Source organism: Somniosus microcephalus, unplaced genomic scaffold (assembly GCF_052327205.1).
Source record: "Somniosus microcephalus isolate GS21.2 unplaced genomic scaffold, FLI_Smic_1.0 unresolved_chr1, whole genome shotgun sequence".
Taxonomy (NCBI): Eukaryota; Metazoa; Chordata; class Chondrichthyes; order Squaliformes; family Somniosidae; genus Somniosus; species Somniosus microcephalus.
This window is the reverse complement of record NW_028225179.1, coordinates 38762353-38906531: the sequence shown is the minus strand read 5'-3', so window position 1 is coordinate 38906531 and position 144179 is coordinate 38762353. Positions and strand designations below refer to the sequence as shown.

At 47.8% G+C, this 144179-nt stretch overlaps 1 long non-coding RNA gene across 1 annotated transcript; it reads right to left on the bottom strand.

Annotated features, from left to right (window-relative positions):
* Positions 1-43774: 43774 nt before the first annotated feature.
* On the bottom strand, positions 43775-127519 carry LOC147094647 (uncharacterized). Its single transcript, XR_015074753.1, has 4 exons — positions 127375-127519; positions 110589-110721; positions 45490-46882; positions 43775-44070 (listed from the first exon to the last, which is right to left on the bottom strand). It is a non-coding gene; the product is annotated as an uncharacterized LOC147094647 (long non-coding RNA).
* Between the last annotated feature and the right edge of the window lie 16660 nt (positions 127520-144179).

Here is a 144179-nt window from a genome sequence, read left to right as displayed (position 1 = left end):
TCTACACTTCACGATTTCATCGCACACCTAGCTGGCCTCCCACATTCCACACTACGTAAACTTGAGGTTATCCAAAACTCGGCTGCCTGTGTCCTTACTCGCACCAAGTCCCATTCACCAATCACCCCTGTGCTCGTTGACCTACATTAGCTCCCGGTTAAAGCCTCGATTTCAAAATTCCCAACATTGTTTTCAAATCCCACCATGGCATCGCCTCTTCCTATCTCTGTAAACTGCTCCAGCCCCACAACCCCCCGAGTTATCTGCGCTCCTCTAATTCTGCCCTCTTCACCATCCCTGATTATAATTGCTTAACCATTGGTGGCCATGCCTTCAGTTGCCTAGGCCTGAAGCTCTGGAATTCCCTGCCTAAACCTCTCCACATCTCTACCTCTCTTTATTCCATTAAGACGCTCCTTAAAACCTAACTCTATGACTAAGCGTTTGTTCACCTGCCCTAATTTCTCCTTATGCATCTTTGTGTCGTATTGTGTCTTGTTATGCACCTGTGCAGTGCCTTGTGACGTTTTACTACTTTAAAAGCGCTATATAAATAAAAGGTGTTGTTAATGTTGTTGCTCCAGCTCGAGTCCCCTGCACTTGTGCCTATGAACAAAGAAACTTCCAATAGTGAGACCCATGTCTATGAACAGCGATGTTTCCAGTAGTGAGTCCCTGTCCCAGTGTCTCTGAACAGTGGTGTTTCCTGTAATGAGTCCCCTGTCCTGGTGCCTAGGAACAGTGGTGTTTCCAGTAGTGAGTCCCCTGTCCCGGTGTCTATGAACAGTGGTGTTTCCAATAGTGAGTCCCCTGTCCTGGTGTCTATGAACAGTGGTGCTTCCAGTAGTGAGTCCCCTGTCCCGGTGTCTATGAACAGTGGTGTTTCCAGCAGTGAGTCCCCTGTCCCAGAGTCTATGAACAGCGATGTTTCCAGTAGTGAGTCCTCTGTCCCGGTGTCTATGAACAGTGATGTTTCCAGTGGTAAGTCCCTGTCCCGGTGTCTATGAACAGTGGTGTTTCAAGTGGTGAGTCCCCTGTCCCGGTGTCTATGAACAGTGGTGTTTCCACTTATGAGTCCCCTCCCCGGTGTCTATGAACAGTGGTGTTTCCAGTAGCGAGTCCCCTGTCACAGCGTCTAGGAAAAGTGGTGTATCCAGTAGTGAGCCCCCTGTCCCGGTGTCTATGAAGAGCGGTGTTTCCAGTAGTGAGTCCCCTGTCCCTGTGCCTATGAACAGTGGAGTATCCAGTAGTGAGTCCCCTGTCCCGGTGTCTGTGAATAGTGGTGTTTCCAGTAGTGAGTCTCCTGCCCAGTGTCTAGGAACAGTGGTGTTTCCAGTAGTGAGTCTCCTCTCCCGGTGTCTATGAACAGTGGTGTTTCCAGTAGTGAGTCCCCCTGTCCCGGTGTCTATGAACAGTGGTGTTTCCAGTAGTGAGTCCCCTGTCCCGGTGTCTATGAACAGTGGTGTTTCCAGTAGTGAGTCCCCTGTCCCGGTGTCTATGATCAGTGGTGTTTCCAGTAGCGAGACCACTGTCCCAGTGTCTAGGAACAGAGATGTTTCCAGCAGTGAGTACCCTGTCCCGGTGTCTAGGAACAGTGATGTTTCCAGTAGTGAGTCCCCTGTCCCGGTGTCTATGAACAGTGGTGTTTCCAGTAGTGAGTTCCCCTGTCCCGGTGTCTAGGAACAGTGGTGTTTCCAGTAGCGAGTCCCCTGTCCCAGTGTCTAGGAACAGTGGTGTTTCCAGTAGTGAGTCTCCTCTCCCGATGTCTCTATACAGTGGTGATTCCAGTAGTGAGTCAGCTGCCCCGTCATCTATGAACAGTGGTATTTTCAGTCGTGAGTCCCCTGTCCCAGTGTCTATGAACGATGGTGTTTCTAGGAGTGAGCCCCCTCTCCCGGTGTCTAGGAACAGTGGTGTTTCCTGTAGTGAGTCCCCTGTCCTGGTGTCTATGAACAGTGGTGTTTCCAGTAGTGAGTCTCCTGTCCCGGTGTCTATGAACAGTGGTGTTTCCAGTAGTGAGTCCCCTGCCCTGGTGTATATGAACAGTGGTGTTTCCAGTGGTGAGTTCCCCTGTCCCGGTGTCTAGGAACAGTGGTGTTTCCAGTGGTGAGTTCCCCTGTCCCGTTGTCTATGAACAGAGGTGTTTCCAGTAGGGAGCCCCCTGTCCCGGTGTCTATGAACAGTGGTGATTCCAGTAGTGAATCCCCTGTCCCAGTGTCTTTGAACAGTGGAGTTTTCAGTACTGAGTCCCCTGTCCCGGTGTGTATGAACAGTGGTGTTTCCAGTAGTGAGTCCCCTGTCCTGGTGTGTATGAACAGTGGTGTATCCAGTAGTGAGTCCCCTGCCCCGGTGTCTATGAACAGTGGTGTTTCCAGTAGTGAGTCCCCTGTCCCACTGTCTAGGAACAGTGGTGCTTCCAGTAGTGAGACTCCTCTCCCGCTGTCTATGTACATGTGGTGATTCCAGTAATGAGTCCGCTGCCCCGTCATCTATGGACAGTGGTGTTTCCAGTAGCGAGTCCCCTGTCACAGTGTCTAGGGAAAGTGGTGTATCCAGTAGTGAGTCCCTGTCCCGGTGTCTATGAACAGCGGTGTTTCCAGTAGTGAGTCTCCTGTCCCTGTGCGTATGAACAGTGGTGTTTCCAGCAGTGAGACCCCTGTCCCGGTTTCTGTGAACAGAGGTGTTTCCAGTAGTGAGTCCCTTGTCCCAGTGTCTAGGAACAGTGGTTTTTCCAGTAGTGAGTCTTCTGCCCCGGTGTCTATGAACAGTGGTGTTTCCAGTAGTGAGTCCCCCTGTCCCGGTGTCTATGAACAGTGATGTTTCCAGTAGTGAGTCCCCTGTCCCGGTGTCTATGAACAGTGGTGTTTCCAATAGTGAGTCCCCTGTCCCGGTGTCTATGAACAGTGGTATTTGCAGCAGTGAGTCGCGCGTCCCGGTGTCTATGAACAGTGGTGATTCCAGTAGTGAGTCCCCTGTCCCAGAGTCTAGGAACAGTGCTGTTTCCAATAGTGTGTCCACTGTCCCGGTGTCTATGAACAGCGATGTTTCCAGTAGTGAGTCCCTGTCCCAGAGTCTAGGAACAGTGCTGTTTCCAGTAGTGAGTCCACTGTCCCGGGGTCTATGAACAGCAATGTTTCCAGTAGTGAGTCCCTGTCCCGGTGTCTATGAGCAGTGGTGTTTCCAGTCATGAGTCCCCTGTCACTGTATCTATGAGCAGTGGTGTTTCCAGTAGTGAGTCCCCTGTCCCGGTATCTATGAACAGTGGGGTATCCATTAGTGAGTCCCCTGTCCCGGTGTCTATGAACAGTGGTGTTTCCAGTAGTGAGTCCCCTGTCCCGGTGTCTATGAACAGTGGTGTTTCCAGTAGTGAGTCCCCTGTCCCGGTGTCTATGAACAGTGGTGTTTCCAGTAGCGAGTCCCCTGTCCCGGTGTCTATGAACAGTGGTGTTTGCTGTGGTAAGTCCCCTGTCCCTGTGTGTATGAACAGTGGTGTTTCCATTTATGAGTCCCCTCTGCCGGTGTCTATGAACAGTGGTGTTTGCAATAGTGAGTTCCCCTGTCCCGCTGTCTAGGAACAGTGGTGTTTCCAGTAGTGAGTCCCCTGCCCCAGTGTCTATGAACAGTGGTGTTTCCAGTAGTGAGTCCCTGTCCCACTGTCTAGGAACAGTGGTGTTTCCAGTAGTGAGTCTCCTCTCCCGCTGTCTATGTACATGTGATGATTCCAGTAATGAGTCCGCTGCCCCATCATCTATGAACAGTGGTGTTTCCAGTAGTGAGTCCCCTGTCCCGGTGTCTATGAACAGTGGGGTTTCCTGTAGTGAGTCCCCTGTCCCAGTGTCTGTGAGCAGTGGTGTTTCCAGGAGTGAGTCCCCTGTCCCGGTATCTATGAAAAGTGGTGTTTCCAGTAGTGAGTCTCCTGTCCCGGTGTCTATAAAGAGTGATGTTTCCAGCAGAGAGTCCCCTGTCCCGGTGTCTATGAACAGTGGTGTTTCCAGTAGTGAGTCCCCTGTCCCGGTGTCTATGAACAGTGGTGTTTCCAGTGGTGAGTTCCCTGCCCCGGTGTCTATGAACAGTGGTGTTTCCAGTAGTGAGTCCCCTGTCCCGGTGTCTATGAACAGTGGTATTTCCAGCAGTGAGTCCCCTGCCCCGGTGTCTATGAACAGTGGTGATTCCAGTAGTGAGTCCCCTGTCCCAGTGTCTATGAACAGTGGTGTTTTCAGTAGTGAGTCCCCTGTCCCGGTGTCTACGAACACTGGTGTTTCCAGTAGTGAGTCCCCTGTCCCGGTGTCTATGAACAGTGCTGTTTCCAGCAGTGAGTCCCCTGTCCTGGTGTGTATGAACAGTGGTGTATCCAGTCGTGAGTCCCCTGTCCCGGTGTCTGTGAACAGTGGCGTTTCCATAAGAACATAAGAACATAAGAAATAGGAGCAGGAGTAGGCCAATTGGCCCCTCGAGCCTGCTCCGCCATTCAATAAGATCATGGCTGATCTGATCCTAACCGCCAATCCACTATGACAGGACTATCTCCTGAATCTAACAGAATTAGACACACAAAACAGGAGCAGGATCAGGCTACACGGCCCCTGGGCCCGCTCCGCTATCCATAGGGCCATGACCTATCCGAACCTAGACTCCTGTCCAAATTCCTGCCCGCTCCCCGTAACCCTTAATTCCCTTTTCTTCTAGGAAACTGTCTATTTCTGTTTTAAATTTATGTAATGACGTAGCTTCGACAGCTTTTTGGGGCAGCATATTCCATGGACCTACCACCCTCTGAGTGAAGTAGTTCCTCCTCATCTCAGTTTTGAAAGAGCAGCCCCTTATTCTAAGACTATGCACCCTAGTTCTAGTTTCACCCATCATCTGGAACATCCTCCCTGCATCCACCCGATCCAACCCCTTCATAATCTTATATGTTTCAATAAGATCGCCTCTCATTCTTCTGAACTCCAATGAGTAGAGTCCCAATCTACTCAACCTCTCCTCATATGTCCATCCCCTCATCCCCGGGATTAATCGAGTGAACCTTCTTTGTACTGACTCGAGAGCAAGTATGTCCTTTCTTAAGTATGGACACCAAAACTGTATGCAGTATTCCAGGTGCGGTCTCACCAATACCTTGTACAACTGAAGCAATACCTCCCTATTTTTATATTCTATCCCCCTAGCAATGAAAGCCAATATTCCATTGGCCTTCTTAATCACTTGCTGCACCTGCATACTAACCTTTTGAGTTTCGTGCACCAGGACCCCCAGATCCCTTTGTACTTCAGTACTTTCAAGTTTCTTGCCATTAAGATAATAACTTGCTCTACGATTTTTCCTGCCAAAGTGCATAACCTCACACTTTCCAGTATTGTATTCCATCTGCCAAATCTCTGCCCACTTACTTAGCCTGTCGATGTCCCCTTGCAGGTTTTTTATGTCCTCCTCACTCACTACTTTCCCTCCCATCTTAGTATCATCTGCAAACTTTGATGTGTTACACTCGGTCCCCTCCTCCAAATCGTTAATATAGATTGTAAAGAGTTGGGGACCCAGCACTGACCCTTGCGGAACACCACTGGTTACTGATTGCCAGTCTGAGAATGAACCATTTATCCCAACTCTCTGCCTTCTGTTAGATAGTCAATCCTCTATCCATGCCAGAATATTACCCCCAATCCCGTGATTTTTTTATCTTAAGCAATAATCTTATGTGTGGCACTTTGTCAAATGCCTTTTGGAAGTCTAAATACACTACGTCCACTGGTTCACCTTTATCCACCCTATATGTTACTTCCTCAAAGAACTCCAGCAAATTTGTCAAACATGACTTCCCCTTCATAAAACCATGCTGACTTTGTCTTATTAAATTATGATTATCCAAATGTCCTGTTACTGTCTCCTTAGTAATGGACTCCAAAATTATACCTACCACAGATGTTAGGCTAACCGGTCTATAGTTTCCAGCCTTCTGTCTACTGCCCTTTTTAAATAAGTGTGTTACATTAGCAGTTTTCGAGTCTGCCGGGACCTTTGCTGAGTCCAGGGAGTTTTGGAAGATTATTACCAATGCATCCACAATCCCTACCGCCACTTCCCTCAAGACCCTAGGATGTAAGCCATCAGGTCCAGGTGATTTATCCGCCTTGAGTCACATTATTTTACCGAGTACCACTTCCTTAGTGATTTTGATCGTGTTTATCTCCTCCCCCCCTATAGCCCCCTGCTTGTCAAGTGTTGGGATATTCTTGGTGTCCTCTACTGTAAAGACTGATACAAAAGCCGAGGCATTGAATATAAGAGCAAGGAGGTTATGATGGAGCTGTATAAAACACTGGTTAGGCCACAGCTGGAATATTGTGTGCAGTTCTGGTCGCCACACTACAGGAAGGATGTGATCGCGTTAGAGAGGGTGCAGAAGAGGTTCACCAGGATGTTACCAGGGCTGGAGCGCTTCAGCTATGAAGAGAGACTGGGCAGGTTGGGTTTGTTTTCCTTGGAGCTGAGGAGGCTGAGGGGGGACATGATTGAGGTGTACAAAATTATGAGGGGCATGGATAGGATGGATGCTGAGGAGCTTTTTCCCTTAGTAGAGGGGTCGATAACTAGGGGGCATAGATTCAAGGTAAAGGGCGGGAGGTTTAGAGGGGATTTGAGAAAGAACTTTTTCACCCAGAGGGTGGTTGGAGTCTGGAACTCACTGCCTGAAAGGGTTGTGGAGGCAGAAACCCTCACAACATTTAAGAAGCATTTGGATGTGCACTTGAAATGCCATAGCATACAAGGCTACGGGCCAAATGCTGGAATATGGGATTAGATTAGACAGGGCTTGATGGCCGGCGCGGACACGATGGGCCGAAGGGCCTCTATCCATGCTGTATTACTCTATGACTCTATGACTCTATGACTCTAAAATATTCATTCAGTGTTTTTGCCATCTCCATATTTCCCACCATTAATTTCCCGGTCTCATCCTCTAAGGGACCAACATTTACTTTAGCCACCCTTTTTCTTTTTATATAACTATAAAAACTCTTGCTATCTGTCTTTATATTTTTTGCTAATTTACTTTCATAATCTATCTTCCCTTTCTTAATCAATCTTTTTGTTATTTTTTGCTCTCTTTTAAAGTTTTCCCAATCCTCTATCCTCCCACTAGTTTTGGCTACCTTATATGCCCTTGTTTTTAGTCGAATACTATCCTTAATTTCTTTACTTAGCCACGGATGGCTGTCTTTTCTTTTACACCCTTTTTTTCTCAGTGGAATATACTTTTTTTGGAAGTTGTAAAATAACTCCTTAAATGTACACCACTGATCATGTATCGTCTTATCCTTTAACCTATTTTCCCAATCCACTTTACTCAATTCTGCTCTCATACCTTCATAGTCTCCTTTATTCAAGCTTAGCACGCTTGTTTGATATACAACCTCCTCACCCTCTAAGTGAATATGGAATTCAACCATGTTATCGTCACTCATTCCAAGGGGATCCTTTACTAGGACATTTTTAATTAATCCTGTCTCGTTACACAGGACCAGATCTAAGATTGCTTGCCCCCTGGTTGGTTCAGTTACATACTGCTGAAGAAACCCATCCCCAATACACTCAATGAACTCATCCTCAAGGCAGCCCTGCCCAATTTGATTCGTCCAATTTATATGATAGTTAAAATCCCCCATAATTATAGATGTTCCCTTATTACAAGCCTCAACTATTTCCTGATTGATACTCCGTCCAACCGAGTTGCGACTGTTCGGAGGCCCATATACTACACCCACTAGTGTTTTTTTCCCTTATTATTCCTTATCTCCACCCAAACTGTTTCATTATCCTGATCTTTTGACCCAATATCATTTCTCTGTATTACAGTGATTCCTTCCTTTATTAACATAGCCACCCCACCTCCCCTCCCTTCCTGCCTGTCCTTCCTGATCGTTAAATAACCTGGTATGTTTAATTCCCAGGCATTGTCATCCTGTAGCCATGTTTCTGTAATGGCCACAAGATCATACCCATATGTAGCTATTTGTGCCTTTAACTCGTCTATTTTGTTATGAATGCTACGTGCATTCAGATAGAGAACTTTCAAATATGTTTTGTGACACTTAGTTCCTGCTTTTGCCCTTTTTATTACTTTACCTTTTACTCCATACCTTCTGCCCCTTCCTGACACGCTCTGGTTTTTCATTTCCCCACTGCTACCTAAGTCTTTGACCTTCTCTGTTGTCATTTTTATTATTTGCTCTCTAGGAACCTCCCCCCCACTAGTTAGTTTAAAGCCCTCTCTACAGCCCTAGTTATATGATCCGCCAGGACTCTAGTCCCAGCACTGGCCAAGTGAAGCCCGTCCCAATGGAACAGCTCCCTCCTGTCCCAGTACTGGTGCCAGTGTCCCAGGAAGCAAAACCCATTTCTCCGACACCAGTCTTTGAGCCACACATTTAACTCTCTTATTTTATTTGTCCTAGCCAAATTCGCTCGTGGCTCAGGTAATAATCCAGAGATTATTACCCTTGTGGTTCTACTTTTTAATTTGGCCCCTAGCTGCTCAAACTCCCTCAGCAGAACCTCCTTCCTTGTCCTATCTATGTCGTTGGTACCAACATGGACCACGACAACTGGATCCTCCCCCTCCCACTCCAAGTTTCTTTCCAGCCCAGAGGAGATGTCCTTAACCCTGGCACCGGGTAGGCAACACAGCCTACGGGACTCTCGCTCTTGGCTGCAGAGAACTCTATCTATCCCCCTAATAATACTATCCCCTACCACTACAACATTTCTATTTACTACCCCCTCTTGAATGGCCCCCCTCACCACGGTGCTGTGGCCAGGTTGCTCATCCTCCCTGCAGCCCCTGCTCCCGTCCCCACAGGGAGTAAGAACCTCAAACCTGTTGGACAATAGCAACGGCTGCGGCTCCTCCAACACTACCTTCTGGATCCCCGTACCTGCCTCACTCGTAGTCACACCGTCCTGTCCCTGACCATGGGCTACATTGAATTCATTAACTTAATAGGTGTGACCGCCTCCTGATACACAGAGTCCAGGTATTTCTCCCCCTCCCTGATGTGTCGCAGTATCTGAAGCTCAGACTCCAGCTCATCAACACGGAGCTGGAGATCCTGTAGCAGCAGACACTTGTCACAGATGTAATCACCGTTAGCCTCAATGGGGTCTACCGGCTCCCACATCTCGCAACAGTAACACATCATCTGCTCCATTCTATGTAATTAATTATAAAAAAATTTATTTAATTATTTGGATTTAAATTAAATCAATCCCTCTAAATTACACCAGTTTAATGGTTAACCAACTGTCTCCCTTACAGCACCGACCCTCGAAAAAAAAAAACGCAGAATTTAAGCTTGTAATAAAAAGAAGAAATACTCACCAACCAATCCAACCAATCACTTACCTGCTTCCTGGTGACGTCACTCTTGGATTATTTTTAACCTCTCTCCTCTGCTGTTGATTTGGTCACTGCCGGGTTATAGCTCCACCTCCTGACCTCGCTGCTCGCTCCTAGGTCCGATGCTGTACTCGGGCCTCTGGTCGCTGCCGGGTTATAGCTCCTCCTCCTGACCTCGCTGCTCGCTCCTAGGTCCGATGCTGTACTCGGGCCTCTGGTCGCTGCCGGGTTATAGCTCCAATAGTGAGTCCCCTGTCCCGGTGTCTATAACAGTGGTGTGTCCAGTAGTGAGTCCCCTGTCCCGGTGTCGATGAACTGTGCTGTTTCCAGTAGTGAGTCCCCTGTCCCGGTGTCTATGAACAGTGGTGTTTCCAGTAGTGAGTCCCCTGTCCCGGTGTCTATGAACAGTGGGGTTTCCAGTAGTGAGTCCCCGATCCCGGTGACTATGAACAGTGGAGTTTCCAGTAGTGAGTCCCCTGTCCCGGTGTCTATGAACAGTCATGTTTCCAGTAGTGAGTCCCCTGTCCCAGTGTCCATGAACAGTGGTGTTTCCAGTAGTGAGTCCCCTGTCCCGGTGTCTATGAACAGTGGTGTCTCCAGTAGTGAGTCCCCTGTCCGGATGAACAGTGGTGTTTCCAGTAGTGCACCCACTGTCTCGGTGTCTATGAACAGTGGTGTTTCCAGTAGTGAGTCCCTTGTCCCGGTATCTATGAACAGTGGTGTTTCCAGTAGCGAGTCCCCTGTCCCGGTGTCTATGAACAGTGCTGTTTGCTGTGGTGAGTCCCCTGTCCCGGTGTGTATGAACAGTGGTGTTTCCATTTATGAGTCCCCTCTGCCGGTGTCTATGAACGGTGGTGTTTGCAATAGTGAGTTCCCCTGTCCCGCTGTCTAGGAACAGTGGTGTTTCCAGTAGTGAGTCCCCTGCACCGGTGTCTATGAACAGTGGTGTTTCCAGTAGTGAGTCCCCTCTCCCACTGTCTAGGAACAGTGGTGTTTCCAGTAGTGAGTCTCCTCTCCCGCTGTCTATGTACATGTGATGATTCCAGTAATGAGTCCGCTGCCCCGTCATCTATGAACAGTGGTGTTTCCAGTAGTGAGTCCCCTGTCCCGGTGTCTGTGAACAGTGGTGTTTCCTGTAGTGAGTCCCCTGTCCCAGTGTCTATGAGCAGTGGTGTTTCCAGGAGTGAGTCCCCTGTCCCGGTATCTATGAAAAGTGGTGATTCCAGCAGAGAGTCCCCTGTCCCGGTGTCTATGAACAGTGGTGTTTCCAGTGGTGAGTCCCCTGCCCCGGTGTCTATGAACAGTGGTGTTTCCAGTAGTGAGTCCCCTGCCCCGGTGTCTATGAACAGTGGTGTTTCCAGTAGTGAGTCCCCTGTCCCGGTGTCTATGAACAGTGGTGTCTCCAGTAGTGAGTCCCCTGTCCCGATGAACAGTGGTGTTTCCAGTAGTGCACCCACTGTCTCGGTGTGTATGAACAGTGGTGTTTCCAGTAGTGAGTCCCTTGTCCCGGTGTCTATTAACAGTGGTGTTTCCAGTAGCGAGTCCCCTGTCCCGGTGTCTATGAACAGTGGTGTTTGCTGTGGTGAGTCCCCTGTCCCGGTGTGTATGAACAGTGGTGTTTCCATTTATGAGTCCCCTCTGCCGGTGTCTATGAACAGTGGTGTTTGCAATAGTGAGTTCCCCTGTCCCGCTGTCTAGGAACAGTGGAGTTTCCAGTGGTGAGTCCCCTGCCCCGGTGTCTATGAACAGTGGTGTTTCCAGTCGTGAGTCCCCTCTCCCACTGTCTAGGAACAGTGGTGTTTCCAGTAGTGAGTCCCCTCTCCCGCTGTCTATGTACATGTGGTGTTTCCAGCAGTGAGTCCCCTGTCCCGGTATCTATGAAAAGTGGTGTTTCCAGTAGTGAGTCTCCTGTCCCGGTGTCTATAAAGAGTGGTGTTTCCAGCAGAGAGTCCCCTGTCCCGGTGTCTACGAACACTGGTGTTTCCAGTAGTGTGTCCCCTGTCCGGTGTCTATGAACAGTGGTGTTTCCAGTGGTGAGTCCTCTGCCCCGGTGTCTACGAACACTGGTGTTTCCAGTAGTGAGTACCCTGTCCCGGTGTCTATGAACAGTGGTGTTTCCAGTAGTGAGTCCCCTGTCCCGGTGTCTATGAACAGTGGGGTTTCCAGTAGTGAGTCCCCGATCCCGGTGTCTATGAACAGTGGAGTTTCCAGTAGTGAGTCCCCTGTCCCGCTGTCTATGAACAGTCATGTTTCCAGTAGTGAGTCCCCTGTCCCAGTGTCCATGAACAGTGGTGTTTCCAGCAGTGATTCCCCTGTCCCGCTGTCTATGAACAGTGGTGTCTCCAGTAGTGAGTCCCCTGTCCCGATGAACAGTGGTGTTTCCAGTAGTGCACCCACTGTCTCGTTGTCTATGAACAGTGGTGTTTCCAGTAGTGAGTACCCTGTCCCGGTGTCTATGAACAGTGGTGTTTCCAGTGGTGAGTCCTCTGCCCTGGTGTCTATGAACAGTGGTGTTTCCTGTAGTGAGTCCCCTGTCCCAGTGTCTATGAGCAGTGGTGTTTCCAGGAGTGAGTCCACTGTCCCGGTATCTATGAAAAGTGGTGATTCCAGCAGAGAGTCCCCTGTCCCGGTGTCTATGAACAGTGGTGTTTCCAGTGGTGAGTCCCCTGCCCCGGTGTCTATGAACAGTGGTGTTTCCAGTAGTGAGTCCCCTGCCCCGGTGTCTATGAACAGTGGTGTTTCCAGTAGTGAGTCCCCTGTCCCGGTGTCTATGAACAGTGGTGTCTCCAGTAGTGAGTCCCCTGTCCCGATGAACAGTGGTGTTTCCAGTAGTGCACCCACTGTCTCGGTGTGTATGAACAGTGGTGTTTCCAGTAGTGAGTCCCTTGTCCCGGTGTCTATTAACAGTGGTGTTTCCAGTAGCGAGTCCCCTGTCCCGGTGTCTATGAACAGTGGTGTTTGCTGTGGTGAGTCCCCTGTCCCGGTGTGTATGAACAGTGGTGTTTCCATTTATGAGTCCCCTCTGCCGGTGTCTATGAACAGTGGTGTTTGCAATAGTGAGTTCCCCTGTCCCGCTGTCTAGGAACAGTGGAGTTTCCAGTGGTGAGTCCCCTGCCCCGGTGTCTATGAACAGTGGTGTTTCCAGTCGTGAGTCCCCTCTCCCACTGTCTAGGAACAGTGGTGTTTCCAGTAGTGAGTCCCCTCTCCCGCTGTCTATGTACATGTGGTGTTTCCAGCAGTGAGTCCCCTGTCCCGGTATCTATGAAAAGTGGTGTTTCCAGTAGTGAGTCTCCTGTCCCGGTGTCTATAAAGAGTGGTGTTTCCAGCAGAGAGTCCCCTGTCCCGCTGTCTACGAACACTGGTGTTTCCAGTAGTGTGTCCCCTGTCCGGTGTCTATGAACAGTGGTGTTTCCAGTGGTGAGTCCTCTGCCCCGGTGTCTACGAACACTGGTGTTTCCAGTAGTGAGTACCCTGTCCCGGTGTCTATGAACAGTGGTGTTTCCAGTAGTGAGTCCCCTGTCCCGGTGTCTATGAACAGTGGGGTTTCCAGTAGTGAGTCCCCGATCCCGGTGTCTATGAACAGTGGAGTTTCCAGTAGTGAGTCCCCTGTCCCGCTGTCTATGAACAGTCATGTTTCCAGTAGTGAGTCCCCTGTCCCAGTGTCCATGAACAGTGGTGTTTCCAGCAGTGATTCCCCTGTCCCGCTGTCTATGAACAGTGGTGTCTCCAGTAGTGAGTCCCCTGTCCCGATGAACAGTGGTGTTTCCAGTAGTGCACCCACTGTCTCGTTGTCTATGAACAGTGGTGTTTCCAGTAGTGAGTACCCTGTCCCGGTGTCTATGAACAGTGGTGTTTCCAGTGGTGAGTCCTCTGCCCTGGTGTCTATGAACAGTGGTGTTTCCAGTAGTGAGTCCCCTGTCCCGATGCCTATGAACAGTGGTGTTTTCAGTAGTGAGTCCCCTGTCCCGGTGTCTACGAACATTGGTGTTTCCAGTCGTGTGTCCCCTGTCCCGGTGTCGATGAACTGTGCTGTTTCCAGTTGTGAGTCCCCTGTCCCGGTGTCTATGAACAGTGGTGTTTCCAGTAGTGAGTCCCCTGTGCCGCTGTCTATGAACACTGGTGTTTCCAGTAGTGAGTCCCCTGTCCCGGTGTCTATGAACTGTCATGTTTCCAGTAGTGAGTCCCCTGTCCCAGTGTCCATGAACAGTGGTGTTTCCAGTAGTGAGTCCCCTGTCCCGATGAACAGTGGTGTTTCCAGTAGTGCACCCCCTGTCTCGGGGTCTATGAACAGTGATGTTTCCAGTAGTGAGTCCGTTGTCCCGGTGTCTATGAAACATAGAAACATAGAAGATAGGAGCAGGACTGGCCATTCGGCCCTTCGAGCTGGCTCCGCCATTCAACGAGATCATGGCTGATCATCCAAACCCTAGCACTCGGTCCCTACACCGACAGCCATCCCACCCAAGCCCTATCCCCGTAACCCCGCGTATTTAATCCCCCCTAACACTAAGGGCCAATTTTTTTTTTTTATCATGGCCAATCAACCTAACCCGCACATCTTTGCACTGTGGGAGGAAACCGGAGCACGCGGAGAAAACCCACGCTAACATGGGGAGAATGTGCAAACTCCACACAGACAGTCACTCGAGGCCGGATTTGAACCCGGGTCCCTGGCGCTGTGAGGCAACAGTGCTAACCACTATGCCACCGTGCTGCCCTGTGGTGTTTCAAGAAATGAGTCCCCTATCCCGGTAGCTATGAACAGTGGAGCTTCCAGTAGTGAGTCCCCTGTCCCGCTGTCTATGAACAGTGGTGTTTCCAGTAGTGAGTCCCCTGTCCCGGTGTCTGGGAAAAGTGGGGTCTCCAGTAGTGAATCCCCTGTCCCCGTGTTTATGAACAGTGGGGTCTCCAGTAGTGAGTCCCGTCCCTGTGTCTACGAGCAGTGGGGTTTCCAGCAGTGAGTCCCATGTACGGTGTCTATGAACAGTGGTGTTTCCAGTAGAGAGTCCCTTGTCCCGGTGTCGATGAACAGTGGTGTTTCCAGTAGTGAGTCCCCTGTCCCGGTATCTATGAAAAGTGGTGCTTCCAGTAGTGAGTCTCCTGTCCCAGTGTCTATAAACAGTGGTGTTTCCAGCAGAGAGTCCCCTGTCCCGGTGTCTATGAACAGTGGTGTTTCCAGCAGTGAGTCCCCTGCCCGGTCTCTATGAACAGTGGTGTTTCCAGTGGTGAGTCCCCTGCCCCGGTGTCTATGAACAATGGTGTTTCCAGCAGTGAGTCCCCTGCCCCGTTGTCTATGAACAGTGGTGTTTCCAGTAGTGAGTCCCCTGTCCCGGTGTCTCTGAACAGTGGTGTTTCCAGCAGTGGGTCCCCTGTCCCGGTGTCTATGATCAGTGGTGTTTGCAGTAATGAGGCCATGTCCCGGTGTCTATGCACAGTGGTGTTTCCAGTAGTGAGTCCCCTGTCCCGGTGTCTATGAACAGTGGTGTTTCCAGCAGTGAGTCCCCTGTCCCGGTGTCTATGAACAGTGGTGTTTCCAGTAGTGAGTGCATTGTCCTGGTGTCTATGAACAGTGGTGTTTCCAGCAGTGAGTCCCCTGTCCTGGTGTCTATGAACAGTGGTGCTTCCAGTAGTGTGTCCCCTGTCCCGGTGTCTATGAACAGTGGTGTTTCCAGTAGTGAGTCCCCTGTCACGGTGTCTAGGAACAGTGGTGTTTCCAGTAGTGAGTCCCCTGTCCCGGTGTCAAATAACAGTGATGTTCCCAGTAGTGAGTTCCCTGTCCTGGTGTCTATGAACATTGGTGTTTCCAGTGGTGAGTCCCCTGTCCCGGTGTCTATGAACAGTGGTGTTTCCATTTGTGAGTCCCCTGTGCCGGTGTGTACGAACAGTGGTGTGTCCAGTCGTGTGTCCCCTGTCCTGGTGTCTATGAACATTGGTGCTTCCAGTAGTGAGTTCACTGTCCCGGTGTGTATGCACTGTGGTGTTTCCAGTTGTGAGTACCTAGTTGCAGTTTCTATGAAAAGTAGGGAGCGGGAAATGAGGAGCAGCAGCAGGGTGAGAGGGCATGTGGAGACTGCCTTCTGGAATAGCTGACCCAGGAGATTCCTGGGAAAATTCTGTGGGACAGGATAAATCTTCATTTAGAAAGATACGGATTAATTAGGGACAGTCAGCATGGACATGTTATGGGAATGTCGTGTCTGGCTAACTTGATTGAACTATTAAGGACGTAACAAGGAGGGTGGATGAGGGTAGTGTGCTTAAGGTTGTCTATATGGATCTTAGCAAAACTTTTTTATAAGGTCTCGCAAGGCAGACTGGCACGAAAGTAAAAGCTCCTGGGATCCAGGGCAAAGTGGCAAGTTGGATGCAAAACTGGCTCAGAGGCAGGTGATAACAGGTAAAGGTCGAATGGTGTTTTTGTGACTAGAAGGCTGTTTCCAGTGGGGTTCCCGGGGCTCAGTACTGGGTCCTTTGCTTTTTGTGGTATATATCAATGATTTGGACTTTAATGTAGGAAGTTTGATGAAGTAGTTTGCAGATGATACAAAAATTGTCCGTGTGATTAAAAATGAAGAAGAAAGCTGCAGACTGCAGGAAGATACCAATAGACTGGTCAGGTGGGCAGACAGTGGCAAATGGAAGTCAATCTGGAGAATTATGAGGCAATGCATTTGTGGAGGGCTAACAAGGCAAAGGAATACACTATAAATGGTAGGACACTGAGAAGTGCAGAAGATCAGAGGGACCTTGGAGTGCATATCCACACATCCCTGAAGGTAGCAAGGATAGGCAGGTGAGGTGGTTAAGAAGACATACGGGATACTTGCCTTTATTAGCCGAGGCATAGAATATAAGAGCAGAGAGGTTATGTTTGAACTGTATAAAACACGAGTTAGGCCGCAGCTAGAGTACTGCATGCAGATCTGATCACCACATTACAGGAAGGATGTGATTGCCCTAGAGGGGTGCAGAGGATGTTGCCTGGGCGGGAGATTAGGGTGGACAGCTCCTTGTCGGCTAGCATGGACATGGTGGGCTGGATGTTCTCCTTCTGTGCTCTAAATCTCTATGATTCTTTGATTCTATGATTGCCTGCTGTGAGATGTTTGTGATCGCAGGTCAGAGAGAGCAGTGTGACATCAATAACATCCGAGACACCTGAACAATAAAACAGCACCACTATCACAGAGCTCTCCTTCACAGCTATCGAGGCTCCCCTGAGAACAAATACTGAATCTCACTTTCACTGGGAACCCCCACATTGTCCAAACTCATTCCCTCCATATCCCTTATCAGGGTCCAGTGATTCAGACCCAGCTTAAGTGTGAGTGAATGTGACGGCTCAGTCTGTGAGGAACCAGCAGTCTCAGGGTCCAGTGATCCAGACCCAGCTGAAGAGTGAGTGAATGTGTGGGCTCAGTGTGTGAGGAACCAGCATCCTCAGGGTCCAGTGATCCAGGTCCAGCTGAAGTGTGAGTGAATGTGAGGGCTCAATGTGTGAGGAACCAGCAGTCTCAGGACTCAGTGTTCTAGACCCAGCTGAAGAGTGAGTGAGTGTGAGGGCTCAGTGTGTGAGGAACCAGCAGTCTCAGGGTCCAGTGATCCAGACCCAGCTGAAGAGTGAGTGAATGTGTGGGCTCAGTGTGTGAGGAACCAGCATCCTCAGGGTCCAGTGATCCAGGTCCAGCTGAAGTGTGAGTGAATGTGAGGGCTCAATGTGTGAGGAACCAGCAGTCTCAGGACTCAGTGTTCTAGACCCAGCTGAAGAGTGAGTGAGTGTGAGGGCTCAGTGTGTGAGGAACCAGCATCCTCAGGGTCCAGTGATCCAGGCCCAGCTGAAGAGTGAGTGAGTGTGAGGGCTCAGTGTGTGAGGAACCAGCATCCTCAGGGTCCAGTGATCCAGATCCAGCTGAAGAGTGAGTGAATGTGAGGGCTCAGTGTGTGAGGAACCAGCATCCTCAGGGTCCAGTGATCCAGGCCCAGCGGAAGAGTGAGTGAGTGTGAGGGCTCAGTGTGTGAGCAACCAGCATCCTCAGGGTCCAGTGATCCAGACCCAGCTGAAGAGTGAGTGAATGTGAGGGCTCAGTGTGTGAGGAACCAGCATCCTCAGGGTCCAGTGATCCAGACCCAGCTGAAGTGTGAGTGAGTGTGAGGGCTCAGTGTGTGAGGAACCAGCATCCTCAGGGCCCAGTGATCCAGACCCAGCTGAAGAGTGAGTGAATGCGAGGGCTCAGTGTGTGAGGAACCAGCAGACTCAGGGTCCAGTGATCCAGGCCCAGCTGAAGTGTGAGTGAATGTGAGGGCTCAGTGTGTGAGGAACCAGCAGCCTCAGGGTCCAGTGATCCAGACCCAGCTGAAGAGTGAGTGAGTGTGAGGGCTCAATGTGTGATGAACCAGCAGCCTCAGGGTCCAGTGGTCCAGACCCAGCTTAACTGTGAGTGAATGTGAAGGCTCAATGTGTGAGGAACCAGCAGTCTCAGGACTCAGTGTTCTAGACCCAGCTGAAGAGTGAGTGAGTGTGAGGGCTCAGTGTGTGAGGAACCAGCATCCTCAGGGTCCAGTGATCCAGACCCAGCTGAAGAGTGAGTGAGTGTGAGGGCTCAGTGTTTGAGGAACCAGCAGTCTCAGGGTCCAGTGATCCAGACCCAGCTGAAGTGTGAGTCAATCTGAGTGCTCAGTGTGTGAGGAACCAGCAGCCTCAGGGTCCAGTGATCCAGACCCAGCTGAAGTGTGAGTGAATGTGAGGGCTCAGTGTGTGAGGAACCAGCAGTCTCAGGGTCCAGTGATCCAGACCCAGCTGAAGTGTGAGTGAATGTGAGGGCTCAGTGTGTGAGGAACCAGCAGTCTCAGGGTCCAGTGATCCAGACCCAGATGAAGTGCGAGTCAATGTGAGTGCTCCGTGTGTGAGGAACCAGCAGCCTCAGGGTCCAGTGATCCAGGCCCAGCTGAAGAGTGAGTGAATGTGAGGGCTCAGTGTGTGAGGAACAAGCAGTCTCAGGGTCCAGTGATCCAGACCCAGCTGAAGAGTGAGTGAGTGTGAGGGCTTGGTGTGGGAGGAACCAGCATCCTCAGGGTCCAGTGATCCAGACCCAGCTGCAGAGTGAGTGAATGTGAGGGCTAAGTTTGTGAGGAACCAGCATCCTCAGGGTCCAGTGATCCAGACGCAGCTGAAGAGTGAGTGAGAGTGATGGCTCAGTGTGAGAGGAACCAGCATCCTCATGGTCCAGTGATCCAGACCCAGCTGGAGAGTGAGTGAATGTGAAGGCTCAGTGTGTGAGGAACCAGCAGCCTCAGAGTCCAGTGACCCAGACCCAGCTGAAGAGTGAGTGAATGTGTGGGCTCAGTGTGTGAGGAACCAGCAGCCTCAGAGTCCAGTGGTCCAGACCCAGCTGAAGAGTGAATCAATGTGAGGGCTCAGTGTGTGAGGAACCAGCAGCCTCAGGGTCCAGTGATCCAGACCCAGCTGAAGAGTGAGTCAATGTGAGGGCTCAGTGTGTGAGGAACCAGCAGCGTCAGGGTCCAGTGATCCAGGCCCAGCTGAAGAGTGAGTGAGTGTGAGTGCTCAGTGTGTGAGGAACCAGCAGCCTCAGCGTCCAGTGATCCAGCCCCAGCTGAAGGGTGAGTGAATGTGAGGGCTCAGTGTGTGAGGAACCAGCAGTCTCAGGGTCCAGTGATCCAGACCCAGCTGAAGAGTGAGTGAGTGTGAGGGCTCAGTGTGTGAGGAACCAGCAGTCTCAGGATCCAGACCCAGCTGAAGTGTGAGTCAATGTGAGTGCTCAGTGTGTGAGGAACCAGCAGCCTCAGGGTCCAGTGATCCAGGCCCAGATGAAGAGTGAGTGAATGTGAGGGATCAGTGTGTGAGGAACAAGCAGTCTCAGGGTCCAGTGATCCAGACCCAGCTGAAGAGTGAGTGAGTTTGAGGGCTCAGTGTGTGAGGAACCAGCATCCTCAGGGTCCAGTGATCCAGACCCAGCTGAAGAGTGAGTGAATGTGAGGGCTCAGTGTGTGAGGAACCAGCATCCTCAGGGTCCAGTGATCCAGACCCAGCTGAAGTGTGAGTGAGTGTGAGGGCTCTGTGTGTGAGGAACCAGCATCCTCAGGGTCCAGTGATCCAGGCCCAGCTGAAGAGTGAGTGAATGTGAGGGCTCAGTGTGTGAGGAACAAGCAGTCTCAGGGTCCAGTGATCCAGACCCAGCTGAAGAGTGAGTGAGTGTGAGGGCTTGGTGTGGGAGGAACCAGCATCCTCAGGGTCCAGTGATCCAGACCCAGCTGCAGAGTGAGTGAGAGTGATGGCTCAGTGTGTGAGGAACCAGCATCCTCATGGTCCAGTGATCCAGACCCAGCTGGAGAGTGAGTGAATGTGAGGGCTCAGTGTGTGAGGAACCAGCAGCCTCAGAGTCCAGTGACCCAGGCCCAGCTGAAGAGTGAGTGAATGTGTGGGCTCAGTGTGTGAGGAACCAGCAGCCTCAGAGTCCAGTGGTCCAGACCCAGCTGAAGAGTGAATCAATGTGAGGGCTCAGTGTGTGAGGAACCAGCAGCCTCAGGGTCCAGTGATCCAGACCCAGCTGAAGAGTGAGTCAATGTGAGGGCTCAGTGTGTGAGGAACCAGCAGCGTCAGGGTCCAGTGATCCAGGCCCAGCTGAAGAGTGAGTGAGTGTGAGTGCTCAGTGTGTGAGGAACCAGCAGCCTCAGCGTCCAGTGATCCAGCCCCAGCTGAAGAGTGAGTGAATGTGAGGGCTCAGTGTGTGAGGAACCAGCAGTCTCAGGGTCCAGTGATCCAGACCCAGCTGAAGAGTGAGTGAGTGTGAGGGCTCAGTGTGTGAGGAACCAGCAGTCTCAGGATCCAGTGATCCAGACCCAGCTGAAGTGTGAGTCAATGTGAGTGCTCAGTGTGTGAGGAACCAGCAGCCTCAGGGTCCAGTGATCCAGGCCCAGCTGAAGAGTGAGTGAATGTGAGGGATCAGTGTGTGAGGAACAAGCAGTCTCAGGGTCCAGTGATCCGGACCCAGCTGAAGAGTGAGTGAGTTTGAGGGCTCAGTGTGTGAGGAACCAGTATCCTCAGGGTCCAGTGATCCAGACCCAGCTGTAGAGTGAGTGAATGTGAGGGCTAAGTTTGTGAGGAACCAGCATCCTCAGGCTCCAGTGATCCAGACGCAGCTGAAGAGTGAGTGAGTGTGATGGCTCAGTGTGTGAGGAACCAGCATCCTCATGGTCCAGTGATCCAGACCCAGCTGAAGAGTGAGTGAATGTGAGGGCTCAGTGTGTGAGGAACCAGCAGCCTCGGAGTCCAGTGACCCAGACCCAGCTGAAGAGTGAGTGAATGTGTGGGCTCAGTGTGTGAGGAACCAGTAGCCTCAGAGTCCAGTGATCAAGACCCAGCTGAAGAGTGAATCAATGTGAGGGCTCAGTGTGTGAGGAACCAGCAGCCTCAGGGTCCAGTGATCCGGACCCAGCTGAAGAGTGAGTCAATGTGAGGGCTCAGTGTGTAAGGAACCAGCAGCCTCAGGGTCCAGTGATCCAGGCCCAGCTGAAGAGTGAGTGAGTGTGAGTGCTCAGTGTGTGAGGAACCAGCAGCCTCAGGATCCAGTGATCCGGCCCCAGCTGAAGATTGAGTGAATGTGAGGGCTCAGTGTGTGAGGAACAAGCAGTCTCAGGGTCCAGTGATCCAGACCCAGCTGAAGAGTGAGTGAGTGTGAGGGCTCAGAGTGTGCGGAACCAGCATCCTCAGGGTCCAGTGATCCAGACCCAGCTGAAGAGTGAGTGAATGTGAGGGCTCAGTGTGTGAGGAACCAGCATCCTCAGGGTCCAGTGATCCAGACCCAGCTGAAGTGTGAGTGAGTGTGAGGGCTCAGTGTGTGAGGAACCAGCATCCTTAGGGTCCAGTGATCCAGGCCCAGCTGAAGAGTGAGTGAATGTGAGGGCTCAGTGTGTGAGGAACAAGCAGTCTCGGGGTCCAGTGATCCAGACCCAGCTGAAGAGTGAGTGAGTGTGAGGGCTTGGTGTGGGAGGAACCAGCATCCTCAGGGTCCAGTGATCCAGACCCAGCTGCAGAGTGAGTGAATGTGAGGGCTAAGTTTGTGAGGAACCAGCATCCTCAGGGTCCAGTGATCCAGACGCAGCTGAAGAGTGAGTGAGAGTGATGGCTCAGTGTGTGAGGAACAAGCATCCTCATGGTCCAGTGATCCAGACCCAGCTGGAGAGTGAGTGAATGTGAGGGCTCAGTGTGTGAGGAACCAGCAGCCTCAGAGTCCAGTGACCCAGACCCAGCTGAAGAGTGAGTGAATGTGTGGGCTCAGTGTGTGAGGAACCAGCAGCCTCAGAGTCCAGTGGTCCAGACCCAGCTGAAGAGTGAATCAATGTGAGGGCTCAGTGTGTGAGGAACCAGCAGCCTCAGGGTCCAGTGATCCAGACCCAGCTGAAGAGTGAGTCAATGTGAGGGCTCAGTGTGTGAGGAACCAGCAGCGTCAGGGTCCAGTGATCCAGGCCCAGCTGAAGAGTGAGTGAGTGTGAGTGCTCAGTGTGTGAGGAACCAGCAGCCTCAGCGTCCAGTGATCCAGCCCCAGCTGAAGAGTGAGTGAATGTGAGGGCTCAGTGTGTGAGGAACCAGCAGTCTCAGGGTCCAGTGATCCAGACCCAGCTGAAGAGTGAGTGAGTGTGAGGGCTCAGTGTGTGAGGAACCAGCAGTCTCAGGATCCAGTGATCCAGACCCAGCTGAAGTGTGAGTCAATGTGAGTGCTCAGTGTGTGAGGAACCAGCAGCCTCAGGGTCCAGTGATCCAGGCCCAGCTGAAGAGTGAGTGAATGTGAGGGATCAGTGTGTGAGGAACAAGCAGTCTCAGGGTCCAGTGATCCAGACCCAGCTGAAGAGTGATCGAGTTTGAGGGCTCAGTGTGTGAGGAACCAGTATCCTCAGGGTCCAGTGATCCAGACCCAGCTGTAGAGTGAGTGAATGTGAGGGCTAAGTTTGTGAGGAACCAGCATCCTCAGGCTCCAGTGATCCAGACGCAGCTGAAGAGTGAGTGAGTGTGATGGCTCAGTGTGTGAGGAACCAGCATCCTCATGGTCCAGTGATCCAGACCCAGCTGAAGAGTGAGTGAATGTGAGGGCTCAGTGTGTGAGGAACCAGCAGCCTCAGAGTCCAGTGACCCAGACCCAGCTGAAGAGTGAGTGAATGTGTGGGCTCAGTGTGTGAGGAACCAGTAGCCTCAGAGTCCAGTGATCAAGACCCAGCTGAAGAGTGAATCAATGTGAGGGCTCAGTGTGTGAGGAACCAGCAGCCTCAGGGTCCAGTGATCCGGACCCAGCTGAAGAGTGAGTCAATGTGAGGGCTCAGTGTGTAAGGAACCAGCAGCCTCAGGGTCCAGTGATCCAGGCCCAGCTGAAGAGTGAGTGAGTGTGAGTGCTCAGTGTGTGAGGAACCAGCAGCCTCAGGGTCCAGTGATCCGGCCCCAGCTGAAGATTGAGTGAATGTGAGGGCTCAGTGTGTGAGGAACCAGCAGTCTCAGGGTCCAGTGATCCAGACCCAGCTGAAGAGTGAGTGAGTGTGAGGGCTCAGTGTGTGAGGAACCAGCAGTCTCAGGATCCAGTGATCCAGACCCAGCTGAAGTGTGAGTCAATGTGAGTGCTCAGTGTGTGAGGAACCAGCAGCCTCGGGGTCCAGTGATCCAGGCCCAGCTGAAGAGTGAGTGAATGTGAGGGATCAGTGTGTGAGGAACAAGCAGTCTCAGGGTCCAGTGATCCAGACCCAGCTGAAGAGTGAGTGAGTTTGAGGGCTCAGTGTGTGAGGAACCAGTATCCTCAGGGTCCAGTGATCCAGACCCAGCTGTAGAGTGAGTGAATGTGAGGGCTAAGTTTGTGAGGAACCAGCATCCTCAGGCTCCAGTGATCCAGACGCAGCTGAAGAGTGAGTGAGTGTGATGGCTCAGTGTGTGAGGAACCAGCATCCTCATGGTCCAGTGATCCAGACCCAGCTGAAGAGTGAGTGAATGTGAGGGCTCAGTGTGTGAGGAACCAGCAGCCTCAGAGTCCAGTGACCCAGACCCAGCTGAAGAGTGAGTGAATGTGTGGGCTCAGTGTGTGAGGAACCAGTAGCCTCAGAGTCCAGTGATCAAGACCCAGCTGAAGAGTGAATCAATGTGAGGGCTCAGTGTGTGAGGAACCAGCAGCCTCAGGGTCCTGTGATCCGGACCCAGCTGAAGAGTGAGTCAATGTGAGGGCTCAGTGTGTAAGGAACCAGCAGCCTCAGGGTCCAGTGATCCAGGCCCAGCTGAAGAGTGAGTGAGTGTGAGTGTTCAGTGTGTGAGGAACCAGCAGCCTCAGGATCCAGTGATCCGGCCCCAGCTGAAGATTGAGTGAATGTGAGGGCTCAGTGTGTGAGGAACCAGCAGTCTCAGGGTCCAGTGATCCAGACCAAGCTGAAGAGTGAGTGAGTGTGAGGGCTCAGTGTGTGAGGAACCAGCAGTCTCAGGATCCGGTGATCCACACCCAGCTGAAGTGTGAGTCAATGTGAGTGCTCAGTGTGTGAGGAACCAGCAGCCTCAGGGTCCAGTGATCCAAACCCAGCTGAAGAGTGAGTGAATGTGAGGGCTCAGTGTGTGAGGAACAAGCAGTCTCAGGGTCCAGTAATCCAGAACCAGCTGAAGAGTGAGTGAGTGTGAGGGCTTGGTGTGTGAGGAACCAGCATCCTCTGGGTCCAGTGATCCAGACCCAGCTGTAGAGTGAGTGAATGTGAGGGCTAAGTTTGTGAGGAACCAGCATCCTCAGGCTCCAGTGATCCAGACGCAGCTGAAGAGTGAGTGAGTGTGATGGCTCAGTGTGTGAGGAACCAGCATCCTCATGGTCCAGTGATCCAGACCCAGCTGAAGAGTGAGTGAATGTGAGGGCTCAGTGTGTGAGGAACCAGCAGCCTCAGAGTCCAGTGGCCCAGACCCAGCTGAAGAGTGAATGTGTGGGCTCAGTGTGTGAGGAACCAGCTGCCTCAGAGTCCAGTGATGCAGACCCAGCTGAAGAGTGAGTGAATGTGAGGGCTCAGTGTGTGAGGAATCAGCAGTCTCAGGGTCCAATGATCCAGACCCAGCTGTGGAGTGAGTGAGTGTGTGAGGAACCAGCAGTCTCAGGGTCGAGTGATCCAGACCCAGCTGAAGAGTGAGTGAATGTGAGGGCTCAGTGTGTGAGGAACCAGCAGTCTCAGGGTCCAGTGATCCAGACCCAGCTGAAGAGTGAGTGAATGTGAGGGCTCAGTGTGTGAGGAACCAGCATTCTCAGGGTCCAGGGAGCCAGACCCAGCTGAACAGTGATTGAATGTGAGGGCTCAGTGTCTGAGGAACCAGCAGCCTCAGAGTCCAGTGATCCAGACCCAGCTGAAGAGTGAGTGAGTGTGAGGGCTCAGTGTGTGAGGAACCAGCATCCTCAGTGTCCAGTGATCGAGACCCAGCTGAAGAGTGAGTCAATGTGAGTGGTCAGTGTGTGAGGAACCAGCAGCCTCAGGGTCCAGTGATCCAGACCCAGCTGAAGAGTGAGTCAATGTGAGTGCTCAGTGTGTGAGGAACCAGCAGCCTCAGGGTCCAGTGATCCAGGCCCAGCTGAAGAGTGAGTGAGTGTGAGTGCTCAGTGTGTGAGGAACCAGCAGCCTCAGGGTCCAGTGATCCAGCCCCAGCTGAAGAGTGAGTGAGTGTGAGGGCTCAGTGTGTGAGGAACCAGCAGCCTCAGTGTCCAGTGATCCAGACCCAGTGAAGAGTGTGTGAATGTGAGGGCTCAGTATGTGATGAACCAGCAGCCGCAGGGTCCAGTGATCCAGACCCAGCTGAAGTGTGAGTGAATGTGAGGGCTCAGTGTGTGAGGAACCAGCAGCCTCAGGGTCCAGTGATCTAGATTGTTTCGCACACTATTACCTGCCTTGTCTATCGCTTAATCAGCCTCTGGTTCTTTCGACCACAGTGAAAATGTCAATTGACCCCCAGCTTCCACAGCCATTTTATGAAGTGTTCCAGTGCTGTGCTACTCATTATGTCAAAAAAAAACTTCCTGATTTCATCCATGGGTGATCAGTCTCTAATTGTAAGTTTAGGTCATCTTGTACTGTGTCGCTCACCAGTGGAATCTTTCTCTTCATCTACCATTTCAAATATTTTAACTTTTCAAACACTGTGATCAGTTGAACCCTCAATTTTCTATAAAAGGGAATACAAGCCATGTTTCTGTTACCTGGCCTCCTAATTTAACCTCTTAAACCCCGGCTGGCAGCTGCTGATCCCAATACTGTTGGTTCATGGGTCTTGGAGATTGGTCTCTGACAGCTCGATACTTCTCATTGTATCTCTCTCTGTCCCTTTCTCACGCTGTCCCTGTCCCTGTACATCTCTGTCCCTCTCCCATTCTCCCTTTTTCTCTCCGTCCCTGTCTGCCCCTCTCTCTCTGTAACTCTCTTTCGCTCTAACTCTATCCCTTTCTCTATAACTCTGTCTCGCCATCTCTCTCTATCCCCTCTCTTTGTCTCTCTCGTTCTGTGTGACTCTCTATTTCAGTACCACACAAAGACTGTTGATTCTGAGTTATTTGTTGCTTCCTGCTCCATAACATCCCAGGCATATTTTGAAGATCACCAGTATTATGTGTGCGGTTTAATTGAAGTGACGTAAGAGCAGATTCTGACCAGAGCCTGCTGCTCGGAGACTGGGCGGTAGTGGTGTTCCTGCACCATGTCGGCCTCGGGTCACCTTCCTCTCCCTTTACTGCAGCGCTGCCCTGAGCTCAGAGACTGGGAGGAGGTGTAGATCCTGGATCGGGTCTGTCTCGGGTCACCTTCCTTTCCCTTTAGTGCAGAGCTGCCCTGAGCTCAGAGACTCGGAGGAGGTGGAGATCCTGGACCGGGTCTGTCTCGGATCACCTTCCTTTCCCTTTAGTGCAGAGCTGCCCTGAGCTCAGAGACTCGGAGGAGGCGGAGATCCTGGACCGTGTCCATCTCGGGTCACCTTCCTGTCCCTTTAGGGCAGAGCTGCCCGAGCTCAGATACTGGAAGGAGGCGGAGATCCTGGACCGGGTCTGTCTCGGGTCACCTTTCTGTCCCATTAGTGCAGAGCTGCCCGGAGCTTAGAGACTCGGAGGAGGCGGAGATCCTGGACCGGTTCTGTCTCGGGTCACCTTCCGTTCCCTTTAGTACAGAGCTGCCCGAGCTCAGAGACTGGAAGGAGGCGGAGCTCCTGGGCCGGGTCTGTCTCGGGTCACCTTCCTGTCCCATTAGTGCAGAGCTGCCCGGAGCTTAGAGACTCGGAGGAGGCGGAGTTCCTGGACCGGGTCTGTCTCGGGTCACCTTCTGTTCCCTTTAGTACAGAGCTGCCCGAGCTCAGAGACTGGAAGGAGGCAGAGCTCCTGGACCGGGTCTGTCTCGGGTCACCTTCCTGTCCCATTAGTGCAGAGTTGCCCGGAGCTCAGCGACTCGGAGTAGGCGGAGATCCTGGACCGGGTCTGTCTCGGATCACCTTCTGTTCCCTCTAGTACAGAGCTGCCCGAGCTCAGAGACTGGAAGGAGGCAGAGCTCCTGGACCGGGTCTGTCTCGGGTCACCTGCCTGTCCCATTAGTGCAGAGCTGCCCGAGCTCAGAGACTGGAAGGAGGCGGAGCTCCTGGACCGGGTCTGTCTCGGGTCACCTTCCTGTCCCATTAGTTCAGAGTTGCCCGGAGCTCAGCGACTCGGAGGAGGCGGAGATCCTGGACCGGGTCTGTCTCGGATCACCTTGCTTTCCCTTTTGTACAGAGCTGCCCGAGCTCTGAGACTGGAAAGAGGCAGAGCTCCTGGACCGGGTCTGTCTCGGGTCACCTGCCTGTCCCATTAGTGCAGAGTTGCCCGGAGCTCAGCGACTCAGAGTAGGCGGAGATCCTGGACCGGGTCTGTCTCGGATCACCTTGCTTTCCCTTTAGTACAGAGCTGCCCGAGCTCAGAGACTGGAAGGAGGCGGAGCTCCTGGACCGGGTCTGTCTCGGGTCACCTTCCTGTCCCATTAGTGCAGAGTTGCCCGGAGCTCAGCGACTCGGAGGAGGCGGAGATCCTGGACCGGGTCTGTCTCGGATCACCTTGCTTTCCCTTTTGTACAGAGCTGCCCGAGCTCTGAGACTGGAAAGAGGCAGAGCTCCTGGACCGGGTCTGTCTCGGGTCACCTGCCTGTCCCAGTAGTGCAGAGCTGCCCGAACTCAGAGATTGGGAGAATGCGGTGCTCCTGGTCCGGGTCTGTCTCGGGTCAGCTTCCTTTCCCTTTAGTCCAGAGCTTCCAGCGACAAAGACCCAAACTTCTTGCCACTTAACAATTTCCATCCTCAGGTTATTCCTTCCTCCTTCCAATGTTCTTCTCCCCAGAAGGGACGGGCTTGTGCTGGGATCTAGTTCCAAGGGCACAGGAGCGTCTGCCACATCCCGAAGTGATAATTTGTTTCATGTGAGAGTCTGGACACTGATTATTTGTGGGATCTTTAACCATAAAGAGCTTTCCTGACCACTCCCACTCCGGCCTGCCGGGGGTTGGGATTTATTTTCTTGGTTTGAGGTTTTTAGTCGAATTATAAACATTCATATAGAGAATGTTTTGATGAACTGACTCCAACCAGCACCGTCTCCCGGATCAATAGGAAACTCCCAGGAGCAGGGAGTCTCACTGATCTTCGTTTCTCCAGACCGCAGCACTGAGATCAAGTTCAGTGTCCCCGCCAATCCTGAGCTAAGAGAAACTAACTCAACACAGAGCAGCGACAGAACTCGGGCCCTTCCTTCTCCATATGGTTCAGTCCACAGAAGATCAGGCATCGATCCAAACATTATGGCTCTCAGAGGCCGACATTAATAGTTTGAAATGTCTGCCTCCCCTTGTTACAATATCGGAGTTTAAAATGCCGCACTCACTTTCAGCAGTTGAACCGTTCGGCCCGAGAACATATCTGATCCCGTGACCCAGAGGGAATATTGTCCACGTCCTGTCCTCACTGAGTTACCCAGCCCGGCTCTATCAGTGGGACTCACTGTGGGAATTGGACCCAAGACTTTCTGCCGGCCCCACACTGCATCCTCATTCCTCTCAGGAAATGAACACACAGAAATCACAGAAACCCCAAAGTGCAGATAGAGACCATTTCGGCCCATCGAGCCTGCACCGACACATATCCCACCCAATCCCCGTAACCCCTACACCAACACATATCCCACCCTATCCCCGTAACCCCACGTATTTAATCCCCCTAACACTAAGGGTCAATTTATCATAGCCAATCAACCTAACCCGCACATCTTTGGACTGTGGGAGGAAACCGGAGCACCCGGAGGAAACCCACGCAAACACGGCGAGAATGTACAAACTCCACACAGTCATCCGAGGCCGGATTCGAACCCGGGTCCCTGGCGCTGTGAGGCAACAGTGCTAACCACTATGCCACCGTGCCACAATCCCCACAGATCACAGAAGGTCCAGAATAAATTCGCCCCAGAGTTTGAAGAGTCCACAGCTGCGAGAATATTAGGATAAGGCAATATTACCGAATTCACACTAAAGAAACATCAATGAACTCTGGGCAATATTCACCAACAGAAAAGATGCGGATCTTCCAACCGGCGAACGTCACATCCGGACATGTGGCAGTCCCGTGTCTGCTGTTAACCCCAAAATAAACAGGTTAACCCGGGGTAAACGGAGCGCCCTCAGGGATGGGGAGGGGAATCCCGTTTATAATCCACCTCCCCCAGCAACAACACTGCTGTTTCGTAAATTTCCCACTTATATTAATGGACCGAAACCTGTGGACTGGGACTTCACCTTTTCCTGATCTGGGCTCCTCGCTGCAGCCGGAACACAGAAGGGGAATTTTTCACCCACTGGTATGAGGGTCGGGAGAGTTGGGATGTGAATCCGCCCCGATCAGAGCTTGCTTCCCTATAGAGTCCGCTAGAGAGTCACATTCCTCGGGTTACTTTTCACAAGCAGTACGGCGCTAAACTCCGAGTGTGGAATAAACAGCGGCCGCTGGTAGACGGACATCTGGTCAGAGGGAGCAGCTTCTCCGGCTCAAACCGCACTCCTCCCAACTTGCATTGTTTGGGGTCTCAGCGAGATCTCCGAGTGGATCTCCTGGGACTGCAGTCACATCGGTCGCTCTCTAAACCCGAAATGATGTCAGAATCAAAAAGTTAAAGTGTTTAATGCAACAACAAGGCAATCGTTCTGAATTTAATTCTATAATGCAAACCAATATTCGGGAACCAGAGGAAGCTAACGAGGGAGTGGGAAACGTTTTGTCCGGACCTGATAGAAATCTAAAAAAAATACCGAGCATAAAACAGAATATCTTTACAATACAGTGACACAATATGTCAATTAAACCTCATTCCGTTAATAGTATTTGTACAATGGTCCGGCCGCAGAGAACTCTGAACTCTGCTGTGATTTGAGTGATGTCAGAAACGCGACACACGGGGTGTGTGACGTCAGAAACACAGCACAATGCTGTTGTTGTATTATTGTATAATTCTATGACGAGGCTCTGTGCGGCTTTTCTTTCAATTTCTTTACTCTTTACGGTAATCAGAGTCAATGAGAATCAAGGCTTTAAACATTTCTAATAATTGGTTTGAACATTATTATACAACTTTTACAGAGAGATTCGGACAACATTTGAGTCAGTTTTGCAACTCGAAACTCAGAATAGACAAATTTTTCTGAGATTAATTATTTATAAAAAACTGAAAATACTCTAAATACTCAGCAGCTCAGGCAGCATCTGTGGAGAGAGGAACAGAGTTAACGATTAAGGTCCACGACCTTTCGTCAGAACACATTTCCTGACCTGTTGAGAGATTCCAGCATTTTCTGTTTTTATTTCCGATTTCCCGCATCCGTAACATTTTGCTTTTGTCTCAGGTTAGTTATTTGTCAAACGTTTCAGCGGTTCAGGAAAGTGTCCCTGGAGCAGATTGAGCAGCGTTCCCTGTGTCTCCGTGTTTCAGAGACGGATTCTAGTTTGCAATAAAAACAGAAAATGCTTGTCATACTCAGCAGGTCTGTCCGTCACAGGACTGATCGGAACTCGATTCCCGATACAGTGAATCGTCTTTTAGAGACATCGAGAGAGAACAGGAACAGAGAAGGGAACAAACGGCGGACTTGATTCCAATTCTGCTCCCGCAAGTTATTACTAACAAAAAACACAAGGAATTGGGAACAACAGACGGATTTCTCCGCATTTAAATGTTCGTTATTTAAACCAAGGAATTCTCCCCTATTCCCAAATACCCCTCGAAGAATTGGGAAATATTTAAATACGGGAAATGCAGGAGGGACAGAATTGCTGAAATCTCTGTGGCAGTTACTGAGCCCTGGGTGGGATTATTTTCTAGCCCGGGAGATTGTTAACAGTGAAAGAGATCGTGGGCTGGAAACAGGACGGGAGCTCTTTTCAGTTCCTCCACTTTAACTTTTATTAACAGAGCGAGCGGTGGAATTAACTTTAACAGTCAAAATGTACAGATTTACTACAAATCTGAAAACATCGAAACAGAGGAACAGGAGGAGGCCATTCAACCCCTCGAGCCTGTTCAGTGACCCTAACCCACATTGCCCAGGGTCATGTGAGCCTGTACCCACAATCCTCAGGGTCAGTGACCCTCAACCCAAAATGCCTAGGGTCAGTGACCCTAAACCCATAATGCCCAGTGTCAGTGACCCTGTACCCTCAATGCCCAGGGACAGTGACCCTGTACCCACAATGCTCAGGGTCGGTTACCCTGTACCCACAATGCCCATGGTCAGAGACCCTAAACACACAATGCCCAGGGTAAGTGATCCTAAACTCACAATGCCCAGGATGAGTGACCCTGTACCCACAATGCTCAGGGTCAGTGACCCTAAACGCACAATGCCCAGGCTCAGTGACCCTGTACCCACAATGCCCAGGGTGAGTGACCCAGTGCCCACAATGCCCAGGCTCAGTGACCCAGTGCCCACAATGCCCAGGGTCAGTGACCCAGTGACCACAATGCCCAGCATCAGTGACCCTGTACCAACAATGCCCAGGGTCAGTGACCCTTTACCCACAATGCCCAGGGTAAGTGATCCTAAACCCACAATGCCCAGGATGAGTGACCCTATACCCACAATGCTCAGGGTCAGTGACCCTATACCCACAATGCCCAGGCTCAGTGACCCTAAACCCACAATGCCTAGTGTCACTGACCCAGTGCCCACAATGCCCATTGTGAGTGACCCGATACCCAGAATGCTCATGGCCTTTTACCCTAAACCCACAATGCCCAGGGTCAGTGACACTATACACACAATGCCCAGCGTCAGTGACCCTATATCCACAATGCTTATGGTCAGTAACACTGTACCCACAATGCCCAGGGTCAGTGTCCTTACCCACAATTCTCAGGATCACTAAGACTACACCCACAATGCCCAGGGTCAGTGAACCTATACCCTACACCCACGATACCCAGCGTCAGTGACCTTATGCACAATGCCCAGAATCAGTAACTCTGCACCCACAATGCCCAGGGTCAGTGACCTTACCCACAATGCCAAGGGTCAGTGACCAAGTACCCACAATGCACAGGATCAGTGGCCTTGAACCCACAATCCCATCTCCTTAGGAACTCCTTTGACCAATTAACTTTGCTGTCAGCCTGCGATGTGCCTAGGGTCGGCTCAGTGACCAGAAACTCCTCAGCCCAGGTACCCGACATCACCAGGCTGGACATAGCAGGAGCTGGGGGAGGAAAAGCAACAGAGATTGGGGCCCAAATCAGGGCAGGGCACAATAATTAACACTCGGTCTCTCGCAACATGTGACTCTCACCTGGTGAGGTACTGAGGTTCCCACACGGAGCAGGAAGATCACAGGTTCCATCCCAGGCCTGTTTGGTGTGAGGTTCCCTCTCTCACTTGGTGTGGTACTGAGCTCTTCACACAGAGCAGGAAGAACCCAGGCTTCATATCCAGCCTGTGATGAGTGAGCTGCCCTCTCTCACCCGGTGTGGTACTTTGCCCCACACACAGAGCAGGAAGATCCCAGGTTCCATCCCCGTCCTGTGCTGAGTGAGTTGCCCTCTCTCACCCGGTTGGTACTGAACCCCACACACACAGAGCACAGGTAGATCCCAGACTCCGTGCACGACCTGTGCTGAATGAGCTGCCCTCTCTCACTCGGTGTGGTACTGAGCCCCACACACAGAGCAGGAAGATCCCAGGTTCCATCCCCGTCCTGTGCTGAGTGAGTTGCCCTCTCTCACTCGGTGTGGTACTGAGCCCCACACACAGAGCAGGAAGATCCCAGGTTCCATCCCCGTCCTGTGCTGAGTGAGTTGCCCTCTCTCACCCGGTTGGTACTGAACCCCACACACACAGAGCACAGGTAGATCCCAGACTCTGGACATAGACAGGCTAAGTAAGTGGGCAGAGATTTGGCAATACAATACTGGAAAGTGTGAGGTTATGCACTTTGGCAGGAAAAATCGTAGAGCAAGTTATTATCTTAATGGCAAGAAACTGGAAAGTACTGAAGTACAAAGGGATCTGGGGGTCCTGGTGCACGAAACTCAAAAGGTTAGTATGCAGGTGCAGCAAGTGATTAAGAAGGCCAATGGAATGCTGGCTTTCATTGCTAGGGGGATAGAATATAAAAATAGGGAGGTATTGCTTCAGTTGTACAAGGTATGGGTGAGACTGCACCTGGAATACTGCGTACAGTTTTGGTGTCCATACTTAAGAAAGGACATACTTGCTCTCGAGTCAGTACAAAGAAGGTTCCCTCGGTTAATCCCGGGGATGAGGGGATGGACATAGGAGAAGAGGTTGAGTAGATTGGGACTCTACTCATTGGAGTTCAGAGGAATGAGAGGCGATCTTATTGAAACATATAAGATTGTGAAGGGGTTGGATCGGGTGGATGCGGGGAGGATGTTCCCGATGATGGGTGAAACTAGAACTAGGGGGCATAGTCTTAGAATAAGGGGCTGCTCTTTCAAAACTGAGATGAGGAGGAACTACTTCACTCAGAGGGTGGTAGGTCCATGGAATATGCTGCCCCAAAAAGCTGTAGAAGCTACATCATTACATAAATTTAAAACAGAAATAGACAGTTTCCTAGAAGTAAAGGGAATTAAGGGTTACGGGGAGCGGGCAGGAATTTGGATATAAGTCTAGGTTCGGATCGGTCATGGCCCTGTGGGTAGCGGAGCGGGCCCAGGGGCCATGTAGCCTGATCCTGCTCCTATTTCGTGTGTCTAATTCTGTTAGATTCAGGAGATGGTTCTGTGATAGTGGATTGGCGGTTAGGATCAGATCAGCCATGATCTTATTGAATGGCGGAGCAGGCTCGAGGGGCCGATTGGCCTACTCCTGCTCCTATTTCTTATGTTCTATGTAGGAAGATCCCAGGCTCCATGCCCGGCCTGTGCCCAGTTAGCTGTACTCTCTCACCTGCTTTAGTACTGAGACCCACACATTGAGCAGGAAGATCCCAAGCTCCATCCCCAGCCATGTCTGAGTGAGCTGCCCTCTCTCACCCAGTGTGGTACTGAGCCCCACACACAGAGCAGGAAGGTCCCAGTCTCCATGCCGGACCTGTGACCAGTGAGCTGCCCTCTCTCACCCGCTGTGGTACTGAGCCCCACACACAGAGCAGGATAATCCCAATGAGCTGCCCTCTCTCACCTGGTGAATGGGGCCGGGCTATCTGGCTGACACCAGGAGGTTTGAAGAGTTGTGGTGCAGCGCCGCCACTGGCAGGAGCGGGTGCTGCAGCGTGACATGTTTACATAGGAAGCTCCCTTTGGAAACCCTTTATCGGGGATTTACTCTCGGGCCTCGCGGGGATTCCCAGCCCCAAGTCCCCCCGATGGATTAGGAGCGGGGGCCGCAGGCTGGGACATTGCCTGTTGCTGCCGCTCAACACTGATCCATCGCCCGCTGGCTCACTGACAATCCCCACCCTCTGAGGAGGCCTTACGGCCAATCGGAGAAGCCGCTGTGTAACAGACAGCTGTCTTACCCAATCAAAGCGCAGCCTAAAACGCGATGGACTAATCACAGTGGAACCACCCGCAGACTTTGTGACGTCAACTCACCGAACCAATCGCTGAGCGCCGTGTACACGCTATGACCAATCAGAGCACAGACATGTGGTTTATCTCCGCCCAGCGGCGTTTCGTTATTCTCCTCCCAGCTTCATTGCGTCAACCCACTGTGACGGAGAGTCGTGCCGGACTCAATGAGAGAGTGGAGGTGGGACAGCGCTCTTAAAGAGGAGCCGCACTGAGAATTAAAGTGTGCAACTATATTTCACTGATGATCATTAAAGCTGAAAGTCAGTGGGTGAGAGAGGAGAAACCCGGGGGAGAGGAAGGGGGAAAAAATGGGGGTGGGGTTTGGGGAAATAAATGGGTGTGGGGAACAAAATTTTGGGAAGGGAAAGAAATACAACATGTGGAGAAGTTTAGGGAGAGAATTCCAGAGCTTCGGGCCTCGGCAGTTGAAGGCACGGTCACCAATGGTGGAGCGATTAAACTCGGGGATGCTCAAGAGGCCAGAATTAAAGGAGTGCAGGTATCTTGATGTATTGTAGGGCTGGAGGAGGTTAAAGAGATAGGGAGGGGCGAGGCCATGAAGAGATTTGAAAACAAGGATGAGAATTTTAAAATGAACGTTTCTGGACTGGAAGCCAATGTAGGTCAGCGAGCACAGGGGTGATGGGTGAACGAGACTTGGTGCGAGTTAGGACACTGGCAGCAGAGTTTCGGATGAGGTAAATTTCATGGAGGATGGAAATTGGGAGGCCGGCCAGAAGAACATTGGAATAGTCGAGATTAGAGGTGATAAAGGCATGGATGAGGGTTTCAGCAGTGGATGAGGGTTTCAGTAGCGGATGAGGGTTTCAGCAGCGGATGAGGGTTTCAGTAGCGGATGAGGGTTTCAGCAGCGGATGAGGGTTTCAGCAGCGGATGAGGGTTTCAGTAGCGGATGAGGGTTTCAGCAGCGGATGAGGGTTTCAGCAGCGGATGAGGGTTTCAGTAGCGGATGAGGGTTTCAGCAGCGGATGAGGGTTTCAGTAGCGGATGAGGGTTTCAGTAGCGGATGAGGGTTTCAGCAGCGGATGAGGGTTTCAGCAGCGGATGAGGGTTTCAGCAGTGGATGAGGGTTTCAGCAGCGGATGAGGGTTTCAGCAGCGGATGAGGGTTTCAGTAGCGGATGAGGGTTTCAGTAGCGGATGCGGGTTTCAGTAGCGGATGAGGGTTACAGCAGCGGATTAGCTGAGGCAGGGGCAGAGTTGAGTGATGTTACATAGCTGGAAATAGGCGGTCTTGGTGATGGAGCGGATATGTGGTCGGAAGATCATCTCAGTGTCAAATGGGATGCCAAGGTTGTGAACGGTCTTGTTCAGCCTCAGACAGTGTCCAGGGAGAGGGATGGAGTTGGTGGCTAGGGAACAGAGTTTGTGGTTGGGACCAAAGACAATGGCTTCGATCTTCCCAATATTTAGTTGGAGGAAATGTCTGCTGATCCAGTACTGGATGTCGGACAAGCAGTGTGACAATTTAGAGACAGCAGAGGGGTCGAGGGAGGTGGTTGTGAGACAGAGTTGGGTGTCCTCAGCGTACATGTGTAAACTGCCGCTGTGTTTTCAAATGACGTTGCCGAGGGGCAGCATGAAGATGAGAAATAGGAGGGGGCCAAGGGTAGATCCTTGGGGGACACCAGAGGTAACAGTGTGGAAGCAGGAATAGAAACCATTGCAAGCGATTCACTGACTATGGTTAGATCGATAAGAATGGAACCAGGTGAGTGCAGCCCAACCCAGCTGGATGACGGAGGACAGCCGTTGGAGGAGGATGGAGTGGTCAACCATGTCAAAGGCTGCAGACAGGTCGAGAAGGATAAGAAGGGGCAGTTTTACATGGTCACAGTCACTTTGGATGTCATTTGTGACTTTGATATGGGCCATTTCAGGACTGTGGCAGGGGTTCAACCTGTTTGGAGTGTTTCAAACATGGAGTTACAGGAAAGATGGGCATGGATTTGGGAGGTGACAACAAGCTCAGGGACTTTGGAGAGGAAACAGAGTCGGGGATGGGGCGGTAGTTTGCTAGAACAGAGGGGTCAAGGGTAGATTTTTTGAGAAGGGGGGTGATGACGGCAGATTTGAATGTGAGGGGGACAGTACCTCCTCTAAGATGCTCCTTAAAACCTGTCTCTTTGAACAAGCTTCCGGTCACCTGTCCTAATATCTCATTATGTGGCTCGGTGTTAAATTTTGTTTGATAATCGCTCCTGTGATGCGCTTTGTGATGTTTTACTACGTTAAAGGTGCTACATAAAAGCATGTTGATGTTGTTGATAGGTATGTATACCAATGAGAGAGTTCAATTAAGTATCCACAGCATAATGTTTTATATGTATATACTTCAAATCAGCATTTATATAAATTAAAACATTAACATGAACAAATTGGCCTATCTATAACTCACAAGATTAGAAATATAAATCCAAGCTACATGCATTTAACTTAAGGCAGCCTGTGTACAATGTAACCGGGTATACTTATCTCTCAACATTGCATATTCCTGCAATATTGTATTTATAAGCTAGCATTATTAGTGGAATTTATATACGTGTGTGTAATTTAATGCAACATATCTATATATTGAAATGGCATATCTAAACTTTCAGAAAACAAGTATAAATTAAACATTGCATGAATAATTTTAAACCACGTATCTATTAAAAGTTGTGCCTATTTAAAATCGTTTTCTTGTAATTGAATGCTGCCACATTTAAACACCATATCCATCATTTAAACCAGCATGTGCCTATCGATCGATATCATCTCCTTTCAAAATACTTGTTCCAGTGTGTCTTCCTCTTTATATGCCCAGGTTCAAGGTCACGGGACACTGACCGGTTCAATGGGACCAGGAAAGAACGGATTACTTTAAAATGGGGATTCAATCTTCACTCCCTTCAATAACAGGGAGATGATGAGAATTTTTTTTATACAGCGGGTTATTAGGATTTGGAATTCACTATCTGAACGGGCTGTGGAAGTAGATTCAATAGCAACTTACAAAAGGGAATTGGATAAATACTTGAAAAGGGAGAAACTTGCAGGGCTTTGAAGAAATAACAGGGGAGTAGGACTAATTGGGTAGCGCTTTCATAAGCCGGCACAGGCACGATGGGCCGATTAGCTTCCTCCTGTGCTGTATCGTTCCAGGAATATTGACGTGCAATACTCCCTGCTACCAGGAGGTGGCGGCATTGCCTAAAATATCCCCTCTCCCCCTAGAGGCCTGTTGGTGAAATGCAGCCAGCATTGACCCTCCCCATTTAACAGTAACTCTGGTAACATTAGTGATTAATTTACATTGATCTCTCCTTTTTTTCCCTCTCAGCCTCCACAGGTACAGACTGTCGCTGAGGGTCGGGATCCACAGACCCAGGCTGCATCACTGGAACCTCCCCCCAGGGGTCTGATCTCCTGTGTCAGCCCAGACACTCAGTGTCGACAACTACCAGCAGGGAGCACTGCTGACCAGGAAAGATAGAGGCAGAAGGGGAGACAGAGTGAGAGAGGGGGAGACACAATGAGAGAGCGGGAGAGAGAAACAGAGAGACAGAGAGAGAGAGCGAAGGAAAGACATAAAAACAGAGACAGATAAAGAAAGACATAGAGAGACAGAGAGAGAGACCGAGGCAGTGATTCAGAGAGAAAGCAAAAGAGTTTGAGAGAGAGACAGAGTGACGTAAGGGGAGATAAACAAAGAGTTGGAGGAGAGATAGAATCATAGAGCTGAGAGAGAAGAGGGAGGGATAGTGGCGGAGACTTAGAGAGAGTGAGAGAGGGTGGCAAAGACAGACAGTGATAGAGAGACAGGGTGAGAACAAAATGAGACATAATGACGGAGAGATACAGAAGGAAAGAGACGAAGGGAGAGACAAAGACAAGATGAAGGGACAGAGGGACAGGAGGATAGTGAGAGAGAGAGACAGAGACAAGAGGGAGGGAGAGAGGGGGAGAGACAGAGATACACAGAGACACAGAGAAACAGAAATAGAGGGCAGTGTGAGATGGAAGAGAGATGGGCAGAAAGACAGAGAAAGAGATCAAGTGAGACAGTGAGAGAAAAAAGAGACAGAGAAAAACAGAGACAGAGAAGGAATGCGAGCGAGAGGAACATATAGTGGGGTAGAGACAGAAAGGGTGAGAGAAAGACAGATAGAGAGGGAGAGAAAGGGAGAAAGGGAGAAAGGGAGACCCACAGGGCAACAACCATGTGTTTGGCCAGACCCCTCTATATGTCACACCAGCCATCGCAAACCGAAACAACCTCGATTGTGAAATAAATAAAAGCGGTAGGGAGGTAGTGCAACTCTGCCGAGCCTTAGGCCTGTACATAGTTAACGGTAGGTTCAGAGGGGACTCCTTAGGGAGACTCACATATTCCTCAACTCTTGGGTCTAGTGTGGTGGATTATACAATCACTGACCTGGACCCCTGCGATATCAACGCATTCACTGTCAGGCAGCAATCCCCCCTCTCAGACCATAACCAAATAAATGTGTACCTTAAACTTTCTGCCCAAACTACAGACACAAAAAAGGAACCCAGTAAGCTACATAAAATAAACCAGACATACAGATGGGCCCCAGACAGTGGAGATAAATTCATCACAGCACTAAATTCACCTGATCTCACAAGTAAAATTTCAAAATTTAAAGAAAATCTATATGAGATCACCAGAGATGGGGTAAACATGGCCATAGAGGATATAAATATGATCTTTCATGAGGCAGCTGTAAAAGCCGACCTCGTGAAACAGAAGAGGAAGAGTCACAAAAGACAAAATAAAAATAAGAAATGGTTTGACCACGAATGCAAAAATGCCAGAAAAGACCTGAGAAAAATATCAAACCAAAAGCATCGCCAACCAAACAATCCGGACCTACGTACTAGATACAATGAAACCCTCAAAAGATATAAACACACCATTAGGAACAAAACACAAAACTATACCCACAAAATACTAGAAGAAATTGAAAACTCCACCAACCCAAAACAATTCTGGGAAATGTGGAATAACCTGAGTACAACACAATTGCAAGCATTACCAATCCAAGATGGCGACATCTGGAGAACACATTTTGAAAACCTCTACAAAGACATCCCAATAAACGAAACAAACCCAAGTCAACATCAGGTCACAGAAAAACTCCACACATTAGAAGCAACAATCAAAGACAACCAAAACCCTCTAGACTCCCCAATCACATGGAAAGAAATGGCCACAAAAACAAAATCTCTCCACCTAAAGAAAGCCTGTGGCCCAGACAACATCAAAAATGAAATGCTCAAGTTCAGCAATATGGAGATGCAGGGTGCGGTACTCAAATTATTCAACATCATATTACGTTCAGGCTGTTTTCCCGATATCTGGTGCCAAGGACTAATCTCCCCCATATATAAAAGCGGAAACAAATCAGACCCAAATAACTACCGCGGCATCTGTGTCAACAGTTGTCTAGGGAAGTTATTCTGCAGTATTCTAAATAGTAGATTACTTGATTTTCTTAACAAACATAATATCCTCAGAAAAAACCAAATAGGCTTTCTTCCAAAACACCGCACCGCCGACCATATCTATACCCTTCACACCCTCATTGAAAAACATATACACCAAACAAAAAATGGGAAAATATTCGCCTGTTTCATCGACTTCAAGAAAGCCTTTGACTCTATATGGCACGAAGGGCTCTATTATAAACTTCTTCAATGTGGAATAGGGGGCAAAGTCTATGACCTTATTAAATCAATGTATCTGAAAAACAAATGCGGGGTCAAAATTGGAGACAAACGCACCGATTTCTTCACCCAGAGAAGAGGCGTCCGGCAGGGCTGCAATTTGAGCCCGACCCTGTTCAACATATACATAAATGAATTAGCAGACATGCTGGAGCAAAGCGAGTCACCAGGTCTCCGTCTCCTGGATGGAGAAGTGAAATCCCTGTTCTATGCGGACGACCTGGTTCTGCTGTCTCCCACAGAACAGGGATTACAGCAACAACTAGACCTACTCGACAAATACTGCCAAAATTGGGCTCTAACAGTAAATCTAAAGAAAACCAACATCATGATTTTTCAAAAAAGGCCCAGATGTCAGGAAAACAAATACCAGTTTACCCTCAGTGATATCACTATAGGACACACTATGAGCTACACCTACCTTGGTCTAACTATTACAGCATCAGGGAGCTTCAGCATAGCAGTGAATGCACTAAAAGAAAAAGCCCGAAGAGCCCTATATGCAATAAAAAGAAAATTCTACAACATCCAAATCCCAATCAAAATCTGGCTCAAAATATTTGACAGCATAATCCTGCCCATTGCACTGTACGGTAGTGAAGTATGGGGCCCGCTAAATCACCAAAGCTACACTAAATGGGAAAAACATACAATAGAAGTCCTACATGCAGAATTCTGCCGAAGCATCCTTCGCACCCAAAGAAAAACGCCAACAAATGCATGCAGAGCCGAACTAGGCAGATACCCACTGATAATAAACATCCAAAAACGAGCACTAAACTTCCTAAATCACCTCAAATCTAGCTCCCCAGACACCCTTCATTTCAAAGCCTTTCAGACCCAAGAGCTAAACCCAGAAAAGAGTCCCCTGAGTCACCTGCTACGGAAACTAAGTACTCAGCCGAACCCTGACCAGCCCCAGACCAACACAGCCGTCCAAACACCAATCCGAGTGAACCAAATCATTAAAAAATGCAAAGAAACCTACCTGGAACATTGGAACAAAATAACCGAAAGCCAAAGCAGATTAGAATGTTACCGGGCCCTAAAAAGAGAATATAAACTGGCAGACTACCTCACAACCATCAGAGACACAAAACAGAGACAGACCCTCACCAGGTACAGACTAAGCGACCACCAACTGGAAATTGAAAAAGGCAGATACAAGAAATCCTGGCAGCCTAGAGAGAATAGAATATGCGATCAATGTCTGGCTGGCGAGGTTGAAACAGAAATGCATTTCCTCCTAAAATGCGAAAAATTCAACACATCAAGAAACATATTATTCAACAAGCTAAGCCAAACAACCCCAGATTTCAAGGAATTGGATGATCTGTCAAAATTGAGATTAGTCCTAGGAGAAGGAGACAGACCATACCTTGGGGCCAAATATGTAACAACATGTCACAACCTGAGGACTGTTTAAAATTAAGACTGTTTAAAATTAATATTGAACGTACCAAATGAAGTACAAAGACTGTTTAAAATTAATATTGTTTAAAAGTAATATTGTATGTACCCAACAAATGTCAAATCGATTGACACCTACAGAATGTTGGAAAACTGTACCTTTTTGCTATGTAAGCTTTGGCAATATGGTTCTCTGTAAACTTTCATGCCAATAAAGCATTTTAATTGGAATTGGAATTGGAATTGGACTGAGAGAAAGACAGAGTAAAGCAGAGGGGCAGAGAGAATAATATAAAGAGAGGAGAGTGAGTGACAGAATGCGAGATAGAGAGAAAAGAGAGAAGGGGAGCGAGACACAGAACAGAGAGAAAGAGAGCGAGAGAGAAAGTATCACAGCAGACAAAGGCAGGGAGAGATACAGGGTGAAAGACAGAAGGAGAAAGAGCGAGAGACTGATGGGGTCAAAAAGAGAGAGATGGAAAGACAGCGAGAGAGAGAGAGACAGAGACAAGAGGGAGAGAAAGATAGACAAGATGGAAGGGCAGAGGGATAGTGACAGAGAGATGGAGATTAGGGGGGAGAAAGAGAGAGAAACACAGAAAGACAGAGATAGAGGACTGAGAAAGAACGAGTGGGTGAGAGACGGGGCAGAGAGAGAGACAGAGAGAAATGGAGATAGAGAGAGGGGGCAGGAAGAGAGTAAGTGAGACAGTGAGAGATAAAGATTGGTGAGAATGTGGAACTCGCTGCCACAGGGAGTGGTTGAAGCGAATAGTATCGGTGTATTTAAGCGCAGGGTAGATAAGCTGATGAGGGAGAAGGGAATAGAGGGTTATGTTGATAGTTAGATGAAGAAAAGTGGGAGGAGGCTCGAGTGTAGCATAAATGCCAGCATGGCTGGTTGGGTCGAATGGCTTGTTTCTGTGCCGTATATCCTATGTATTCCTAAGTAGAGAAAGGGGGGCAGAGAGAGAGAGAGAGAGCGAGAGCTGTAGAGATTGATGTCGTTGGCCAGTCCCAGTAATAAATAGCACTCGGGGATGAAATGTACATTATAATGGTGCATTACTTGTGGCCATTCTCAAGTGAAAATCCACAAACTCTATCGGCATCTTCGCTTTTCTCAGGAGTGATCGCACGTTGACAATGAACAAGCCCAATTTGATGGCTGACCTGGGCCGCAATTTGTGGATTAAATCACTTTCCGAGTCACCTAATTATTTCTCAGTGAGGTTGCCGAAGCATCAAAGTAGCACTTTCATGTGCAATTTTTAAAGGTTGTATCAATGACTTTATCCTTGATTGTGCCTTATACCGTGGTTATAATCGCCAGTGGAAGCAGAGTCGATCTCTCATTTTCCACTATAAGAATGAATTGAGACCATTTGGAATAAACAGACCGAGCACTTTTCAAAGTGACTGGTGAACCTGTATCATGTTGGTTAGCCTGTTAATAAGTGTTGTTATTTTTAGTCAGTGTGCAAACGACATGAAGAGTTTTTATACAATAAATGCCAGAACGAATTTTAATGGTAGCTGTGGTGAACACAATTCATTTTATTTGAGCAGCAATGTTCCCTCTAATTATTTTTTTGTGCGCGGTCCCTTTAAATTTGCAGTTTCTCTTCCAGCGGCAGGAGCTGGTGAGCGGCCTACACGTGACCTCACCATAGGTGCGCGGCTGCGGACCTTCGGGGGAACATTGGTGTGCGGCCCTCAACAGCTCAACAAAACTTGTTGACCGGCCCTCCAGCCCAAATAATAGCCCACCCCTGCTCTACACTGTCCCATCAAAGACTCCCAGGGCAGGTACAGCACGGGTTAGATACAGAGTAAATTTCCCTCTGCAGTGTCCCCTCAGTCTGTGGGTCTGATGCAAAGTATGTCCGCTTCCATTCTGCCTGAACAAATCCGTTCAACCGAGATATCCTGAACCCTGAACGGTCAGAGTGCCGACACTCTGGGACACCTGTCTTATCTCAATACCTTTCTGAATGTGTTATTTCGCACTTGCAGAGATTCCCTGCAGCGGTTTCCTCTTCCCATTTCCTGTGATTCCCAAATCTTCTCCTAGCCTCATCCCATCCCTGAACACCTTGTCCTCAGACACATTGACCCTGAAGACAAACAAGACACGGATGTGAAGCTGTGATCAATGCAGTAAGTTTTATTTCTGAGTACAGCCCATTATTCTGACAGCAGTAATACAGGGTCAGGGGTTACGGGACCTAAACAATCAAACAGAGCCTGCTTCCCGTGAAGGAAGGTTTCATTCAGTGAGAACGTGGAGAGCTCGGGCTGGTGGGAATCCGTCACTGGATCTTTCATCATTTCAGAAAGCAGCATTGTAACATATCAGGGCACTTTTTTGGGAAAGGCATCTCGTCTCTGTTACAGCCGCCCTCACGACATGCTCCTCCATACCAGGTGCAGGGCACTAAAATCCAAAATGAAGAATGAATTGATTGATGGTTCTGTACACAGAGGGAGGGAGAACAATGAGAAAATATGAAGCTGAGTCTGTCAGTGTTACTAAGACTGACTCTGGACCACGCATGAACATTAACTCTTTTATACTTAATGAAACTCCACACCTCTCCCCCTCCCCCGACCTGTGCAGACACACTCTTTGTCCTGAAGGGCAGCCCAAGGGGAGTTCCTCAGAAAGGAGCCCACCACACCCGCTATCTGAGACCAGAGACACAGAGAGGAAAGATCTGACATTGATGGAGAACCTTTCCCGGCACCAGAAGGGCCCAAAGAGTTTCACAGACCAGGGCTTGTTTCTGAAGTGCCGACACTGTTTTGTCAGAAACGTGGCAGCCAATTAGCTCATAGCAAAGTCCCACAAACAGCAAATGAGATTGGACAGGATGGGGAGTCTCTGCTCATGTTGGATGAGAGAGTGATGTCGGTCCAAGACACCGGGAGAACTCCCAGCTCTTCAAATAATGTCACCAGATGTTTCCTGCCCCATGAACAGGTAGACAGGGTCTCCGTTTAACGTTTCATCCACAACATGACACCTCCAACAGTGCAGCACTCCCCCAGTGCTGGGCTGTATGTACTGGACTGGGGCATCAACCCACAACTTGTTCACTCAACTCCCAACTGAGCCAAACTGACACCCAGCTACTGGCAAGTGATCATTTCACCGCTTGCCTCCTCTACTTAGTCCGTGTTCTCACATCCCGATCTCTATGAAGGCTGCAGAATTATTCCAATTAAATAAACCTGTTTTGAAACCTTTTTGATCCCATTCCCTGCCCTCCTGTAATGAAAAGCTGACTCTTGTCTGGGGACCGGTTCCTCACACACCTCCAGCATCGCTCCCAATTCACCATTCTTCATCTGTGAGACTGGGCAGTGAGTGTGGGTAAAGGGACTGAAGGATCTCCCGCTCCTGTCCTCACACAGAGTCTGCACTCTCACACTTTGCAGCGGGTAGCAGTGATCGGAAGCAACAACTGGGAGTTTCCCCTCCGCAGTACCTGGGTACTGAGGCCAATTACAGAGTCTCCTAACCGGGTCAATGCTGCGGCTGAGATCCGCCCACTCGGCACCGGCCAGTAATTTGTGCTTTTATTGCTGGTCTGTTTGGATCAGCAAACACCCGCCATTCCCTTGACCCACTGAGGTACCCGCTGAATAATCGGGGGATTTACCCGTGGAACTGGTTCAGGTTAAATTCTTCAGACTTCCTCACAATCTTACAATCACCTTCACTCAATTAATCAAACTGTGACATTCAAACAGAGAATACAATAGTTTAAAACATAAAACTGACTGGACACTGACTGCGGAGAGATCAGAGAAACCTAGAAACCAAAACCTATTCCTACTCCTCCAAATCTACCTCTTCCTCCTCCTAATATCTTCCAATTGGCGCCTCCACCGATCTCCCCTCCAGTGAGGCTGGCCTGAGTCAGCACCAGGAATCCAAGAAGCAAGAGCAGAGCTTTCATCTTCTGCGATGTTTTCCAGAGTCAGATTCAGGCGGCTGGAGTGGAAATGTTCTGAATCCAGACTCCGAGTTTGCTGCATTTATAATCACACACACGGGGAGTGGCTCTGCTCTCTGGAGATATCCTGGGAAAAGGCGTTTCCTTTTTATGTGACGTGGATCAGTTGGCAGCTGGACCCAGTTGGCAGTTCTCTATCTTTCAGAAGACAAGGTTGTGTGTTTGGGCCCAACTCCAGGTCTGAACTCCTGAGCTCAGCTGGCATGATGCAGCTGGTACACAAACATTATGGGAATCAGGCGGGGAAGTGGATTTGAGGTCAAAGATCAGCCATGGTATTTTTGATAGGCGGAGCCAGCTGGAAGGGCCGTATGGCCTACTCCTACTCCTAATTCTTATGTCCTTATGTTCTCAACAGGACTTTTAACCCATCAAACCTAGGCCTAGAAATTGGATATGGCCCGAAAACGGGCGGTGTCGTGGCCCAGTGCTATTTGGCTGCCCCCGTTCAGAGTGGCCCAGGCAGCACGCAGAATTCATGCTGTCTGCTCATTTACATGATTGTAGTGCTGATCACAGCGCTAAACAGGTGGGCTAATATCTTGTGCAGTCTAATGGCCTGTAATGTGTGGCCTAGTGTTTCTCCACTACTTAGAGTGGAGGTGCTTTGATGCAGCAGCACCTCATTGTCACTGAAGTAGGGGTTGGAATTGCAGTTGGCCCACAAATCTCAGCAGCAGCAAAGAGAACGAGCCACAAGGTCCTCCGATGCGGCTCTGGAGGCATTGGTCGTGGCAGTGGAGAGGAGGCAGGCTGTCCTGTTCCTGCAGCGTGGCAGGAAGCCATCAGTGCACACTTCGAGAAGGCTGTGGCAGGAGATAGCTGGGTGCATCACATAGAAACATAGAAGATAGGAGCAGGAGTAGCCCATTCGGCACTTCGAGCCTGCTCCGCCATTCAATGAGATCATGGCTGATCATGCAAAGTTAGTACCCTGTCCCTGCCTTCTCCCCATATCCCTTGATCCCTTTAGCCTTAAGAAATATATCCAACTCTTTCTTGAATATATTTAATGAACTGGCCTCCACCGCCCTCTGTGGCAGAGAATTCCACAGGTTCACCACTCTCTTGGTGAAGAAATTCCTCCTCATTGCAGTCCTAAATGGCTTACCCCTTATCCTTAGACGGTGATCCCTAGTTCTGGACTCCCCGGCCATCAGAATCATCCTTCCTGCATCTAGTCTGTCCAGGCCTGACAGAATTTTGTAGGTTTGCATGAGATCCCCTCTAAGAATTCGCAATAATTTACAGTTCTGAAGATTCATTTTTTTGATTAAAGTATCACAGAAGCCCCACAGTGCAGATAGAGGCCATTTCGGCCCATCGAGCCTGCACCGACACATATCCCACCCGATCCCCGTAACCCCTACACCAACACATATCCCACCCTATCCCCGTAACTCCACGTATTTAATCCCCCCAACACTAAGGGTCAATTTTATCATAGTCAATCAACCTAACCCGCACATCTTTGGACTGTGGGAGGAAACCGGAGCACCCGGAGGAAACCCACGCAAACACGGGGAGAATGTGCAAACTCCACACAGACAGTCGCCCGAGGCCGAATGGCAGTCGCACCACATGGCCGAATGACAAAATAGGCTTGGAATGCAGCTTTGTATGTCTGGAAGTAAGGTTCGATGAAGACAAAGGTCAATGCTTTGTTTACAAAGCAACTGAATGCTATTAGCATTTGTTTGTATATCGAGTGGAGGACATCTAAACTGCAGAAGAGACTTTTGTATCATGAATGGGAAGCGTTAACATTTGAATGGATTTTAAATCACCCCAGTACTGGACAATAGAGCAGTCGTATCTCCCTTTTGTTTCAGCACAGGGAGCTCCGAAAATCACATTAACTCAATCCAACCACTTTGAGTTAACCTATCACAGCTTTCTCTTGTGTATTGGACCCTTTTGGGTGGGGAATTTTGCACACAGCCTTGCAAGGCAGAACGGGAGGGGCTCACCAGGTATAAAGATAGATGCTGAAGCCATTTAGCTCTCTTGACTTCCTGGGACCATAGGTGAGCTCTCTCTCTCTCTCTCTCTCTCTTCCTCTTCCTCTTTGCTGGACCACATGTGAGCAGAGTTTCTGACTCCTCAACAAGGCAATCAAGCAGGAGTTAAGGGGGGATGGTGATTTAAGGGAATTGCTAAGATTGTTTAAATAACATTGTAGCCATTGTATCCCTCGTTTTCAATGTCTGCAACCCCCGTTATATAGTTTTACAATTTCACTGTGTTCGTGTGGGATAGTTTGATATTTTTGATTATAGTTTCTTTTAGTTAATAAAGCTTGATTTTTGCTCTCATCCAAACCACTTGTTCCGTTTTAATATCATTAATTATAAGTTCCTCCACTCAGAACTAAAGGAGGGGTAGCGATTCGAAACCGCTGTTTGTAAACTGGTTTAGAGTGCAGCAGCAAAAAGACTGCTGGCCAGGTAGATTACCTTAAACCAGTTTAAAAGAAGCCCCCGGAATCCTTACACCTCTCAATCTTCTAAACTCCAGTGAGTATAAGCCCAATCGACACAATCTCTCCTCATACGTCATTCCTGCCATCCCAGGTATCAGCCTGGCGAATCTTCGCTGCACTCCTTCCATGGCAAGAACGTCCTTCCTCAGGTAAGGCGACCAAAACTGCACACAATACTCAAGGTGCGGTCTCACCAAGGCCCTGTACAACTGTAGCAAGACATCCTTTTTCCTGTACTCGAACCCTCGTGCTACGAAGGCCAACATACCATTTGCCTTCTTAACCGCCTGCTGCAACTGCATGCTTACCTTCAGCGACTGGTGCACAAGGACACCCAGGTCTCTTTGCACTTGCCCTTCTCCCAATCTATTGCCATTCAAATAATAATCTGCCGTCCTGTTTTTGCCACCAAAGTGGATAACCTCACATTTATCCACATTATAGTGCATTTGCCATGTGTCTGCCCAATCACCCAACCTGTCCAAATCGTACTGGAGTTTCACGACATCCTCCTCACAGCATAGCCTCCCACCCAGCTTTGTGTCATCTGCAAATTTGGAAATATTACATCCAATTCCCTCGTCCAGATCATTAATATATATTGTGAACAGCTGGGGTCCTAGGACCGATCCTTGCGGTACCCCACTAGTCACTCCCTGCCACTCGGAAAACGACCCGTTTATTCCAACTCTTTGCTTTCTGTCTGCCAACCAGTTCTCTATCCAAGTCAATACCTTGCCCCCAATCCCATGTGCCTTAATTTTGCACGCTAATTTCTTATGTGGGACCTTATCGAAAGCCTTCTGAAAGTCCAAGTATACCACATCCACTGGTTCTCCCTTATCTATTTTACCAGTTACATCCTCCAAAAATTCCAGGAGATTAGTCAAGCATGATTTACCTTTTGTAAATCCATGTTGACTTTGTCCGATCCCGTCACTGCTTTCCAAATGCTCTGCTATTACATCTTTTATAATGGACGCTAGCATTTTCCCCACTACCGATGTCAGGCTATAATCCCCCGCTTTTTCTCTACCACCTTTTTTGAATAGTGGGGTAACATTAGCTACATCACGGTCAACAGTATCATGTCACGGTCAATAGTGTTGTCCCGCGGACATGGATACAGTGCTGCAAGAAGTTTAGCGACCTCACACGGCAGGTCAAGGTGAGTGAAGGCTTCAGCAAATGTCATATCCCAGCATCTGCACCACAAGCCTCGGACACTGCTCAATGCATCACACCCCCATCTCTGACCGACCTTTCACCACTCAGACCTCACAATCATAGCTTCATTTCACCCTCACAACCTTACCATTGCTGCAACACTCACTGACACATCTCACACCTTGCACACACTGACAGCTATTCAACTTTGACAGACACATCACACAAACACTCACTGCACTCACTGACACATCTCACACCTTGCACACACCGACAGCTATTCAACTTTGACAGACACATCACACAAACACTCACTGCACTCACAGCCACATCTCACACTTTGCACACACCGACAGCTATTCAACTTTGACAGACACATCTTCCAAACACTCACTGCACTCACTGACACACTTCCCTTTCTCTTGCAGGCCAAGGTGGCTCACAACCACCGTGAGCAGCGGCAGACGGGAGGCGGCCAAACCGCTGTACAGGCCTTTGCCAACTGGAGGAGACAGTGCTCGACATGATTGGAGGGGAAGTCACCGAGGCCGCAACAACGGGGAAGTTGCAACCCTGGGGGTCAATAATGCTCATTCCTAATCCTTCTTCTCATATCCCACATCCCCTCATCCCACAACCTCTTCTCACTTACAAGCTGCTGATGCTATATACATGGATATCTTGCTTTCCCCCCTCCCCTCATCATAACCTGACTCTTGTGCCTTTCCGCTTTCAGATGACCAAAATCTGCCACCCGCATAGCCTGTCCCCGAAATAATGGAGGAAAGTGGAGATGAAGAAGATGGCCCACCACACGTCACTGCATCCGACACTCAGACAGCAGCTCAGAAACTGGCACTGTAGAGGGTAATATAGATGCGGGATCTGCACATGGTGCCAAGAAACACACACACAGACACTGCCATGCATACACGTAGACAGACTGATAACACGCACATACATACAGACACACACACAGAGCAGGAGGGAAAGGGTTACGGTTGTAGGTGGATTGAGATCAGTGACGGAGAGAGAGGTTTTAAACAGGCTTTTAAAGACACTTGCTCGGCACGTAACAGCCAGTCTGTCGATTTAGGGCCCAGTGTGGTACAAATCTGACCGCTCACCAAGGACTGTGTTTGAACTCCCTACATTCATTTTACACAAAACCTTCAGATCGGTAGGGGAGAAAGGTCAGAGTTTTGACCCTCTGTGACACCTAGCCTCTCGCTGAAGTTTGTTTCGAGAGCTGTACTGTGTCTATTCAGAATTCACGATAGAATTACATAGTATTTACAGCGCAGAAACAGGCCATTCAGTCCAACAGGTCCATGCCGGTGTTTATGCTCCACACCAACCTCCTCCCCCCTTACTTCACCTCATCCTACCATCATATCCTTCTATTCCTTTCTCCATCATATACCTATCTGGTTGCCCCTTAAAGGCAGTCTGCTATTCACCTCAACTACTCCATTTGCCAGCAAGCTTTACATTCTAACCACTCTCTGGGTAAAGAGGTTTCTCCCGAGTTCATTATTGCAATTATTAATGACCATCTTATGTTTATGATCCCTAGTTTGGGACTCCCTAAAGTGGGATCATCTTCTCTACATCTACCCCATCAAAGCCCTTCATAAATATAAAGATCTCTATTAGACATTGCTCAGCCTTCTCTTTTCTAGAGAAAGAGCCCCAACATGTTCAGTCATTCTGGATACTTAGAACCTCTCAGTTCTGGTATAATTCTCGTCAATCCTATTTTGCACCTTCTCCAGTGTCTCGATATACTTTTCGTAATTTGGAGACCAGAACTGTACACAGTGCTCCAAGTGTGGTCTAACCAAAGTCTGTACACGTTTAATATAACTTCTCTGCTTTGCAATTCTCTTACTCTAGAAATGAACCCCAGTGCTTGGTTTGCATTTTCATGGCCTTGTTAACCTGCTTTTAATGATTTGTACATCTGTTCCCCTAGATCCCTTTGCTCCTCTACCACATTTAGACACTTGCTATCCAAGGAGCTCGTAGCCTCCTTACTCCTCCTACCAAAATTCACCACCTCATACCGATCTATATTGAAATTAATTTGCCATTTACACACCCATCATCCAAGTTTAACATCTTGTATTGTCACAATCCTCTTCAATATTGATTAAAATCCCAAATTTGACATCATCCACAAATTTTGAAACTGTACCAACAATTCCGAGTAAATATATTAGTGCCTCTGCTATCTCTTCCCTTGCTCCATTTAGTCTGTGTGAATTAACACATCCAGACCTGCGATTTTATCCTCTCTAACTTTTGCTAGTTTATCAGTTATTTTCCCCTTTCAATTTTAACGGTCTTGATATCTTTTTTGATCTCCTCTTGCAAGGTCATATCCACCTCGTTAGTCAGCCAGTTTAAAAACTGAGGCATTTTCTGCCATTTCGCTGTCATTACCTGCGAGTTTATCTTGTGCATCCTTTAGTGGCTCTGTCCCTATCCTGTTTTACCTTTTGTTTTGTGTCTGTAGATTTTACTATTTACTATTTCTTTTTATATTACTTGATAATTTAATGTCGCAATTCCTTTTCGCCTTCCTAATTGTTTTTTTTTTACTTCTTTCCCAATCTCTTCCTATTCCCTTTTGTCATCCTTTCCTTTATTGTCACTGTACTCAGTCTCTGCCTTTTTCTTTAGTTTCAATTTTGCCCTCATCTCTTTATTCATCCATGGTGCTTCATTATTGGCTAGTTTATTGTTTATTTTAGTGGAATATATTCCTCCTGAACTCTACTGATCACCCTTTTATATATTTCCCACTGCTGCTCTCTCTCTTTTTCTGTCTCTTCCGTTCCAATTTATCTTCACTAGCTCCATTTACATCACCTCAATCAGCTTTTTCCAAATGATTATTTTTGTCTTTCTCAAATCATAAACCTTATTATGTTGAGATTGATATTGTCTAGATTTTCACCGAAGCTCACTTCTCTTATCTGCTCTGGTTCATCACCCTTTATAGATCCATGAGGAAGCCATCAGTGCACACTTCGAGAAGGCTGTGGCAGGAGATAGCTGGTACATCACGGCCAACAGTATCATGTCACGGTCATTAGTGTCGTCCCGCGGACATGGATCCAGTGCCGCAAGAAGTTTAACGACCTCACACGGCAGGTCAAGGTGAGTGAAGGCTTCAGCAAATGTCATATCCCAGCATCTGCACCACAAGCCTCAGACACTGCTCAATATACCACACCCCAATCATTCACCTACCTTTCACCACACAGACCTCACAATCATAGCTTCCTTTCACCCTCACAACCTTACCACTGCTGCAACACTCACAGCCACATCTCACACCTTGCACATACTAAGAGCTATTCAACTAAGGCAGGCACATCACCCAAACACTCACTGCACTCACTGACACACTTCCCTTTTTCTTGCAGGCCAAGGTAGCTCACAACCGCCGCGAGCAACGGCAGACGGGAAGCGGCCAAACCGCTTTACAGACCTTTGCCAACTGGAGGAGACAGTGCTCGACATGGTTGGAGGGGCAGTCACCGAAGCCGCGAAAACGGGGAAGTTGAAGCCCTTGGGGGCAATAACGCTCTGCTCATTCCTAATCCTCCTTCTCATATCCCACATCCCCTCATCCCACAAGCTCTTCTCACTTACAAGCTGCTGATGCTACATGCATGGATATCTTGCTTTCCCCCCTCCCCTCATCATAACCTGACACTTGTGCCTTTCTGCTTTCAGATGACCAAGATCTGCCACCCACGTAGCCTGTCCCCGAAATAATGGAGGAAAGTGGAGAAGAAGAAGATGGCCCACCACACGTCACTGCATCAGACACTCAGACACCAGCTCAGAAACTGGCACTGTGCGGAATGTAGAGGGTAATATAGATGCGGGATCTGCACATGGTGCCAAGAAACACACACACAAAAACATGAACAGACACTGACATGCATACACGTACAGACAGACAGAACACACGCACGTCCAGATAGGCACACACACAGACTGAGCAGGAGGGAGAGGGTTAAGGTTGTAGGTGGATTGAAATCAGTGACGGAGTGAGAGGTTTTAAACAGGCTTCTGAAGGGACGTGTTTGGCATGAAACAGCCAGTCTGCCAACTTAGGGCCGAGTGTGGTACAAATCTGACCTCTCACCAAGGACAGTGTTTGAACTCCCCACATTCATGTTACACAAGACCTTCAGATCGGTAGGGGTGAAAGGTCAGAGCTTTGGCTCTCTGTGACACCCAGGCCTTGCTGATGATTGTTTCGAGTGTTGTACCGTGTCTGTTCAGAATTCACTACAGAATTACATAGAATTTACAGCACAGAAACAGGCCATTCAGTCCACCAGGTCCATGCCGGTGTTTATGTTCCACACGAGTCTCCACCCACCTTACTTCACCTCACCCTATCATATCCTTCTATACCTTTCTCTCTCGTGTACTTATCTAGCTTCCCCTTAAAGACACTCTGCTATTCACCTCAACTACTCCATGTGCCAGCAAGCTCTACATTCTAACCACTCTCTGGGTGAAGAAGTTTCTCCTGAATTTCTTATTGGATTTATTAGTAACTATCTTATATTTATGACCCCTGATTTTGGACTCCCCAAAAGTAGTAACATCTCTATATCTACCCCATCAAACCCCTTCAGAATTATAAAGGTCTCTATTAGATCATCGCTCAGCCTTCCCTTTTCTAGAGAAAGAGCCCCAGCCTATTCAGTCATTCAGAATACTAAGAACCTCTCAGTTACGGTATAATGCTTGAAAATCTTTTTTGCACCTTCTCCAGTGACTCTATACCCTTACTGTAATATGGAGACCAGAACTGTACACAGTACTCCAAGTGGGGTCTAACCAAGGTTCTATATAAGTTTAACATAACTTCTCTGCTTTGCAATTCTCTTACTCTAGAAATGAACTCCAATGCTTTGTTTGCATTTCCATGGCCTTATTAGCTTGCTTTTAACGATTTGTACTGCTGTTCCTCCAGATCCCTTTGCTCCTCTACCCCATTTAGACACTTACTTTCCAAGGAAATGCACCACCTCACACCTATCTGTATTGAAATTAATTTGCCCTTCACACGCCCATCACCCAAGTTTATTAACATCTTGTATTGTCACAATCCTCCTCAGTATTGATTACAATCCCAAATTTGGTGTCATCCACAAATTTTGATATTGTACCAACAATTCTGAGTAAATATATTAGTGCCGCTGCTATCTCTTCCTTGCTTCGTTCAGTATGTGTGAATTAACACATCCAGACCCGCCGCTTTATCATCTCTAACTTTTACTAGTTTATCAGTTATTTTCCCCTTTCAATTTTAAAGGTCTTGGTATCTTTTTTGATCTCCTCTTGCAATGTCATATCCACCTTGTTAGTCGACCTGGTTAAAAACTGAGGCAAAGTAATTCTCCAATATTTCTGCCATTTTGCTGTCATTACCTGCGAGTTTATCTTCTGCATCCTTTAGTGGCCATGACCCTATCTTGTTTTACCTTTTCTTTTGTGGGTCTGTAGATTACTTTTTACTATTTCTTGGCATATTACTTGATAATTTAATGTCGCAGTTCCTTTTCGCCTTCCTAATTGTTTTTTTGCTTCTTTCCCAACCTCGCCCTACTCCTTTTCTCATCCTCTCCTTTATTGTCACTGTACTCAGTGTCTGCCTTTCCTTTTGTTTAAATTTTGCCCTTATCCATGGTGTTTCATTATTGGCTAGTTTATTCTTGTTTATTTTAGTGGAATATCTTCCTCCTGAACTCAATTGATCACCTTTGTAAGTATTTCCCACTGCTGTTCTATCTCTCTGTCTGTCTCTTATGTGCTCTGGTTCATTTCCCATTATAGATCCATCACTGATTCCTCTCTTGTTGGGCTTCTTACGTACTGGGTAAGAAAGGAGTCCTGAACACACTGTAAATTCTCCATTCCCTTTTCCCCTTTCCCTACCTCTCCTTGCCAGATTATTTGGTGTTGTTGAAATCTCCCATGATTAGGATTTGTATTTGACTTATTTTATAGATATACTGACATTTTTTCCCTCCAATTCCCTTCCACTGTTAGCTGGACTGTAGAATAACATTTTCAGTGTCATGTTAACCTGGTTTGGATCCCTGCTCTCCTGAGGCATCTGTGTCCTATGGAACTACGCTCAGATCATCAGCAGAAATCGCTTGCCAATTATTGAAACATTGCAGATAAACTTACAAAATGACCAAACTGCTTCAATTACAGAGGCAGGCTGACAAAAATCTTGAAAAACAAGGCCCAGTAGATTTACAGAGAGGAGCACATCGGAGGCAATGTGTACATAGGTGGGCGGAGATGTCAGTGGACGATGAAATGTAAAAAAATGAATTCAGGAATGGGGATGAATGAGATGTGGCGGAAGAGGTGCAGCAGAGGTTAGAATAAAAAGCAAGCTTCCCTCTAGATTAACAGCGAAATCTTGCAGGACTCCAAGCCCCTGCTGGGACCGGACACATCCTGGAAAGCACATTTTAAAACTGGGGGGTGAAGAAGCTGTGACCAGCTCATGCAATGTGTTCAGAGCACAGGCTGGGCTCAGTGATAAAGTGGTTGTGTTCAGAGAGCGCAGTTAGGTGAGGAATCTTGACTGAGAAGGTAGAAACTGACAGACGGGAGGGGAGGGGGGTCTGAGGGAGAGAGAGGGGAGGGAGAGTGAGGGGGTAGGGAGAGAGGGGAAGGGAGACAGAGAAGGGAAGGGAGACAGAGAGAGGCAAAAAGAGGGGCCAAGCGGAAGTGAAGAGAAAGGCTGAAAGAATAAAGGACAGCGAGGCAGAGAGAAAGATGAGAGAGCGCGAGAGCGCGCCGGAATGAGGCATAGTAAGAGAGAAAGAGGCAGAGAGACGGAAAGAGATTTTTTTTTTTTTAATCGCTCCTTCTCTGTTCAGTTTAATATTTCTCGAAGTTTTCTTACTCTATCATATCATATCGATGTCAGGTTATAATCACTAACTTTAAAGCAATGAGATTTTGTTCAGTCAGTACAGGTTTTGAGACAGGCACTGACTTCAGAGCAGGGTTATCCAGCAGATCTGAGTTATACTGCCAGCTTCACATGGGTCCCCGGTCAAACTCCATTTACACTGCCCCATCAAACACTCCCAGGGCAGGTACAGCACGGGAGAGATACAGAGTAAATCTCCCTCGACACGGTCCCCATCAAACACTCCCAGGGCAGGTACAGCACAGGACAGATATAGAGAGTAAAGTTGACTCTACATTGTCACATCAATCACTCCCAGTGGAGGTACAGCACAAGACAGAAACTGAGTAAAGATCACTCAAACTGCCCCATCAAAAAAATTCAGGGCAGGTTCAGCACGGATAAGATACAGAGTAAAGCTCACTCTGCAGCATCCCATCAAACACTCCCAGGGTAGGTACAGCACAGGTTAGCTACAAAGTAATGTGCCCTCTACACTGTCCCCATCAAACACTCCCAGGGTAGGTACAGCATGGGTTAGATACAGAGTAAAGCTTCCTCTACACTGTCCCATCAAACACTCCCAAGGCAGGTGCAGTGCAGGACAGAAACAGAGTAAAGCTCAGTCTTCACTGTCCCTATCAAAAACTCTCAGGGCAGGTACAGCACGGGTTAGTTGCACAGAATAGCTCCCTCTGCACTGTCCCATCAAACACTCCAAGGACAGGTACAGCACGGGTTAGATACAGAGTAAAGCTCACTCTACACTGTCCCATCAAACTCTCCCAGGGCAGGTACAGCACAGGTTAGATACAGAGTAAAGCCCCCTCTGCAGCATCCCATCAAACACTCCCAGGGTAGGTACAGCACGGGTTAGATACAGAGTAATGTTCCCTCTACACTGTCCCTATCAAAAACTCTCAGGGCAGGCACTACTTGGGTTAGTTACAGGGTAAGGCTCCCTCTACACTGTCCCATCAAACACTCCCAGGGCAGGTAAAGCACAGGACAGAAACAGAGTAAAACTCAGTCGACACTGTCCCATTAATCACTCAGGGCAAGTACAGCACGGGTTAGATACAGAATAAAGCTCACTCTACACTGTCCCTATCAAAACCTCCCAGGGCAGGTAAAGCACAGGTTAGATACAGAGTAAAGCTCCCTCTATACCTTCCCCATCAAACAATCTCAGGGAAGTTACAGCACGGGTTATATAGAGAGTAAAGCTCCCTCGACATTGTCCCATCAAACACTCCCAGCGCAGGTGCAGTGCAGGACAGAAACAGAGTAAAGCTCAGTCTACACTGTCCCATTAAACACGCTCAGGGCAGGTACAGCTCAGGTTAGATGCAGAGTATTGCTCCCTCTACACTGTCCCATCAAACACTCTCAGGGCAGGTACAGCACTGGTTAGCCGAAGACTAAAACTCCTTCTACAATGTCCCATCGAAAATTCCCTGGGCAGGTACAGCACGGGTTAGATAGTGTCTGTGGGTCTAATGTAGATTATGTCTCATTTCAGTCTGCCTGAGGAAACCCATGAACTTGGGGATACAGAGCAGAATTTAGAAATGTACAGATGACACGAAATGTGGAAGTGCAGTAAAGAGTGAGGAAGATGGTAATAAACTTCAAGACAACATAGACAGGCTGGAATAGTGGACGAAGTTCAACACAGAAAGTGTGAGGTGATACAGATTGGTCGGAGGAATGAGGAGAGACAACACAATCTGAATGTTCCAATTTTAAAGGGGGTGCGAGAACGAGACCTGGGGTTGTTTGTGCACAAACTTTTGGGGGGAGGACAGGTTAACAACAGTCAGAACAATGTGTTAAACCGATATAAAACACTAGTGCGGTCCCAGCTGGAGTGTTGTGTCCAATTCTGGGCTCTACACTTTAGGATGGATGAGAATGTTTTGGAGAGGGTACAGAAGAGATTTACTAGAATGGTTTCAGGGATGAGGGATTACTGTTACATGGATAGACTGGAGAAGATGGGGTTTTCTCCTTGGAGCGGGGAAGGCCAAGTAGAGATTTGATAGGAGTTTAAAATCATGAAGGGTTCAGAGAGTCAATAATGAGAATCTCTCTCTAATGGCTGAAGCGTCGATAACGAGAGATTTAATGTGATTGTCAATAGAATCAGAGGTGACATGAGGAAAAATGTGTTTATGCAACGAGTGGTTATAATTTGCAATGACTGACTGATAGGGTGCTGGATACAGATTCAGGAATAGCCATCAAAATGGAATTGGCTAAATACGTGAAGGAGAAATAATTGTCGTGATATGGGGACAGAGCGGGGGAGGGGGACTAACTGGATTACTCTGTGAAAGAGCCGGTGCAGCGTCAATCGGCCGAAGGGCTTCCTTCTGTGCTGGATCATTCTATGATTCTGTAAGTGAGATATCCTGAATCCAATCGGTCAGAGTGCTGAAACTCTGGGACACCCGTTTTATCTCAGTACCTTCCTGAATGTGTTTAGGCACTTGCAGAGATTCCCTGCAGCGGTTTCCCCCTCCCATTTCCTGCGATTTCCAAATCTACACCCAGCCTCAATCCACCCCGAACACCTTGTCCTCGGACACACTGATCCTAAAGAGAAACAAGACACGGATGTGAAGCGGTGATCAATGCAGTAAGTTTTATTTCTGAGTACAGCCCATTATTCTGACAGCAGTAAGACAGGGTCAGGGGTTACGGGACCTAAACAATCAAACAGAGCCTGCTTCCCGTGAAGGAAGGTTTCATTCAGTGAGAACGTGGAGAGCTCGGGCTGGTGGGAATCCATCACTGGATCTTTCACACAAGCAGAGTGGAAGAATTTGGTGATAGTAGGAATTCATTGCAAATTATTGACCTAGTTAGGAAATTAGCTGAGCTGCAGGAGGCAGAGAGTAGGGATAATGGATACGTACTCAAATTGGCAGGATGTGACTGTGGTGTCCCACAGGGATCTGTGTTGGGGCCTCAACTATTCACAGTATTTAGTAACGACTTAGATGATGGCATAGAAAGTCATATATCTAAATTTGCGATGACACAAAGATAGGCTGCATTGTAGGCAGTGTAGATGAAAGCATAACATTACAAAGTGATATTGATAGATTATGTGAATGGGTAAAACTGTGGCAAATGGATTTCAATGTAGGCAAATGTGAAGTCATCCACTTTGGACCTAAAAAGGATACAACAGGGTACGTTCTAAATTGTGAAAAGCTCAAAAATAGTGGCGGTCCAAAGAGACTTGGGGGTCCAGGTACATAGATCATTAAAATGTCATGAACAGGTGCAGAAAATAATCAAAAAGGCTAATGGAATGCTGGCTTTTATGTCTAGTGGACCAGAGTACAGAGGGGTAGAGGTTATGCTGCAGCTATACAAAACCCCGGTTAGACCACACCTGGAGTACAGTGAGCAGTTCTGGGCACCACACCTTAGGATGGATATACTGGCCTTGGAGGGAGTGCAGCGTAGGTTTACCAGAATGATACCCGGACTACAGGGGTTGTTCCGAGGAGAGATTACACAAACTAGGGTTATAATCCCTAGAATTTAGAAGTTTATGGGGTGATCTGATTGAAGTTTTCAAGATATTATGGGGACTAGATAGGGTAGAGAGAGAGAAACTATTTCCACTGGTTGGGAATTCTAGGACTAGGGGGCATAGTCTAAAAATTTGAGCCAGACCTTTCAGGAGTGAAATTAGGAAACACTTTTACACACAATGGGAGGTAGAAGTTTGGAACTTTCATCTGCAAATGGCAAGTGATGCTAGATCAATTGTTAATTTAAAATCAGAGATTGATAGCTTTTTGTTAACTAAAGGTATTAAAGGATATGGGCCAACGTGCAGATCAGCCATGATCTCATTGAATTGCGGAACAGGTTCGAGGGGCTCAATTGCCTAATCCTGTTCCTATGTTGCTCTGGAGCAGTCGCCGTGACTGGTGAACTATTCCAAATAGAGATTCAGTTGCTGTGCGTTTGCAGGAGTTGTTTGTTGTTGTTAAATACCAGAATCAAATTAATGAGAATGCACCAATTGAAACAAAAAATTCTGCACTTTCTGTGGAGGTGAATGGCCCAAACACATTGGTATGGAACCGTATTTAGAAAGAAACAGAGCAAAGGGATGGTGGCTCAGACAACATCACAGACACAAACGTAGACCCACATGTACATAGACACACATCCACAGACATGCAGACACACTCATGTAGAGACATGCCCACAGAAGCACATACACAAGCATGTACACATATAGATCACAATATATGCAGACAACCGCATACACAGCCACACAGATTGACACACACACAGACACATACACCTCTCTAACTGGCGAGAAGCTGGGAGCTGTGGATGAGCAGAGAGATTTAGGGCTCCAAGTACTTAAATCAGTAAAAGCTCGTGGACGGGTACAAAAATAATTAAAGAGGCTAATGGAATGTTGGTGCTTCAGCTGTAGAGAGTTCTGGAAAGACCCCATCTGGAGAATTGCATTCAGTTCTGGGACCGCACCTCAGGAAGGATATACTGGCCTTGGAGGGAGTGCAGCACAGATAGACCAGAATGTTACCAGGGCTCCAAGGGTTACATTATGGGAGAGATTACATATTCCCTAGAATATAGAAGGTTAAGGGGTGATTTAATTTGATGCAGGTTTTTAGGATGTTGAAAGGAATTGTTAAGGTAGATAGAGAGAAACTATTTCCACTGGTGGAGGAGTCTGGGACAAGGGGACATAGTCTTAAAATCAAATCCAGGCCATTCAGGAGAAGTTAGGAAACACTTCTTCACACAAAGGGTGGTAGAAGTGTGGAATTCTCTCAAACAAAAAGCAAATACAAGCGCAATTAATAATTTTAATTCTGAGAGTGGTAGATTTTTGCCAGGCAAGGGTATAAAAGGATACTGAGCCAAGGCAGGTGGATGCAGTTAAGATACAGAACTGCCATGATCTCATTGAATGGGGGAAACAGGCTCGAGGAGCGGAATGCCTTCTCCTGTTTCTACTTCCACTTTATAGAGTACCAGCATAAGAAATAGGAGCAGGAGTTGGCCATTCGGCCCCTCGAACCTGCTCCGCCATTCAACAAGGTCATGGCTGATCTGATTTTGGCCTCAACTCCACTTTCCGGCCGTTTCCCCATAACCCTTGATTCCCCTGTTTTTCAAAAATCTGTCTATCTCCGCCTTGAATATATTCAATGACAGTCTCCACAGCTCTCTCTGGGGTAGAGAATTCCAAAGATTCACAACCCTGAGAAGAAATTTCTCCTCATCTCCGTTTTAAATGGGCAACCCCTTATTGTGAAACTATGCCCCCTATTTCTGGATTCCCCCATGAGAGGAAACATCCTCCCTGCATCTACCCTGTCAAGCTCCCTCAGAATATTATGTTTCAATCAGATCACCTCTCATTCTCCTAAACTCCAATGAGTATAGGCCCAACCTGCTCGACCTTTCTTCATAAGACAACCCCTTCATCTCCAGAAACAACCTCCTGAACCGTCTCTGAACTGCCTCCAATGCAAGTATATCCTTCCTTAAATAAGGTGACCCAAACTGTTCGCAGTACTCCAGGTGTGGTCTCACCAACGCCCTGTACAGTTGTAGCAAAACTTCCCTACTTTTATACTCATCCCCCTGCAATAAAGGCCAATATTCCATTTGCCTTCCTAATTACTTGCTGTACCTACATGCTAACTTTTTGTGTTTCATGGACGAGGACTCCCAGATCCCTCTGTACCGCAGCATTCTATAGTCTCTCCACTTAAATAAGATTTTGCTCTTTTACTCTTCCTACCAAAGTGAATAACCTCACATTTTCTCACATTATACTCCATCTGCCAAATTTTTGCCCACTCACTTAACCTATCTATATCCCTTTGCAGACTCTGTGTACTCCTCACAACTTGCTTTCCCACCTATCTTTGTATTGTCAGCAAATTTGGCTACAGTACATCCAAGTCATTAATAGATTGTAAATAGTTGAGGCCCCAGCACTGATCCCTGTGGCACCCCACTAGTTACAGTTTGCCAACCTGAAAATGACCAATTTATTCCGACTCTGGTTAACGAACAGAAAACAATCCCCTATCCAATCTAATATATTACAGGAAACTTTTGATTTACCGGCACCTAAATAACCGGAAATCTCGGTTAACCGGCAAAATTCTGGAGCAGGTTCAGGTAAGTTTTACTTCATATTACTTGCCTTCCTCGATCTGTTGCTGTGCAATTGGGTGTGGCTGCAGCTGTTGCTAAGCTACAGAGATGCTTGGAACTTGTGGCCATTGTTCTGCACCTGTTGCTAAGCAACAGGGTTTGTTGCTTTATACGGAGCTCTCAGCTCTCCGTATCTTTTACTATAGCTCTCGGTTATCCGGAATTTTTGATGAACCGGCACCACGTCGGTCCCGGATAAAAAAAAGTTTCCTGTACCCACAACACCGTGAGCTCTTATCTTGTGTAGTAACCTTTTATGCGGCTCTTTATCGAATGCCTTCTGGAAATCCAAATACATTACATCTACTGGTTCCCCTTTATCCACCCTGGAGCATCGAGCACTGCAAGGGCAGGTACAATACAGAGCTCCCTCTGCTTTGCCACTGTTACTCTGTCCCCCATCCCACTCCATACCATTTCTGTTCCTGAATTTATAAACTAGTAATACTTAGAGATGATAAATCCTCAGGACCGGATGAATTACATCAGAGTATACTAAAACATGCAAGGGAAGAACCCATTGCATTCCGGACCTCGTACCTCAAGAATGATGTATTAGCTTTGGCGGGGGTTCGGCACAGATTCACCACAATGATACCCGGGCTGAAAGGGTTAAATGATGAGGACAGGTGGCATAGACTAGTCTTTTACTTCCTTGAATATAGAAAATTAAGGGTGATATCACTGAGGTGTTTAAGATGATCGAGAAATACTATTTCATCCGGTGGGAGAGTCCAGAACAAGGGGCAAAACCTTAAAATTAAAGCTAGGCCGATCAGGTGTGATATCAGGAAGCACTTCCTCACACAAAGGGCAGTAGAAATCGGGAATTCTCTCCCCAAAAAGCTGTTGAGGCTGGAGCTGGAAAAATTCAAGACTCAGATTGATAGGCAGGGTTTTGTGTGTCTGTATATTGAGGGACAGACACGGTGAAACACACACACACACGGGTTAAGGTTGTAGGTGGATTGAAATCAGTGACGGAGAGAAAGGGTTCAAGAGGCTTTTGAAGGCACTTGCTCGGGACATAACAGGCAGTCTACCGATTTACGGCCTAGTGTAGTACAAATCTGACCTCAATAACCCGGCAACGGGGGCTGTGTGACGTCAGTAACCTGGCACCAGGGGTAGGGAGGGCCCCCGTTGCTGGGCTGCTGACGTCACAAAGCCCGCGTTGCCAGGTTACATGACGTCACTACCGCTGAGGCGGTTTAACGGCCGCGGGATTCAAATCCAGAGCAGCGCGACCCCGCCTCCGACTGCGAAAATGGGTGGGGCGTGGGTCGCTGCGCCGGGCCCCGATTGGTGGCTGCGCTGTCAATCAGCTGTCTTCAGCCAATAGCAGGGGCGGATAACACTGATCACCCCTAGTTTTGGACTCGCCACACATGGTAACATCTTCTTCCCTTGTGGTGATTTGATAGAGATGTACAAGGTGTACAAGATTATGACGGGTTTGGAAAGGCTAGACGGGGAAAGGCTGTTCCCACTGGTTGATGGTACAAGGACGAGGGGGACACAGATTTAAGCTTTTGATACAGGGGGAAATGTGAGGAAAAATCTTTTTACACAGTGAGTGGTGATGAACTGGAATTCACTGCCGATGGAAGTGGTGGAAGCGGAGACACTCAATGTTTTCAAAGGGAGGTTGGATAAGCACTTGAGGGAAATAAACTTGCAGGGCTGCAGGGATAGAGTGGGGCAATTGGACTGACTGGATTGCTCTACAGCGAGTCGGCATGGACTCGATGGGCCGAATGGCCTCCTTCTGTGCCGATGGACTCTATGATATACAGTACACAGCTTGTAAAAGGAACAATTCACTCCTATCTGGTACTATATGGCCCATGTGTGTCTCAGTATCAGCTCCTGTATATGTACAGCAAACAGCAGATAAAAGGGAACGCTTCACTCCTGTCTGGTACTGTACGGCCCGTGTGTGTCTCAGTGTCAGCTCCTGTACATGTACAGTACACAGCAGGTAAAGGAACGCTTCACTCCCGTCTGGCACTGTACGGCCCGTGTGTGTCTCAGTGTCAGCTCCAGTATATGTACAGTACACAGCAGATAAAAGGGAACAATTCACACCCGTCTGGTACTGTACGGCAGATGTGTGTCTCAGTGTCAGCTCCAGTACATGTACAGCACACAGCGGGTAAAAGGGAACACTTCACTCCTGTCTGGCACTGTATAGCCCGTGTGTGTCTCAGTGTCAGCTCCAGTACATACTGCAAATAGAATAAGTGAGAGAGAATGAGGGGAAAGTAGAGAGAGTGAACAAGATTTTCCCACAGGGAATCCATGACAGAGTCACTATGAACAATGTGTCTCTAAACGTGTGTTAATATTTATTGTGGATTTGTAGCAGAATTTTATTGCACAAAGACTGTCTTTAGTAATGTTTTATTTTATGCCAGGCATTCTGTGATTCAGTTAATATTTATACCGGGACTGTGTTAATATGTATGAGGTTTTCTCTCCCTCTCATTGCAAATATGAGCCAAGGGTCTGTGAGAGTGTGTTATTGATTACTGTCAGCATTTGGCAGTATAAACATAAGGACAGAGTGTGTCAGTGAATGTGATATTAACCTGGGGTCTCTGTCAGCGTGTTAATATCCCTGAGGTCAATGGGAGTGTTTTACAGTTCACTATGTGTCTCTGATGGTAGATTATGATGTACATAGTGTCTCAGTGAGTGTCTTAATATTAACCTGTGGTCTCTGTCAGAGTATTAATATTCCTGAGGTCAGTGGGAGCGTTTTACAGTTCACAGTGTCTCTGGCGGTGGATTATGATGTACTCAGTCTGTCAGTGAGTTTCATAATAAGGTGGATGAATTTGCTGTGCAAATAGAGGTAAACGAATATGATTTGATTGGGATTACAAAAACATGGCTACAGGGTGGCCAATGCTGGGAACACAACATCCAGGGGTATTCAATATTCAGGAAAGCTAGGCAAAAAGGAAAGTGAGGTGGGGTAGCATTGCTGGTTAAAGAGGGATTTACACAATTGTAAGGAAGGATATTTGCTCTGATGATGTGGAATCTGTATGGGTAGAACTGACAAATACCAAGGGGCAGAAAACGTTAGTGGGAGTGGTGTATAGACCTCCATACAGTAATGCGGAGGTTGTGGATGGCATTAAAAGGGAAATTAGAGAAGCGTGCAATAAGGGCACAGCAGTCATCATGGGTGACTTTAATCTACATCTAGATTGGGCTAACCAAATTAGTAACAAGACTGTGGAGGAGGAATTCCTGGAGTGTTTACGGGATGGTTTCCTGGACCAATATGTCGAGGAACCAACCAGAGATCAGGCCATCTTAGACTGGGTATTATGTAACGAGAAAGGATAAATTAGCAATCTTGTTGTACGAGGCCCCTTGGGTTGGAGCAATCATAATATGACGGAGAATGAAGTAGTTGTCTCAGAGACTGGGGTCCTGAACTTAAATAAAGGAAACTACGAAGGTCTGATGCGCGAGTTGCGTAGGATTGATTGGGGAATGTCACTCAAAGGGTTGACGGTGGATAGGCAATGGCAAACATTCAAAGACCGCATGCGTGAAATACAGAATTTGTTCATTCCAGTTTGGCATAAAAATGAAACAAAAAAGGTGACTCAACCGTGGCTAACAAGGGAAATTAGGGGATAGCATAAGATCCAAGGAGAGGGCATATAAATTGGCCAGAAAAAGCAGTAAACCTGAGGATTGGGAGCAGTTTAGGATTCAACAAAGGAGGACAAAGGGATAAATTAAGAAGGGGAAAATAGAATACGAGAGTAAGCTTGCAGGGAACATAAAAGCTGACTGTAAAAGCTTTTATAGATATGGGAAGAGAAAAAGATTGAAGTCAAGCGTAGGTCCCATGCAATCAGAATCAGGGGAATTAATAATGGGGAACAAAGAAATGGCAGACCAATTAAACACATATTTTGTTTCTGTCTTCACAAAGGAGGACACAAATAACCTCCCAGAGATGTCGGGGAACATAGGGTCTGATGAAAGGGAGGAACTGAAAGAAATCAGTATTTGTAGGGAAATGGTGTTAGGGAAATTGATGGGATTGAAGGCCAATAAATCTCCAGGGCCTGATAATCTACATCCTAGGGTACTTAAGGAAGTGGCCCCAGAAATAATAGATGCATTGCTGATCATCTTCCAACATTCAATGGAATCTGGAACAGTACCCATGGAATGGAGGATAGCTAATGATACCCCGCTATTCAAAAAAGGTGCTACAGAGAAAATGGGGAATTACAGACCAGTAAGCCTGACATCAGTAGTGGGGGAAACGCTAGAGTCCATTATAAATGATGTAATAGCAGAGCACTTGGAAAACAGTGACAGGATCGGACAAAGTCAACATTGATTTACAAAAGGTAAATTGTGCTCGACTAATCTACTGGAATTTTTTGAGGATGTAACTGGTAAAATAGATAAGGAAGAACCAGTGGATGTGGTGTATTTGGACTTTCAGAAGGCTTTCGATAAGGTCCCGCATAAGAGATTAGCGTGTAAAGTTAAGGCACATGGGATTGGGGGCATGGTATTGACTTGGATAGAGAACCGGTTGGCAGACAGAAAGCAAAGTGTTGGAATAAACGGTCTTTTTCAGATTGGCAGGCAGTATCTTAGTTTGTATGTTAGAATATGTATAATTTAGTTTTAATGTTAGAATATGTATAATGCAGCACCAACGCACAAGGTGGAGATAATGGGTTAATCCCTACACTGAGTTAAACGATATCGCGGACTGTATATTGCAATTACCCAGCTAAGTTTTAAAACATAATTAAGTGACTTCAAATGCTGAGAGATTAAACTGCAGAACAACTCATGGGAAGATTGAGGAGGATGTCTGTTTGGCCAGGCGAGACAACACATACGCGAGATAATGCACCCAAGAATTCATTTGTTGTAAATCACAACAGGGTTCCATTCTTCAAAGCATGGTGGGACTAATCAGAGTGTGCTTGCTTTGCAGAGGTAACCCGAGATGAGGCCAAAGTCTGTGCTTTCCACGCCTTAATGAGGACTGTTATCTTAAGAAAACATGTAACAAGCAAAACCACCTGGCTACGGGCAAATGGATGGTTGTAGAGCAATTAAGATGAGACCCCACAGTCGCAGGTGGTGACGGGACCAACCGATAACAGAAATGTGGGATTTGTGGGCGGCAAGAAGATGAAATGTCACTGTTTATAATTGCCATTTAGCTATAACTCTGTATATGCTGATAAGCTTTATCCCCGCCCCTAGGGAGGGGGTTTGATTTTTGTATCACTGTGATTGTTGCTAGGGAATCGGTGGAGTCGGATCGGAGAGGGGTCTCAGAAGGTTCTCCCCAGGCCTGTGAATAAAGACCGTTTTGAACCATCCTTCACTCAAAGTCTGTCATCTGTACCAAAGCTAAGCGTCGACTTTGTATATCACTTAGTCCGCTGAGGGGGAAAGGGTTAAGTGTCGACCTGGCACAACACCAGGTCCACTTTTCAGGATACAACAATTGGCGTCACGAACAGGATCACAGACTCTGACCGGTCCACAGCAACGACGAGCTAAGAAGGGTGAGTACGTTTTAAATTACCACCCATAAATTAGAAAGCTCAGAACGTACTGTGAGATCTGGTAAGGCTGTGATTAAAAGAACTAAAGTTGGCAGAGACAGACTCGAGAAAGGGGGTGCGGTCTAGTGAGCCTGGAGGCGGCGAATCCTCAGAGCCGTTAAGACAGCAAGGCCTCTAGGGTAAAGGGGTGGTTAAGTGGGCGGTAACTCCTACGAATAGTGGATCCTTGGGAGTCACGGGGTGACCAAAACGGACAAGGGTGGTTGTCTATCCTAAACGCCTAGCCTGAGCCCGAATTAAGAGGACGTAGTCCCACGTGACGGCCAGGACCAAGTAGGTGTAGGGAACAAAACACCACAGGATCGTGACCCAGTGATGAGTGAGTGTGCGCAAAATAAGTGTGTGTGAGTGAGTGAGTGACAGGGTAATATAAGAACCATCGAGAAGTAAGTCGGAAGCTATCTAGAATGCCAAACGGGAATGCAGAGATACAGGAGAAGGGACCGTCCCCTTGGGGAGATCCCGGCTCCGTCACCCGCTATTTAGCGGACAAGAATCGAGCACTTAGCGAAAATATGAAAAAGGATGGGATCCTGAAGATGGTACAGAGAGGCAAAGAGCTTGGTGGAGAGGACAATCCAAAGACAAAGAGGGGAAAGGGGGAATGGTAGTTTTGGCTTGTTACCAGAAACTATGTAATGAGTTGAAACAGAAGGAAAAGGGAGAAAGGGAAGAGAAAGAAGTTATAACTCCCAAACCAGGAGGAGGGGGACACCTGGTGGCGGCAGCCAGTTCCAGCAGTACGTCCCGAAACTCAAACCCACTGGGAAAAGGTAATATAGATGGGGGTGGGTTAGGAGAGAAAACAGCAGGAGATAGTAAGGAAAGGGACTGGCTGGAGCCACTGCCTTGGCCAGAAGAAAATAATTTCCCACCACCCTATAATCCGCTGGACCGCACGGTAAAAGTGGCCCCGGTAAAAACTGAAGTAATCCCAGGACACCCAGAGATTCCCAGTACCGCCATGATCCCCGTGGTAGGAGACAACCCGGAAATTCCAGCGGTCCATGCAGTTCCAGCAAGACCCCAGATAATTCGAACTACCTACCAGCCCTTCAAACCCAGAAAAACAAATGCTGGTGGATAAATTACCCCAGCTGCAACATCGGGGGAATAACTGCCCATTTTGGCAAAAGATGAGAGAATTGAGGATCAGTCAAAGTTTATACAATAAAGATGTAAACCAGTTGGTGCGAGCAAAAATTTCGGATGACCGTTGGGGCCAATTGCCCATGAATTTCAGGGACGGAACTTGGTGCCTGGAGTGTAATCTCACCCCGCAACAGTCAGACCAAAACTACGAGTTATTCAAGCGAGCAGTGGAAGAGGTTATGGGACAGGCCCCGGTCAATTGGGCAGCCATAACCAATATAACTCAGGAGAAGGGGGAATCTGCCGTAGACTATAGTAAATGGAAATGGGAAAGGTTTGTGGGATGTTCCGGCATCCGAAACCCCACCACAGAGAACCAATGTTTCCTGCAGTCATTTAAAGCCGGACTGGGTCCCGCACATCAGGCAGCCATATGATTAGGAGTTGTTACAATGAACATAACATAAGAAATAGGAGCAGGAGTAGGCCAATCGGCCCCTCGAGCCTGCTCCGCCATTCAATAAGATCATGGCTGATCTGATCCTAACCTCAAATCTACTTTCACTCTCCATCCCACCCGAATCCATGTGATCTCCCGGGAGGGGCGAAAAACCAGATAAAAAACCCAATGGCCAATTTGGGAGAAAAAAATCTGGGAAATTCCTCTCCGACCCATCTAGGCGATCGAAACTCGTCCAGGAGACCATTCTGTCCCTGTATTTCCTGCAGTACTTACCTTCTGTAAGAGGTGATCTCCACCCCAGCCAGGAACAGGCCCAATTTACTCTTGAAGGACTCCTAGCTGGCAGCCTGTTCCTGAGGTCTCCACTAATCCCTGTGATTAGAACCATCTCCTGAAATAGAAGCATCTCCTGAAATCTAACACAGAATTAGAACACAAGAAGTAGGAGCAAGACCAGGCTACACGGCCCCTGGGCCCGCGCCGCCACCCACAGGGCCATGACCGATCCGAAACTAGACTCATGTCCGATTTCCTACCCGCTCCCCGTAACCCCTAATTCCCCTTACTTCTAGGAAACTGTCTATTTCTGTTTTAAATTTATTTAATGATGTAGCTTCCACAGCTCTCTGGGGCAGCAAATTCCACAGACCTACCACCCTCTGAGTGAAGAAGTTTCTCCTCATCTCAGTTTTGAAAGGGCAGCCCCTTATTCTAAGATTATGCCCCCTAGTTCTAGTTTCACCCATCATTGGGAAATCCTCACCGCATCCACCCGATCAAGCCCCTTCACAATCTTATATGTTTCAATAAGATCGCCTCTCATTCTTCTGAACTCCAATGAGTAGAGTCCCAATCTACTCAACCTCTCCTCATATGTCCATCCCCTCATCCCCGGGATTAATCGAGTGAACCTTCTTTGTACTGCCTCGAGAGCAAGTATGTCTTTTCTTAAGTATGGACACCAAAACTGTATGCAGTATTCCAGGTGTGGTCTCACAAATACCTTGTACAACTGCAGCAATACCTCCGTTCTTATATTCCATCCCCCTAGCAATAAAAGCCAACATTCCATTGGCCTTCTTGATCACCTGCTGCACCTGCGTACTAACTTTTTGCATTTCGTGCACCAGGACCCTTTGTACTGCAGTACTTTCCAGTTTCTTGCCATTTGTGGTAAACCACTGTTGTTCACTTCACTGTTGTTCACTCTTGCCGATTGTTGTACCTGTCTGTGTATGCCTCAGCTGGCTCCGCCCCTGGCTCCACCCATATGCCCTGGTATAAAGGCGGCTGCTCTGCAGTCCCCCAGGCATTCAGGACCGGTCGACCACTAGAGGCATGCCTTCGTTCTTTAGCTAATAAAAGCCTGTTTGTTACTCACTTCCAGTCTTTCGCAGCAATTGATAGTGCATCAATTTTATTAGCTAAAGTTTTTTCCGATGGAGCAAATCCTCAAACCAGCACGCCTGGAACTAGACCCTCAAGAGGCGGATGCATCTACCAAGTTCGCACACTGGCTGCGATGCTTTGAACTTTTCCTTGAAGCCTCCGTTGATTCTGTTCAAAACGATGGCGACAAACTAAAAATTCTGACCTCCAAGGTGAACCACCAAGCTTATTCGCTCATCCAAGATGCGACTACCTATGAGGGTGCCCTCGACCTTCTTAAAGAACAGTACGCACGCCCGGTAAATGAAGTTTACGCCAGACACCTCCTGGGGTCCCGCAAACAGCAACCCGGGGAATCGTTGGAGGTATACCTACGGGCGCTGAAGGTGCTCGGCCGGGCCTGCAAATGTAAAGAGGTGTCGGCTGCGCTGTACACTGAGGAACTTGTCCGGGACGCCTTCGTCGCGGGCCTCAGGTCCAACTACACCCGGCAGAGGCTGTTAGAGCAGGGCGAATTTGACCTGAAGAAGGCCACGGCCCTCGCACTTTCGCTAGACGTGGCCCAACGGAATATGGACGCCTACTCACCTGACCGCACGGCCGCATCGTGGATGGCGCGAGCGCCGCCATCCTGGGACACGGTAGGACCGCCACCCGGCACCGCGCCACATCCCGCCAACGGCCCAACTTCTGCAGCGATGTCCCGTGGCCCGAAGTGTTACTTCTGTGGCCAAGCCAAACACCCCAGAGCGCGCTGCCCGGCGAAAAACGCTACCTGCTCTGGTTGTGGGAAGAAAGGGCACTACGCCAGCGTCTGCAAGGCTAAACCTACACCAAACTCCAGTAGTGTCGCGTGTGGGCCGCCATCTTGGACGCCTCCAGCCACGTGTGGATCATGGGCGCCGCCATCTTGGACGCCCTCGACCATGTGTGATCCGTTCCGGCCGCCATTTTGGCAACGGGCCCCCGACTCACCCACCGCCTCACCTGATGACTACAGCGACGCGCCTGACCCTACGCTGGCCTCCGTTACACTGGACCAGTCTAGACCTCACCAACTAGCCAGGTCCATGATGGACATAAAGGTAAACAGCCGCGCCACGACCTGTCTTTTCGACTGCGGGAGCACAAAGAGCTTTATCCACCCCGACACGGTGCAGCGTTACTCTCTCCCCGTCCTGCCAGCGCGCCACCGGGTCTCTATGGCCTCCAAGTCCCATTCAGCGGACGTCGGCGGCTACTGCATGGTGACCCTTTCGGTGAGGGGTACAGAGTACAGAAACTTTAAACTGCTTGTCCTACCCGATCTCTGCGCTGCCGTTCTACTGGGGTTGGATTTTCAGTGCCACCTTGGCGTACGGTGGACCCCTTCCCCCACTCACAGTCTGCAACCAGCAGTTTTCAAACTGCCCGCCGCGCACCTTTTGCAGCCTCTCCACGCTTAAAGTCACCCCCCCCCCCCGTTGTTCGCCAACCTCGCCCCAGACTGTAAGCCAATCGCCACCAAAAGCAGGCGATACAGCGCTGGTGACAGAGATTTTATTAAATCTGAGGTGGAGCGGCTCCTGAAGGAGGGGATTATCAAAGCTAGCACCAGCCCCTGGCGAGCCCAGGTTGTAGTCGTCAAGACCGGCGAGAAGCAGCGCCTGGTCATTGACTACAGCCAAACAATAAATCGATATACCCAACGCATACCCCCTCCCCCGCATATCTGATATGGTCAATCAGATCGCGCAATACCGCGTATTTTCCACTATTGACCTTAAGTCAGCATATCACCAACTCCCTATCCGCTATGAGGACCGCCAGTATACTGCCTTCGAGGCAAACGGCCGCCTCTACCACTTCCTTCGGGTCCCCTTCGGCGTCACCAACAGGGTCTCCGTTTTCCAAAGGGAGATGGACCGGATGGTCGACCAAAATGCGTTGCAGGCCACTTTTCCCTACCTGGACAATGTGACCATCTGCGGCCATGACCTGCAGGACCATGACGCCAACCTCGACAAATTCCGCCGCACTGCCCAACTCCTAAACCTTACGTATAACAAGGAGAAGTGCATATTCCGCACGAACTGCCTCGCTATCCTTGGCTGTGTCGTGGAACACGGAGTCATCGGCCCCGACCCCGACCGCATGCGTCCTCTTATGGACCTTCCCCTGCCTCACTGCCTCAAGGCCCTGAAGAGATGCCTGGGGTTTTTCTCCTACTACGCCCAGTGGGTCCCTAATTATGCGGACAAAGCCCGTCCACTTATCAAGTCCACCTCTTTTCCCCTGGCAGCAGAGGCCGGCTTAGCCTTCCACCGTATCAAAGAGGACATCGCTAAAGCCACCATGCACGCGGTGGACGAGTCCATCCCCTTCCAGGTGGAGAGTGATGCGTCCGACTTTGCCCTGGCCGCTACCATTAACCAGGCGGGAAAGCCCGTGGCCTTCTTTTCACGAACCCTCCAAGGCTCCGAAATCAGACACTCCTCTGTCGAAAAGGAGGCCCAGGCCATTGTGGAAGCTGTGAGACACTGGAGGCATTACCTGGCCGGAAAACGATTCACCCTACTCACTGACCAGCGTTCAGTTGCTTTTATGTTTAATAACAAGCAGAGGGGCAAAATCAAAAATGACAAGATTTTGGAGGTGGAGAATTGAACTTTCCACCTACAATTACGATATCTTGTACCGGCCCGGGAAACTCAATGAGCCCCCAGATGCTCTATCGCGTGCACCTTTGCCAACGCGCAGGTTGATAGACTGCGGGCCCTCCACAATGACCTCTGCCACCCGGGGGTCACCAGGGTTCTTCCATTTTATCAAGGCCCGCAATCTGCCTTACTCCATTGAGGTCAGGACCATGACCAGGAACTGCCAAGTCTGCGCTGAGTGCAAACCGCACTTTTATAGACCAGACAGGGCTCACCTGATAAAAGCCACTCGCCCCTTAGCGTTGATTTTAAAGGGCCTCTCCCCTCCTCCGACCGCAATGTGTACTTCCTCAACATTATTGACGAGTACTCGCGCTTCCCGTTCGCCATCCCCTGCCCGGACATGACCAGTGCCACGGTCATTAAATGTCTGAACGACCTCTTCACCCTGTTCGGTTTCCCCAGCTATATCCATAGCGACCGGGGCTCGTCGTTTATGAGCGACGAACTCCGCCAGTACCTGCTCGCTAGGGGTATTGCCACAAGCAGGACCACCAGTTACAACCCCCGGGGGAACGGACAGGTGGAAAGAGAGAATGCGACAGTTTGGAAGGCCGCCCTGCTAGCCTTAAAGTCTAGGGGCCTTCCGACCTCACGCTGGCAGGATGTGCTCCCCGATGCGCTTCACTCTATTCGGTCACTGCTCTGCACTGCCACTAACTCCACCCCTCACGAGAAAATGTTTGTCTTCCCAAAGAAGTCCACATCGGGGACATCGCTACCGCCATGGCTGACGTCCCCGGGGCCGGTCCTACTAAGAAGACACGCGAGGACCCATAAAACGGACCCCCTAGTCGAGAAGGTTGACCTCCTCCACGCCAACCCCCAGTACGCTTACATTGCGTACCCGGACGGGCGGGAGGACACAGTCTCCATACGAGACCTCGCACCCTCAGGGGCCCCTGAAACCAACATCACCGCTACCCACAATGTACCGGCGGCAACGGACCCATACCTAACCCCTGTAGACGGCACGCCATTGATCACCAACCAACCCAACACCCAGGAGGACGACACGCCAGTGCGCCGGCCCACGCGGGACTCGGCGTCGGAAGCTGCACCACCTCTGCCGTCGCCACGACGGTCACGACGGCATACAAGACCCCCAGAAAGACTCAATTATACGAACTTTTAATACACTTCACCCCGTCGGACTCATTTTAAGCAAGGGGTGAATGTGGTAAACCACTGTTGTTCACTTCACTGTTGTTCACTCTTGCCCATTGTTGTACCTGTCTGTGCATGCCTCAGCTGGCTCCGGCCCTAGCTCCACCCATATGCCCTGGTATAAAGGCGGCTGCTCTGCAGCCCCCCAGGCATTCAGGACCGGTCGACCACTAGAGGCATGCCTTCGTTCTTTAGCTAATAAAAGCCTGTTTGTTACTCACTTCCAGTCTTTCGCAGTAATTGATAGCGCATCACCATTAAGATAATAACTTGCTCTATGATTTTTCCTGCCAAAGTGCATAACATCACACTTTCCAGTATTATATTCCATCTGCTAAATCTCTGCCCACTTACTTAGCCTGTCTATGTCCCTTTGCAGGTTTTTTATGTCCTCCTCACTCACTACTTTCCCTCCCATCTTTGTATCATCTGCAAACTTTGATATGTTACACTCGGTCCCTTCCTCCAAATCGGTAATATAGATTGTAAAGAGTTGGGGTCCCAGCACTGACCCCTGCGGAACACCACTAGTTACTGATTGCCAGTCTGAGAATGAACCATTTATCCCAACTGTCTGCTTTCTGTTAGATAGCCAATCCTCCACCCATGCCAGAATATTACCCCCAATCCCGTGATTTTTTATCTTGAGCAATAATCTTTTATGTGGCACCTTGTCAAATGCCTTTTGCAAGTCTAAATACACTACGTCCACTGGTTCCCCTTTATCCACCTTGTATGTTACGTCCTCAAAGAACTCAAGCAAATTTGTCAAACATGACTTTCCCTTCGTAAAACCATGCTGACTTTGTCCTATTAAATTATGTTTATCCAAATGTCCAATTACTGTCTCCTTAATAAATGGACTCTAAAATTTTACCAACCACAGATGTTAGGTTAACTAGTCTATAGTTTCCAGCCTTCTGTCTACTACCCTTTTTAAATAAGGGTATTACATTAGCAGTTTTCCAATCTGCCAGGACCTTTGCCGAGTCCAGGGAGTTTTGGAAAATTATTACCAATGCATCCACAATCCCTACCGCCACTTCCCTCAAGACCCTAGAATGTAAGCCATCAGGTCCAGGGGATTTATCTGCCTTAAGTCCCATTATATTACCGAGTACAACTGCCTCAGTGATTTTTTATCGTATTTAGCTCCCCCCACCCCGCAGAGCCCCCGGTTTGTCCAGTGTTGGGGTATTCTTCGTGTCCTCTACTGTAAAGACTGAAACAAAATATTTGTTCAGCGTTTTTGCCATCTCCATGTTTCCCACCATTAATTTCCCGGTCTCATCCTCGAAGGGACCAACATTTACTTTAGCCACCCTTTTTCTTTTTATATAACTATAAAAACTCTTGCTAACTGTTCTTATATTTTTTGCTAATTTACTTTCATAATCTATCTTCCCTTTCTTAATCAATCTTTTAGTTATTTTTTGCTGTCTTTTAAAGACTTCCCAATCTTCTATCCGCCCACTTGATTTGGATACCTTATATGCCCTTGTTTTTAAGTCAGATACTATCCTTTATTACTTTACTCAGCCACGGATGGCTGTCTTTTCTTTTACACCCTTTTTTCCCCTCAGTGGAATATATTTTTTTGGAAAGTTGTAAAATAACTCCTTGAATGTACACCACTGATCATGTACTGTCTTACCCTTTAATCTATTTTCCCAGTCCACTCTACTCAATTCCGCTCTCATACCTTCATAGTCTCCTTTATTCAAGCTCAGTACGTTTGTTTGAGATCCAACCTTCTCACCCTCTAATTGAATATGGAATTCAACCATGTTATGGTCACTCATTCCAAGGGGATCCTTTACTAGGACATTTTTAATTAATCCTGTCTCATTACACAGGACCAGATCTAACGTAGCTTGCCCCCTGGTCAGTTCAGTTACATACTTCTCAAGAAACCCATCCCTAATACACTCAACGAACTCTTCCTCAAGGCTGCCCTGCCCAATTTGATTTGTCCAGTTAATATAAAAGATAAAATCCTCCATAATTATAGCCGTTACCTTATTACAAGCCCCAACTATTTCCTGATTAATACTCCGTCCAACAGAGTTGCAACTGTTAGGAGGCCTATAGACTACGCCCACCAGTGCTTTTTCCCCTTATTATTCCTTATCTCCACCCAAACTGTTCCATTATCCTGATCCTTTGACCCAATATCATTTCTCTGTATTGCAGTGATTCCTTCCTTTATTAACATAGCCACCCCACCTCCCCTTCCTTCCTGCCTGTCCTTCCTGATTGTTAAATACCCTCGTATGTTTAACTCCCAGTCATGGTCACCCTGCAGCCATGTTTCTGTAATGGCCACAAGATCATACCCATATGCAGTTATTTGTGCCTTCAACTCGTCCATTTTGTTACGAATGCTACGTACATTCAGATAAAGAACTTTCAAATATGTTTTGTGACACTTAGTTCCTGCTTTTGCCCCTTTTACTACTTTACCTTTTACTCCATACATTCTGTCCCTTCCTGACACACTCTGGTTTTTAATTCCCGCACTGCTACCTAGGTCTATGACCTTCTCCATTGTCATTTTTATTATTTGCTCTCTAGAAATCTCCCCCCGACTAATTAGTTTAAAGCCCTCTCTACAGCCCTAGTTGTATGATTCGCCAGGATTCCAGTCCCAGCACTGGCCAAGTGAAGTCTGTCCCAGCACTGGCCAAGTGAAGTCTGTCCCAACGGAACAGCTCTCTCCTGTCCCAGTACTGGTGCCAGTGTCCCAAGAAGCAAAACCCATTTCTCCCACACCAGTGTTTGAGCCACGCATTTAACTCTCTAATTTTATTTATCCTAGCCAAATTCGCTCGTGGCTCAGGTAATAACCTTGAGGTTCTGTTTTTTAATTTGACCCCTAGCTGCTCATACTCCTTTAACAGAACCTTCTTCCTTGTCCTATCTACATCGTTGGTACCAACATGGACCACGACAACTGGATCCTCCCCCTGCCACTCCAAGTTTCTCTCCAGCCCTGAAGAGATGTCCTTAACCCTGGCACCGGGCAGGCAACACAGCCTTCAGGACTCCCGCTCTCGACTGCAGAGAACCCTATCTATCCCCCACCACTACAACATTTCTATTTACTCCCCCATCTTTAATGACCCCCCGCTCCACAGTGCTGTGGCCAGGTTGCTCATCCTCCCTGCAGTCCCTGCTCCCGCCCCCACAGGGAGCAAGAACCTCGAACCTGTTTGACAAGAGCAAGGGCTGCGGCTCCTCCAACACTACCTCCTGGATCCCCATACCTGCCTTACTCATAGTCACACCGTCCTGTCCCTGACCACGGACATCTGAATTAATTAATTTCATAGGTGTGACCACCTCCTGAAACAGAGTCCAGGTACTTGTCCCCCTCCCTGATGTGTCGCAGTGTCTGAAGCTCGGTCTCGAGCACATCAACACGGTGCCGGAGTTCCTCCAGCATCAAACACTTAATGTAAACACCGTGAGCATCAATGGTGTCCACCGGCTCCCACATTTCGCAGCAGTAACACATCACCTGCTCACCCATTCTATATAATTAATTAAATTTCTTATTAGTTAAGAAGACACTCTGCCCCGATATAGATGATAATATCACACCACTATTTAATAGGACTTACCAACTTATAAAAGGTATAAAAGAGAAGGAAGAGGACCTACCAACCAGCTGATCACCTACCTCCCTTTTGAATGCTGTCTGTGGGGCCTGTTAGGTTGATTTGCCTCGCTGCTCCGCTTCCGCAGTGCTGGCTAAGCCCGAAAGTGGGAAACAAAACAGGGCAAAAACACCCCCTCACCTCCCACTTGCCCGAACTCTCACTTACCAAACTCTCGCTTGCACTCAACACCGACCGCACTCGAAGACTTAATTAGGTGGGCGACAGAAGTGGATAACATGCAAAAGTTTAAGATAGCTGCCGCAGAGTTGTTCAGGGAACAGGAGGAAACGGTGGGGATAGCGAGCTGTTATACTTGCGGAGAGGAGGGACATTTCGTTAAAGAATGCAAACAGAAGCAGAGAAGGGCTGCCAGATCAGCATCAGATACAAAACTAATTTGCAATAATTGTAACAAGCCAGGACATGAGAATAGACTGCTGGAAGAAAGAGAAAACCAGGGACCAAACCAAAGGGGGGGACCCCAAAGAGGACAGCCAGGAGGAGACGGGGGAAGAGAGGATTTTAAAAGATGGATGAGGGAAGAGAGAGAGGAACAGGAGGAAAGGGATAGACACAGAGATAGGGATAGACCACGACAAAGGGATAGGGAAGAAAGGGAGCTTAGGGAATATAGTAACTGGAAAAATACCCGAAGTGAGAGGCGGCATGGGTATGATTGAGGACGGGGAAGGCGGCGACGCATGCACTGTGAGGCAAATGAGAGACATGAAGAAGTTGAATATTAAATGAAAGGTAGCGGCCCTCAGGGAGAATGGGGAGGGGGATCCAAGGATGTTTGTTAACACATTGGTAGGGGGCCGGCAGTGCAAAATGTTAATAGACACAGGAGCCACAATCTCATTGACAGACTTACCCTTGCCCCGAACAAAACTGTCAATTAATGTAACAGGAATCGGTGGACGAAAAATCAGGGCTTACAGGAGCGAAAGAGTTTTACTAGAAATTGGATGTATAATAATACCTGCACAGTTGTGGGTATGCGAAAATACTGAAGGAGCAATCCTAGGGATAGACATACTGTGAGAAGTAGGCGCTTTAGTCGATGCTAAAGCGAATGAAGTGTACTGGCCACCAGATTATAAGTCAAACAAACAGGCAGCCCCGGGAAACAAAGCAGATCGTGTAGGTGCAATTAAGATTATACATCCAGAATGGGATAAGAAGGGACCGTGGGCAATCCCATGCAGAGAGTATATTGGGGTGTGGGCAACACAAACAAGCTTGTGGTTTAGTCCAAATCCCCCCCGGTAAAAATACCAGGACCAATGCATCGCCCACATCAACAATATCCTTTAAAGGAGGAAGCCAAAGCAGCAGTACGGGACATAGTGTTGGAATTAACCAAACAGGGAATCTTACGAGAAACTATATCTGAAACTAATTCCCCCGGTATGGCCAGTAATGAACCAGATGCATCATTTCGACTGACAATAGATTATACGGAACTAAATAAGGTGACCCCAAAGGAATACCCGATAGTAGCGAGCCCTGCTACAATTTTTAATGGACTAAAGCCTGAACACAAAATTTTTACAGTATTAGACATTGCGAATGGATTCTGGTCCATACCATTGCACAAAAAAAATTAAAAAAAAATAAAAAAAATCGCAAGAGAAATTTGCTTTCACACTGGATGGGAAACAATATACAGGAAACTGTGATATCCGGCACTGACGGGACCGAGCTGTTGCCGTCCCATCAAAACTGCCGGACAAACCAGCAATAATGTTAAAACATACGTATCTAGCAACAGCTTCTAAACAGTCGGCCGTAGCTTGCAAGCGTCTCTGTAGCTAAGCAACAGCTTTAGCTAGACCTTGCAGAGCCTGACTGGTGGAAAAAAAAGCAACGAAAAGAAAAAAAACTTACTGAACCGACTCCTGAATTTTGCCGGTGGATCGAGCATTCTGGACAGTTAACCTCCGGATAAACCAAAGTTTCCTGTATATGGAAATATGTGCAGATCAGCAAGAATTGCTTGTCAATTGCTCTAAAATGTCAGATAAATTTACGAAATAACCAATCTGCTTCAATTACAGAGACAGAGGGGGGAAAGAGAGAAACAGGGGGAGACAGAGACAGAGAGAGAGAGACAGGGAGAGGGTACACTGTACAGTGCAGAACTGTCCCATCAAACACTCCCGGGGCGGGCAGAGGGGACAAGAGGCCGGCCGCTGTGCTGAGCTTGGATCAAACTCTGCTTCCGTCCCAGCTGGAGTCTGGGGGCCGAGTCTGGGCCCTGCACTTTAGGGAGGATGAGGGTCCGGCTCACTCTGAGCCCCGCTTATCCCTTCTCCGACTGCGCCCGCAGCGGCTCAGTCTCGGCACACTTACCCTCAGCCCCCGAGGCCGCGGATCCAGGCGGCGACGATCTTCCAGCCAATCCATTCCGGCTTCACTCTCTCGGATTCACCGCCTCACTTTCCGCCATTTTGTTTTCCTTCAATAACCGCCTTCATCCGGGGACCGGGACATGCGCAGTGCGGCCTCAGAACGCGCTCAGCATCAGTGTTATCCGCCCCGGCTATTGGCTGAAGACAGCTGATTGACAGCGCAGCCACCAATCAGGGCCCGGCGCAGCGACCCACGCCCCACCCATTTTCACAGTCGGAGGCGGGGACGCGCTGCTCCGGATTTGAATCCCGCGGCCGTTAAACCGCCTCAGCGGCAGTGACGTCATGTAATACGGCAACGCGGGCTTTATGACGTCAGCAGCCCAGCAACGGGGGCTGTGTGACGTCAGTAACCCGGCACCAGGGGCAGGGAGGGCACTGACCCCACAGGATGGCCGTGTACACAGTTGCACAGCCTGAAAATCATCGCACCGTTCACAGCGGGGAGAAACCGTACACTTGTTCTGTGTGTGAACGAGGCTTCAACTGATCGTCCATCCTGGAGAGACACCCGCTCCATGGAGAAACCGTGAAAATGTGGAGACAGTGGGAAGTGATTCAATCACCCGTCTGAGCTGGAAATGCATCGGCGCACTCACACTGGGGCGAGACTGTTCACCTGCTCCGTGTGTGGGACGAGATTCACTCCATCATCCCATCTGCAGAAACATCAGCGAGTTCACAAGTGACTGCAGGGTTGGATTCTGCTGTTGTTGCTGCTGTTAAGCTCCCTCCCCCTACATCATCACTGTGCTGAAATCCACATCAGTCTCCCCATCTGCTCCTTGTTCTCTGCCTGGATCCTATAACTGCTGAACTCAGGCTTCCCATCCTAGACTTAAAAAATCAGAAATAGGAGCAGGAGTAGGCCACTTGGCCCTTTAAGCCTGACCCGGCATTCAATAAGGTCATGGCTGATCTTCTACCTCAACTCCACCTTCCCGCACTATCCCCATATCCCGTGATTCCCTCAGAGACCAAAAGTCTATTGATCTCTGCCTGGAATATACTCAACGACTGAACCTCCACAGTCCCCCGGGGTAGAGAATTCCAAACATTCACAACCCTTTGTGTGAAGAAATTTCTCCTCATCTCAGTCCTAAATGGCTGACCCTTTATTCTGAGACAGTGACCCCTAGATCTAAAGTCCCCAGCCAGGGGATACAACCACCCTGCATCTATCCTGTAATTAAGAATTTTCTATGATTCAATGAGATCACCTCTCGTTCTTCTAAACTAGAGAACGTAGGCCTAGTCTGCTCAATCTCTCCTCATAGGACAATCCCCACCATCCCAGGAACCAGTCTAGTGAACCTACGTTCCACTCCCTCTAAGGCAAGTATATGCATCCTTAGGTAAGGAGACCAAAACTACAAAGTACACCAGGTGTGGCCTTACCAAGGCTCGGTATAATTGTAGTAAGAATTCATTACTGTTGTACTCTAATCTATTTGATAGACAGGCTAACATACCATTTGCTTACCAAATTGCTGTACCTGCATATCAACTTTGTGATTCCTGTAGATGGACACACAGGTTCCTCTGAAAACATCATTTCCAAGTCTCTTACCATTTCAAAAATATTCTGCTTTTCTATTTTTCCTACCAAAGTGAATAACTTCACATTTTTCTACATTATACTCCATCTGCCACCTTCTTGCCCACTCACTTAACCTGCCTACATCCCTTTGCAGCCTCCTTGTGTCCTCCTCACAGCTTCCTTTCCCACCTGGCTTAGTGTCATCAGCAAACTTGGATACGTTATACTTGGTCCCCTCATCGAAGTCATTGATATAGATTGTAAATAGTTGAGGCCCAAGCACTGATCCTTGCAGCACCCCAGTAGTTATAGCCTGCCAACCCGAAAATGACCCATTTATTCCCACTCTTCAGGTGAAACAGCGATTTACTTGTACTTCTTTCAATTTAGTATACTGTATTCGCTGCTCACGATGCGGTCTCCTCTACATTGGGGAGAGCAAACGCAGATTGGGTGACTGCTTGGCAGAACACCTCCATTCAGTCCGCAAGCGTGATTCCGAGCTTCCAGTTGCCTGTCACTTTAATTCTCTGCTCCACTTCCATTCTGACCTCTGCATCCTCGGCCTCGTACTCTGTTCCAATGAAGCTCAAAGAACAGCACCTTATCTTTTGATTAGGCATTTTACGGCCATCTGGACTCAGCATCGAGTTAGCAATTTCTGATCATAACCTCTGCCCCCATTTTTTCGGACAGCAGATGTTGTTAATGATTCTGCTGTTGCCATTTACACCTCCTCTAGACCCATCTTTGTTTCTTTACTTGTCCCACTACCATCCCCTTCTGCCTTGCACCATCATCCCTTTTGTCATTTAATCTCTCCTGTCTTCCACACTATCACAGACCTTCCCTTTTGTTCTTTCCCTGCCCCTGTACCCCCCTTTCCCTGCCCCTGTACCCCCTTTCCCTGCCCCTGTACCCCCCTAACACTTATTACACCTCGAACATTTTTTCAGCTGATGAAATGTCTTCGACCTGAAACGTGAACTCTGTTTCTCTCTCCAGATGCTGCCTGATCTGCTGAGTATTTCCTGCATTCTGTTTTTATTCGCTCTGTCTCTATCTATTTATCTCTCCTCCTCTGACCGTCACTCATCTCTTTCTCTGTCTTTCTTTGCCCCATCGCTCTCTCTGCCTCTCTCTCTCTTTCTCTGCCCAATGTCTGTTTCTCTTTCTGTCTGTGTCTCTTTGTTTCTCTTCCTCTTGTTTGTCTCTTTTTCTCTCTCTCTCTCTCTCACTGTCCTTCTGTCCCTCCATCTTGTCTCTCTTTCTCTCCCTTTGTCTCTGTATCTCCCCGTCTCTTTATCTGTCTCTCTCCCATTGTCTCTATCTCCATCTCAATTTTTTCTACACCTCACGGTGTCTGTTTCTTCCTGTCTCTTTCCTTCAGTATCTTCAGATCAAAAACAATATGCTGAGAGGGGAAGTGAAGATGAAAATAAGATTGGAAAAGAGAGAATATGAGAGTAGACTGGCGTTTAACATAAAAGGGAACCCAAAAATCTTCTACCAGCATGTAAACAGTAAGCGGGTAGTAAGAGGTGGGTTGGGGCCTATTACAGACAAAGCAGGTGATTTATGCTTAGAGGCGCAGGGCAAGGTTGGAATACTCAATCAGTACTTTGTATCGGTGTTTACTGAGGAGGTGGATGCTGACAAAATAAATCGGCAGAAGTGTAAAAAGGTAGAAGCAAAGGAAGGGGTAAAAATTGACAGGCAGGATGTACTAGAAAGGCTGGGTGTGCTAGAGTGGACAAGTCGCCTGGTCCAGATGACTTGCATCCTGTGGTGTATGTGCCTTTAAGAGCCCCTGTGTACTGTAATGCCGGTAATGGCCACTCGGGCTATATAAGCCTGTATAGTGTCTTGTATCTGTTAGTTCACCTCCAGACTTTGTTCAGTGAACAGCTGTGAAACCAACTCCTGCATTCCGTGTCTCCATTAACACACGGATACAACAGTGGCAACGAATTGGAAACGGACTTACCTGCAATTCGGCAGCACCTCAAGGAGATCGATTCCTCAGACAAAAGTCGAAGAAAAACAAGAAAAAAAAAGAAACTGTGGTTTCACCAGCTAGCCGAGCTGGTGGCAGGTACTGCAATAATCCTTCCTGGGCGGCGGGCTGGGGCTCCATCGGCTGGCTCTGTAGCGGGGCCGAGCAGCGAAAGCGGAGGCAAACAGAGACAGAGGGTGGAGCACTCGGGAGACGGCCGGCGCTGCAACGCAGGTCGGCGTTCGGACCAAGCAGAGGGGGGGAAAAGTCCCAGAGAGTCCGGCGGGAACGAGTCTCCACCTATTAACAAAAAGTGTAAATAAAAACCGCGGAGAACAGCGTCGTCAGCAGCGGCAGGAAAGCGCGGGAGGCGCCATTTTTTTTTCAGGGTGCCCAAGACTGGCAATATTACTGCTTTCGATAGCGATATAGAGGATTGGACCACATATGTGGAAAGAGTGGAGGTATATTGCCTTATCATCCTCTATTTCATTTGCTGTGCATCAGCACTTCTAAATCTAATGGGCGCAAGGACATATGGGCTGTTACGAAACTTAATCACTCCAGCCAAACCGAGGGACAAGAATTTTAAGGAGATTGTTGATACCCTACAGGAGCACTTAAACCCAACACCGCTGCTGATAGCGGAACGATTCAAATTCTTCAGGAGGAATCAGCACAAGAATGAAAGTAACGCTGATTACCTCACCGAATTAAGGAAGCTGTCAAAGCACTGCCAATGCGGAGCAGGACTGGCAGATTCTCTTCGAGACAAATTCGTCTGCGGTCTCCTAAGTGAAGGAACACAGAAAAGGCTACATTCCGAGAAAGATTTGACACTGGACAAGGCTTTCAGTGTGGCTGTATCATACGAAGCAGCCGCAAGAGGAGCTGCAGAGATACAGCAAAAGCCACAGGACTTCGGCACCCATGAAATGACACAGGGTTTCGAGAGAGGTTATCGCTGCGGCAGATCCACCCATGACCAGAGGGACTGCTGGTTCAAGGACAAAACATGCAGGCAATGCGGAAAGATTGGACACATTGCACGTGTATGCCGATCTGGAAACAAAAAATCCATGGACAGGAAAAAAAATCAATAAGGAAAAGTACAGAAAGGTACAAATGATGACGGACAGTAGCTCCGAAGACCAGAAGAGCGATAGCGACTCCGGAAACAAGAGACTAAGCTGTCTCAAATTACATAATGTAAATGCCAAAGAAGATTACCAGACCATTTGGGTTACCCTCACGATAGCAGGGTCCCCAGTTAAAATGGAGCTAGATACAGGATCAGCTCTGACCGTCATAAGTCGACGGGATTACGAGCGGCTATTTCCGCATATACCTCTGAAAGACACATCCATTATCTTGAAAACATATATGGGGCAGAAAGTATACCCCAAGGGGAAAATAAGGGTGCCTGTTGTATACAACGGCAAGGAAATACAGAAGTTGTATTTATACGTTCTGCAAGATGGTGGTCCACCGCTGTTGGGACGTGAATGGATCAGGAAGATACGTTTAGACTGGCACTCCATTCAGGCACTGACGGTGACCAGTAAGAAAAAAAATGATGACGACGTCATACCTGAACGATTAAAAGACATCTTGGCCAACGCCAAGGAAGTGTTTCAACAGGAACTAGGAACCTTGAACAGCGTCACCGCCTCAATAAAAGTGGAAGATGCGGCAATTCCCAAGTTTTTTAGGGCAAGGCTGGTGCCATACGCAATTCGTCCAGCAGTCGAGGCAGAGCTGGAGAATTTGGAAAAGGCAGGCGTGTTATCCAAGATAGATTGGAGCGAGTGGGCAACACCCATCGTCCCAGTCATGAAGAAAACGTTGAATAATGATAAATCTGAAGAACAGAGAAAAATTCACATCTGTAGAGACTTCAAGGTGACTGTAAACCCGGTCCTTCACACGGTACAGTATCCTCTTCCGAGGATAGAAGATATTTTCGCCTCACTATCCGGAGGGAAACGTTTCACCAAAATTGACTTGGCACAGGCATATCTACAGATGGAGGTTGAGGAGGCCTCAAAAAAGTATCTCACGATTAATACACACAAAGGCCTGTACCAGTACAATCGACTGGTTTTCGAAGTAGCATCAGCTCCAGCTATCTGGCAAAGAGCTATGGAGCAAGTCCTCCAAGGGATTTCAGGGACTCAATGCTACCTAGACGACATCCTTGTAACAGGAGAAAACGACAATGAGCACCTTGCCAATTTGGAGCAGGTGCTCGCTAGGCTGAGAGAACGGGGCCTACGAGCAAATCACCCCAAGTGCGAATTTTTCCAGAAACAAATATCATATTGTGGCCACATAATTAACGAGGAAGGGTTGCATAAGTCACCTGAAAAAATTGAAGCGGTCATAAAAGCCCCAGCACCTGAAAATGTTTCAAAATTAAGGTCGTTCCTGGGATTGATAAATTACTATCATAAATTTTTACCGAACTTGTCAACTGTTCTGCACCCTCTTAACGCACTGCTACAAACGGGAGTAATTTGGAAATGGAGCGAAGACTGTAAACGTGCCTTCCATAAATGCAAAGGCTTGATCACGTCCAAGAAGTTTTGGCTCATTACAACCCATCACTGCCAATCAGACTGGCGTGCGATGCATCCCCTTACGGCGTAGGAGCGGTATTATCACATAGATTCCCTGATGGCTCGGAGCGGCCGATAGCTTTTGCGTCACGCTCATTGAACTCAGCTGAGCGTAACTATGCCCAGATCGACAGGGAAGCACTCAGCCTGGTATGGGGAGTTAAGAAATTCAACCATTACCTACACGGACAAAAATTTACCTTGTTGACTGACCATCAACCCCTCGTCTCCATATTTAACCCTAAAAAGGGTGTTCCCATTATGACAGTGCAAAGGCTACAGAGGTGGTCCCTTTTCCTAGGGGCACACCAATATGACATAGAATACAAAGGATCAAAACAGCATGGGAATGCTGACGGTTTATCGCGCCTACCATTGCCAATAGTAGAAGAGGCACCTACAGTGGAGATGTTCCACTCAACCATAGTGGAATGTCTACCAGTAACAAATTCTGCCATTGAAAAGGAAACGAGAAATGACCCGACTCTCTCACGAGTCTACGATTTAACGGTGAAAGGATGGCCAGCAAATGGCGAACCACTGTTGCCAGCATTCTCGCAAAGAAGAGAACAGCTGTCAGTGTGCCGAGGAACCTTGATGTGTGGATCCAGAGTGGTGATTCCGCCCAAACTCCAGGATAAAGTGCTAAAAGAGCTTCACGAGGGGCATCGGAGTGGAGTGAAAATGAAGAACCTAGCTCGAGCATTTGTGTGGTGGCCAGGTATCGATGGAGACATCGAAGAAATGACCAAGAGCTGCCTAGGAAGCCAGAAGGTCCAAAACGCCCCACCACAAGCCCCTCTACATCCATGGGAGTGGCCCTCATCTCCATGGCAAAGGGTACATATCGACTTTGCTGGTCCATTTATGGACTCAATGTTCTTAATCGCGGTTGATGCACACTCCAAGTGGCCGGAGGTAATAAAGATGTCCTCCACCACCACGGAAAAAACCATCACAATATTAAGGACCATATTTGCCAGGAATGGGCTGCCTGAACAGATCTGTTCTGATAATGGACCGCAATTTGTGTCCGAAGAATTCAGGAAGTTCTTAAAAAAAACAATGGGGTTAAGCACTACACGTCCGCCCCATACCATCCCGCCACCAATGGATTGGCTGAAAGGTTTGTCCAGACTTTCAAGAAGGCCATAAACGCCATGGGAAATGAAGACATAAATCTACGGCATAAGGTAGATAACTTCTTGTTTGCATACAGGAATGCAACACATGTGGTTACAAACCAAACTCCCACCATGATGTTCTTCAATAGAAGCCTAACATGCCGGCTGGATTTGATCAAGCCAAACATCAGAAGGGACGTGGAGAACTGGCAATTTCAAGGCATGAATGAAAGGCCAACTAGAACCTTCCAGATAGGTCAACAAGTTTTGGCCCGGGACTACCATACCGAGAAATGGCAGCCTGGAACTATTTGCACACGACTAGGACCGCTGATGTATACCGTGGACATTGGAGAAAGCATAATAAGGCGCCATGCTGACCAGATCATAGTCATCCGAAAAGGGACAACCAACACCACAACTCTATACGCCTAATGATGAAGCAGAGATACCCATAGTATCTACCTCCGATCCGGTGATACTGGAACCAGACGAACCCGACACTGGCATTCAAGCCGAATCGACCTTGCCAAAAGAACCTACTACACCACCAGAAACTACTACACCACCGAGGCGTTATCCGGACCGAGTCAGGAAGCCTCCAGAGAGACTGACTTATAATTGATTAACTGCAGCAAATGTGTAGATTATTGTTCTTGTAACATGTTAATTAATGATTACCTAAAATGTTCTGTGCTGGTTGTCTAAAAGGGGAGGAATTGTGGTGTATGTGCCTTTAAGAGCCCCCGTGTACTGTAATGCCGGTAATGGCCGCTCGGGCTATATAAGCCTGCATAGTGTCTTGTATCTGTTAGTTCACCTCCAGACTTTGTTCAGTATACCCGTGAAACCAACTCCTGCATTCCGTGTCTCCATTAACACACGGATACAACACATCCCAGGTTGTGAAGGGAATTGGGGAGCAGATAATGGAAGGGCTTGCCATAATTTTCCAATCTTCCCTAGATGCGGGGGAGGTGCCTGAGGATTAGAAAGTGGCAAAAAAAAAAATTTTTATTCATTGATGGGACGTGGGCGTCGCTGGCTAGGCCTGCATTTAGTGCCCATCCCTAATTGCCCTCGAGAAGATGGTGGTGAGCTGCCTTCTTGAACTGCTGCAGTCCATATGGTGTAGGTACACCCAGAATTCGGTTAGGAATGGAGTTCCAGGATTTTGGCCCAGCGACAGTGAAGGAACGGCGATACAGGTCCAAGTCAGGATGGTGTGTGGCTTGGAGGGGAACTTGTAGGTGGTGATGTTCCCATGCGTCAGCTGCCCTTGTCCTTCTAAGTGGTAGAGGTCGCGGGTTTGGAAGGTGCTGTTGAAGGAGCTTTGGCGAGTTGCTGCAGTGCATCTTGTAGATGGTACACACTGCAGCCACAGTGTGCTGGTGGTGGAGGGAGTTAATGTTGAAGGTGGTGGATGGAGTGCCAATCAAGCAGGCTGCTTTATCCTGAATGGTGTCGAGCTTCTTGAGTGTTGTTGGAGCTGCACTCATCCAGGCAAGTGGAGAGTATTCCATCACACTCCTGACTTATGCCTTGTAGATGGTGGAAAGGCTTTGGGGAGTCAGGAGGTGAGACACGCCGCAGAATTCCCAGCCTCTGGCCTGCTCTTGTAGCCACAGTATTTATATGGCTGGTCCAGTTCAGTTTCTAATCAATGGTAACCCCCAGGATGTGGATAGTGGGGGATTCAGCGATGGTAATGCCATTAAATGTCAAGGGGAGGTGGTTAGAGTCTCGCTTGTGGGAGATGGTCATTGCCTGGCACTTGTGTGGTGCGAATGTTACTTGCCACTTGTCAGCCCAAGTCTGAATGTGACACCATTGTTCAAGAAAGGGTGCAAGGACAATCCTAGTAACTACAGGTAGGTCAGTTTAACAGCAGCGTTGGGTAAAGTTTTAGAAACAACAATAAAGGAAAAAATTAACGGGCACTTTGAGAGGTTTAAGCTAATTAAGGAGAGCCAACATGGATTTGTAAAAGGCAGATCGTTTTTGACTAATCTAATTGAATTTTTTGATGAAGTAAGAGAGTATTGATGAAGGGAATACAATGGATGTTGTCTACATGGATTTTCGGAAGCCGATTGGCAAAGTACCACATAGAAGGCTGGTTAACAAAATTGAGGCTCAGTGCTGGGGCCACTGCTTTTTTTTCAAATATATAAATGACCTGGATATTGGAATACAAAGTAGAATTTCTAAGTTTGCCGATGACACCAATCTTGGGGGTGTGGCAAACGGTGATGATGATACCAATCGACTGCAACAGGAAATAGAAGGCGAAAGGAACGGGCAGACAAGTGGCAGACAGTATTTAATACAGAGAAGTGTGAGGTGATGCATTTTGGCAGAAGGAACTGGGAGAGGCAATATACACTTAATGGCACAGTTTTAAAGAATATTCAGGGACAGCGGGACATGAGAGTTAATGTGCAGAGGTCCCTGAAGTGGCAGGACATATTGAGAGAGCATATGGGGTCTTGGGCTCCATAAATAGAGGTATTGAGTACAAAAGTAGAGAAGTAATGCTGAAACTTTATAAAGCGCTGGTTAGGCCACAACTGGAGTATTGTGTCCAATTCTGGTCACCAGACTTTAGGAAGGATGCGAAGGCCCTTGAGAGGGTGCAGAGGAGATTTACCAGAATGGTTCCGGGGATGGGGGATCTTAGCTACAAGGGCAGGTTGGAGAATCTGGATTTGTTTTCATTGGAGCAAAGGAGGATGAGGGGTGATTTGATAGAGATGTACAAGGTGTACAAGATTATGACGGGTTTGGAAAGGCTAGACGGGGAAAGGCTGTTCCCACTGGTTGATGGTACAAGGACTAGGGGGACACAGATTTAAGGTTTTGATACAGGGGGGAATGTGAGGAAAAATCTTTTTACACAGTGAGTGGTGATGAACTGGAATTCACTGCCGACGGAAGTGGCGGAAGCGGAGACACTCAATGTTTTCAAAGGGAGATTGGATAGGCACTTGAGGGAAATAAACTTGCAGGGCTGCAGGGATAGAGTGGGGCAATTGGACTGACTGGATTGCTCTACAGCGAGTCGGCATGGACTCGATGGGCCGAATGGCCTCCTTCTGTGCCAATGGACTCTAAGACTCTGTGATATACAGTACACAGCTTGTAAAAGGAACAATTCACTCCTATCTGGTACTATATGGCCCATGTGTGTCTCAGTGTCAGCTCCTGTATATGTACAGCACACAGCGGGTAAAAGGGAACACTTCACTCCTGTCTGGCACTGTCTCGCCCGTGTGTGTCTCAGTGTCAGCTCCAGTACATGTACAGCACACAGCGGGTAAAAGGGAACACTTCACTCCTGTCTGGCACTGTATAGCCCGTGTGTGTCTCAGTGTCAGCTCCAGTACATACTGCAAATAGAATAAGTGAGAGAGAATGAGGGGAAAGTAGAGAGAGTGAACAAGATTTTCCCACAGGAAATCCATGACAGTGTCACTATGAACAATGTGTCTCTAAACGTGTGTTAATATTTATTGTGGATTTGTAGCAGAATTTTATTGCACAAAGACTGTCTTTGGTAATGTTTTATTTTATGCCAGGCATTCTGTGATTCAGTTAATATTTATAACGGGTCTGTGTTAATATGTACGAGGTTTTCTCTCCCTCTCATTGCAAATATGAGCCAAGGGTCTGTGGGAGTGTGTTATTGATTACTGTCAGCATTTGGCAGTATAAACATAAGGACAGAGTGTCTCAGTGAGTGTGATAATATTAACCTGGGGTCTCTGTCAGCGTGGTAATATTCCTGAGGTCAGTAGAAGTGTTTTACAGTTCACAGTGTGTCTCTGGCGGTGGATTATGATGTACACAGTCTGTCAGTGAGTGTGTTTCATAATAAGGTGGATGAATTAGCTGTGCAAACAGAGGTAAACAAATATGATTTGATTGGGATTACAAAAACATGGCTCCAGGGTGGCCAATGCTGGGAACTCAATAATCAGGAAAGACAGGCAAAAAGGAAAGGGAGGTGGGGTAGCATTGCTGGTTAAAGAAGGGGTTAACACAATTGTAAGGAAGGATATTTGCTCTGATGATGTGGAATCTGTATGGGTAGAACTGAGAAATACCATGGGGCAGAAAAGTTAGGGAAATTAGGGAAGCGTGCAATAAGGGCACAGCAGTCATCATGGGTGACTTTAACCATCATCTAGATTGGGCTAGCCAAATTAGTAACAATACTGTGGAGGAGGAATTCCTGGAGTGTTTACGGGATGGTTTCCTGGACCAATATGTCGAGGAGCCAACCAGAGCTCAGGCCATCTTAGACTGGGTATTATGTAACGAGAACAAGATTGCTAAGTAATCCTTTGTGCGAGGCCCCTTGGGTCGGAGCGATCATAATATGATAACTACTTCATTCTCCATCTTAATGAAGAATTCTGTCTCAGAGACTAGGGTCCTGAATTTAAATAAAGGAAACTACGAAGGTCTGAGGCGCGAGTTGGGTAGGATTGATTGGGGAATGTCATTCAAAGGGTTGACAGTGGATAGGCAATGGCAAACATTCAAAGACCGCATGGGTGAACTACAGAATTTGTTCATCCCAGTTTGGCATAAAAATAAAACAAAAAAGGTGACTCAACCATGGCTAACAAGGGAAATTAGGGATAGCTTAAGATCCAAGGAGAGGACATATAAATTGGCCTGAAAAAGCAGTAAACCTGAGGATTGGGAACAGTTTAGGAGTCAACAAAGGAGGACAAAGGGATTAATTAAGAAGGGGGAAAATAGAATAAGAGAGTAAGCTTGCAAGGAACATAAAAACTGACTGTAAAAGTATATGTGAAGAGAAAAAGATTGGTGAAGTCAAGCGTAGGTCCCATGCAATCAGAATCAGGGGAATTAATAATGGGGAACAAAGAAATAGCAGACCAATTAAATACATATTTTGGTTCTGTCTTCACAAAGGAGGACACAAATAACCTCCCAGAGATGTCAGGGAACATAGGGTCTGATGAAAGGGGGGAACTGAAAGAAATCAGTATTTGTAGGGAAATGGTGTTAGGGAAATTGATGGGATTGAAGGCCGATAAATCCCCAGGGCCTGATAATCTACATCCTCGGGTACTTAAGGAAGTGGCCCCAGAAATAATAGATGCATTGCTGATCATCTTCCAACATTCAATGGAATCTGGAACAGTACCCATGGAATAGAGGGTGGCTAATGTTACCCCACTATTCAAAAAAGGTGCTAGAGAGAATATGGGGAATTACAGACCAGTAAGCCTGACATCGATAGTGGAGGAAATGCTAGAGTCCATTATAAATGATGTAATAGCAGAGCACTTGGAAAACAAGCACTCTTGTACTTGGAAAACAGTGACAGGATCTGAAAAAGTCAACATTGATTTACAAAAGGTAAATCGTGCTTCACTAATCTACTGGAATTTTTTGAGGATGTAACTGGTAAAATAGATAAAGGAAGAACCAGTGGATGTGGTGTATTTGGACTTTCAGAAGGCTTTCGATAAGGTCCTGCATGAGAGATTAGCGTGTAAAGTTAAGGCACATGGGATTGGGGGCAAGGTATTGACTTGGATAGAGAACTGGTTGGCAGACAGAAAGCAAAGTGTTCGAATAAATGGGTCTTTTTCCGAGTGGCAGGCAGTACCTTAGTTTGTATGTTAGAATATGTATAATTTAGTTTTAATGTTAGAATATGTATAATGCAGCACCAATGTACAAGGTGGTGATAATGGGTTAATCCCTACCCTGAGTTAAACGATATAGAGGACTGTCTATTGCATTTACCCAGCTAAGTTTTAAAACATAATTAAGTGACTTCAAATGCTGAGAGATTAAACTGCAGAACAACTCATGGGAAGATTGAGGAGGATGTCAGGCCAGGCGAGACAACACATATGCGAGATAACGCCCCTAAAAATTCATTTGTTGTAAATCAGAACAGGGTTCCATTCTTCAAAGTATGGTGGGACTAATCAGAGTGTGCTTGCTTTGCAGAGGTAGCCCGAGACGAGGCCAAAGTCTGTGCTTTGCACGCCTTAACGAGGACTGTTTTCTTAAGACAACATGTAACAAGCAAAACCACCTGGCTACGGGAAAATGGATGGTTGTAGAGCAATTAAGATGAGGCCCCACAGTCGCAGGAGGTGACGGGACCAACCGATAACAGAAATGTGGGATTTGTGGGCGGCAAGATGAAATGTCACGGTTTATAATTGCCATTTAGCTATAACTCTGTATATGCTGATAAGCTTTATCCCCGCCCCTAGGGAGGGGGGTTTGATTTTAGTATAATTGTGATTGTTGCTAGGGAATCGGTGGAGTCGGATCGGAGAGGGGTCTCAGAAGGTTCTCCCCAGGCCTGTGAATAAAGACCGTTTTGAACCATCCTTCACTCGAAGTCTGTCATCTGTACCAAAGCTAAGCGTCGACTTTGCATATCACTTAGTCCGCTCTGAGGGGAAAGGGTTAAGTGTCGACCTGGCACAACACCAGGTCCACTTTTCAGGATACAACAATTGGCGTCACGAACAGGATCACAGACTCTGACCGGTCCACAGGAACGACGAGCTAAGAAGGGTGAGTACGTTTTAAATTACCACCCATAAATTAGAAAGCTCAGAACGTACTGTGAGGTCTGGTAAGGCTGTGATTAAAAGAACTAAAGTTGGCAGAGACAGACTCGAGAAAGGGGGTGCGGTCTGGTGAGCCGGGAGACGGCAAATCCTCAGAGCCGTTAAGACGGCAAGGTCTCTAGGATAAAGAGGCAGATAAGTGGGCTATAAAGACCTACAAGGAAGCCGGGAGGCGGCACACCAAATCCTCAGAGCCGTTAAGACGGCAAGGTCTCTAGGGTAAAGAGGTGGTTAAGAGGGCAGTAACTCCTACGAATAGTGGATCCTTGGGAGTCACGGGGTGACCAACACGGACAAGGGTGGTTGTCTATCCTAAACGCCTAGCCTGAGCCCGAAATAAGAGAACGTAGTCCCACGTGACGGCCAGGACCAAGTAGGTGTAGGGAACGAAACACCACAGGATCGTGACCCCGTGACGAGTTTGTCTGCGCAAAATAAGTGTGTGTGTGTGAGAGTGACTGACAGGGTAATATAAGAACCATTGAGAAGTAAGTCGGAAGCTATATAGAATGCCTAAAGGGAATGCAGATATACAGGAGAAGGGACTGTCCCCTTGGGGAGATCCCGGCTCCGTCACCCGCAATTTAGCGGACAAGAATCGAACACTTAGCGAAAATATGAAAAAGAAAGGATGGGATCCCGAAGATAGTACAGAGAGGCAAAGAGCTTGGTGGAGAGGACAATCCAAAGACAAAGAGGGGAAAGGGGGAATGGTAGTTTTGGCTTGTTACCAGAAACTATGTAATGAGTTGAAGCAGAAGGAAAAGGGAAGAGAAAGAAGTTAAAACTCCCAAACCAGGAGGAGGGGGACACCTGGTGGCGGCAGCCAGTTCCAGCAGTACATCCCTATACCCAAACCTACTGGGAAAAGGTAATATAGATGGGGGTGGGTTAGGAGAGAAAACAGCAGGAGATGGTAAGGAGTGGGACTGGCTGGAGCCACTGCCTTAGCCAGAAGAAAATAATTTCCCACCACCCTATAATCCGGTGGACCGCACGGTAAAAGTGGCCCCGGTAAAAACTGAAGTAAGCCCAGGACACCCAGAGATTCCCGGTACCGCCATGATCCCCGTGGTAGGAGACAACCCGGAAATTCCAGCGGTCCCTGCAGTTCCGGCAAGACCCCAGATAATTCGAACTACCTCCCAGCCCTTCAAACCCAGAGAAACAAATGCTGGCGGATAAATTACACCAGCTGCAACATCGGGGGAATAACTACCCATTTTGGCAAAAGATGAGGGAATTGAGGATGAGTCATAGTTTACACAATAAAGATGTAAACCAGTTGGTGCGAGCAAAAGTTTCGGATGACCGTTTGGATCAATTGCCCGTGAATTTCAGGGACGGAACTTGGTGCCTGGAGTGTAATCTCACCCCGCAACAGTCAGACCAAAACTACGAGTTATTCAAGCGAGCAGTAGAAGAGGTTATGGGACAGGCCCCGGTAAATTGGGCAGCCATAACCAATATAACTCAGGAGAAGGGGGAATCTGCCGCAGACTATAGTAAACGGAAATGGGAAAGGTTTGTGGGATGTTCCGGCATCCGAAACCCCACCACAGAGAACCAATGTTTCCTGCAGTCATTTAAAGCCGGACTGGGTCCCGCACATCAGGCAGCCATATGATTAGGAGTTGTTACAATGAACAACGATGAAGACTTAATTAGGTGGGCGACAGAAGCGGATAACATGCAAAAGGTTAAGATAGCTGCCGCAGGGGAGTTCGGGGAACAGGAGGAAACAGTGGGGATAGCGAACTGTTATACTTGCGGAGAGGAGGGACATTTCATTAAAGAATGCAAACAGAAGCAGAGAAGGGCTGCCAGATCAGCATCGGATACAAAACTAATTTGCTATAATTGTAACAAGCCAGGACATAAGAGAATAGACTGCTGGAAGGGGGAGGAAGGGAAAACCAGGGACCAAACCAAAGGGGGGTGACCCCAAAGTGGACAGCCAGGAGGAGACGGGGGAAGAGAGGATTTTAAAAGATGGATGAGGGGGAAAAAAGAGAGGAACAGGAGGAAAGAGATAGAGACAGAGATAGGGATAGACCGCGACAAAGGGATAGGGAAGAAAGGGAGCTTAAGGAATATAGTAACTGGAAAAATACCCGAAGTGAGAGGCGACATGGGTATGATTCAGAGGACGGGGGAGAAGGCGATGTATGCACTACGAGGCAAATGAGAAACATAACGAAGAAGTTGAATATTAAATGAAAGGTAGCGGCCCTCAGGGAGAATGGGGAGGGGGATCCAAGGATGTTTGTTAACGCATTGGTAGGGGGCCGGCAGTGCAAAATGTTAATAGACACAGGAGCCACAATCTCATTGACAGACTTACCCTTGCCCCGAACGAAACTTTCCATTAATGTAACAGGAATCGGTGGACGGAAAATCAGGGCTTATAAGAGCGAAACAGTTTTACTAGAAATTGGATGTATAATAATACCTACACAGTTGTGGGTATGCGAGAATACTGAAGGAACAATCCTAGGGATAGACATACTGCGAGAAGTAGGAGCTTTAGTCGACCCTAAAGCGAATGAAGTGTACTGCCCACCAGATTATAAGTCAAACAAACAGGCAGCCCCGGGAAACACAGCAGATCGGGTAGCGGCAATTAAAGTTATAGACCCAGAATGGGATAAGAAGGGACCGTGGGCGATCCCATGCAGAGAGTATATTGGGGTGTGGCAAAACAAACAAGATTGTGGTTTAGTCCAAACTCCCCCGGTGAAAATACCAGGACCAATGCATCGCCCACATCAACAATATCCTTTAAAGGAGGAAGCCAAAGCAGCAGAAGGGACATAGTGTTGGAATGAACCAAACAGGGAATCTTACGAGAAACTATATCTGAAACTAATTCCCCGATATGGCCAGTAAGGAAACCTGATGCATCATTTCAACTGACAATAGATTATACGGAACTAAATAAGGTGACCCCAAAGGAATACCCGATAGTAGCCAGCCCTGCTACAATTTTTAATGGACTAAAGCCTGAACACACAATTTTTACAGTATTAGACATTGCGAACGGATTCTGGTCCATACTATTGGACAAAGAATCGCAAGAGAAATTTGCTTTCACACTAGATGGGAAACAATATACTTGGACGAGGGTCCCTCAAGGGTTCCATAATAGTCCAGCTATATTCCACCGACACATGGCCAAGGCCCTGGAGGAAGTAGAATTAGAGGAGGACAGCAGCACTGTGTTGCAGTATGTCGACGATCTACTGATAGCTTCCACAAGCACGCAGGGGCATGTTAAAGCCTTGTCTAAAATTCTGAAAGCTCTTCGGGATGCAGGCTTTAAAGTAAACCCAACCAAAGCTCAAGTAGGGAAATCAGAGGTAACCTTTCTGGAGTATAACATCAGCATGGGCAAGAGAGCCATGCCAGAGGATCGAAAGTGGGCTATAAACAATATGCCTAAACCTGTGAATATAAGTGGAGTTCGACAAGTAATGGGACTATTTAATTATAGCAGACATTTTATTGAAGGATTCTCACAACTAGCTGCACCTCTGTATGAATTGACCAAAGGGGGAAAAGTTGCAAACGAACCCATTGAATGGGCAGTGTTACTGGCGGAAGCCTTCACTAAATTAAAACAGGCACTGACTGCCGCACCAGCCTTAGGATTACCCGATATGGGGAGGCCATATCAGATCTTCTGCCACAATCACAGGGGACATTACAGTGCAGTGGTAGCACAAAAGCATGGGGATTACATGAGACCTGGAGCCTACTATTCGACACGAATATCCCCGATAGTAGCCAGTATGCGTTGCTGCGATTGATTGTGCACGGTGGGCAGTCAAAGTGAGTGAACCTGTAGTAATGGCAGGGGATATTGTGTTACATACATAACACACCCTAGTGGAATTGTTAAACACCGGACGATTAAAAACCATCTCAAACGGCCAGAAGGCTGCTTGGGAGGCTGTCCTGTTACCTAAAGATAAATCCATACAGATAGTTAGAGATATGAGCCAGAACCCCGCAGTTATGATGGGAATGGAGGGAGAGGAACACTGTTGCACCAGTGAAGAAGAATCAGAATATGTAGACAGGATCATGGAATTGCCTTTGACACAGGCAGACCTAGAGCTATATGTGGACGGGTCGCGTAAATATGTTATAAGTCGCATTGAGTTTAAACAGACTTTGCTAAGTGGGAGAAAAAGTCTTTTAAGTGCATTTACTGAATTTTAGTGAGTAAAAATGTGAATTATTTGAAGTTTAATTTTTTTTTTTTTTTTTTAAAGTGTAAATTAAGCTGTTGGGGAGTTTAAACCGGAAGTAGAATCCGGGTATAAAAAGGGGCGGGCTTATTGTGGTAGCGCTGAGTGGAAGTAGAGTTTGGTAAGTGGCAGAGTTCGGGAAAGTGGGAGGTGAGGGGGTGCTTTTTGCTTTGTTTTGCTTCCCTCTCTCAGGCTAATCCAACACTGCGGACGTGGAGCAGTGAGACAATTCAACCGGACAGGTCCCCCAGACAGCATTCACGAGGGAGGTTGGTGATCAGCTGGTTGGTAGGTTCTCTTCCTTCTCTTCTATACCTTTAAGTTGGTAAGTCCTATTAAATAGTGGTGTAATATCATCTATATCGGGGCAGAGGGTCTTCATAACTAATAATAATAAATTTAATTAATTACACAGATATGGGTGAACAGGTGATGTGTCACTGTTACGAAATGTGGGAGCTGGTGGACCCCATTGAGGCTCACGGTGATTACATTTGCGATGTGTTTGCTGCTAGAGGAACTCAAGCTCCATGTTAAAGAGCTTGAGACCGAGCTTCAGACACTGCGACACATCAGGGAGGGGGAGAAGTTCCTGGACTCTGTTTCAGGAGGTGGTCACACCTATGAAATTAATTACTGCAGATGTAGTCCGTGGTCAGGGACAGGACGGTGTGACTACGAGTGAGGAAGGTACAGGGATCCAGGATGTAGTGTTGAAGGAGCCGCAGCCCTTGCTCTTGTCAAGCAGGATCCAGGTTCTTACTCCCTGCGAGGGCGGGAGCGGGGACTGCAGGGAGGATGAGCAACCTGGCCACAGCACCGTGGTACAGGGGGCCATTCAAGTGGAGGGAGTAAAAAGAAATGTTGTAGTGGTAGGGGATAGTATCATTAGGGGGATAGATAGGGTTCTCTGCAGTCAAGAGCGGGAGACCCGAAGGCTGTGTTCCCTGCCCTGTGCCAGGGTTAAGGACATCTCTTCTGGACTGGAAAGAAACTTGGAGTGGGAGGGGGAGGATCCAGTTGTCGTGGTCCATGTTGGTACAAACGACGTAGATAGGACAAGGAAGAAGGTTCTGTTAAAGGAGTATGAGCAGCTAGGGCTCAAATTAAAAAACAGAACCTCAAGGGTAATAATTTCTGGATTATTACCTGAGCCACGAGCGAATTTGGCTAGGATAAATAAAATTAAAGAGTTAAATGCGTGGCTCAAAGACTGGTGTGGGAGAAATGGGTTTTGCTTCTTGGGACACTGGCACCAGTACTGGGACAGGAGGGAGCTGTTCCGTTGGGACGGACTCCACTTGGCCAGTGCTGGGACTACAGTCCTGGCGAATCATATAACTAGGGCTGTAGAGAGAGGGCTTTAACCTAATTAGTGGGGGGGAGGTTTCTAGAGAGCAAATAACAGAAATGACAACGGAGAAGGTCATAGATTTAGGTAGCAGTGGGGAAATTAAAAAATAGAACGTGTCAGGAAGGGACAGAAGGTATGGAGTAAAAGGTAAAGTAGTAAAAGGGGAAAAAACAGGAACTAAGTGTCACAAAGTATATTTGAAAGTTCTTTATCTGAATGCACGTAGCATTCGTAACAAAATGAACGAGTTAACGGCACAAATAACTACATATCACAGAATCACAGAAACCCCACAGTGCAGATAGAGGCCATTTCGGCCCATCGAGCCTGCACCGACACATATCCCACCCGATCCCCGTAACCCCTACACCAACACATATCCCACCCTATCCCAGTAACCCCACGTATTTAATCCCCCCTAACACTAAGGGTCAATTTATCATGGCCAATCAACCTAACCTGCACATCTTTGGACTGTGGGAGGAAACCGGAGCACCCGGAGGAACCCCACGCAAACACGGGGAGAATGTGCAAACTCCACACAGACAGTCACCCGAGGCCGGATTCGAACCCGGGTCCCTGGCGCTGTGAGGCAACAGTGCTATGGGTATGATCTTGTGGCCATTACAGAAACATGGCTGCAGGGTGACCATGACTGGGAATTAAACATACCAGGTTATTTAACAATCAGGAAGGGAGGGGAGGTGGGGTGGCTATGTTAATAAAGGAAGGAATCACTATAATAGAGAAATGATATTGGGTCAAAGGAGCAGGATAGTGAAACAGTTTGGGTGGAGATAAGGAATAATAAGGGGAAAAAAACACTAGTGGGCGTAGTCTATAGGCCTCCGAACAGTTGCAACTCTGTTGGACGGAGTATTAATCAGGAAATAGTTGAGGCTTGTAATAAGGGAACAGCTATAATTATGGGGGATTTTAACTATCATATTAACTGGACAAATCAAATTGGACAGAGCAGCCTTGAGGGTGAGTTCATTGAGAGTATTAGGGATGGGTTTCTTGAGCAGTATGTAACTGAAACGACCAGGGGGCAAGCAACCTTAGATCTGGTCCTGTGTAATGAGACAGGATTAATTAAAAATGTCCTAGTAAAGGGTCGCCTTGGAATGAGTGACCATAACATGGTTGAATTCCATATTCAAGTAGATGGTGAGAAGGTTGGATCTGAAACAAGCGTGCTAAGCTTGAATAAAGGAGACTATGAAGGTATGAGAGCGGAATTGATTAGAGTGGACTGGGAAAATAGATTAAAGGGTAAGACGGTACATGATCAGTGGTGTACATTTAAGGAGTTATTTTACAACTTCCAAAAAAAATATATGCCACTGAGGAAAAAAGGGTGTAAAAGAAAAGATAGCCATCCGTGACTAAGTAAAGTAATTAAGGATAGTACCCGACTAAAAACAAGGGCATATAAGGTAGCCAAATCAAGTGGGAGGATAGAAGATTGGGAAGTCTTTAAAAGACAGCAAAAAATAACAAAAAGATTGATTAAGAAAGGGAAGATAGATTATGAAAGTAAATTAGCAAAAAATATAAAAACAGATAGCAAAAGTTTCTATAGTTATATAAAAAGAAAAAGGGTGGCTAAAGTAAATGTTGGTCCCTTCGAGGATGAGACCGGGAAATTAATGGTGGGAAACATGGAGATGGCAAAAACGCTGAACAAATATTTTGTATCAGTGTTTACGGTAGAGGACACTAAGAATATCCCAACACTGGACAAACAGGGGGCTCTAGGGGGAGAGGAGCTAAATACGATTAAAATCACTAAGGAAGTGGTACTTGGTAAAATAATGGGACTCAAGCCGGATAAATCCCCTGGACCTGATGGCTTACATCCTAGGGTCTTGAGGGAAGTGGCAGTAGGGATTGTGGAGGCATTGGTAATAATTTTCCAAAACTCCCTGGACTCAGCAAAGGTCCCGGCAGATTGGAAAACTGCTAATGTAACACCCTTATTTAAAAAGGGTAGTAGGCAGAAGGCTGGAAACTATAGACCTGTTAGCCTAACAGCTGTGGTTGGTAAAATGTTAGAGTCCATTATTAAGGAGACAGTAACAGGACATTTGGATAAACATAATTTAATAGGATAAACTCAGCATGATTTCATGAAGGGGAAGTCATGTTTGACAAATTTGCTTGAGTTCTTTGAGGAAGTAACATACAGGATGGATAAAGGAGAACCAGTGGACGTAGTGTATTTAGACTTCCAAAAGGCATTTGACAAGGTGCCACACAAAAGATTATTGCTCAAGATAAAAAAATCACAGGATTGGGGGTAATATTCTGGCATGGGTGGAGGATTGGCTCTCTAACAGAAAGCAGAGAGTTGGGATAAATGGTTCCTTCTCAGACTGGCAATCAGTAACTAGTGGTGTTCCACAGGGGGTCAGTGCTGGGTCCCCAACTCTTTACAATCGATATTAACGATTTGGAGGAAGGGACCGAGTGTAACATATCAAAGTTTGCAGATGATACTAAGATGGGAGGGAAAGTAGTGAGCGAGGAGGACATAAAAAACCTGCAAAGTGACGTAGAAAGGCTAAGTTAGTGGGCAGAGATTTGGCAGATGGAATACAATACTGGAAAGTGTGAGGTTATGCACTTTGGCAGGAAAAATCATACAGCACGTTATTATCTTAATGGCAAGAAACTGGAAAGTACTGCAGTGCAAAGGGATCTGGGGGTCCTGGTGCACAAAACTCAAAAAGTTAGTATGCAGGTGCAGCAAGTGATCAAGAAGGCCAATGGAATGTTGGCCTTTATTGCTAGGGGGATAGAATATAAAAACAGGGAGGTATTGCTGCAGTTATACAAGGTATTGGTGAGACCACACCTGGAATACTGCATACAGTTTTGGTGTCCATACTTAAGAAAAGACATACTTGCTCTTGAGTCAGTACAAAGAAGGTTCACTCGGTTAATCCCGGGGATGAGGGGGTGGTCATATGAGGAGAGGTTGAGTAGATTGGGACTCTACTCATTGGAGTTCAGAAGAATGAGAGGCGATCTTATTGAAACATAAGATTGTGAAGGGGCTTGATCGGGTGGATGCGGTGAGGATGTTCCCAATGATGGGTGAAACTAGAACTAGGGGGCATGATCTTAGAATAAGGGGCTGCTCTTTCAAAACTGAGATGAGGAGAAACTTCTTCACTCAGAGGGTGGTAGGTTTGTGGAATTTGCTGCCCCAGAAAGCTGTGGAAGCTGCATCATTAAATAAATTTAAAAACAGAAATAGATAGTTTCCTAGCAGTAAAGGGAATTAAGGGTTACGGGGAGCGGGCAGGAAATTGGACAGGAGTCTAGGTTCGGAATGGTCATGGCCCTGTGGGTAGTGGAGCGGGCCCAGGGGCCGTGTAGCCTGATCCTGCTCCTACTTCTTGTGTTCTAATTCTGTGTTAGATTTCAGGAGATAGTTTTATTTCTGTTCCTGGCTGGAGTGGAGATCGCCTTTACAGAAGATAAGTACTGTAGAAAATATAGGGACAGAGTGATCTCCTGGACAAGTATCGATCGCCTAGATGGGTCGGAGAGGAATTTCCCAGATTTTTTCTCCCAAATTGGCCATTGGGTTTTTTATCTGGTTTTTCGCCTCTCCCGGGAGATCGCATGGGTTCGGGTGGATGGAGAGTGATAGAAGGTTTGAGGTTAGGATCAGATCAGCCCAGCCATGATCTTACTAATGGTGGAGCAGGCTCGAGGGGCCGATTAGCCTACTCCTGCTCCTATTTCTTATGTTCTTATGTAACACCACGAACAGGTTGGGCCGTGGTGACCGGAGATGGCACCGTCCAGAGGGAAGGAAGATTACCAGGGAGTAGTTCAGCACAGGTTGCCGAGCTAACAGCATTGACAGAAGCATTAAAATTGGCAGCAGGGAAATGGGTAAATATCGATACCGATAGTCGCTATGCCTTTGGCATAGTACATGATTATATGGCAGCTTGGAGTAGAAGGGGGTATGTTGCCTCAAGTGGCAAACCCATACAGCATGAGGAATTAGTAAAGGAATTGGTAGCTGCCTCAGGGATACCCACTGAAACAGCTGTAGTGAAGGTAAAAGCCCACCAGAGGGGGAACTCCCCCACAGAAAGGGGAAACAGAGCCGCCGACCTTGCAGCCAGAAAAGTGGTAGAGCAACAGATTGCAGCAGCAAACAAGAGCAACACAGAACCAGTAACACAGATAGACATAGCTGCTGTAACTGCATTGCCAGAAGATATAGATATGTCCAAATTACATAAGGAAGTATCCCAGGAGGAGAAACAGCTATGGGAACGAGGGGGACAAGGAGAAAGGGCGGGGGGAATATGGAGGAAAGAGCAGCAGATATGTGCACCAGGCTGTATACAACAGGAATTAATGAAAATGTACCATGGTAGGCAACACACAGGTATATCCAATATGTTAAACAACCTCCAGCGATGCTGGTGGTGGCCCAGAATGAAACAAGCTGTGGACAGATTCTGTAGACACTGCCCCATATGTGCGCAGTATAACATAGGGAAACCCGTCGAGGTAAAGTGGAGACATCAGCCGAGACCAAGAGGCCCATGGGAGAAGTTGCAGATAGACTTTACTGGACCTCTACCGAAATCAAAGGGGAAAATGTACTGTTTGGTAATAATAGATCAATTTACTAGATGGGTTGAAGCTTTCACCACTAGAGATTGCACGGCAACAACCGTAGCACAAATAATGGAAGAGGAGGTTGTACCACGATGGGGGGTCCCGCTGCAAATTGATTCAGACCAGGGAACACACTTTACAGGAAAGGTTATAAAGGAAACATGTGCATTATTAGGTATCAGACAAAGGTTCCACATACCATACCACCCTCAGTTCAGGGATGGTGGAAAGGATGAACCGGACTTTGAAATTATCCTTAGCTAAAGCAGTAGAAGACACGGGGAAGGGATGGGCAGAGTTACTCCCAAGTATACTGATGAGACTTAGAGCAACTCTGAATAGAACCACGGGGCTGACACCTTTCGAACTAATGACCGGACGAGCAATGACACTGCCGGAAGGAGTCGCTACCGGGGGTGAGGATGTAGGGCCCCTGAAGGATAGAATTAGGAGATTTATTAAACAATTGTGTATGCAATTACACGCTCTCAGACATGAGGCCAGAGCAACAGATTATACGGGATCTAGAACAGGACGACCAGAAGGAGGTCCCAGCTGTAGGTAGCAAGGTGATGGCAAAAATACCAGCCAAACCAGGGCTGGCACCCAGATGGTCAGGGCCTTACGAAGTCTTAATGAACAGTGACACATGCGCTTGTATAGATGAGTCCGGAACAGGTAAAAGGAAGATGGGAGCACAGGACTCAGTTAAAAATATATGACAAAAACAATGAGTAAGCCAGAGATGGTGCCTTTTGAGGAGAGTGAGGAGTATGCTAGAAGGTATAAAGAATGGGAAGGGCAGTTTCTACATATATTAATGCTAGGGCTCTGCGGGATATTAATATTATACATCGTGGTTTGCATCTTCAAGTATATCTGGAAACAGAGCCACAGACCAGGAAATGAACCAGACGTACAGCAGTTTGAACTGATAAGAATGGCATAATTCTATCGGCTGGTGATGACTGGCCCCCTTTATTTATCTTTACAGGAACGATAAATGCATAGAAAAATGAAGTGGAGCATCAATCGCGCTCTCATCGGGATTCTATGGCTAAGTATAAGCGCTGGGTCTAGTGGGAGGCGCGAACAACTCGGGAGTTTATGGTTAAATATACGCCCTGAATCTGTGATGGGACTTCTGATGCTCTTTGGTATCGACCCGACTTCAAACATAATCATCATCCAGAATGGAATCAAGATGCCCACCAACAATACGCCACCATTAGAATGGGGGGCGGCTTTGGGAAACGGATGCGATATGACTGTGTACTGTGATTATTGTGAATACGAAAGTACAGCTAACGGGACTTTGTTTGTCTGGGTCACGGAGGGCGAAGGGATTAAAATAGAGTGCCTATGTACTAAGGACAATGTTCAAATAACTCCAAACTTTCAAGTAGGAAAGGGATATTTCATGGATACATGATTCGGATTCAATAAAGCAGTTGAAATTACACCAAATTACACAGGGCTCCCATATTTGGGACAGAGTTCGAATCCACTAAATTGGCACAAAATAGGTCAAAGACAAAGGGGAATGATAGGATGTTATAATGCGGAACACAAAAAGGGATCCCGGCGAGGACAAATATTACAGATGGAAATCAGGGAAAGGACGGAGGGGATAGGGTTACAAAGGAAAGGCAACAAGCATAAAAATACCCTCACTCCACTAACTGGCCCACCAATGGAAAAAGGGGCACCCGGGGGTTTAATAACAAGGAAAACACAAGATGAGGTGTACTTGAGAATACCAAGGTCAAGGAAATAGAAACAAGAAACTGTGAAGGCAGCAAGAAGTAAAATAAAAAGGCTAAACTGATCTTTGGCTGCTAATATGGCTGGCGCCCACAAATGTCACACCTTGCTGTTAGGAACAATATAAGTCAGTGTGCAGAAGTTATACAGACAATAGGCGATCAGAAAACGCATTACCATGATTGCAAACACATTACCATAATGTTTAGGTGATCAGGAACCCATTACCAGGATATTTACTTAACTGTAACCCATTCAGTAAAATGTGACTTCTTTATTTCAAACTGCCAGGCCAGGAAATCAAATTAACTGTATAAATGCACAGCTCGGGATTGGTGCAGACTGTACGATGTGTTAATGTCTTCTCAAATGCAAGTATAATAATGTAACACACTGTAGGACAAACTGCTTGCTCTGTTGGATTCGCAGACTCTTGCAGGAGTCAGTGTCGATATATCAGAGTAAGACTCCACGGATAATAAATCGTTTGAATTCTCCAGTTGTTCGACTCAGTGTTTACTGAACCAGACTGAGGGTAAAAGAATCCGTTCTAACATTCTTTAGTGTAACACATGGAATTATTAAGGCTGCCATTAATAGGAGTACTCTAGAGATGCCCGCGATGTGTAACAATCATACAAAACAAATATGGAACTCCCTGTGGGTAAAACAATTAGAGGGTCCACAGGGAAAATCTCTCTTACAAAGACGTAAGAAACGGGGAGTATTGGAAATGGCCGGAGCAGGGTATGCGGCCGGGTTAGCAACAGTTAATAACTTGGACATAGAATGAGTAAACGAAGGAGTAGAGGAACTACAAGCAAAAATAAAGTTGTTACTAAAACAAGCCACTGGAAATTGCCAGCAACTGGCACTGGCAGGAAAACAAACAATAATGCAATTGTTGGGGGTGGAAGAGGTAGTAGCCCCCCATGCAGAAACAATCAATACAATTATTGATCAACTTGACAATGCTTCTCGCCAAACCCATAAGGAACTAGTATGTGCCACGTATGGCTCATGGCTATTGTCAAATGCTGAGCATAACATGAGGCAAATAAATAATGGACAGATCCCTGACTGGATTACTAATGAGGATCTGGAACCTTGGATTGACACAAATAAAAGCCTACGTAAGGGGCGTAAAATGGGACAAGTATACCGGGCAGGCAATTGTTTAACCCCATGGACTAAGGTGATTGGCTTTGTACTAGCCATCCCACAACTCCCAGAAGATGGACAGCCCCTATACGACGTGATTAACATAGGAGAGATACAAAGGGAAAGTTGGGTTAAATATCATGATGTCCCTGCCAAGGCACTTTGGGAAGGGGAAGAAGATAATAAACAGAAGAATGGAACCTTAAGTGGGGTGGTAATGGACGGGTGCCACCACAAGGGAAGGACATGGGCATGCACACCGCCCCCCCACCGAGGGAGACACATCCGAGTGCAGATTCACAAAAACAACCAATTGCACCCTTGAGGTACACCCAAGGGGGATACACCGGACAAGGGTAGCACCAAGGAACAACGGGGCATTTTCTGTCACCACAACTGAACAGAAATATGAATATCAAGATGATTTGTCCCATTCCCCAACCAAACTTTTGTTTTGATCCAAAGATATCTACACAGATAGGACATCAATATATACACCCACCAAGACCACAGGAAACGAAAACATGGTCACTTGATCGTATGGTACTTAATAAAGAGGTTGAAGCTTATGTCATACCAGAGCCCAAGGCAATTCCTAAGTTAGAGGAAGAGGAGGGTTGGAAGAAATTACGGCAGGAGACGAAGGAAATTTTAAAGTATTATCATAAAATAGAGGAAGACTTACAGCAACAACAAAAAGACATTGGTACAACATTAGCAGAAACTCCTTGGTACAATAAGATCTGGAATTGGGGGCTAAATGTCGATATACACCCCTGGATCAGGATCATGTCACACGTGCTGGCAGTTGTGCAAGGCGCCGTATTAATGATCCCTTTGTTCTTACTTTGTGGATATTGCCGATGGCGAAAGAACCGCAACCTCGCACAGGCCATAACCAGACGAATAACGAAGGAAGAAGAGAAAGAAACACTGTTGCTAACCACCAACAAGCAAGGGGTAGGGCGTGAGTAGAATCATTATGAAGACTGCGTTTAGGATTGCGGAAGAATGAGTACAAGACACCCTGGCTTGGTACCACTAGGGCGACGGTCCTCATAGCAAACAATCTTAAACTGCAGCATATTGGCCGTATTGGGTCAAACTGACCAATGGGCCATAAGGGGGGACTGAAGTAGTCAAATTACTATTATATCTTAGTTTTTATGTTAGAATATTTATAATGCAGCACCAATGTACAAGGTGGAGATAATGGGTTAATCCCTACCCCGAGTTAAACGATATAGAGGAATGTATATTGCATTTACCCAGGTAAGTTTTAAAACATGATTAAGTGACTTCAAATGCTGAGAGATTAAACTGCAGAACAACTCATGGGAAGATTGAGGAGGATGTCTGTTTGGCCAGGCGAGGCAACACATATGCGAGATAACACACCGAAGAATTCATTTGTTGTAAATCACAACAGGGTTCCATTCTTCAAAGTATGGTGGGACTAATCAGAATGCACTTGCTTTGCAGAGGTAACCCGAGACGAGACCAAAAGTCTGTGCTTTGCACGCCTTAATGAGGACTGTTATCTTAAGACAACATGCAACAAGCAAAACCACCTGGCTACGGGCAAATGGAGGGTTGTAGAGCAATTAAGATGAGGCCCACAGTCACAGGAGGTGACGGGACCAACCGATAACAGAAATGTGGGATTTGTGGGTGGTAAGAAGATGAAATGTCACGGTTTATAATTGCCATTTAGCTATAACTCTGTATATGCAGATAAGCTTTATCCCCGCCCCTAGGGCAGGGGTTTGATTTTTGTATAACTGTGATTGTTGCTAGGGAATCAGTGGAGTCGGATCTGAGAGGGGTCCCAGAAGGTTCTCCCCGGGCCTGTGAATAAAGACCGTTTTGAACCATCCTTCACTCGAAGTCTGTCATCTGTACCAAAGCTAAGCGCTGACTTTGTATATCACTTAGTCCGCTCTGAGGGGGAAAGTGTCGACCTGGCACAACACCAGGTCCACTTTTCAGGATACAACAGTCGATACATGCAGAGAGAAGGGGACTGAGAGTGAGGCAGAAGGAGAGACCGAGGCAGAGAAGAGAAAGGCAGAAAGCATGAGACACAGCGAGGCAGAGAGAGATAGAGAGAGAGAAGAGAGACAGAGCAAAGGTGAATGAGAGAGAGAGAAAATGAGGCGAGGAGAGATAGAGCCATTGAGAAAGAAAGAGACGAGAGTGAGGCAGAGTGAGTTGAGGCAAAGAGAGAGCGAGAGATTAAATGAGGCAGATAGAGAACAAACCAAGATAGAGGATAGACAGGTTAGACCGAGTGTAAATCTCCCTCTACTGTTCCATCAAACGATCTGTGGGTCTGATGCAATAGATGTCCATTTTCAATCTGCCTGAAGGCAACGTTTCAAGTTAAACAGCTTAAACCCCAAACGGTCAGAGTGCTGACACTCTGGGACACCTGTCTTATCTCAGTACCTTTCTGAATGTGTTATTGGACACTTGGGAGAGATTCCCTGTGCCAGTATTCCTCTTCCCATTTCCTGCGATTCCCAAATCTTCTCCCAGTCTCATTTCATCCCCGGACACCTTGTCCTCCGGCACACTGATCCTAAAGAGAAACAAGACACGGATGTGAAGCTGTGATCAATGCAGTAAGTTTTATTTCTGAGTACAGCCCATTATTCTGACAGCAGTAATACAGGGTCAGGGGTTACGGGACCTAAACAATCAAACAGAGCCTGCTTCCCGTGAAGGAAGGTTTCATTCAGTGAGAACGTGGAGAGCTCAGGCTGGTGGGAATCAGACACTGGATCTTTCACTGTCGGTCTGCAACATCCGAACCCACCGGGGAAGGATAGTGGGACAGAGAGATACGTAGGGCGAGTTGGTCAGTCGCCAAGACTGGTGAACGAATCCAAATAGAGATTCAGTTGCTGAGGGTTTACAGGAGTTGTTTGTTGCTGTTAAATACCAGAATCAAATGAAATCAAATGCACCAATTTAAACAGAAAATACACACACCCCACACCTCTGACTGGCGAGATTTAGGGGTCCAAGTACTTCAATCAGTAAAAGCTCGTGGACGGGTACAATAATAATTAAAGAGGCTAATGGAATGTTGGTGCTTCAGCTGTGGAGTGTTCTGGAAAGACCCCATCTGGAGAATTGCATTCAGTTCTGGGACCGCACCTCAGGAAGGATATACTGGCCTTGGAGAGAGTGCAGCACAGATAGACCAGAATGTTACCAGGGTACCAAGGGTTAAGTTATTTATTTTATTCATTTCTGGGATGTGGGCATCGCTGGCAAGGCCAGCATTTATTGCCCATCCCTAATTGTCCTCGAGAAGATATTGGTGAGCCACCTTCTTGAACCGCTGCAGTCCATGTGGTGAAGGTACTCCCACAGTGCTGTTAGGGAGGGAGTTCCAGGATTGTGAGGAGAGATTACATAAACTGAGCTTGTAGTCCATGGAATATAGAAGGTTAAGGGGCGATTTCATTTGATTGAGGATTTTAGGATGTTAAAAGAAAGTCACGGTAGAGAGAGAGAAACTATTTCCACTGGTTGAGGAGTCTAGGTCAAGGGGACATAATCTCAAAATCACAGCCAGGCCATTCAGGAAAGAAGTTTGGAAACACTTCTTCACGCAAAGGGAGGTAGAAGTATGGAACTCTCCCACAAAAAGCAGTAGATGCTCGCGTAATTAATAATTTAATTCCCAGATCAATAGATTTTTGCCAGGCAAGGGTGGAGAAAGGATACAGAGCCAAGGCAGGTGGATGGAGTTATGATAGATCAGCCATGATCTCATTGAATGGGGGAACAGGCTCGAGGGGCTGAATAGCCGACTCCTGTTCCTACCTCCACTTTATAGAGTGTCAGCATTGAGCCCTCAAAGGCAGGTAAAATACTGAGCTCCCTCTTCATTACCTAGACATTACCACTGTTACTCTGTTCCCCTCCCCGCTCCATACCATTTCTGTTCCTGAATTTATAAACTTGAATATAGAAAATTAAGGATGCGATCAGAGGTTTTATGATGATCGAGAGGTACTATTTCATCTGGTGGGAGTGTCCAGAACAAGGGGCAAAAGCTTAAAGTTAAAGCTAGGCTGTTCAGGTGTGATGTCAGGAAGCACTTCTTCACACAAAGGGTAGTAGAAATCTGGAACTTTCCCCAAAAAAGCTGTTCATGCTGGAGCTCAATTGAAAAGCTCAAGACTCAGATTGATATATTTTCATTAGGTAGGGTTCTGTTTATAGACACACACACCAGCACAAGAGACACATGCAGAAACACCTACACAGACATACCCACATATACAAACACACACAAAAACAGACGTATAGTGGGACACAGAAACACACACATGTAGAGACACAAACAGACTGAGCAGGAGAGAATGGGTTAAGATTGTAGGTGGATTGAGATCAGTGATGGAGAGAGAGGTTTTAAACAGGATTTTGAAGGCACTTGATCAGCACCTAACAGCCAGTCTAACGATTTAGGGCAGAGTGTGGTACAAATCTGACCTCTCACCAAGGACGGTGTTTGAACTCCCTACATTCATTGTACACAAGGCCTTCAGATCGGATGGGGTGAAAGGTCAGAGTTTTGACCCTCAGCCCCTTGCTGAATATTGTTTCGAGAGCTGTACCGTGTCTCTTCAGAATTCACCATAGAATTACACAGTATTTACTGCACAGAAACAGGCCATTCAGCCCAACAGGTCCATGCCAGTGTTCATGTTCCACACGAGCCTCCACCCACCTTACTTCACCTCACCCTATCATCATATCCGTCTATAACTTTCTACCTCGTACTTATCCAGCTTCCCCTTAAAGACACTCTGCTATTCACCTCAACTACGCCATGTACCAGCAAGTTCCACATTCTCACCACTCTCTGGGTAAAGAGGTTTCTGCTGAGCTCCTTACTGGATTTATTGGTGACTATCTTATGTTTTTGACCCCCAGTTTTGGATTCACCACAAGTGGCAACATCTTCGTCATCTACCTGATCAAAGCCCTTCATAATTATACAGATCTCTAATAAATAACCCCTCGGACTTCACTTTTCTAAGGAAAAGACCCCAGCACGGTCAGACATTCTGGGTACTTAGAACCTCTCAGTTCTGGTATCATTCTCGTCAATCTTTGTTTCACCTTCTCCAGTGTCTCTCTATCCTTTTCATAATAAGGAGACTAGAACTGTACAGAGTGCACCAAGTGTGGTCTAACCAAGGCTCTAACAGAATCTACAAGTTTAACATAACTTCGCTGCTTTGCAATTCGATCTCTCTAGAAATGAGCCCAGTGCTGTGTTTACATTTTCATGGCCTGTTTAAAACGCTCCTGAAAACCAAACTCTGACCAAGCTTTTGGTCATCTGCCCCAATATCTTCTTATGTGGCTCCTGCGAAGCACCTTGGGACGTTTTACATTAAAGGTGCTATATCAATACAAGTTGTTCCATTTACTCTATCTAAACAATTCTTCATTTTAGAACACCTCAATCAAATCTCCTCTTAGCCTTCTCTGCTCTAAGGAGAACAATCGCAGCTTCTCCATCTATCCAAGTAACTGTAATCCCTCATCCCTGAAACCATTCTAGCAAGTCTCTTCTCCAAAGCCTTCACATCCTTCCTAGTGTGGTGCCCAGAATTGGACACAATACTGCAGCTGAGGCCAAACTTGTGTCTTATACAGGTTTACCATCGATTCCTGGTTTTTGTACTCTACGCCTCGATTTATAAAGCCCAGGAACCCATTGTCTTTATTAACCACAATTGCTTTGTTAACCTGTCTTGCCACCAAAGATTTGTGCACAAACATCCCCCCAGGTCTGTGTTCGTGCACCCTTTTCAAAATTGTACCATTTCGCTTGCATTGTCTCTTCTCATTCTTCCTCCCAAACTGTATAACCTCACACTTTTCTGTGTTGCAATTCATCTGCCATGTGTCCGTCCAATCCACCAGCCTGTCTACGTCCTCTTGAAGTCTATTACTAACTTCCTCACTGTTTTAATAGTGCATACAGTTTTGGTGTCCATATTTAAGAAAAGACATACTTGCTCTCGAGTCAGTACAAAGAAGGTTCACTCGGTTAATCCCGGGGATGAGGGGGTGGTCATATGAGGAGAGGTTGAGTAGATTGGGACTCTACTCATTGGAGTTCAGAAGAATGAGGGGCGATCTTATTGAAACATATAAGATTGTGAAGGGGCTTGATCGGGTGGATGCGGTGAGGATGTTCCCAATGATGGGTGAAACTAGAACTAGGGGGCATAATCTTAAAATAAGGGGCTGCTCATTCAAAACTGAGATGAGGAGAAACTTCTTCACTCAGAGGGTGGTAGGTTTGTGGAATTTGCTGCCCCAGAAAGCTGTGGAAGCTACATCATTAAATAAATTTAAAACAGAAATAGATAGTTTCCTAGAAGTAAAGGGAATTAAGGGTTACGGGGAGCGGGCAGGAAATTGGACATGAGTCTAGGTTCGGAATGGTCATGGCCCTGTGGGTAGTGGAGTGGGCCCAGGGGCCGTGTAGCCTTGTTCTGCTCCTACTGTGTTCTAATTCTGTTAGATTTCAGGAGATGGTTTTATTCCTGTTCCTGGCTGGGGTGGAGATCGCCTTTACAGAAGGTAAGTACTGTAGAAAATATAGGGACAGAGTGATCTCCTGGAAGAATTTCGATCGCCTAGATGGGTCGGAGAGGAATTTCCCAGATTTTTTTCTCCCAAATTGGCCATTGGGTCTTTATCTGGTTTTTCGCCTCTCCCGGGAGATCACATGGGTTCGGGTGGATGCAGAGTGATAGAAGATTTGAGGTTAGGATCAGATCAGCCATGATCTTATTGAATGGTGGAGCAGGCTCGAGGGGCCGATTGGCCTACTCCTGCTCCTATTTCTTATGTTCTTATGTTCTTAAACACTTCCAAGTTGAGTCAGCTGCAAATTTCAAAATTGTGCCCTTTACCCAAATCCAGGTCATGAATATGTATCAAAAACGGCAGTTATCCTGGTACTGATCCCCGGGGAACACCATTGAATACCTCCCCCTCCACTCCAAAAAACAGCATCCACCACAACTCTCTGTTTTCTATCCCTTAGACAATTTTGTATCCCTGCTGCTACTGCTTCTTTTATCCCACAGGCTTCAATTTTGCCAACAAGCCTATTACGTGGTACTTCATCAAACGCCTTTTTAAAGTCCATATGCACAGCATCAACTGAACAGCCCTCATCCACCCTCTGTTACCTCGTCAAAAGCCTCAAATCAAGTTTGTCAAAATGACAGAGAAACTCTTCCCTCTAGTGGGAGTCCAGAACAAGAGGGCATAATATTTACATTATAAACAGTCCATTCAGGGGTGAGGTCAGGAAGCACGTCTTCACACAAAGCCAAGTGGAAATCTTGAACTGTCAAACGGCCTAGTTTGGCACAAATCTGACCTCTCACCAAGGACTGTGTTTGAAATCCCCACATTTATTTTACACAAGACCTTCAGATCGGTAGGAGTGAAAGGTCAGAGTTTTGACACCCAGCCCCTTGCTGAAGGTTGTTTCGAGTGCTGTCCCATGTCGTTTCAGAATTCACCACAGAATTACATAACGGTAATCCAAAGGGTCTTCTTTAGGCATATTAACAGAAAAAGGGTCGTCAGAGGAGTTGTGGGGCCGATTAGGGACCAAAATGGAGAACTACTGGTGGAGGCAGAAGGCATGGCTGAGGTACTAAATGAGTACGTTGCATCAGCGTTAACTAAGGACGAGGATTTGTCAAAGTTATGGTAAACGAGGAGATTGCTGGGATACTGGATGAGATAAAATAGATGAAGAGGAGGTACCAGACAGGCTGGCGGTAATTAAAGTGAATAGGTCACCTGGTCCGGATGGGATGCACCCGAGGTTACTGTGTGGAGTAAGGGTAGAAATTGTGTTGGTGCTGACCACAATCTTCCAATCCTCCTTAGATTACAGGGGTGGCGCCAAAGGACTGGAGGATTGCAAATGTTACACCCTGGTTCAAACAAGGAGAAGGATAAACCTGGCAATTACAGGCCAGTCAGCTTAACCTTGGTGGTGGGGAAGCTTTTAGAACTCCATGTGTGGTCTAACCAAGGTTCTATACACGTTTAAAATACCTGCTCTGCTTTGTATATCTATCATTCTAGAAATGAACCCCAGTGCTTTGTCTGCATTTTCATGGCCTGGTTAACCTGCTTTTAATGATTTGTGCATCTGTCCCTCTGGATCCCTTTGCTCCTCTACCCCATTTAGACACTAACTTTACAAGGAGTATGTTTCCTTATTCCTCCTACCAAAATTGCAGCATCTCTCATCTATCTATATTGAAATTAATTTGCCATTTACACACCAACCTGCCAGTTTATTAACATCTTCTATTTTGTCACAGTGCTCCTCAGTATTTATACACCAGAATTTGGTGTCATCTGTAAATTTGGAAATTACACTAACTATTCCCAAGTATATATAATGGTGCCTCTGCTCTCCCTCTCCCTTGCTTTTTAAGTATCAGGGTTTTATCCTCTAACTTTTGCTAGTTTATTAATTATTTCACCCTTTCTATTTTATATGTCTTGATCTCTTCTTCCAATGTCATGTCCACCTTTTTCGTTGAGTTGGTAAAAACTGAGGCAAAGTAACTATCCAATATTTCTGAAACAGAAACAAAAAATGCTGGAAATACTCAGCCAGTCAGGTGCTGCAAATACTCAGCAGGTCAGGCTTTTGTATCCAATATTTCTGCCATTTTGCTGTCATTACCTGTTGGTTTATCTTGTGATCCTTTAGTGGCTCTGTCCCTATCCTGAATTTCCTATTATTTATGTGCCTGTACAATACTTTACTATTTCTTTTTATATTCCTTGATAATTTAATTTTGCAGTTTCTTTTCGCCTTCCTAATTGTTTTTCTTATTCTTTCCCAGCCTCTTCCAATTACCTTGTCATCCTCTCCTTTATTGTCACTGTACTCGGTGTCTGCATTTTTCATCAGTATCCATTTTACCCTCATCTCTTTATTCAGCCCTGGTGTTTTATTATTGGCTAGTTTGTTCTTGTTTTGTCATGGAATATATTTCTCTTGAACTCTACTGATCACCTTTTTAAATATTTCCCACTGCTGTTCTCTCTCTCTGTCTGTCTCTTCTGTTCCATGTTTATCTTCCCGAGTTCCATTGTCATCACCACAAAATCAGCTTGTTCACAATCTTATTACTACTTATGTCTTTCTCAATCATTATTATGTTGTGATCGATAGTGTAGATTTTCACCCAAGCTTACTTCTCTTATCTGCTCTGGTTCATTTCCCATTATAGATCCGTCAGTGATTCCTCTCTGGTTGGGCTTCTTACGTACTGGGTAAGAAAGGAATCCTGAACACACTGTAAATACTCCATTCCCTTTTCTGCTTTCCCTACCTCTTCTTGACAGATCATTTGGTGTAGTTAAAATCTCCCATGACCAGGATATGTATTTTACTCTTTTTATAGTTTTGCTGACACAGTTTTCTTCCACTGCTAGGCGGTCTCTACAATAATCTGTTGAGCATTATTTCAACATGACCGAGAGCTCTGCTCCCCCGAAGCATCTGTGTCCTATATGGAAATACGCGCAGATCAGCAGGAATCGCTTGTCAATTGCTCAAAAATGTCAGATAAATTTACAAAATAACCAATTACAGAGACGGGGGAGAGAGAGAGAGAGAGAGAGAACACTGTTTCATCAAACACTCCCGGGGCAGGTACAGCACGGGTTACATACAGAGCAAAGCTCCCCCTACACTGTCCCATCAAGCTGTCTGTAGCTCTGATGCCGGTTGTGTCGGCCTGAAGCTGCCGTGAACTCGGGGCGGGACTGAGCGCCGCGCCGATGAGCCGAGCCTGGGCCGTGTGGTGAAGAGTGAGGAGGACAGACAGGCCGGTGGAATGGGCGGACACAGGCCGGTGGGATTGAGCACAGAGAGTGTGAGGGAGGGCAGAGTGTCTGGGGGCAGAATGAGGAGACAAGAGGAGCCAAACAGGGGGATTTTAAAGGGGGCACGAGGAGGGAGGGAGCGGTGAGACCAGAGACCCGAGGCCAGGTGAGTATTTCAACTCACTTTTGCGAGCTTTTCTATACAGAGGCTGTTGTGGGAGCGGTGAGACCAGAGACCCGAGGCCCGGTGAGTATTTAAAATCACTTTCGCGGGCTTTCTTACAAATTTCAGACCGGCGGCGGTGTTCCAGAGCCACGTCACGATTCAAAATGTGACACGGGTAGGAGGGAGCAGCTGATTGGGTGAGTACGGCCAGGTTAGTTTGACAGCTAAGGTTCATAGTTTATAAAGTTTAGATGCTCTTAATTTTTTGTGGTTATAGTTTCTAGTGTTAGTAACCAAGGGCCCTTGAGTATATCATTTAATTGGTGGTATTGATTTGATTTAAGTTAATTTGAATGAATTAAAGGGTAAGTCATGGCAGGAGAGCTCTGTGCCGTGGTATGCTCCTCCTGCACTATGTGGGAAATCAGGGACACTTCCTGTGTCCCTGACGACCATGTGTGCGGGAAGTTTATCCAGCTGCAGCTACTGACAGACCGCATTGCGGCGCTGGAGCTGCAAGTGGATACATTCTGAAGCATTCGCGATGTGAGGACGTCGTGGATAGCACGTTTAGGGAGTTGGTCACACCGCAGGTAAAGGCTGCACAGACAAGGGAATGGGTGACCACCAGGCAGAGTAGTAGGCGCAGGCAGGTAGTGCAGGGGTCCCCTGTGACCATCCCCCTCTCAAACAGATATACCGCTTTGGATATTGTTGGGGAGGATGGCTTATCAGGGGAAGGCAGCAGCAGCCAACTTCCTGGCACCATGGATGGTTCTGCTGCACAGGACGGGAGGAAAAAGAGTCGGAGAGCCAAAGTAATAGGGGATTCTACTGTAAGGGGAATAGAAAGGCGTTTCTGCAGCCGGAAACGTAACTCCAGGATAGTATGTTGCCTCCCTGGTGAAAGGGTCAAGGATGTCTCAGAGCGGCTGCAGAACATTTTGGAAGGGGAGGGTGAACAGCCAGTTGTCGTGGTGCATACAGCTACCAACGATATAGGTAAAAAATGGGATGAGGTCCTAAAAGCTGAATATAGGGAGTTAGGAGATAAATTAAAAAATAAGACCTCAAAAAGGTAGTGATATGCCTATCAATTAGTCCAATAAAAGGCGACGAGTTAAGAACGTAACTGAAGGTTTTTATTGGCTAAATAACAGAGCCCACCCTCGTGGGTGATCCGATCCAACAGGGAGGAATACTAGCCAGTCAGCTACCTTTATACCTGGGCAGGTAATGGGCGGAGTCGGAGGTGGTCAGCCCAGGTATAACAGTGCGACAAGAGGCGACCTCGTGTAGTGATGTGACAGTGAGAACAGTGAGAACAATATACAGTGATAACTATAACAGTGGTTTACCACATTCACCCCTTGTTTAGATTAGAGTCCGGCGGGGTGAAGTGTATTACCAGCTCTGGTATGTCAGTCTGTCCGGAGGCTTCGTTAGCCTCTCCGATCGTCGCAGCGGCGGTGTTACATTATCCGGTGTTAAAGCTGGTGTCTGCGTAGTCGGCAAAGGCTCGTGGGGTTCCGGCATGCCGTCTACCTCGGCTGGACTCGGGGGGTTGGGAGGGGGGGGTGAGGGTGCGAGGTCTCGTAAGGAGACAGTGTCCTCCCGTCCGTCTGGGTAAGCCACATAGGCGTACTGGGGGTTGGCGTGCAGGAGGTTCACCTTCTCGACCAGGGGGTCCGTTTTATGGGCCCTCACGTGCTTTCGCAGCAAGACGGGTCCCGGAGAGGTCAGCCAGGTTGGTAGGGTGGTTCCCGTAGTCGACTTCCTGGGGAAGGCAAACATTCGAGCATGGGGGGTGGTGTTAATGGCAGTGCAAAGTAGTGACCGGATGGAGTGCAGCGCAATCGGGAGGACCTCTTGCCAGCGGGAGGTTGGGAGGCCCTTAGACTTTAAGGCTAAGAGGGTGGCCTTCCATACCGTCGCGTTCTCTCTTTCCACCTGGCCGTTCCCTCGGGGGTTGTAGCTGGTGGTCCTGCTTGCTGCAATACCCCTCTCCAATAGGAACTGACGGAGTTCCTCGCTCATGAAGGAGGCGCCCCGGTCACTATGTATATAGTTCGGGAACCCAAACAAGGCGAAGAGTTTGTTCAGGCATTTAATGACCGTGTTACTGGTCATGTCTGGGCAGGGGAAGGCAAAGGGGAAACGGGAGTACTCATCAACGATGTTGAGGAAGTACACATTACGGTCGGATGACGGTAGGGGCCCCTTGAAGTCGATGCTCAGACGCTCGAAGGGGCGGGTGGCCTTGATCAGGCTTGCTCTGTCCGGCTTATAGAAGTGCGGTTTGCACTCAGCACAGATCTGGCAGTTCCTGGTCATGGTCCTGACCTCCTCGATGGAGTATGGCAGGTTGCGGGCCTTAATGAAATGGTAGAGTCTGGTGACTCCGGGGTGGCAGAGGTCATTGTGGAGGGTCTGAAGTCTATCACTTTGCGCGCTGGCGCATGTAATGCGTGAAAGAGCATCAGGGGGGTCGTTCAGTTTACCGGGCCGGTACAAGATCTCATAATCATAGGTGGAAAGCTCGATTCTCCACCTCAAGATTTTGTCGTTCTTGATCTTGCCCCTCAGCTTGTTATTAAACATGAAGGCAACCGAGCGTTGGTCGGTGAGGAGGGTAAATCGTTTGCCTGCCAAGTAGTGCCTCCAGCGCCGTACTGCCTCCACAATTGCCTGGGCTTCCTTCTCGACCGACGAGTGTCGGGTCTCGGGGCCCTGTAGGGTCCATGAGAAGAAGGCTACCGGCCTACCCTCCTGGTTAAGGGTAGCGGCTAGGGCGAAGTCGGATGCATCGCTCTCCACTTGGAAGGGGATTGACTCATCCACTGCGTGCATTGTGGCCTTGGCTATGTCTCCCTTAATGAGGGAGAAGGCCGCGCACGCCTCTTCCGTGAGGGGGAAGGATGTGGTTTTCAGGAGGGGTCTGGCTTTGTCCGCATAATTGGGTACCCATTGGGCATAGTAGGCGAAAAGCCCCAGGGTTCTCCTAAGTGCATTTGGACAGTGGGGGAGGGGTAGCTCCATGAGGGGGCGCATTCTTTCGGGGTCGGGGCCGATGACTCCGTTCTCTACTACACAGCCAAGGATGGCAAATGTGTTAAACACGCATTTCTCCTTATTGTAGGTGAGGTTCAGCCGTTGGGCCGTACGGAGGAATTTCTCCAGATTCACGTCATGGTCCTGCCGGTTGCGGCCGCAGATGGTGACGTTATCAAGATAGGGGAAAGTGGCCTGCAGTCCGTTCTGGTCAACCATCCGGTCCATCTCCCATTGGAAAACCGAGACCCCATTGGTGACACCAAAGGGGACCCTAAGGAATTGGTAGAGGCGGCCATTCGCCTCGAAGGCGGTGTACTGGCTGTCCTCCGGGCTGATGGGGAGTTGGTGGTAGGCCGACTTGAGGTCGATGGTCGAGAATACGCGGTATTGTGCAATCTCATTGACCATGTCCGATATGCGGGGGAGGGGGTATGCGTCCAGCTGGGTGTATCTGTTTATGGTCTGGCTGTAGTCGATAACCAGGCGATTTTTGTCGCCGGTCTTGACTACCACCACCTGGGCACGCCAGGGGCTGCTGCTCCCCTCAATAATGCCCTCTTTCAGGAGTCGCTGCACCTCAGAGCTAATGAAGGCTCTGTCCCCAGCGCTGTACCGCCTGCTCTTAGTAGCGACAGGTTTGCAGTCGGGGGTGAGGTTAGCGAACAGGGAAGGTGGCGGTACCTTGAGGGTGGATAGGCTGCAGGTGTTACGCGGTGGGCGGTTTAACTTTCGCTGGTTGTCGACTGTGAGTGGGGGGAGGGGTCCACCGTATGCTAGGGTTACACTTTGGAGGTGGGATTGGAAGTCCAGCCCTAGTATGACGGCAGCGCACAGCTGGGGGAGTACGAGGAGTTTAAAATTTTTATACTCTGTCCCTTTAACCGACAATGTCACGACACAGTAGCCGCTGATGTCTGTGGCGTGCGACCTCGATGCCATCGAGATGCGGCTGCGCGTTGGCAGGACGGGGAGGGAGTAGTGGCTCACCGTGTCTGGGTGGATGAAGCTCTCCGTGCTTCCGCTGTTGAACAGGCAGGTCGTGGCGTGGCCGTTGACTTTGATGTCCATCATTGAGCTGGCCAGGTGGTGCGGGCGGGCTTGATCCAGGGTCACGGAAGCTAGGGTGTAGATGAGCGCGTCGTTGTCATGACAAGATGGCGGCGAAGATGGCGGCCCCCGTAGTTCACATGAGGCTCTGTTTAAATCGTTTGCCCCGCACAAAGATGGCCGCCCCTGCTGTTCCCATGAGGCTCTGCAGGCTTTGGCTGCCCCGCACAAAGATGGCCGCCCCTGGTTTTCCCATGAGGCTCTGCAGGCTTCGGCTGCCCCGCACAAAGATGGCCGCCCCTGGTTTTCCCATGAGGCTCTGCAGGCTTCGGCTGCCCCGCACAAAGATGGCCGCCCCCAGGGTTCGCATGAAGCACTGCTGGCTTCTGAGGATTTGCTTCTGCAGGCCTTGGAGAAGTGGCCTTTCTTGAGGCAGGTTTTGCAGGTCGAGTTTTTGGCTGGGCAGCGCGACCTCGGATGCTTCTCCTGGCCGCAAAAGAAGCAGCCAGCGGCCCGATCGGGGTTGCCTGATGTCGGGGCCGGTACCGGGGCTAGCGGGCCCGGTCGGATCCGTGATGCAGACGCTGAGGTAGGTCCCGGGGGCAGCGCTGTGAAGGGTGGTGGGGTGGGGGTCGGGCCCGAGTCCCAGGGTCACGAATAGTACCTGGCAAACGCTTCCTGGTCTTGCTGGGTGGCCTCTAGGGTGAGGGCGAGGGCTTCGGCCTTGTCCAGGTCTATGTCCTTAGCTTCAAGCAGTCTTTGCCGTGTGTAGTCGGAACGTAGGCCTCTCACCAAGGCGTCGCGGACATTGTCTTCCATGTTCGCAGTAGCCGTCACCGCTTTAAAGTCACAGTTCCTGCCGAGTTGTCTACCACAGGTAGTAATCTCAGGATTGCTACCAGTGCCACGTGCTAGTCAGCGTAGAAATAGAAGGATATTTCAGATGAATATGTGGCTAGAGGAATGGTGCAAGGTGGAGGGATTCAAATTCCTGGGACATTGGAACTGGTTCTGGGGGAGGTGGGACCAGTACAAACCGGACGGTTTGAACCTGGGCAGGACTGGGACCGATGTCCTAAGAGGAGTGTTTGCTAGTGCTCTCGGGGAGGGTTTAAACTAAAATGGCAGTGGGTTGGGAACCTGAGCAGGGAGACAGAAGAAAGGGAAATAAGGATAGAAGCAAAAGACAGGAAGGAGAAAAACAAAGGTGGCAGTCAGAGAAATCAAGGGCTTAAATCAAACATGGCCACTGTAAATAATAATTCTAAAAGGTGTAAGAGTGTTAAAAAAAACAAGCCTGACAGCCTTGTGTCTTAATGCGAGGAGCATTTGTAATAAGGTGGAAGAATTAGCTGCGCAAATAGAGGTAAACGGATATCATCTGATTGGGATTGCGGAAACGTGGCTCCAGGGTGACCAAGGCTGGGAACTCAACATCCAGGGGTATTCAATATTCAGGAAAGATAGGCAAAAAGGAAAGGGAGGTGGGGTAGCATTGCTGGTTAAAAAAGGTAATTAACACAATTGAAAGGAAGGATATTAGCTCTGATGATGTGGAATCTGTATGGGTAGAACTGAGAAATACCAAGGGGCAGAAAACGTTAGTGGGAGTGGTATACAGACCTCCAAACAGTAATGCGGAGGTTGGAGATGGCATTAAACGGGAAAATAGAGACGCGTGCAATAAGGGCACAGCAGTCATCATGGGTAACTTTAATCTAAATACAGATTGGGCTAATCAAATTAGTAACAATAGTGTGGAGGAAGAATTCCTGGAGTGCATACAGGATGGTTTCCTGGACCAATAGGTTGTGGAACCAACTAGAGATCAGGCCATCTTAGACTGGGTATTATGTAATGAGAAAGGATTAATTAGCAATCTTGTTGTGCGAGGCCCCTTGGGTCGGAACGATCATAATGACATAGAATTTTTCATTAAGATGGAGAATGAAGTAGTTGACTCAGAGACTAGGGTCCTGAATTTAAATAAAGGAAACTACGATGGTATGAGGCACGAGTTGGGTAGGATTGATTGGGGAATGTTACTCAAAGGGTTGACGGTGGATAAGCAATGGCAAACATTCAACGATCGCATGGAAGAACTACAGAATTTGTTCATCCCTGTATGGCATAAAAATAAAACAGAAAAGGTGACTCAACTGTGGCTAACAAGGGAAATTAGGGATATTGTTAGAATAAAATTTTGCTGGACAAGATTTTGCTGGAAAAGACACAAACAACAAATTCGCTGACTGGGACTAATTGAATCACTGCACAGTGAGACATGCCACGCTTACGCATGGCTGGAACAAAGTTCGTCTCGTGTCCTGACTGGGACTAATTGGATCACTGAGGACTAACAAGGTTCACTGGTATCCTATCATCGAACTAATCACTTGTATCCTATTATCGAACTAATCACATTCCGCCGGGGAACAAGACGGAACGAAGACCTGAAGAGGCAGAATTGGCAACACAAGTGTGTAAACTCCTGACTGGAGGAAAATAAAGATATGCGCTAATAAACGAATTGATTGGATGAATGTAAATGATCTAAAACCAACTTCTTGGAATTGTATATAAGCTCGGCACGTACTACAATCGGGGAGAAGGTGCTCTCGCAGACCGCGTGGTTGCAGACGCTTCTCCCAGAGCTCTGTCATTTAATAAAGTTGTCTCTCTTACTCAAAGTCTAGTTTCCGAGGAATCATTTTTCCTACAACAATAGCATAGGATCCAAGGAGAGGACATATAAATTGGCCATAAAAAGCAGTAAATCTGAGGATTGGGAGCAGTTTAGGATTCAACAAAGGAGGACAAAGGGATTAATTAAGAGGGGGAAAATAGAGTATGAGAGCAAGCTTGCAGGGAACATAAAAACTGACTGTAAAAGCTTCTATAGATATCTGCAGAGAAAAAGATTGGTTAAGTCAAGCGTAGGTCCCTTGCACTCAGAATCAGGGGAATTTATAACAGGGAACGAAGAAATGGCAGACCAATTAAATACATACTTTGGTTCTGTCTTCACAAAGGAGGGCACAAATAACCTCCCAGAGATGTCAGGGAACATAGGGTCTAATGAGAGGGAGGAACTAAAAGAAATCAGTATTGGTAGGGAAATGGTGTAAGGGAAATTGACGGGATTGAAGGCCGATAAATCCCCAGGGCCTGATAATCTACATCCTAGGGTACTTAACGAAGTGGCCCTAGACATAGTAGATGCATTGCTGGTCATCTTCCAAAATTCAATAGACTCTGGAACAGTTCCCATGGATTGGAGGGTAGCTAATGTTACCCCACTATTCAAAAAAGGTGGTAGAGAGAAAACGGGGAATTATAGACCAGTAAGCCTGACATCGGTAGTGGGGAAAATGCTAGAGTCCATTATAAAAGATGTAATAGCAGAGCACTTGGAAAACAGTGACAGGATCGGACAAAGTCAACATGGACTTACAAAAGGTAAATCGTACTTGACTAATCTACTGGAAGTTTTTGAGGATGTAACTGGTAGAATAGATAAGGGAGAACCAGTGGATGTGGTGTATTTGGACTTTCAGAAGGCTTTCAATAAGGTCCCGCATAAGAGATTAGCTTGTAAAGTTAGGGCACATGGGATTGGGGGCAAGGTACTGACTTGGATAGAGAACTGGTTGGCAGACAGGAAACAAAGAATTGGAATAAACGGGTCTTTTTCCGAGTGGCAGGCAGTGAGTAGTGGGGTACCGCAGGGATCGGTCCTAGGACCCCAGCTGGTCACAATATATATAAATGATCTAGACGAGAGAACTAGATGTAATATCTCCAAGTTCGCAGACGACACAAAGCTGGGTGGGCGTGTGTGCTGTGAGGAGGATGCAGAGAAACTCCAGTATGATTTGGACAGGTTGGATGATTGGGCAGAAGCATAGCAGATGCAGTATAATGTGGATAAATATGAGGTTATCCACTTTGGTGGCAAAAACAGGAAGGCAGATTATCTGAACGGCAATAGATTTGGAGAAGGGGGCGTGCAACGAGACCTGGGTGTCCTTGTGCACCAGTCGCTGAAGGTAAGCATGCAGGTGCAGCAGGCGGTTAAGGCGGCAAATGGTATGTTGGCCTTCGTAGCGAGAGGGTTCGAGTACAAGAACGAGGATGTCTTGCTGCAGTTGTACAGGGTCTTGGTGAGACCACACCTTGAGTATTGTGTGCAGTTTTGGTCACCTTATCTGAGGAAGGATGTTCTTGCCATGGAGGGAGTGCAACAAAGATTCACCAAACTGATACCTGGGATGGCAGGAATGATGTATGAGGAGAGATTTGGTCAATTGGGCTTATACTCACTGGAGTTTAGAAGAATGAGAAGGGATCTCCTTGAAACTTATAAAAGTTTATCAGGACTGGACAGACTAGATGCAGGAAGGATGTTCCCGATGGTCGGGGAGTCCAGAACCAGGGGTCACCGTTTAAGGATAAAGGGTAAGCCATTTAGGACAGAAATGAGGAGGAATTTCTTCACCCAGAGAGTGGTGAACCTGTGGAATTCTCTAACACAGAAGGCAGTAGAGGCCAATTCATTAAATATATTCAAGAAAGGAGTTAGATATATTTCTTAAGGCTAAAGGGATCAAGGGGTATGGGGAGAAAGCAGGGACCGGGTACTGAATTTGGATGATCAGCCGTGATCTCATTGAATGGCAGAGCAGGCTCGAGGGGCCGAATGGCTGACTCCTGCTCCTATCTTCTATATATTTCTATATTGTTTCTATGAGAGAGAGCCGGGGGTGTTTGTGCTCAAATCTCGGAAGGTGGCGGCACCGGTGAACAAAGCGGAGAATAATGTCTGTGCTGGGGATCCGGGGCTTTCCAGACAGAGGCGGGCGGGGGGAGAGGACAAGAGTCCGGCCGCTGTGCTGAGCCTGGATCAAACTCTGCTTCAGTCCCAGCTGGAGTCTGAGAGCCGGGTCTGGGCCCCGCACTTGAGGGAAGATGAGAGTCCGGCTCACTCTCAGCCCCGCTTATCCCCTCCCTGGGCTACTCCGAGCAGCGGCTCAATCCCGGGACACTCACCCTCAGCTCCCAAGGCCGCGGGTCCAGGCGGTGCCGGTGTTAATCCTCCGGCCAATCCATTCCGGCTTCACTCTCTCGGATTCACTTTCCACCATTTTGTTTCGTTCGCCAGCCGCCTCCGACCTGGAACATGCGCAGTGCAGCCTCAGAGCGTGCTCAGTCACTGCTATTGGGTGAAGACAGCTGATTGACAGCGCGCCCACCAATCGGGGCCCGGCACAGCTGCACACGCGCGCCGCCCACGTTCTCAGACGGAGGCGGGGCCGCTCGTGATCGCGTGGCGACCGATTTGCATCCGCGCGGCCGATAAACCGCCTCAGCGCCAGTGACCTCATGTAAATCGGAAAGGGCGGCTGTGTGACGTTGGCAAACCGGCAACGCTGCCTGTGTGACGTCGACAACCCGGGCTGTGTGACGTCAGTAACCATTGTCCCGTTGGTTGTGACGTGTCTGTCCTGCGGGGCAGAAGCTGCGGGTTTGATCGTCAGTGAGGGGCCCGGAATATAACGTGGTGAAATGTGAAGTTATCCACTTTGGTAAGAAAAATAGAAAAGCAGAGTATTTTTTATATGGTGAGAGATTGGGAAATGTTGGTGTTCAGAGGGACCTGGGTCTTCTTGTACACGAATCACTAAAAGTTAACATGCAGGTACAGCAAGCAATTAGGAAATGAAATGGTGTATTGGCCTTTATTACAAGAGGATTTGAGTATAAGAGTAAAGATGTCTTACTGCAATTATATAGGGCCCTGGTGAGACCACACCTGCGGTATTGTGTACAGTTTTGGTCTCCTTACCTAAGGAAGGATATACTTACCATAGAGTACAACGAAAGTTCACCAGACTGGTTCCTGGGATGGGGGTTGCCCTATGAGGAGAGATTGAGTAGACTAGGCCTGTATTCTCTAGAGTTTAGAATCATTTTTTAAAAATTTGTGTTATGGGATCTGGGCATCGCTGGCAAGGCCAGCATTTATTGCCCATCCCTAGTTGCCCTTGAGAAGGTGGTGGTGAGCCGAATTCTTGAAACACTGCAGTCCGTGTGGTGAAGGTTCTCCCGCAGTGCTGTTGGGGAGGGAGTTTCAGGATTTTGACCCAGTGACGATGAAGGATCGACGATATTTTTCCAAGTCAGGATGGTGTGTGACTTGGAGGGGAACTTGGAGGTGGTGGTGTTCCCATGCGTCTGCTGCCCTTGTCCTAGGTGGAAGAGGTCGCGGGTTTGGAAGGTGCTGCCGAAGAAGCCTTGACGAGTTGCTGCAGTGCACCTTGTAGATGGTACACACTGCAGCCACGGTGCGCCGGTGGTGGAGGAAGTGAATGTTTAAGGTGGTGGATGGGGTGCCAGTCAAGCGGGCTGCTGTGTCCTGGATGGTGTCGAGCTTCTTGAGTGTTGTTGGAGCTGCACTCCTCCAGGCAAGTGGAGAGTATTCCATCACACTCCTGACTTGTGCCTTGTAGATGGTGGAAAGACATTAGGGAGTCAGGAGATGAGACACTCACCGCAGAATACCCAGCCTCTGACCTGCTCTTGTTGCCACAGTATTTACGTGGCTGGTCTAGTTAAGTTTCTGGTTAATGGTGACCCCCAGGATTTTGATAGTGGGGGGTTCGGCGATGGTAATGCCATTGAATGTCATGGGGAGGTGGTCAGACTCTCGCTTGTTGGAGTGCCTGGCATTTCTGTGGCGCGAATGTTGCCTGCCACTTATCAGCCCAAGCCTGAATGTCGAACAGGTCATAAGAACATAAGAAGTAGGAGCAGGAGTAGGTCTTGTTACATGCGGGCATGGACTGCCTCATTATCTGAGGAGTTGTGAATGGCGCTGAACACTGTGCAGTCTTCAGCGAACATCCCCATTTCTGACCTTATGTTGGAGGGAAGGTCATTGATGAAGCAGCTGCAGATGGTTGTGATGAGAATGAGAGGTGATCTCATTGAAACATACACAATTCTTACAGGGCTTGACAGGGTAGATGCAGGGAGGATGTTTCCCCTGGCTGGGGAGTCCAGAACCAGGGGTCACAGTCTCAGAATAAGGGGTCGGTTATTTAGGATTGAGATGAGAAATTTCTTCACTCAGAGGGTGGTGAATCTTTGGAATTCGTTACCCCAGAGGGCTGTGGAGGCTCAGTTGTTGAGACAGTGATCGATAGATTTTTGAATATTAAGGGAATCAAGGGATATGGGGATAGTGCAGGAAAGTGGAGATGAGGGAGAAGATCAGCTATAATCTTATTGAATGGTGGAGCAGGCTCGAAGGGTCAAGTGGCCGACTACTGCTCCTATTTCTTATGCCCTTATGTTCTTTACAGCCTCCTTGTGTCCTCCTCACAGCTTACTTTCCCACCTGGCTTTGTGTCATCAGCAAACTTAAACACATAACACTCGGTCCCCTCCTCTAATTCATTGATATAGATTGTAAATAGTTGAGTCCCAAGCAGTGATCCTTGCAGCACCCCACTAGTTACAGCCTGCCAATCTGAAAATAACCCATTTATTCCCACTCTTCCAGGTGAAACAGCGATTTACTTGTACTTCTTTCAATTTAGTGTACTGTATTCACTGCTCAGGATGTGGTCTCCTCTACATTGTGGAGACCAAACACAGGTTGGGTGACCGCTTTGCAGAACACCTCCGTTCAGTCCGCAAGCGTGACCCTGAGCTGCCGGTCACCTCTCACTTTAATTCTCCACTACACTCCCACTCTGACCTCTCCATCCTCGGCTTCCTGCATTGTTCCAATGAAGCGCGATGTAAGCTCGAGGAACAGCACCTTATCTTTTGATTAGGCACGTTACGGCCATCTGGACTCAGCATCGAGTTCAACAATTTCTGATCATATCCTCTGCCCCCATTTTTTCGGACAGTCACTGTTGTTAATGATTCTGCTATTGCCATTTACACCTCCTCTAGACCCATCTTTGGTTTCTTTACTTGTCCCACTACCATCCCCTTGTGCTTTGCACCATCATCCCTTCTGTCATTTAATCTCTCCTGTCTTCCACACTATCACAGACCTTCCCTTTTGTTCTTTCCTCCTCTACCCCCTTTCCCTACCTCTGTACCCACTTTCCCTACCTCTGTACCCCCTTTCCCTACCTCTGTACCCACTTTCCCTGCCTCTGTACCCACTTTCCCTACCTCTGTACCCCCTTTCCCTACCTCTGTACCCCCTTTCCCTACCTCTGTACCCACTTTCCCTGCCTTTGTACCCACTTTCCCTACCTCTGTACCCACTTTCCCTACCTCTGTACCCCCTTTCCCTGCCTCTGTACCCACTTTCCCTGCCTCTGTACCCACTTTCCCTACCTCTGTACCCACTTTCCCTACCTCTGTACCCCCTTTCCCTACCTCTGTACCCACTTTCCCTGCCTCTGTACCCCCTTTCCCTGCCTCTGTACCCACTTTCCCTGCCTCTGTACCCCCTTTCCCTGCCTCTGTACCCCCTTTCCCTGCCTCTGTACCCACTTTCCCTGCCTCTGTACCCACTTTCCCTGCCTCTGTACCCACTTTCCCTGCCTCTGTACCCCCTTTCCCTGCCTCTGTACCCACTTTCCCTGCCTCTGTACCCCCTTTCCCTACCTCTGTACCCACTTTCCCTACCTCTGTACCCACTTTCCCTGCCTCTGTACCCACTTTCCCTGCCTCTGTACCCCCTTTCCCTGCCTCTGTACCCACTTTCCCTGCCTCTGTACCCCCTTTCCCTGCCTCTGTACCCCCTTTCCCTGCCTCTGTACCCCCTTTCCCTGCCTCTGTACCCACGTTCCCTGCCTCTGTACCCACGTTCCCTGCCTGTGTACCCACTTTCCCTACCTCTGTACCCACTTTCCCTGCCTCTGTACCCACTTTCCCTGCCTCTGTACCCACTTTCCCTACCTCTGTACCCACGTTCCCTGCCTCTGTACCCACGTTCCCTGCCTCTGTACCCACTTTCCCTGCCTCTGTACCCACTTTCCCTGCCTCTGTACCCAATTTCCCTGCCTCTGTGCCCACTTTCCCTGCCTCTGTACCCACTTTCTCTGCCTCTGTACCCACTTTCCCTGCCTCTGTATTTGTTTAAAACTTGTTAAAACTCTAACTTTTACCTGCTCTGATGAAAGGTCAACAACCTGAAACTTTAACTCTGTTTCTCTCTCCACAGGTGCTGCCTGACCTGCTGAGTATTACAAGCATTCTCTGTTTTTATTCACTCTGTCTATCTATTTATCTCTCTTCCTCTGTTCCTGTCACTCATCTTGTTCTCTTCCTCTCTCTTTCACTCTCAGTCTCTCTCTCTCTCTGTCTCTGTTTTTCTATGTCACTCTCCCTGTTTCTTTCCCTCTATCCCCCACTATCTCTTTCTGTCTCTCTGTTTTGGTCCCTCACACTCTGTCTCACTCTATCATCTTTGTCTGTCTTCTTCACTCTCTCACTTTCTCTGTCTCTCTCGCTGCCTCGTCTCTATCTCTGCCTCTCTCTCTTTCTCTGCTCTATATCTGTTTCTCTTCCTTTCTGTGTCTCTCTTTGTGTCTCTCTTTGTGCCTCTCCCTCTTGTCTGTCTCTTTTTCCCTCTCTCTATCCCTCTGTCCTTCCATGTTGTCTCTCTTTCTCTCCCTCTTGTCTCTGTATCTCCCTGTCTCTCTCTCTCTTTCTCTGTCTCTTTCTCGCTGTCTCTCTATCTCTGTCTCTATTTTTTCTCACTATCTCTGGCTCTCTCTCTTTCTTCCACTGTGTCTTTCCTGCTGTATCTCTCTCTGTCTCTCTCTCTCTCAGTCTTCTCCTGTCTTTCCTATTTTCAATTTTCAATTCAATTTTCAATTCAATTCAATTTTATTTGTCATATATGCAGCAGACATGTGTACTGCACAATGAAATGTTGATTTTTACGAGTCCTCCCAACATTGGAATAAATATGGCATAACAATGATAAAAATACTAATAGAAATACTAATAGAAAGACAGTAATCTATATATATATAAAAGAGCTCTTCTGTCTGTCCCGATGTCTGTCTGTCTGTCTGTCCGTTCTCTATACGTTTGAAAGTTACAGAGCGTACCGATGCGCGCGTCTCCTCAAAAGAAAGCTTGCGATTCCGGACCGGTCATAGGCGTATTTACGTTTCGGCCGGACAAAAACTGCGCCCGCGGTATCCGAAAAACGTTCAGCCTTCCGCTCATTAGCATCTCATTAGCGACCGTGTGACGTCGAGGTCGACCAATCGGACGGCGGGTTCCTTCCTACAGTTGAGTGTCGAGTGACTCGACGATTGACCAATCCTACGCTTCGGTGACCTGACCGGTGTGTGGGCGGGCCTTATCCTTCTGAACTGAGGTGAGTGGCCCCCATCTTGATTTTTCACGATTTTTTCCCCACACTTTCAGTGTGTTAGGGAAGTAAGGTAAATATTTGAATTATGTGTTAGGGAATTAATTAACAATTTATTTGAGTTTTATATTGTGTTTAGCAACCCCCCCCCCCACCTCCTCCTCACCCTCGCGCAGTGGGGACTCGGGGCCTGAAGCTCAAAAAATTTCTCTCTCTCTCTCTCTCTCTTTCTTCCCTCTCTCTCTCTCCTTCTCCTCTTCCCTCTCTCTCCTTCTCCTCTTCCCTCTCTCCTCTTCCCTCTCTCTCCTTCTCCTCTTCCCTCTCTGTCTCTCTCTACTTCCCCCTCTCAGGTTTCACGGTGTCGCGGACGGAGCGCGGGCGGGCCGCCCGAAGTTTCCCCCTCGCTAACGGCCGCCAAGGCGCCCTTGCCTGCTCCCCGCGGGCCGCCTCGCGCCGCCCGCACTGACCGCGCATGCGCCACCCGCCCGCAGCGGCCGTCCATCAGCCGCGCGATACGCGGGGGACCTCAGCCCCAGTCCGTCCCGGCCTCAGAACCCGACCGCGCCTTAAGCGCTAGGCCCCGCACGGCTGCTATCGCAACGGCACCGGACCTCAGGCGCTAGGCAGGGGGAGGGGCCGGAGAGAGGGACAGAGGGGAGCGGGGGAGTGGGGGAGGGGAGGGGGTGGGGGGAGGGAGAGGAGAGGAGGGGAGGGAGAGGAGGAGGGGAGGGAGAGGAGGAGGGGAGGGAGAGGAGGGGAGGGGAGGGAGAGGAGGGGAGGGAGAGAGGGGAGGGGAGGGAGGGATAGGACAGGGAGAGGACATGACAGGGAGAGGGGGGACACACAGGGGCAGGGAGACCAAGCGCCCCAAAATTGCCCTCGCAACGCGGGGCTCCCCAGCTAGTAATAAATAAAACAACAGTAATAAATAATAATAAATTAATCGTTCATGAGTCTTATGGCCTGGGTGTAGAAGCTGTTTCGAAACCTGCTGGTACGAGACCGTATGCTTCGGTATCTCTTACCGGACGGGAGCAGGGCGAAGAGGTTGTGGCTGGGGTGACTCGTGTCTTTAATGATTCTCAGGGCCTTCCCCCCGGCACCTCTCGGGGTAGATATCCTGCACAGCAGGTAGTTTAATTCCTATAGTGTGTTGTGCAGCTTTCACTACCATCTGTAGAGCCTTGCGGTCTGTGGCGGTGCAGTTGCCATACCAGGTAGTGATGCAGCCGGACAGGATACTCTCGATGGTGCACCGGTAGAAGTTGGTGAGAATCTCGGGGGCCATTCCAAATTTCTTCAGTCTCCTGAGGAAGAACAGGCGTTGGCATGCCTTCTTGGTTACAACGTCGATGTGATGGGACCACGTTAAGTCCTCCGTAATGAATACACCCAGAAATTTGAAGCTGCTGACCCTCTCCACCTCAGCCCCTTCGATGTAGATTGGGGTGTGTCCCTCCCCCTGCCGCTTCCTGTAATCCACGATCATCTCCTTTGTTTTGCTGATGTTGAGAGAGAGGTTGTTGTACTTGCACCATTCTCCTAGGGCTCTTACCTCCTCCCTGTAGCCTGTCTCGTCGCCATCTGTGATCAGGCCTACAACGGTAGTGTCATCAGCAAACTTGATGATGGAGTTGGAGTTATGCATGGCCACGCAGTCGTGAGTAAACAGGGAGTACAGAAGGGGGCTGAGCACACAACCCTGGGGAGCTCCCGTGTTCAGGATCAGTGTGGAGGAGGTGTTTCTGCCTATTTTCACCACCTGGGATCTTCCCGTCAGGAAGTCCAGGATCCAGTTGCATAGGGAGCTGTTAAGTCCTAGCTCACTGAGCTTGTTGACAAGCTTGGAGGGGATAATGGTATTGAATGCTGAACTATAATCAATGAACAACATTCTCACATAGGTGTTCCTCTTATCCAGGTGTGATAAGGCAGTGTGCAGTACAGTGGCGATGGCATCATCCCTAGATCTGTTTGGGCGGTAGGCAAATTGGAGTGGGTCCAGTGTGTCAGGTAGTAATGAGTTGATGTGGGTTTTGACCAGCCTCTCAAAGCACTTCATGATGACAGAAGTGAGTGCTATGGGGCGGTAGTCGTTTAAACAGGTTACTTTTGTTTTTTTGGGGACTGGAATAACCGATGTCATCTTGAAGCGGGTGGGGACTACAGACTGGTACAGTGAACGGTTGAATATATCCGTAAACACGGCTGCCAGCTGGTCAGCGCATGCTCTAAGGACACGCCCAGGGATTCCATCTGGACCGGGTGCTTTGTGGGTGTTCACTCTCTTAAAGGTCTTGCTCACGTCAGCCACGGAGATTGAGAAGACCCGGTCGTCCTGAGCCGTGGGCACCCTTGTAACAGACCAGTTGTTGTTGGCCTCAAACCGGGTGTAAAAAGTGTTAAGCTCATCCGGGAGAGAGGCATTGCTGGGCATGACACAGTTGGGTTTCCCTTTGTAGTCTGTAATAGATTGTAGTCCACTCCACATCCTTCGCGAATCTGAGCTATGATAGTGTGACTCCACTTTGTCCGTGTATTGTCTTTTTGCATTTTTGATGGTTTTTCTGAGGTCGTACCTTGATTTCTTGTACTCATCCATGTCCCCAGAGTTGAATGCGATGGACCGTGCTTTTAGCATAGCACGGATATTGCCATTTACCCATGGTTTCTGGTTGGGAAATGTTCGTACAACAATCCTCGGAACAATGTCGTCTATGCACTTGTTTATGAAACTAATGACTGAATCTGTATATGTGTTGATGTCATTGTCCGAGGCATTCCGAAACATATCCCAGTCAGTGGAATCAAAACAGTCTTGTAACATAGCGTCTGATTGATCCGACCAGCGTTGTAGAGATCTCATCACAGGCTTTTCCTGTTTCAGTTTCTGCCTATAGCTGGGTAGCAGCAGGATGGAGTCATGTTCTGATTTGCCGAAGGGAGGGCGGGGGAGGGCCTTGTATCCATCCCGGAATGGAGTGTAAACGTGATCTAGTGTGTTCTTGGCTCGTGTTGGGCAGGTGATATGCTGATGGTATTTAGGCAGTACTTTCTTCAGATTGGCTTTGTTGAAATCACCAGCCACGATGAATGCAGCCTCTGGATGGGAAGTTTCAAGCCTGCTAATGATCCCATACAGCTCGTTTAGTGCCCTATTTGCGTCGGCCTGTGGTGGAATATACACCGCTGTAATGATCACGGATGAGAACTCTCTCGGGAGGTAGAAGGGTCGGCATTTGATCATCAGGTGTTCAAGATCGGGTGAACAAGAAGATGTAAGTAGTTCCACGTCGGAACACCAAGAATTGTTGATCATAAAGCATACTCCACCCCCTCTATTTTTCCCCGAGTCCTTTGTTTGGTCTAGCCGGTGAATGTTGAATCCCTCTGGTTGAATGGCCGAAGCTGGTGTCGATGGATCAAGCCAAGTCTCAGTAAAAATCAAGACGTTGCAGTTCTTAATGTCTCGCTGGAAGGTGAGCCTCCCTCTGAGTTCATCCAGTTTATTGTCCAGTGACTGCACATTCGCCAGGAGAATACTCGGAAGGGGGAGGGTGGTGTTCACGTCAACTCAGCTTCACTAATGTACCTGCTCGTCTGCCCCGCTTGCGCCGTCGTCGCTTCCTGATCACAGGATTGAAGTCAGGTAAGCAGGTGGGAGGGTAGATGGTAGTAGCAGCAGAATCCCAGTTCGAAAAATCGGGGGTAGGTCCTATATCTCCGGACGATCTTATGTCCAGAAGTGATTGACGGTCGTAGCGGATAAGTGAAGAAACAGTACTTACAAAATTGTTTAATAATAACAAAATAATAAATAAAGTGGAAAGTTGTGGACGAGCTCGTAAAACAGCGGCTACCCTCATAAGCCATACAGGTCGGTTAAACAGTAGAATATTAAAAAAAAAACGAAACTACTAATCCTAAAACTAGAATGTTCTCTCTCTGCTCTCTGATTTTTTCTCTGTTTCTCTGTCCCTCCCCTTCTCTCTGTCTCTCTCTCACTTGCTCTCGGTTTCTATCTCACTGTCTCTCTCTGTCTCCCTCTCTCGATCTTTCTCTCTGTCTCCCGCTCTGTCTATATTTTCCTCTGTATCATTCATTTCCTGTCTTTCTTCTGTTTATCTCTCTCTATCATTCACTCATTCTCTCTCTATCTCTCTGTCTTTCTCTCTGCCCCGTTTCTGCCCCTTTGTTTCTCTCTCCCTCCCACTCCCTCACTCTCGCTCCCTCTCTGTCTCTTTCTATCTCCCCTGGTCAGCAGTGCCCCCTGCTGGTAGGTGCTGACACTGAGTGTCTGGGCTGACACAGGAGATCAGGCCCTTGGGGTGATTTTCCAGTGATGCAGCTCAGGTCTGTGGATCCCGACCTCAGCGACAGTCTGTACCTGCGGAGGGTGAGGGGGGAGAAAGGAAGGAGAGATCAATGTAAATTAATCACTAATGTTACCAGAGTTACTGTTAAATGGGGAGGGTCAATGCTGGCTGCATTTCACCAACAGGCCTCTAGGGGGAGTGGGGATGTTTTAGACAATGGTGCCACCTCCTGGTAGCAGAGAGTATTACACCTCAATATTCCCAGAATGTTACAGCAGAGGAGGAGGCTATTCGGCTATTCGGCCCATCGTGCCTGTGCCGGCTCTTTGAAAGAGTTTGCCAATTAGTCCCACTCCCCTGCTATTTCTGTAAATTTCCCCCTTTCAAGTATTTATCCAATTCCCTTTTATACATTCCTATTGAACCTACTTCCTCCGCCCTTTCAAGCAGTGAATTCCAGATCATAACACACTGTGTAAAAATAAATTCTCATCATCTTCCCTCTGGTTCTTTTGCCAATTATCTTAAATCTGTGTCCTCTGGTAACCGACGCTCCTGCCAGTGGAAACAGTTTCTCCTCATTTATTCCATCAAAACCCCTTGTAATTATATACACCCCTATTAAATCTCCACTTCACCTGCTCTGCTCTAAGGTGAACAATCCCAGCTTCTCCAGGCTCTCCACATAACTGAAGTCCCTCATACCTGGTACCATTCTGATCAATCTCCTCTGCACCCTCTCCCAGGCCTTGACATCCTTCCTGAGGTGTGGTGCCCAAGAAGTGGAGACAATTCTCCAGCTGAGGCCTAACCCAGTGATTTATAAAGGTGTCACATAACATTATTATGTAAATGTAACCAGTTCAGTGTGTAGTATCCACCAAACACGCTAACACCTGGACTCAGAAGGTGACCAACAAGAAAGTTTCCTTGACAATGTGTCCAGTCCCAGGATTGACGGTGTTATAACTGTAGAGTCAGCTTGTGTGAGCAAAGTTCAGTCGAAGGCCAGTTCTCTCTGCTGGATGAGGAGATGGAAGACGGACTGAAGACTGCGATTGTCTCTCTGAGATGCCAAGGATATGAAGCAGAGTGAATCCTAAGAGATTTCTGTAAGAGCTCTTGAACAAGTTTGGAGGAAAGTTCACATGTAGTCCTCAGGTGAAAGAAAGGAAGAACTTGCATTTATGTAGCGCCTTTCACGACCCCAGGAAATGCCAAAGCGCTTTGCAGCCAATGAAGCTCCTTTGAAGTTTAGTTATTGTTGTAAAGTAGGAAACACGACAGCCAATTTGTGCACAGCAAGCTCCCACAACCAGAAATGAGATGAATGAACAGATAATCTGTTATAGAAAAGCCAAATACTGCAGATGCTGGAAACCTGAAATAAAAACAGAAAATGCTGGAAATACTCAGCAGGTCAGGCAGCATCTGTGGAGAGAGAAACAGAGTTAACCTTTCAGGTCGATGACCCTTCGTCAGAACAGCATCTGTTTTAGATGTTGGTTGAGGGATAAATATCAGCCCAGGGCACCAGGGAGAACTCCTCTGCTCTTCTTCTGAAAGTTGCCGTGGGATCTTTTACCTCCACCTGAGGGGGCAGACGGGGCCTCGGGTTTAACGTCTCATCCCAAAGACGGCACCTCCGACAGTGCAACACTCCCTCAGTACTGACACAGGGGAGTATCGGCCTGGATTAGGGGGCTCAAGTCTCGAGTGGGGCTCAAATCCATGACCTCGTGACTCAGAGGCGGGAGAGCGACCAACTGAGCTGGGTGAAAGAGCGGGGTGTAATTGGAGGGAGTGAAGATTGAATCCACATTTAAAAGTCATCCGTTCTCTCCTGTTCCCATTTAACAGGTCAGTGTCTCGTGCCCTTGAACATGCTGCCCCAAAAAGCTGTCGAAGCTACATCATTGCATAAATTTAAAACAGAAATAGACAGTGATGTAAGGAAAAGGAGACTTACCATCAAGTAACTTTAAAGTAAGCTTTAGGTAACTTATAAACACACTATATACAAGAGAGGTCTTTACCATGCCTCTGGTAGAAGCCTCTTACAATACTGAACAGACCAGTATTTATACCAGTCCAACAGGAAGTGACATATGACAGGAAGTGAGGTATGTACACAGTTCATAGTTCATAGTTCATAGTTCACAGGAAGTGATGACATAACTTCCCGGATGTTATCATTTTTATCACATTCTTCCCTCCTGCAGGATTAGGAGGCTGTGGTCTACCTTTTGGTCCGCAGCCGCCGAACAAAGAAGAGTCGCACCCGTTTGGATTCCCGTCGTAGAGGGTCGCTGGTCCGCTTACATGCGGTTGGCCATTGGTCAGAGTCTGTGTGGCCTGGATTGCCCTGTGAAGGGTCGGGGAGATCATGGCTTCGAGTACGAGCCCCAATAGGTTCAAAGTCGGACTGCCTCTGTTCAGAGGGAGGTGCAGAGCTGGTCTGTGGTGGATCAGTACTTTCATGCGCGGTACTGGGAGGGTCGCAACCTTGAGCACGGGGTTCTACCGGCACCAAGCTAGTTGGTGTCCGATCAGGATCCTGGAGAGGGGTACCCGATAGGTCCCAAGAGTTTCCTGGTGAAATGCCATCACCCGATGTCCCACTAGGTCCTGGTGGGCAGGGAGCCAGATCCCGTAATGATACGGTAGATTCTCGGCCGTCGGAATATCGTATGTTTGCATAGGTGGGGTTGGCATCGGTTAGTTCGACCTCATCTACAAGAGGGTCATTTTTAGACGTCCGAACGTATCTTCGGAGTAATACAGGTCCAGGAGTAGTTAGCCATGACGGGAGTGATGTCCCATGAGATGAGCGACGCTGGAATCCAAAGAACCGCTCATGAGGTGTAGTATTTGTGGCTGTAGAAAGCAGGGACCGTATAGAGTGCAATGCATCCGGAAGCACTGTTTCCCATTGCTGGTCTGGTAGGCCCCGAGATCTTAAAGCGAGACGTACGGAATTCCAGATGATACCGTTATACCTCTCTACCTGCCCATTTCCGATGGGATGGTATGGTGTTGTTTTGCTTGTAGCAATTCCCCGTTCTGAGAGGTAGTCCTTGAGTTCCCTTGACATAAAGGATGGACCCCGATCTGAGTGAATATAAGCCGGCATGCCACAGAGAGAAAATACCTGCTCAAGGCAGCAGATTACTGTGGACGCCAGCATATTGGAGCAGGGGAAGGCAAACGGAAAACGTGAATATTCGTCGATCATGGTGAGCAAATATGTGTTCCGAGTTGAAGAGGGCACTGGGCCCTTAAAATCGATGCTAAGTCGTTGCATCGGTTGGGTTGCATGTATGAGTATACCATCTGAGGGGCGGAAGAACTGAGGTTTTAATTCCGCACAAAGCCGGCATTCTGAGCATATTTTCTTTACATCTCCAGTGGAAAAAGGGAGATTCCGTGATCGTACGAAATGTAGCATGCGCGTAACGCCAGGATGACACAAACCATTGTGGACATCCATGAGAGTGGAGGATGACATAGTGGAGCAAAATGCCCGTGTGAGGGTGTCCGGGGCCACATTCTCCTTGCCAGGCCGATAGAGAATGGTATAACCAAAAGAGGCCAGTTCCATCCTCCAAAGTTGTATTTTATTATTCTTAATTTTGGTTCGTTTTCGATTATCGAGCATGAAGGCGACTGATCGTTGGTCCGTGATCAATGTAAAGTGCTGGCGAGCTAGAAAATGGTTCCACTTCCGTACTGCCTCTATGATGGCTGTGGCTTCTTTCTCAACCGGAGGATAATGTAGCTCGGCACCTTGTAAGGTCCTGGACATAAATGCTACAGGACGACCTTCCTGATTCAGAGTAGCCGAGATCGCCACCTCCGAGGCATCACATTCAACCACGAAAGGGAGATTCTCATCAATGGAGTGAAGAGCCGCTTTCTCCAACTGTTTTTTGAGAAGGTTAAAGGCTGCAACAGCCGCTGTTCCCAGTGGAAATGATCTAGCATGCAGCAAGGGTTGGATTTCGTCCGAAAAATGAGGAATCCATTTAGCGTAGTATGCAAACAGACCGAGAGCCCGACGTAAAGAAGCCGGATTCTTAGGTGACGGGAGCTCTTGGAGCGGGCGAAGTCTTTCTGGGTCTGGCTTAATGATACCATTGCCTACGCAGTAGCCAAGGATGTTGATGGTCGGTTGCGACTCAACAGATTTGGATTCATTCAGGGTCAAATTACGGCGATGGAGGGCATCCCGAAATTTTTGGAGGTTGGAGTCGTGTTCCTGTTGATCGTGACCTGCAATGGTAATGTTATCAAGATAGGGAAAAGTGTCCCTTAGGTTTTCCTGCTTAACCAGGCCATCCATTGCCCGTTGAAAGACAGCCACTCCATTAGTAACCCCGAATGGGAGGCGACGAAATTGGTACAGCCGTCCATTAGCCTCAAAGGCTGTGTACTGCTTATCTGAGACCTTCAAGGGTAACTGATGATAGGCACTTTTTAAATCGTAAGTTGAGAACACTTTGTATTCGGCCAGTTTATTAACCATATCATCAATGCGTGGCAATGGGTAGGCGTCCAAGTCGGTATATTGATTGATGGTTTGCGAATAATCGATGCATAGTCGCTGTTTGTGAGGTTTTAGAGGGTTCTTGACAATGACGACTTGAGCCCGCCAGGGCGACGAACATGGTTCAATGATATCCTCTGCTAGAAGTCGAGAGATTTCAGCCGCAATAAAAGATTGGTCTTCCTGATTAAAGCGCCGCGATTTCGTTATTATCGGTTGGCATTGATGCGGAATACTGGCAAATAATGAGGGTTCATTAAGTGAAGCTGCTGATAATGCACAAAATGGTAATTTAGATGGTATATTAGAAATAGTAAGTCCGGGTTTGGATCCACCAAACTCAATGGTGAGTTTCTTATGCTGTTTTTGGAAGTCCAGCCCTAAGAGGAGATCACTACATAAGTCTTTGAGCACCGAAAGTCGGGTGGAGGGATACATACGACCATGAAGTGTCATATCAACAACACAAAAGCCGGAGATTCTGGTATTAAGTGATGACTTGGCCATCGCAATTGCCTGGTCCGATGGGAAGACATGTAGTTTCAATTTCGCAACAATCTGTTCCTTAATGAAACTATCAGTACTTCCTGAGTCAATTAAGGCATCTAAGGTATGCCCTTTAATTGAGATTTTTGTGGCTGCCTGAGACAGGTTCTGTGGGCAAGCAGCTGTAATTGGTGTCGTTGCACAGAGAGTGGCTAAAACTCTCGGTGTGCTTCTTCGGGAGAGAGCTCGAGAGGAAGCTTGATAGGTCCTAGCTGGAGCATCTTGATAGGCCCTAATTGGGGCAGTTCGGTAGGCCTTAGCTGGATTGGCCCTCGTAGAGGCCCTTGATAGGCAAACTTTAGCAAAGTGTCCTTTTTTCCCGCAATAACTGCAGATTGCATTGCGAGCAGGGCAGGTTTTCCTAGGGTGAAAAGCATCTCCACAAAAGAAGCATTCCTTCCTAGATTGCCAAGAGGCTGCTAAAGTGGGGTCGTCCTCCTCTTCTTCATTAGAATTATCAGAATTAGATTCCCCCATGATAGGGTTCACCTGAGACCGCTTGAATTGTCTGGTTGCAGCTACAGCAGCAGATCGAGATCTGGGCAGCTGATAGAGGTCTGCATTTCTCTTTGCCAAATCCAGTGAACAAGCTAGGTCAAAAGCTTTTTGTAGCTCAAGTGTTTTACTTTCTAGTAGACGCTGGCGTATAAATGGAGAGGCAATCCCGCAGATGAAAGCATCACGAATCATTTCTTGGCGGTACAGCTCAGCTGAGGCTGCCTGAAAGTTACAATCTACGCTGAGCCTGCGAAGTTCTTGCAGGAATTCGTCAATTGATTCCCCTGGCCCTTGTCGGGCTGTGGCCAGTAGATGTCTAGCATAGACCTCATTTGGGGTCTTCGCATACAGTTTCTTAAGTGCCCGAATCACCTCTTCGTAACTATCCCAGTCATCAACATATTCGAACACTTTTGGGGTCACATAATTGACAAGTATCTTCAATTTAGCAGGAGCATCCACTTTACATTCATCCAGAAAATTCTCAAAAGTACGATACCAATGCTTCCATACCCTGCCAGCTGCTGGTGTATTCGGGTCCAAGTACAGACGAATAGGTCTAAGGATTTTCTCCATGATGGGTGGTTCCCTGGATCCTTAACTTCCGAGTTTGTCTGAAGGTCTAGTATTTGTCAGTGTAAATATTAAGTTACTTAAATTGATGTAAGAAAAAGGAGACTTACCATCAAGTAACTTTAAAGTAAGCTTTAAGTAACTTATAAACACACTATATACAAGAGAGGTCTTTACCATGCCTCTGGTAGAAGCCTCTTACAATACTGAACAGACCAGTATTTATACCAGTCCAACAGGAAGTGACATATGACAGGAAGTGAGGTATGTACACAGTTCATAGTTCATAGTTCATAGTTCACAGGAAGTGATGACATAACTTCCCGGATGTTATCATTTTTATCACAGACAGTTTCATGAAGAAAAGGGAATTAAGGGTTACGGGGAGCGGGCAGGAATTTGGACATGAGTTTAGGTGCGGATCGGTCATGGCCCTGTGGGTAGCGGAGCGGGCCCAGGGGCCGTGTAGCCTGATCCTGCTCCTGTTTCGTGTGTCTAATTCTGTTAGACTCAGGAGATAGTCCTGTCATAGTGGATTGGCGGTTAGGATCAGATCAGCCATGATCTTATTGAATGGCGGAGCAGGCTCGAGGGGGCAATTGGCCTACTCCTGCTCCTATTTCTTATGTTCTTATGTTATGTTCTTATGTTCTTATGATAGGCACATGCTGGTTTAAATGCTGGATATGATGTGTAAATGTGGCTGTTTTCGATTGCAAGAAATCTACTTTAAATAGGTACAAATTGTTTGAATTCATACATGGTTTTAAATTATTCAACCACTGTTTAAAGTTAGACTTGTTTTCTGAAATTTAAGAATTGCCATTTGAATTTATAGATAATTTGCAGTAAATTACACACGCACACATATATATATAAAACCCTAATAATTTTAGCTGACAACACAACATTGCCGATATATGCTATGTTGGGAGATAAGTAGACCCGGTTACATTGTACACAGGCTGCCTTAGATTATATACATGAAGCTTGGATTTATATTTCTAATGTTGAGTTA